Source organism: Hemibagrus wyckioides, linkage group LG19 (genome assembly GCF_019097595.1).
Source record: "Hemibagrus wyckioides isolate EC202008001 linkage group LG19, SWU_Hwy_1.0, whole genome shotgun sequence".
NCBI lineage: Eukaryota > Metazoa > Chordata > Actinopteri > Siluriformes > Bagridae > Hemibagrus > Hemibagrus wyckioides.
In genome coordinates, this window is record NC_080728.1 from 13164961 (window position 1) to 13289628 (window position 124668).

The window sequence follows — 124668 nt, forward strand, 5'->3', positions numbered from 1 at the left end:
GAAGTATAATTTAACATAGATTGAGGTGAGAAATCTAAATATGAAGCTGTCTAGCTAGCTGACTGTGCTATTTAATATAATGTTACCTTATTATTAAGCCCACAAGATAAAGGACTGGTAGTGAAGTGACCCCAGCCAGAAATATTACTCTGTGATAAATGAGATTGTCCAGGCAAGTGTCTGCACCATTTTTAGCTCCACCTGTGTGTCCCGACTCGGTTTGGCTCAGATCACATTCAGCCCAAATTCAGCACGAGTGCTTTAGGTGTAGTGTGTGGCTCTGGAAATGGTGAGATTTGCCAAGCCAAGCTGCACCCTCCAGGTTGAAAAGCACTGTCACTGTTACATCTCTCATGTCCTGGTGATATTAATCTATAATCTGATTGAATGCCAGACATTTTTAAACACGGCATTGCACAATTATTAGTTGTTTACACAGCGCAGGAAAGGAAAGCAACGGGAATGATGCAGTGGGCTGGTGAACAATGGATCTTCCCCATGTTAGCTGAAACACCAAAGGTCTCATTTGCATAGCGCTCTGATTTACCTTTTAAGTGTAAAAGCTGAGTGAAATACAATTGAGGCTATTGAATTTGAACTTTTTCCTACACCAGCAGCCTCCAGATATGTGTAAATGTTGTTATTCATTTTATAAATGTCACTGTAATTCAAGCTTACGAACTGTACGAATAGGTCATTTTAGTCATACGACTTTAGCGCATTCTTTGCTGGTAATTAAACTGTTTTCACTCAAATAGAGAACAGTGTTGACATCAGGCTTCACAAAGGCTCACCAAACACCCACATTAAAATAATAAATGCTACCAGTGAATAATACTTAATAATAATAATAATGGTAATAATTAACTACCAGTGAAAAGTGTTTAAGGATAATCAGTTAGTGGACCAACTGCAAATCACTGAGGAAACCTGTGACACTACGCAGGAATGTAGAAAACACTATAACTCACTGTTAAGTCAGAGCTAATAGCAGTGGTGCTGATCAATTTTTCTCCTCCAATTTGATTGCAAAAACCTTGACTAGATCTGGCTGGACTTCTGCACTTGCGTCAGTTTGATGGATTTCATTTCCATTTTAATGGACACGCACATTAATGCTAACATGGCTAGTTCGTGTTTGTTTACCTTCTTTCCGATTGGTGTTTTCAACACAGATTAAGTGATTATCTGCATGTAAAATGTGTGATCGTGTAAATCCTGGCCAGATATTGAGTGACCACCGCTTGTGCTTGTGGTTAGTGATATCTCTTGGCTTTCCAGAAGACCTAGAGTTATGTTATCACCATGAAATCTTAAAGTGATTGATCCTTTTGGCACTCCATATCAGACCTTTTATCCAGTTTCTTTTCGAATCTGAAAAGATGGTAGGAAGTAAAAATCCTAAGTGAATAGTTTTACTTTGGCATTTCACTACTATATCCATTTTTGTCCAGCCTAAATTAATAATGACTTATGACTATAGTGACCATTTTTTTTACAACAAAAATATAACCAAAAGTTATGTACAGCAAGTTTATATATAACAAAATATAACCAAAATTTTGCTAGGTTATTTTTTTTAAACATCCAGAAATCAATAGTTCTAGCACATCCTTGTTAGTCCTTGGTGATTTTTTTCATACAGCCTGTATTCTATCTGTTCCAGATCAACCATGTCCGAACTAGAGACTTTGACTGCTGCTTGGTGGTTCCTCTGATCGCTGAATCAGGGAACAAGCTGGACCTGGTGATCAGCCGAAACCCAGCCTCAGCCTCAACCTCTCCCTCAGAACTGAACCAGCTTCCCGGCGAGGAGCCTGTGGGCTGGACTGACCCAGCCGAGCCCCTCCCACAGGAGGTGGCCCAACAGAACTCCAGGCTGGTGGGGTCAGAGGGCAGAGACCCCAACAAGACCTTATAGCAGAACCCCATCCCATCCTCCCCAGCACAGGCTCAAGTGCTCCTCATGGTGCTAAGTGAACTCCTCTCAACACACACCACCCCCCTGCTGGAGTGAGCTGGAGCTCTTCTGGCATATAGCACACACAGTCTCTTCCCTGAGCCACAGCATGAGCCACACACTGAGAGGGGTCATCCCTACACCTGCTGCCTGTGTGTTTACTCCTGTGAAAATGACACTGGTGATTACGGAGGGAGACCATACTGACCTCGAAATCGAAAACTGATCCAGTGCCATCCCTCGTTTTTATTGCCAATAAACATTTTAATGGGGAAAAAAAACTAAGCAAAAGAAGCAAATGGAATCTTTAAGACGTTTACACATGATTATGGACTGGCCGCTGCGTGAGTGTGTGTATGTGTGAGTGTGTGTATATGTGTTTGAGTAAACAGGATTTCCTCCTGTGAGTCCCGGGCCAGAGCAATCTCCACATTCTGTATTCTGTTTGTTCTAACTTCAGCTGTTCTCCTTGTCTCCTCCACCCCTCCTCCTGCTCCTTTCTTTTCTGTGTGTGTGTGTATGTGTAATGTGGATCTCCCCGTAATTCCTCACAAAGTGATGCCACGTGATGTCTCACTCAGCAGGAAAACCACTCAGCACGAGCTCAGCAACATGAACCTGAATTTCCCAAAATGGTAAAACGCTAGTCAGCCCCGGTGGGTTGGGTGGCACAATGCATGAGACCTTTTGTGAACTATTTTATAATGGTAGAAGTGTGATTGTACAGAACACAAAAAAAGAAAAAGAACTAAACTTTCAATAACAAGATCATTATTTGATTCCTGAGTTCAAATCCATCCAAATGAATCTCTCATAAAATTCAGATCATTTCTCCATGATGTTAAATAGGCGCTGCTTGCCTTTTATGCACCTTAGTGTAGAACTGGACAGAAGTCTATTTTTATTAGTTGGTTTATAGTGTAAATGAGCAAGTTTGTGAAGCCCGAGTGATGCATTAAGCAATCAGCTAGCCTTACTATACGAAAAGGATGTGTTTTGGGTTTAGAGTCTTTAAGTGTGTGGTGCAGGCAGAAAGTTAACCCCCAGGCTTTTTTTTTTTTGGAAATGTCTATTGCTAGCACAAAGCAGAGAGACCAAATATCCTGTCCAGAGTGTCCCCAATCGCCTCCTCTCATGCTTGTTCTGGACAGTGGAGAGTGGGATCAGTGTCTGTGGGCCTTGAAGTGTTGCAGAGAGCACTCCCACATCAGCCAGACACATTACAAAGGCAACACAATGTGTCAGCATAAATACCGAAATCTTCATTCCGAGCGTGGGTTTTCAGCTGTTTGGAGAATCTTTTTATCCACCACTATAATATTAAAAAAAAACAAAAAAAAAAGCATGAAGTTGAGCGACGCGAGCAGCCCGAAAACAACTTCTAGTCTATAGTCCTCCCTTGTTTAAGTGAATATGAACTTATACTACTCTACTGTATGTGGTACTGGTATGGTTTTCTATGTTAAATGTGTTTTTCTTTTCCAGAGGGCATTAGCCCAAAGGGTGTACAAACTATTTGTAAAGAGTAACAAAAAAAAAACAAAAACAAAAGACAGTGGCACTTGAGTGTTAAATCATGTGAGGATGAGGTTCTGTGTGGCAGAACATCATTCAACAAAACATTTCATATATATATATATATTAGAAAACAAGCTGTAGCTCTGTTCAGAAAAAAATAAAAAACATTAGAAAACTACTGCTTATGGCAGCACATACTTGTGTGTGTGTGTGTGTGTGTGTGTGCGTGTGTGTGCGCACCTGTGTGAAACGTGGCTTGTCTGTGCTCACACACTCTTGACTACTCACTATTTAAAATGGCACATGAGCGGTCCAATCAAACTCCTGATCATACCCTCATCAGGGTGACGCTCACCTGGCATTTCTTTACAGACTTTTTGATTCTGGAGCGTTCTGTTCCTTCAGGTACGGGTTCATTCCCTGATCTCATGCACTGGATTTGAGATCTTCTGTTGTCCTTTTTTGACACGTCACATATGAAATCTTTCACCTGTCATGGTCAAGTCTTTTTTTCCCCCATGTCAGCATCGTGAAGTCCGGTACTCGGCTTTCCCATGACGGTTTTCCCTTTGTGTTACTGCAAAAAATAAATAAATAAATAAATAAAATCTGTAGTGACATGCACACAGATTTTTGTTGATGCCTAATTTAGTTTTTGTTTTTTTGTTTTTTGTATTGTTTTCAAGTTTATTTTTCATGTGTAATCATTTTATGTGGATTTAAGCACTGCCAATTAAAATAGTGGGTATCCATTTTCACTGTATGATGAATTAATGACTCAATTTCACTGTTAGGTCCCTGAAATATTGTATTTTTATTTCTAATGGACAGGCATTATGAGCTGTAAAGTATTTTTGTACAAATTTAATACTTTGTTAGCATGATATTTATCGTCTATGTATAACTTTGGGGATTCCTACAGCTGTAAACCTTTATATGGCCAACGAAAAGAGAAACAATAAAAAGATATACAGAGTGGACTAATCCTGCTGTCCTGTTTATTGCGGGACGCTCTTCATTCGTCATTATTCATCTTAAAGCACACTCGGAGCAGATTTTCTCTCATTTTACTCTTACAGAAATGTCCTGCTGAAATTTAAGGCCTCGTGAAAGGATTGTGCAGGTGTTACAAAATCTCAATCCGGACGTATCTGCAGGATTTTTGTCCTGCAAGAATTACCTTCAAAAGTTTTAACTGGGAAGCTCAGTGGGATGGTTTTATAATATAGTAATAAAAGTGAAAATACTTTCGATTAATTCTAGGTTTTGACACTACTGACTTCTTAATTGGCCTTTAATTATCCAAACCTGTAGCTCACACTATTTCATTTAGATTTCTGGAATTTGGCAGACGCTGTTATCCAGAGGGATTTCCATTTGATCTCATTTTATACAACTGAGCAGTTGAGGGTTAAGGGCCTTGCTCAGGGACCCAGCAGTGGCAGCTTGGTGGACCTGGGATTTAACCTCACAACCTTTCGATCAGTAGCTTAACCACTAGGGTGGTGGTAGCTCAAGTGGTTAAGGCTCTGGTTTGTTGATCGGAAGATCAGCGGTCAAGTCCCAGCACCACCAAACTGCCACCATTGGGCTCTTAAACAAGGCCCTGAACATCCCCCCCCCCCCCCCCTGCTCCAGGGGTGCTACATCATGGCTGACCCTGCGCTTTGACCCCAGTCCTCCAAGGATGGGGTTTGCAAACAAAGAATTTCACTGTGCACTGTATATGTGACAAATAATGGCTACTTAACTTGATCTGCCACATCCCCACATATTTCCGTCTAAACTCTTGACTGAATAATATCTTAAGCATGTTTTTTCAGTGTTTTTCAGTCTTCAAAAAGCACATTCTGTCAGTGTTGTGAAGTTTTCTATTGGAAACCAGTACATTCAGATTCAGCCAGTCACACTGCCACCTTCAAGATCCGAAAGGTTGTGGCCATTTGAGACTAATCGCAATTTAATGCCTTAATCTTACAAGGGTTCATTACTATAAATTATGCTGAAGGATCACATAAGTGTTGAGCAGTTATGAAACTGGACCAGCTGCATATTTTTTGTGAAATTGTGATTGGGAGATATTGGTATGCAGACACAGTGAGTAGTTCTGCCACCACACAGCTGCAGGGTCCAGGTTCAATCCTGAGCTCAGGTTACTGTGTTTCTCTGATCTCTGTGATTTCCTCATACCATTGGCTACACTAAATTTTGCCTAGATGTAAGGGTGTGTGTGTGTGTGTGTGTGTGTGTGGACTATAGCCCCTTACATAGTGTGTGTCCCCACCTCGCACCAGGTATTCCTGGGTTAGGCCACAAATTTGCTGTGACCTTTTTAACTGGATAGACCTAGGATAAACTGATTACTGAAGATGATAATGATGTGTAATCAAATCTGCAAAAATGAAAAACAATTTGTGTCGCTTGACCACCTGCTGTCCTTAGTAATTTGTGCCCCCTGGTGGATGTTCACAGCCTATAAAAGATGTATAAATGGGGCACAACATGAAAGGTCAGAGTCTTAGAAATGGAACTGTGATAAGAACAGCTTGGCCAGACCTGGATTAAAGGCTGAAGCCCTGCGGCCTGAGCTTTTAGGGGGTCCTGGATGACTCTTGCCTAGTAAGAAGTAGCCTAGTTACAGCACAAGAGAGTGGAATTACAAAGAAAGATCCACACAGCATCTACAGTGATCTGCTTTCTATGCATAATGAGATATTTAAAAAAAATAATTTTAGGCAATCTGCAATATATTTTATTCTTCACTTGTTATTAATGCATCAGGAAAGCACTCCTCTTATTTTTTAATTCTGGCAGTGTGTTAGTGGACAAGTGGGACTGAACCACCTGATATGCATGTCCCTCGAATGTGTAATGCTTAGAGACAGAAAAAACGAAATATTTTGCTTCTCATAATGCCAGGGAGAAGAGTAATCTTAAATACACAAGTAATTAAACCAACCGTAAGTGACTTCTGAATCTCGAGATGAATTTAGGCTCATCTTATTGGATATAACACGACTTTCCAGACAGCTACAAAACCACTGGAAAACCACAGAATACCACTGAAATTCTACATGAACACAAACAAATATAAAATTGAAATTGGATTAAGCTTGGCTTTAATTTGGCTTTTGTTATGTCACAAACTTTTAGCACTGTTTATGACCAAATTGACCTCACTAGATCGGACTTGCTGACCGAGAGAATCAGATTCTCCTTGTTGGTAATTTGTCGCAAAGTAAAACAAGTGAGACAAACTGTTTACACTGTGGTTAGTCTTGCTCCCTGATAGCTCCAGTGTTTGATCCTGTGCTCAGGTTAGTGTATGATGTGTTAGAAATTCTGGCTTCCTCCCACCTCCCAAGAAATAGCTAGACTGACTAAATCACCATTAGGTGTAAGTGAACATGTTCAGGAGGTTTAGAACCCAACACAAAATTAACCAGGATAAAGTGCTTACTGCTGAATAGAGAAATTAATGAATGAATATATTAGAAGCAAAACATAAGTGCAAATGTTGCCAGTTGTAATATAACCCCCTTCTAATGCCCAAAATGTAATTTTTTATACATTTTAATAAATCAATTTGCATTCAAATGTTTGACTCCTGCTACACTGCTGGGAACCCTGGGTTCACATAACCCATTAAAATCCAGTAGATGAACCTGATAAAGAGATAGATCCACACAAAACTCGCTCATCCATGTCTTTATGACCCTTGCTTTGTGCAATGGTGCACAGTCATGTTGGAACAGGAAGGGGTCATCAACAAACTGTTCCCACAAAGTTGGGACCATGAAATTGTCCAAAATGTCTTGGTATGCTGAAGCATTAATAGTCCCATTCAAGTGGAACTAAGGGGCCAAGCCCAACCCCTGAAAAACAACCCCACACCATAATCCCCCCTCCACCAAACTTTACACTTGGCACAATGCAGTCAGGCAAATCCTGGCAACCGCCAAACCCAGACTTGTCCATCAGATTGCTGGACAGAGAAGTGTGATTGGTCGCTCCAGAGAACATGTCTCTACTGCTCTAGAGTCCAGTTGCGGCATGCGTTACACCACTGCATCCGACGCTTTGCATTGCACTTGGTGATGTATGGCTTGGATAAAGCTGCTTGGTCATGAAAACCCATTCCATGAGGCTTTCTACACACTGTTCTTGAGCTAATCTGAAGGCCACATGAAGTTTGGAGCTCTGTAGCTATCGACTCTGCAGAACGTTGGCCACACTGTGCACCTCAGCATGCTCTGACCCCGCTCTGTGATTTTACATGGAGTTGTTGCTGTTCCCAATTGCCTCCACTTTGTTATAACACTACTACCAGTTGACCATTCAATTTTTAGTAGTGAGGAAATTTCATGAATGGATTTATTGCACTGGTGCCAATGTATCACGGTACGACGCTTGAATTCACTGAGCTCCTGAGGGCGACCCATTCTTTCACAAATGTTTGTAGAAGCAGTCTGCATGCCTAGGTGCTTGATTTTATTCACTTGTGACCATGGAAGTGATTGGAACCCCTGAATTCATTGATTTGGAGGGGTGTCCCAAGGCAATTTAGTGTATTTACTATTGCAATTCTAATGTCTACTGTTAGGTGGCAGCATAAAAACTTTATTCCGCTCAGAAACAAAAGAAAAAGAAAACAGACTGGAGAGAAACAGGAAGTGAAGTCTAACTTCACACATCGCTCTGCAAACATGAACCAAGAAAAATATCCTCGGTCCTCAATTGAGGATGATTTTAATTATGGCACTAATGTCGCGACGGCAAGCGTACAGATCCGCATGGGTAAGGCGGAAATAATGTTGCGTACATGCTAGCTAGAGGAGCTAATGGTTGTTATCTTGCTAATTCTAGCTAGCTCGGGTGGCTTCCTAAATATCAACATGTCTGCGATAATTTAAGAAATTAGGCATGAATGAAAGAGACAGGATAAATTGTGGTGTAATACTGGATTAGTGTTAGGTTTTAAAAGGCAGCCGTTGATTAAAGTACGTCATGTGATTAGCACTGATAGCATTAATGCTAGCAAGCTCATGAACGCTAAATGTTGTTTTTCTGTCCAGATTTCCTACGTAAGGTCTACACAATCCTGTCAGTGCAGATCATCCTGACTACAGCTTTGTCTGCCCTGTTTATGTTCTGTGAGCCCATCAAAAACTTTGTACATTCAAGGTAAAAACGTTAGGAGTACACAAACATGAAACTGAAACCTTTAATACAGACACACATATGCAGTGTTATGGAGTTGTGTGTGTGTTTTGTTTCCACAGTCCCTCACTGGTCTTGCTGTCTGCAATCGGATCTCTGTTCCTGATCATTGCCCTGGCTGTTTATCGCCACCAGCATCCCATCAACCTCTATTTACTTCTGGCATTCGTGAGTAGAGCCTGTGCTTTACATTCAATTTGTATTCATGACTGTAATCCAGCTCTCACAGCTGACAACGCAGTGATTGAGTGTGTTATGGTGGAGAAGCTGTAAGGATTCACAGACCGACACTGTAAAAACACAGCCTCGGTCCAGACCCAACCATGAATCTCAGTAGACGGAACCAAAGAGGAGAACCAGGAGATGTGCACATTTCTGCTTCTGGATTATGGCCTCTGGCATGCTTCCTCTAATCATATCCATACAACATTATGACCACCTGCCTAATATTTCATCTCACAAGAGCTTGTCAAACACGCTCAAATCCTTACGCTTGCCCATTTTTCCTGCTTCTCACACATCAACTTTGAGGACAAAATGTTCACTTGTTGCCTAATATATCCCACCCACTAACAGGTGCCATGATGAGATAATCAGTGTTATTCTCTTCACCTGTCACTGCTCATAATGTTATGCCTGATCGGTGTATGTGTCACTTCTTGCAGGGTTAAATGCTTTCGTATACAATTTTTACTTGTGTCTCATCAGATTAGTGAAGCGAGGGCATGGCATGTTTAAAAAATGTTAACAGAATGTTTAGACATTTAGAAAGACATTTTTTCTCTCCCTGCTTCATGATAAAACTTTCTTCAGTGTCCATGGCATTAGCTGAAGTAACACATTAGGTACGTTTACATGCTCTGGTTTTCATCAGTCCAAATAAATTTGATCCAATTGCAGATTCTGTTTGTGTTTCTGGATCTGTTTAGAATCTGTTTCCAATCTTGTTTGCATTACATACACCAATCAAGCATAACATTATGAGCAGTGACAGGTGAAGTGAATAACACTGATTATCTCCTCATCATGGCACCTGTTAGTGGGTGGGATATATTAGGCAGCAAGTGAACATTTTGTCCTCAAAGTTGATGTGTTAGAAACAGAAAAAATGGACAAGCCTAAGGATTTGAGCGAGTTTGACGAAGGACCAAATTGTGATGGCTAGACGACCGGATCAGAGCATCTCCAAAACTGCAGCTCTTGTGGGGTGTTCCCGGTCTGCAGTGGTCAGTATCTGGCCCGTGTGATCCGATCCAACAGACGAGCTACTGTTGCTCAAATTGCTGAAGTTGTTAATGCTGGTTCTGATAGAAAGGTGTCAGAATACACGGGTCAGGGCTGTTTTGGCAGCAAAAGGTGGACCAGCACAATATTAGGCAGGTGGCCATAATGTTATGCCATTTTTGGTTAAGGTCTCATGAATGCACTCAAGTTTAAAAACACATCTGCTCAAAAAATATTGATAAATCATGTGCTGGAAAGTATAATCTTTTTAATCCAGAAAGAACCACCCCAGCGTTGCGTTATCTCTACAAGGCCTGCAGTGCTGATGGGGATCTCATGCATGCAGATGAAACTAAAACAGAAAGCAGAAAGTCTCACTGTGTCACAGTTATGCAACATGGCTATAGTAAAAAAAAAACAAAAAAACTGTAGATATTATTTTACTTATTCTAGCAAGAAACCCAAATACAGCAAAACGAAATAGCGTACATCAAAAGTGGTCCAAGGAAGGAACAGTGGTGAACCGGCGACAGGGTCATGGGCAGGCCAAGGCTCATTGATGCACAAGTGCTGAAGAAGTTAATGCTGGTTCTGATAGAAAGGTGTCAGAATACACAGTGCATGCCCAACATAATATTAGGCAGGTGGTCATAATGTTATGCCTGATTAGTGTACATAGTGTACATTTATTTATCTTAAATAAAACCTTATAGATAATATATAAGTAAATATATACACCGCTATACATATGCCCAGAGTGTATTAAAATCCGACCAAGAAAATTGTCAGATTAAAGCATTTGCATGAACTATTAATCTGATAACTAACAGATTATCTTTTTGCATGTGAATATTCCTTAAGAAACAACATCTTAAGGATCTGTCTTCTTTATGGCCGTACACTTAATAATTAATGGTTAAGCGCTGTAATATACTCTTGGCACCATTCAGTCATATTAGTTAATTATCCAAACTTTAAGAAGCAAGGAATTGTATATCACTGGACTTTTATAAATGACCTTTGCACTAGAGGCTAACACTGATTGCTGTTTGTTGTTGTTGTTACAGACTGTGCTGGAGGCCATATCTGTTGGTACAACCGGTAAGTTTCTCAGCTTTACTCTTCCCATGCTGAGTTCAGTCTCGATCCTAAAAAGCAGACAATAAAGAGATTTCTTTGCCTCCTTTGGTGCAACAATATCTTCAACCAGAGACCTAAATTTCTCCTGTCAAGTCAAAATACACTGATACACTGACCTGAGTCGATAAAGAGCACCTGCAGTTTTTATACTTCTGGATCAGGCACAGGAGTAGTGTGTTCATTTTAGCTGTCATAATAAACAATAATGGGTAGAAAGAAGAAGAAGACTTTATCACAACACGTGCATTATAGAACAGTGGAATTCTTTTCTTTGTATATCCCAGTTGAGGAGGTTGTGAGTGTGCACCAAGCTGCCACTGCTGGGCTCCTGAGCAAGACATTTAACCCTTAATTGCTCAGTCGTATTCAAAAAACATTAGATAACTCGATTTGCCAAATGTTAGAAATGTGAAGGATGTAAATGGTAGAGAGAGGGTTAAGGGCTGTGCTCAATGGCCCAACAGTGGCAGCTTGGCGGTGCTTGGGTTTGAACCCTAGACTTTCTGAGCCTTATAAAATATTATTAAAATATCTATCGGTGTGCATATTTATTTTTGATCAGAGAATACAGCAGATCATAAAAGGTGGTGAAATATCAGACTGCAACTCATTTTTGCAAACATAGATAAGCTTGTATGGCTTATTTGCACACACACCTGATTACACAGCAGGTTTGTTGGTGGTTTTGTTCGTCGTTATCGGTCCCTAAAATCATGGATGTATTCAGACATGGTCATTAAAAAAAGATAATATAGACAGGATAAACAGAACATCCACTGCTAAATAACAAATGTTTAAATAATGGATTAAATCAGCCAAGGTGATTTAATTCTGCTGTCAGGTGTGTTTTAATAAGCTGTCATATCTGCAGATTAGTGACGCATCCTTTCTGTAAAAACATTCGGCAGTGTTAGCCTCCAGTGCCACTTCACCGTAGGCGACAGGTTCATTGATTTCCTGCAATCTTATTATTCCTGTTTAATAATCGTGTCTCGGCTGTGCAGCAAATTACTTTCGGACTATCGTACTTACCATTTCATCTGCTTTTCAGTGACATTTTATGAATACTCAGTGGTACTCCAGGCCTTCGTGCTTACTTCAGCTGTCTTTGTCGGCCTGACCGCTTACACCCTTCAGTCCAAGAGAGACTTCAGCAAGCTCGGAGCTGGGTATTTCTGTCCTTACAGCTCACATTTTTTTCCCTTTATGTATAAGTTTATGCTAATCTCTAAAAGTGCTGTTTTATTTGCTAGGCTGTTTGCTGGTCTGTGGATTCTGGTCATTGCCGGCTTTATGAGGGTGAGTGCTCATTCGCTGATTTCTCGCTCTCTATGAAACTACTTGCTGTCATACTGAATATCAGCACACATTTTCATGACCCTCTCCCCACTGACTTTAACTGCATTCTCCTGATGTACGATAGATTTTCTTCCAAAACGACACGGTGGAGCTGGTGTTCGCCGGCGCCGGAGCTCTGCTCTTCTGCGGCTTCATCATCTACGACACGCACATTCTGATGCGCAAGCTGTCACCCGAGGAACACATTCTGGCCTCCATCAACCTCTACCTAGACATAGTCAACCTCTTCCTGCACATCCTACGTATCCTCGACTCCATGAAGAAAAACTGAGAGGAGAGTCTGTATGCTCTTTCCTTCTGTAAGATGACGCAGGTGATGTCTGTGTTGCTATGGCATTAGAAAAAAAATGATTCCAATTACATTCATGACATTTTGTGTAGTGTTTCTTTAGGCTATTCTTCACTCAGAAAGACTGTTGTCAGTTTATTAGGCACACCTCCTTTACTCCTCTGCCATTTAACTTTAGTTAGCTATATATAGTAGATTACACATGGAGCTGAAATTGGCACTTTTTTCGTCTGAAAGGAAAAAATTATAATAGAAAAAGTTAAAAAGATCTGCAATTATATATCCGATATAATATTTTACAACTTGACCCTTTTCACTCTGTCCTCCCTGTATACTATATATGGTGCAATATAAGAGGACCACCACAGGACATGTATTATTTGGATCTTATCAATAATTATACTATTATCAGAATGACCAAAATTTTAAGTAGCCTTTATTTATCTTGTATACTTTACTATGTCATTACAATGACATTTTTTCTTCCCAATCTTTCAAACAACCCAGACCCTTGAACCACTTGAGCTGCCCCCACCACCCCCCAAAATGGTGCATGATTGTAGGTGTACCTAATAAACTGGCACCTAGTGTACATGCATGTCATCTTTCAGCTTCCTTATATTTTTTTTTTTAGTTGATGATTTTGTTTAAAAGGGGGTGGATAATTTGGATTTATAAATCGATTAATGGAGCCAAACAAACATATTTTTTATGTTGCCATGTAAATAGGCTAACAAGGTGAATCTGAAACATCTCTACATCATCATCATCATTTGCAAATAAGTAGTATACCCCAGGTTCTGAACATGCTTGGTCAGATGATCAGAGGCTGAACAATAGGAGTATAGCAGACTGAATGATCAGATATCTAATAACACAAGAACGTCCGTCATGGGATCAATAAAATATATCTTTCTAATTGCCTTAAGAATGTAAATTGTATTGTGTGAAAGTCTGAGATTACCCCCCCTTACTGTTTACACAGAGTAAATTACATGTATATATTGTTTCGAAGACAAACAATATCTCTGGCACGCATAATTCAGAGAGGCTTTATTGCTGTGACTGTTTTTTGCCAACGTAAATGCATCGTCTTTCCTATGTTCCAGTTTATGCTTATAAACAAAATCACTACAGATCATGATTGGATTGATCTTCAGAAAATCAATGATTGGAAATGAATTTCCGGTATGTCATGTGCTTTGTTTTTGATGTGGTGGTGGTGGTGGTATTGGCTCAGGAACAGAAGCATCACTGGATGATTTATTGGAGGCTGTGTGATTCCATGTGCTTTCTTTTTCAATGTGCTTATGATAAGCAAGCTGGGTTTTTAATCACGTGGGTCATAATGGAGTGCTGATCAGTATCCGAATTACTGTGAGAAGCTAGCCATGATAATGAAACAGAGCTGAGAGAATTCTTCTGGATAATCGCTAAGCATCGATGTGTAATGTTGGTTAGGATGAAAATTGAAATGATTACAGATGGAGCACTTTAAAAGGTCCTGGTAGTGTCTAAGAAGAAAAGTCATGTTGAGGATGTGTTCTTACAGCACCAAGTAACTCAAGATAAATCTGATGCTCCATCCTCTCCCTCATGGTGGTACTGTTTTATGGCCACCGCATGTTTTGAAGAAGAAATATTGAAAGGAAGCATGCGTGGTGACTAATTGGAAAACTCTAAACTCTTCAGGGATCAAGAATATACAAAACATGTGTTTTTAGACCAGGACAGATCATGGAGTTCATTTCAAACTTCTTTTGAACTTGCTTCTTTGTGCAGTAACCCATTATATATATGCTGTATTTGAAGTATTCTCCTGTGAATATATAATGAAGCCTATGTTTTCTTGTATTTCGTTGTAATTTATTGACATACCTATATGTGCAATATTATTGGGGAAATTGTAGCTCTGTGATAAGGCATGATATTGATTAAAATGACTTAATCTATGATTAGCAACTGAAATATCAAAGGGGATTAAAATTCTGTATGTATAAAATGATATAAGTAATATATTAAACGCTTTACACCGCATGTTGCTCACGTTTATTTCGCTACGCAGTACATGTGACATGAAACAATAGAAATAATGTACGCTATTTCGTTTTGCTGTATTTGCGTTTCTTGCTAGAATAAGTAAAATAATATCTACAGTTTTTTTTTATTTTTTATTTTTTTTTTTTTTTATAACTATAGCCATGTTGCATAACTGTGACACAGTGAGACTTTCTGCTTTCTGTTTTAGTTTCATCTGCATGCATGAGATCCCCATCAGCACTGCAGGCCTTGTAGAGATAATGCAACGCTGGGGTGGTTCTTTCTGGATTAAAAAGAAGATTATACTTTCCAGCACATGATTTATCAATATTTTTTGAGCAGATGTGTTTTTAAACTTGAGTGCATTCATGAGACCTTAACCAAAAATGGCATAACATTATGGCCTAATATTGTGCTGGTCCACCTTTTGCTGCCAAAACAGCCCTGACCCGTGTATTCTGACACCTTTCTATCAGAACCAGCATTAACAACTTCAGCAATTTGAGCAACAGTAGCTCGTCTGTTGGATCGGATCACACGGGCCAGATACTGACCACTGCAGACCGGGAACACCCCACAAGAGATGGAGTTTTGGAGATGCTCTGATCCAGTCGTCTAGCCATCACAATTTGGCCTTTGTCAAACTCGCTCAAATCTTTACCCTTGTCCATTTTTCCTGCTTCTAACACAACAACTTTGAGGACAAAATGTTCACTTGCATATCCCACCCACTAACAGGTGCCATGATGAGGAGATCATCAGGGTTGTTCACGGCACCTCTCAGTGGTCATAATGTTATGCCTGATCAGTGTACATACACCAAGTACACTGTATTTGTCATCTTTTTTATTGCAGGAAGTGGATGGAGTAGGTAAGTTTATAATAATGGACAGCTAAATAATTAATATTTTTGACACTGAGCATCATGTCCATATGTACTTGTTGAACATCTCAATCCAAAGCCATGGAAGTTAATATGGACTTGTTCACCTCTTGACTGTTATAATAATCTCCATTCTTCTGTGAAAGCTTTTACAAGATTTTGGAGCGTAGCTTTGGGGATTTGTGCTCATCCAACTACATGAGGTCGTGGGCTGAGGTCAGGTGAAAAAGCCTGTCAGTGTTTCAGGTAATCCCAGAGGTGCTCAGAGGTCAGAGCTCTGTGCAGGACACTTGAGTCTTCAACAACATCTTATGCAAACTTCATAAGCCTCCCTTTGTGCACAGGGAGCAAGTTTGGGCGTGAAAGGAAATTTTAATGTTGCTGCATACTTTTTAATTGTGTACTTTAACCTTTTTGGCAACAGTTTGGGGAAGGACCACATACGGGTGTGAGTGTAGGAGCCACAAACCGGTAAACAGTGTATATGAGAGTACCTTCATTAGTTCCGCCTTCCAGACTTGAAAGTGAATCATGTAGTATGTGTCTGAATTTGAAAGTCAATTTCAAAAGCAAATACCAGCCACATTCATGCAAATTTTCTTGATTTAGGCAGAGCTTATTTGGCAAGCAATCTCTTTCCACATCCAGTGGTTCATTTGATGGCTCCGTACAGTTCTGTCTGCAATCAGGATTAATGTTTCCAAAATTACTGAACCATAAATGTAGTTTAAAACTTAACTTTGAACTGAATGTTCCTGAATCTGAGAAGTGAAATGTGTGTGTTTATTTCTGATGGTTATGCACAATCACAATTATCCTCTAACTGATCTGATCTAACCAAGCAGAGTAATTACTTTAGGTGCCAATCCATCCAGTGCCCCAAAATCAGTTCAGACTCAAGTCAATTATCTCAAATAATTTTATTTTTTTTTTATGCATATTTCTTCATTAAAGTGAGTTTCTTGTCCATTGTAAATGGATTTTTACTCTAGACCTGTGCAGTCAGTTTCACTCATTCCCCCTGCTATCATGTCTCTATATATTATCCCCTGATGTGACAACCCTGATTAAAACATAATTTACGTTATAAACAGTTCTTTAACGACGACAGAATTCTTTCTTAACTCTAGCTGGAAAAAGCAAAATGCTTGATCCAGATGTGTGATGCTCATTTTGTCTGCAAGGGGGCGTAACCACCCCAAATATGATAAATAAATAAATAAATAAAAACGGTTTCAAGGCACTGAATATAGGTGTGAATGTATTTCCTGAACAAATTAGTGTCTTTTCAGGAAGGTGTGTCCACATTCCTGACCTAAAGGACAGTCTTGTGTAGGAGGACTCGCCTTCTTACAGTGGAGATACAAGACAAACAAGATGTCTGTATAAAAAGGTGTGTGTGTGAGAGAGAGACAGACTCTAAGTCTGAGTGTGGTACTTGTTTGTTTAAAGGGTCACAATGAGCCATCCACTCTCCACAAGCTCTTTCTCTGTAGGCTCATGAAAGATGGTAAAATCCACTTAAAATTCCAGGCTGGCTGGTGTTCTTGAGGAACATGGGGGCACTTAGAAATTCTTGTGGGATGAGAGGAAAGCTTTGATCTTAGCGTTTTTGTCTTTCAAGTGGCAGCGAGAGTCTGGAAGGAAGAAAGAGCATCCTGGGTACATCCATGTTCACTTTTACTAAGACCCTACTGTTGACTCCCACAACATAAACACCTTGTGATCCATAAACACCACCCCACACCACATTTAGACAGTACAGACCACACTGTTGTCCATACATATCCTTACAAAGTCCATACTCATGTAGAGTCTATCTCTCTCTCTCTCTCTCTCAGACTATCTCACTCTTTTATATGTATATGTATATATATATATATATACACACAGGGGTTGGACACTGTGTCCACTTAGGCCAATAACTTAGGCCAAAACACTGGCCAATTTAGTGTTGGAGGTTTCCTGGCTAAATTTGACCAGCCTGGTGGCCAATCTTCATTGATTGCACATTCCACCAGTAAGAGCAGAGTGTGAAGGTTTAATTAGCAGAGTAACAGCACAGTTTTGATTAAAATATTGCAATGCACACAACATTATGGGAGACATATCAGAGTTCAAAAGAGGACAAATTGTTGGTGCACGTCTCGCTGGCGCATCTGTGACTAAGACAGCAAGTCTTTGTGATGTATCAAGAGCCACGGTATCCAGGGTAATGTCAGCATACCACCAAGAAGGACGAACCACATCCAACAGGAGTAACTGTGGACGCAAGAGGAAGCTGTCTGAAAGGGATGTCCGGGTGCTAACCCGGATTGTATCCAAAAAACATAAAACCACAGCTGCCCAACTCACTGCAGAATTAAATGTGCACCTCAACTCTCCTGTTTCCACCAAAACTGTCCGTCGGGAGCTCCAAATGGTCAATGTACATGGCCAGGCTGCTATAGGCAAACCTTTGGTCACTCGTGCCAATGCCAAACGTCAGTTTCAATGGTGCCAGCAGCGAAAATCTTGGGCTGTGGACAATGTGAAACATGTATTGTTCTCTAATGAGTCCACCTTCACTGTCTTTCCCACATCCGGGAGAGTTACAGTGTGGAGAAGCCCCAAAGAAGCGTACCACCCAGACTGTTGCATGCCCAGAGTGAAGCATGGGGGTGGATCAGTGATGGTTTGGGCTGCAATATCATGGCATTCCCTAGGCCCAATACTTGTGCTAGATGGGCGCGTCACTGCCAAGGACTACCGAACCATTCTGGAGGACCATGTGCACCCAATGGTTCAAACGTTGTATCCTGAAGGCGGTGCTGTGTATCAGGATGATGATGCACCAATACACACAGCAAGACTGGTGACAGAGTGGTTTGATGAACATGAAAGTGAAGTTGAACATCTCCCATAGCCTGCACAGTCACCAGATCTAAATATTATTGAGCCACTTTGGGGTGTTTTGGAGGAGCGAGTCAGGAAACGTTTTCCTCCACCAGCATCACGTAGTGACCTGGCCACTATTCTGCAAGAAGAATGGCTCAAAATCCCTCTGGCCACTGTGCAGGACTTGTATCTGTCATTCCCAAGACGAACTGATGCTGTATTGGCCGCAAAAGGAGGCCCTACACCATACTAATAAATTATTGTGGTCTAAAACCAGGCGTTTCAGTTTCATTGTCCAACCCCTGTATATATATATATATATATATATATATATATATATATATATATATATATATATATATATAAGCAAAGCTCTGTCTTATGTATTTCGATTGTCTGTCCAGAACCCTTAAAGCTTCTGTATGGAACTGAAAAATGGAGCATTGAACCATCAGACAGTAACAGTAACAGCTGTAACAAGTAACAGTACCTAAAGAAGCTAAAACTCCTTTTCAGAGTGTCTAAAAATATTCTATTTGGACAGAATATTTTTTTTATGTACTCTTCTAAACACATCTTGAAAAATCAACAATCAGTAATGCTGTAACCTAGTTCTATTACTCCTGCTATTCTGTTCTTCTGTATTATTGCTTTTCTTATGCACCTTTTTAATCACTGAGAACCCCAATGCACATTATCACCTGCCACCTTTAAGCTTCATGAGTGTACAGTCTGGCCTAGAAAGAAATCAGCCTCAACCTCACTTCTTCTTTACTATTCTTTGTATTTTTCTTATCACTGGTCATGCAATTTTAATCCACTTTAAATGATTTGCTATCAGCAAATAAGACCACAGTGAATGCCAAAACCTGGGCTTTCGTTTTTTTTAAAGGCTTAACCCTACAAGCCTGTTTATACCAAATGGCCCTATGGACTCATTTTTAAGATGATTTCCAGATAATCTCTATGTATTGACATCATCTCCTGACGCTCCTCAGCTTCCCACTGACCCAAGCATCACATAAAAAATGCTGCAATCCACTTAATGCTGCATTTTTGTTATTATTAAGCCCAAAATCCTAATTCACATTCAAATCCTAGTCCCATATCCCAAATGTTTAGACAGGTACTGTTTTTTGGAGTCTGTAAGATTCCACAAGACCAAACCCGATCTCTGAGACCAGTCTGTATCTGCTGGGTCCAGGACATCTCTGGATGAAATGTTGCATTTGATTTGTTTCCTCTCACTCTTGTTGCCTTTTAATACCTCCTTTTTAATTCACCCAAATTTAATCTGAGGCATATTTTCCATTGTGCGCGAGAGTTGTGTTGTGCAATGGCGGCACAGCAGGTTTCCCTCTGATCTTACTTGGCAGCTTCAGAGCAAAACAGTGGGGGCTTTAGCCTTCCCACCAAGAGGTTGTGGAGAGCTGCATTTAACCTTTTTTCTGTGCCCTGTTTGGTGGAATCCAAACATTAAACTCATTCACGTCTCCTCTGCAACTGTTCTGCTTTTCAGCTTGCTTTATAGTGTCCCTTCCTTCCTGGTGTCTGTTTCTCCAGAGCCTGACGGACGATGTTTTGCCACCGGTATGATCTGTCATTCACACTTTATTAATAACTGATGCTGGAAGCACATTTCTTCCTTATTAAAGGCACAGTAATTTCCTGAAGGGGATTATCGCTACATCCTGACCTTATATTGTAATGTTTCGTTATTAGCCTGCATTTGTGTGAGCTGTATACCACTCCACCCATTTGTGTAAATAGCAGTCGTCCACCCGGTCCATCATCCTACCTGTTTTCTGTACTTTGCAGAGGCTGATTGTAAATAGCGACATTGCTGATCTCTCGGATTAGGCCATCTATTCTCCAACTTAGCCTTTGATGTCTTGTCTCTATGTGTCTCTCTCATGGCGACACCAATGGGAGTCTTGCGGCATAGTGGCTCAATGAGTCTGCTTTTGTTGCTTCTGCCTTTCTCCTCCATGCCAAGAGGATGATTTAAATCACTGGCATGCATACATACACACACACACACACACACACACTGCCCCAAGAGGCTTAAAGAAGACCTCTTTGCTTCAGCTAGAACCCTCAGATCAGCACATTTTACAGTATATTTGTGTTTACATGCTGTCCTGCTTGCTTTTTCCAGACTGAATAGGACAGGAGGTGCTATAAAATTAATCACTGTACTGAAATACATGTTTTTGCACCCATTCATTTTTTTTTACATACATACATATAGATAACAATTGATGAGGTAATAATAAAATCTAATATCTATCAGTACCTGATGAATGACTCACGAAGGACAAGGGTGGGGACTTGGGCGTGAACACAGCTTTTGAATTAATTTCTCACACCAGATGCTTTTTCTTTTTTTATCAGTTTAGTTATTAAAGCTAATTTCAGGGTTTGTTTTCAATGCCATATTGCTGCATTTATTTATTTTATAAGTGTGCATACACTCAACTCCAAAGTAAATAGCACTATTCATTAACACCTACAAGAAGTGATCATTTGAGCTTAAATTATACCTATAAAATATATTATTATAAAATTATATATATATATATATATAAAAGGTATAAAATCTGCTTGTATTTCAACACAATATCGCTTCAAGTCTAATAGCTTTTTATCCGCCGCCAAATTTCTATGAAATGCCCATTTCAGATTATCTGCACCCGTACATGGTGAAGCCTTATCTTGAAAGAATAACAGCACCGAGTCTCTACATGTAATGTCTACCAAAGTTAGAGAGACCTTGAGCTTTGTCCACTCCTCCACGCTGAATATTTTTGCCTTCAGACTACAATACCCTGGTCTGTGCCATGCTGGAATTCTATATCTTGATCTAGCCACAAAACAGCAATGTTCATTTAAACAATACGTTTTGCCCATTTCTTAAAGAGAACCAGTCATTTTGGAGATGAATGCGTATTGTTGTAAGAACATAAGTGCCCTTTTATTTGGCTTGTTTGGTTTGTCTGTCATGAGGGTAGTGGTGATGAGATCTGTTTTTCTTTTGTGCTCTTCCTCCCTTCTTAGTTAGATCATTCGTTTCTTTGCATTATTTCTGTCTTTGTTTAATAAATTCATCTCATGTTTTGCTTGAAATTTGCTCTGCAAGGACAGGAAGTGTGGTTTTCTGTGTTATTTTCTCTTATTTATTTTATTTTATTTGTTTTAACCGAAACCCTTGATTGAACCTGGGACAGGAAGTGTGGTTTTGTATGTTCTATGTTATTTTCTCTTTTTAATTTTCTTTTTCTTTTTTTTTTTAACAAAACCCTTGATTGAAATAGAGAATGGAAGAAAAATATTTACATGATCATTTTAATTAGTATTTACTAGGAAACTAGCAAATCTTCAGAGTTTCCTTTCCTGTTAGAACCCTACCAGAATTGGAGAACCATCAAACCTCCAAATAACCCGAGAGCAACCGGTGTTCCTGTAGTCTAGAGTCATAACTGGACAACACGTGACAAGCCCAGGCTGCACCTGTCTCATGCAGGATGCCCAGATGTTGAGAGGAAACTTATATCAACCAGAGCATGTGGAATCCGTGTCCAGTGTTACTGCTGTCCCATTTGGTGGGTGCATTGTTGAGATTCCACAGCCTGTTTTTGTTATTGTTATTAAGGGAAAGTCGACCCGCTGCTGCTCGGCTCGGCGCAAGAGGTCGAGCGTGGTGGGCCGAGCCACTATGTACCGCAGAGCAGCACAAATAATCACCCCGCTGACTGTTTATTTTCCCCTGTCGCCTCCGACCACATTTTGGTCTTCCTCTGGCTTGAGGAAAGTATGGATGAGTGACCACAGGCCCCCCTGGGCTGAACTGGGGTTAATTGGTGTAATGTGTGAAGTGTCCCAGTGTGTATGTGCGCATCTGGTGGAGGAATAAGGCTTAGGTGGAAATAATGTAATGGTCCAACACCCCCCACCCTTTTTTTTTTACCAGTTAGCTTACACAACACAGATATCTGCTTGAAGCTACAAGGAAGTATGTTTCTGGTCTAGACTTGAGACTGTACAGTGTGTGTAGTGTGTATCGGATAGGTATGTGCATAACATGAGGCTGGAGGGTGGGTGGCAGAGTGAATCAGAGCTCTGGACTGGTGCACAAATGTGTGTGTGTGTGTGTGGACCAGCACTAAGGAATTCATACTCATTACCAATAGCAGGTGGTTGGAGTTAGCCACTTTATTGGGCTGGTATTTGTACGTGGAAATTCTTTTCAGATGACACAGGCTTACACAAAGCAGCAGGCTTGTGCTTCACATAATAATCCTGACAAAGACCGATGAGTAAATTTTGCCACTTTGATAGGTAATCTCTCAGTTCTGAAAAAGTAGGGGAAGAAAATCTACATACATTTGACTTAATACAATTTCATGACTTTTGTTTTTAAATAAACGTCTAGCTTTAAGTGAGTATGCTGTAAAATCTACATGCAGGTGAGCGGCTCCCTGTTTGGCTGTATCCTTGGATCCAATTAGTTTATATAGAGCAAAGAAGAAAATGTTAATTCACTGTGGATGTCACCCCAACAAGCAGGCAACATAAGAGTAATAGGTTTGAAATAGAAATCTCATTATGTGATATCTGGTAGAGTTAAAATGGTGCTGGAGAATGCACGATCCACTCGTGAGCATCCAAAAGCTGTTCAGAGGCAGATATTGAAGGCGGCTCTAAAGGAAAGGGGTGGGGTAAATTATTTGAGATAGTAGAAAATATTTAGATGTCATGGAAGATTATACCTTAATATATTAACATGAACCATTTATCATCTCATTGTTTGTACCTACTTAGAATAATATGTGAACATCTATAGAACATCTGTAAAACCTTACAAATGTTGCTATACATCAGTTGCTATAAATTATGCTTTTTTTTTTTTCCAATTCATGTGTAGAGACCTTTGCACTGTTCTGAGACTTTATCTCATAGCTAGATTTTCGTTTCTATCAGCTTTATGTATTCAAAATTAAAAAATCTGGTTGTATATCCTCTATGGAACGTTTTCATATTTATGCTTTATAAAAATCCAGTGTTTCCACCGTCATATTCTCTTTCTCACCACTAAAAAGTCTATGGGATTTGCAGTAGCTTAACAATGACAGTTATTTAATATGCTTGGGTTGTGTAAGTTTGACGTAGCAAGCCCTTAACTGAGTTAGACAGCAGAGCCAGAGCATAACTCTCCTTGATCTGCTGGGCTTCACCCACCCTCGTCACTTCACACACACTCAGTATGTGGAAGAAATGACTAACACTGCATGAAAATGCTGCTTAAAAGACCGTCTGAAAATGTCTCCATGAAGGAGCTGAGTGCTAGAGGAATTTCTGTTGCACTGTATAAGTACTCTGTGTATGTGTGTGTAACCTTATGCAGAAATTAAGAACCAAATGTATGGTTTTAAATATCATACATGACAAAAATTCATCAGAAATGGATGTTAAAGAGGAACTATCATAATTCTATCTTTGTGAATGTTAACTGTCTTTTATTTCGCTTTGTGTCTGTCAATGGATAATGGATAATCATTTCTCCATCTTTGTAAAAAGGTTCATATTTTCTAAGTCCTGAACCTTTTTTCTGCGCCGATTGAATGCAATATACTGCTTTGGAGTTTGAGACAATTTGATGTTTCATGCTTTAAATAAGTCTTTTACAAAGTTACTGTGCATTAAAGACCTAAATAAGACACATTCAGCTAAGTTTTTGAGAGCTTGCGAATAAAGAACTGCTGACAGACTGAACTGATGTAGCATTTATAGTGCGATTATGTATTTAATGAGAATACGCCACTTATTGTATATGGAATGCTCTAAAAATAGTTATCAAGAGTGATTAATGCACCATATCATCTGAGCTACATGGAGCATATTTTTTCAGGGGTTCCTCTTCTGCTCACAGTAATATTAAATTCTTGGTCAATGGGTGTTGGTGGGGCAGCTTAGTGGTTAGCAGTGTTGCCTCACAGCAAGAAGGTCCTGGGTTTGAACAGGCAGGGGCCTTTCTGTATGGAGTTTGCATGTTCTCCCCATGCTTGCGTGGGGTTTACTCCGGGTACTCTGGGTTCCTCCCACAGTCCAAAAACATATACATTAGGCTGATTGGTATCTCTAAATTGTCCATAGGAGTGAGTGTGAGAGTTTGTGTCTATATGTGGCCCTGTGATGGACTGGCTACCTGTCAAGAGTGTACCCTTTCGCCCAATGTGTGCTGGGATAGGCTCCAGCAGATTCCCCTGACCCTAATTAGGAATAAAGTGGGTATAGAAAATGGATGGATGGGTGTTGGCAGCACTACTAGATGTAATTAATATACCATATTAATGAACTGGCTATAATTGATTATTTTAAACAGCTATTCAAAGTCTTGATATGGCATTTTATAAGGAGATATTTGTTTCAAATTTATGGAAGGAGTCTCCATTATTAGTGCTTTGTAACAGTGAGTTTTCTGCCATGTGAGACGCTTCAACAAAGAGGACATCCAGATTCTCTGTAACCTGACAAGCTCAAGTCTCTAGTTGTTAGTCCATGAATTAAACAAGACTCTGAATGGAAGCATGGACAGGGTTCCTTTCTGTTTGCTGCCACACACTTGAACAGTAACGCACATTTCAGAACATAAATGAATAAAAAAAACATTTATTTGAGTGGTATATTACCCACTTGATGATAACAGTCCATTACTAATTGCTTTTGTATGCCTATACACGGCGTACCTGCTTGTTATATAATACTAAGTACTCAATGATTACACTACATTGACATAACAGCTAAATATATTTCCATTTCATACGTCATATACACTACAGAATACACAGAAAAGGGGGACAGAACAGATGGTGTTCGAAAGTCTGCTCAGTGTCCCTGTATGGAAGAGAGAGTGATAAAGAGAAACAGACAGACAAGCCAACCCATGCACTTGAACTGCGCACAGTAATTACCATCCTCAGTCAAGTCATGCCCACACAAAAAAAACTTCTGGCCTATAATGTACTCCCTGTGATTCATGTCCACGTTTCCAGCAGAGGCACTCCCTCGCATTGTCTGCAGCACAGAAGAGTCTGTCAGGGCTGAGAGATACTCTATCAAAGGAGTTCTGAAAGGAAATACTGAGTACAAACAAAACAAGGTCTGGTTTTGGTGGAAGCCGCAGTCTAAATGGGAGTCTCTCGTGGAGAATGATGAGGATAAGTCCCTGAAGAGGTTGGGTCAGGGGCAGAGGGGATGATGAAGGACAGCAAGAACCTTAAACTACATAGTTGCTCTCTGATGGGCGGTTAGTGTCAGCGGACTCCTTCGTTTCTTTCCCCGACGTGGTCTGGGACTTTGGCCTGGGGTTTGTTTGGCGGTTGAGGAATGTCAATCCCCCACGATATCCTGCAAAAATAAAAAAAGAAAATAAGCTTACTGCTTAATAATGAAGGATTTTTCAGCTCGGAGTCTGTGCTTATCTTTGTTAATTACTCATTAACTACAAAAACATTTAAATGGGCCATTTGTCATTTTTACAGTCTTCTGTTGCCTATCAAATGAATTGAAATTTCCACTCTGATGAGTCTTTATAATTTGCTGAGCAACTTGTAAGTTGGTTTGTGAGAAAAAGAGGCAGAAATGAGCAGCTCGGTGCTGACTGCCCGAATGATCTTACCCTTGAAAACACTTTTTACTTGCAGTGTAGACTTCATTTTAACAGTATTTTACTCCTTTTATTTATCATTTTTTACTGACAAAAGTAACATGGTATAAAATGGAGATGTGTTAGATTTGATATGCAAATTTATCACAGCAATTTAATATATACTTATATATATATATATATGTACATGCCTGAAAATAATAAGATATAAGACCTTTAATGTCTGGAACCACATGTGGAGTAAAGGGAACAGAGGCAAATGGTGAATAGCAATTACATGTAAGCTTGTAATATGAACCCTTTCCTTCACTGTTGAAGGTTTGCGTAAAACAAAGCTGCAGCGAGGAGCCGGTCCTACCCAACATACCACTCTCACTTTCACTTGAGCCTCCGGAAGCACTGGAGCAGGCTCTAGAGTTACTATGGATTAAATGTGCTCATGTGTTTACAGCATGTAGTTAGTAGCTGAGGCTTGGGAAAATGGCTTTAGGGCTGAGGGATTTAGAGTGAACACTGTGTGCTGTGATCAGGTTCCTCACTCACTCTTATTACAGTGACGTCCGTGCCAACCCTCTTGGCACTGACACCTGTTGGGCTCCACGCAGGTCCCGTGTGCTCCACAGCTGGGCTCACAGACAGCTGCATACACACACACACACACACATCATAAATAGAGACACAATGTTTAGCTTTAGGATTTAGAGGGGAAGTTTAGCTGTTCATAATCTCCTCTACTAGCCCACAGACCACCAGCTGCTCATTAAACAACAATTTTTCTACGTGTGTGTGTGTGTGTGTGTGTGTGTGTGAAATGAAATGCCAATATAATATAATATAATATAATATAATATAATATAATATAATATAATATAATATAATATAATATAAAAATAGAGAAAATAAAAATAATTCTAGGAATAAAAAAATAAATAAAATGATAATTACATAAAAAAGAAAAAAAAAGAAAACAGTAATAAGGATGTAGGTAAAGCAAAGAATAGTAGCAAAGAACAAGAAAAAAGTTTATGTTTAATACAAAAAAAATAAATTAAATTATTCAATACAGCAAAAATAAAACTAGAGTTAAAGAAAAGCTAAAATTGTTACCTGGCGATGTGGGAAGGATATACTTCGTATATGCTTTTTTTTTTATTTTAGGTAAGCCAATGGATAAAAGATTGAGTCAACTTGCGGTAAGGCATGACTCGGGCAATATCTGTATGAAAACCCTCATGAAAATAAAAAGGTTCTCAATTCAATTAAATTTTATTTGTACAGCACTTTTAACAATAGAAATACAGGTTTAAATTTATATTTATCCCTAATGAGCAAAGCAGAGGCAAGGGTGGTAAAGGAAAAACTCCCTGAGATGATAGGAAGAAGAAACCTCGAGAGGAACCAGACTTAAAAGGGATTTTATCCTCATCTGGGTGAGTGCGATTAAATAAATTCCTTCCCAGAAATGTATATCACATAGGTCAAAGATAAAAAGGAATAGAGATATAGAAATATTTCTCCTCACCTTTTGAGCACAGATCTCCATGGTAGCCCTTGCTGCACTTGCATTTGTTCTTTCCTATACATTTTCCCCCATTTCTGCACTGCTGGCGGCATTTACCTACAGTAAAAACGATAGTTACGTGCTGACTCTAGGTAAACGAAGGTAAACTATAGTACAATGGTTAAATTGTTCAGATGGAGACCTTCTCTATTATACTAGTCTGTGTGAGAGCTATCACTTCACACATGATACAGATACTGACATAACTTTTTGGTTCATATGAAATCTAAGGGTAAAATCTGAGCAGATACTAACAGGTTAAGACATGATACTGATTGTTGAATGTCTATTGGATATACAAATAGTATTCATTGACGTAGAAAACGGCAAAGAAGCCTCAGTTGTGATTCTGTTCCTTTCTGTATTTCTTGCAGTGTATCTCCTACTGTTCTAGATGTTAACTCGTGAAAAAGAAAAAAAAAAACCAGGCCTGGATGTAGTAATTTCCATCTGAAACCATTAAGCAGTGGAAACTGTGCATCGTGCATCTTATAAAGAAATTAATTACACCAATTTTGTTTTACAGCTGTTAGGTAATTAACAGCCTAGTGTGTGTGATATAAAAGTAGAAAGTAATTGAAATGAGGTAAGGGGAACTTTGATTCTTTTGTTTAAAAAAAAAAAAAATGTGTACAGATGGACATCCGTTCATATGCTTAACTGTATGCTTAAAGCCTCTACAGAGCTACAGAATTACACAGTGCTATTTTACGCCTCAAATTATAACGGTCAGTTAAATCTTTATCCGTGGAAAAACAATATGTGATATCGTTATTATAATATTTTCACACAGACTGGATATTTTCATATAAAGCATGTCCCCAATCCTAGAGGCGGCCTAGTGGCATGTTTCTATTCCAGTACAATAGCTATTCCAGTTACAGACAGTTAAATCTGGGAAATACTCCTAAACTAAGCCTAATCTATGTCATAGATATATTATATACTTTAATGTCTTAATGGTATTTCCCTTTAGGTATCAGGTAACAGGAGTACATGAACTACAGAGCTGAAATGGAAATGATTAATCGTGCAAAAACATCCTGTCTCTGTCTCTGAGCTCGGGGGATGGGGGGGGGGGGGTTGGAGTTAAGGCAGCATGACAGGAAAGGAAAGGATGAAATGGAAAAGGGTGAAGCAAAGTGTAAAGATAAGAACCAGACTCTCTCTCTCTCTCTCTCTCTCTCTCTCTCTCTCATTTTACTATGTATAAAATTAAAACCACGGACAGGTAAAAAGCATTGATTTTCTTGTTTTCTTGTTTCAAGTAAACAGTCAATTCTCGATGTTGATGTGTTGGAAGCAGGAAAAATGGGCAAGCATAAGGATCTGAGTGACTTTGACAAGGGTCAGATGGAGGGTCTGAGCATCAGCAGCTCTTGTGGAGTGTACCCGGTATGCAGTGGTTAGTATCTACCAAAAGTGGTCCAAGGAACCAATAAACAAGCTCATGGGAGCCCAAGGCTCATTGATGCACGTGGGGAGCAAAGGCTAGCCCATCTGATCCAATCTAACACAAAAGCTACTGTAGCAGAAATTGCTAAAAAAGGTAATGCTATGGAAAGATGTCAAAACACACAGAGCATCACAGCTTTCTGTATAAGGGGCTGCATAGCTGCAGACCGGACAGAGTGCCCATGCTGACTCCTGTCCACTGCAAAAAGCATCTACATGGCATGTGAGCATAAAGGATCTGCTGTTAGCATCCTGGTGCCTGATACCACAGCACACCTTCAGATGTCCTGTGAGACCATCTGGATGGATCTAAGATGTTTTGGGAGCACATGGGGAACCTACACAATATTGATCTGTGGGATCCAAAAGTCTGGGACCACACTGAATATAGGGATTTTTTTCTTCTTCATAAAAGAAATACAAATATATAAAACAGCATAAAAACGAAGGTTTTAAAACATATTACAAAGAAAGTAAGTCCTTGTTTAGATATAAGCAAATGTGTGATATTGGCCCTAATAACTGCCTTGACCAAAAGGTAAGATTTTCCAACAACACTGATGGATTTGATGCAAAATGGATCATAAGGTTTGATACATGACTTCTGGAGTCATGCATTATAAATAGAAACAATGTTCCAGAAATCAAAGAAACCCCATATTGTTATAGAAACTCTTACTCAGTTTTATTTATCTGTATTTTATTTATCCTATCAGTTGTGTTAGAATTAGCCTTAAAGTCGTAACCTGTTAACTACCACTAACAGCACCACACTTTGAGCTCATGGGCTGGAATTTAGCGCTGATTGTAGCATTGTTAAAATTATGGCACGTTTGCCCATGTAGGTGCTTGGCCCATTTGGCATTAGTGTGAGAAGACACTTTAGTTAGCAAGTTTATTTGGGGGGGGGCATCTCTGGAGACAATGTGTGGTAATGTGACCATTACAAGTGAGTGACAAATGCAAGGGCTTTCCCCTTTTCCTTACGTTCAGAGACTGGAACATTAAGTCATTAAAATTTATTACTTGCACCTCATTTTAACTGTAATTTATAATTACATTTATATAAGTGTGTTTTAATCATTAATATTAATATAATCCAGGTTCCTCTGTGTTCTCTCCAGAGTTTTGGAAGAAAAAACATCCTCCACCAGATGAACTGCATATGATCCTTTAAATTAAACCTAGGCCTGATCCAGCAACCATATTTCGTGCAGGCTTCCTACCCAACATAAATATTCTCTTTTATCAAAAGTATATTTATTTCTCCATCCAAGAGTTTTCCATTTTATACAGCTGTACTACTGAATCTGGCTGGATTGTTTGCATTTGTGTATCACCAGCACAGCATTGAAAGCCAAAAGTCTAAAGGTGTGAATATAAAGTAAGAATAATATGGGACCTAAAACAGAACCATGTGGAACACCCTAGTGCACTTCTCTCTGCTCTGAAGAATCTCCATTAATCCTAATAAAGTGGTAGTAGTCCTTCACGTAAGATCAAAAGCAGGCAAGAAGAACTCATGGATAATAGTTTCAAATACTACACTCATGTACAGCACCAAACATTAAACATATCTACATTATAATATAAGACAATATTATAAGCAGTAACCAGTGAACAGTACTGATTCTTTTCGTTCTTTTAAACTTTTCTTCAGTCTCAGTTTTAAGTGTTTTGGAGGACGAATGATGATTATGGAGATCACAGCAGTCAAGATTTTCTAGCCTAAGGAAATGCTTGAGTGGCTAAGTGACAAATTTATTGTGTCAGAAATCTTATTAAGAGATGATTTACAAGAGCTCTGATTGTACTCACTCATTTCACAGCGTACACCTTCGAATCCAGCAGTGCAAATACATTTTCCAGGATGGAAACATGTTCCACCATTCAAACACGTAGTGCTGCAATTTGCTGTAAAGCAAACAGGAGAATTGAATTTATGGGTTTATTCTTTCAGTCTATTCAATGTACAATACACTTAGATGTTTATGGGAGTGTAATGTACTTTTAAAAGGTGATTTAAGGTTCATACATGGACCGTAAGGATCATTCTTTTACCACAAATTAGCATTTAGAGTAATCCTTAAATGTACACAGTAACAGTAAAGAAGGTGTACCCTTGAGGGCAAGAACGAGGAAACGTATATTTTGTTAGTCTTGGATCTGGGAGTGTATGCTGCAGTGGAAACATAATTATAAAGCAAGCACTTAAATGTCTATATAGAAATTAGGGAGATATTTCGCAATACCTTTCTCACAGCTGGCGCCATAGTAGCCTGGAGGACAGATACACACTCCTGGACTCATGCACAAACCTCCATTCAGGCATCTTGGTGAACACAGGGCTAAGAGACAGACACAACTGGATATTACTGTGATGTGTATTACATTCACCTGAAATGCATAGCACTTTATGGCATGAAAAGGGAAGAATGATGATTCTAGATTTTGGAAGAGGTTTCAAGTAGCACCACTGCGAAGGTTCTGCATAGAAAACCAAATTTCTCCAGGAAAAACAAAACAGGATGCAGTAAAGACCAGGGGATCTCAAACTTATAAAATAAATTCCATGGACCCCATCAGTCCATGTCTATTTCATGGAAAGTACCTAAACGTGTACAATAATATTTTGCCTAATTTTATTCCAGAGCTTATCATTTTTTGTATGTTACTTTTAGGCCTAATTGTTTTTGATGTTTGGATTAAACCAGTCAAATTCTAGTGATCAATCTATACAATCTTAATAATAAATATATTATCTTTAATAATTGTGGATTTTTAATGATATACACTGTTGTGGAAGTGGTAGCTCAGAGGTTAAGATGTTGGACTACTATTTAGAGATGGGAGGACTGCTGATGTTCAAATCCCGACAGTGCCAAAACTGAGACTGCTGGGCCCTTGAGCAAGGCCCTTAACCTTTAGCTGCTCAGTTGTACAAATGCGATAAACATAAGTCACTGTGAATAAGGGCATCTGCATAAATGCCATATACAGTATGTCTGTGGAACTAAACTGAATGCACAGACCATTTGACCATGCTTCATGAATGCCAGGGGTTCACAAGAACCCCTTATATAGGCAGTGCCTGTATAGATTTCAAAGGAATATAGTCACCGCTGAAATTAAGCAGCAGCTTTAAGGCAAGTGAAAATATTTTTTAAGCCTTTTATTAAGCACAGTTCTTCTAGTAATAAATCCAACCCAGGTCACTGGTCTGAAAATGTAAAGAGAATGTGAGTTTCAGGTGTTTCAAAGGGGCAAAGAGGCACTTTTTCCTCAGAAGCTACAAACTAATGAAAAACACATTATGTTTCAACCCAACCTGCTGTGTAGTTATTATATGAGAAACATCTGAACATTTTTTGCATGTGCATTTCTGCATGTGTAGGTTTATATATTATTTATTTCATTTATTTAATGTAGGCTCACAGGCTGTTACCTTTTTCACAATGTGTGCCATAGAAACCATCCTGACATTCGCAGACGTGCCTCTCGCTGCAGTAGCCTCCGTTCCTACAGCCTCCGGGACACTTTGCTTCAGAGGGAGAGAGGAGAATAAAGAGATGGTGAGGGCTCTCCAAGTCTCTTCTTTTTTTTTTTCATTACTTTAAGGGTCCTACACACAACTGAATTCACTCACACACGTGTTCAAAGGGAGCAAAGATCAGTGCTTGAAAAGGCTTTGAGGTGAAACCACGATGTCAGCAAGTCTGTCAAATATGCCATTTTAAATCTAGCCTTTAAAATCTGCACCGCTGTGGTCTAGCACAGATCGTGTCCTAACTCTACATGCTGTTTCTGAAAGCCATGTGTTCTAGTCACATTAAAGGCTCATTCCATGGAAACGAGTGTAGCTTCCAGACGTGTTTTAAAAACAATTTCCTCTCTTTCTACAAGCAGTAGCGGTGTCTGGAATATTTGCTACAGCTGACCGGCTGCCCTAAGGGGAACCTGGCACCACTTTCGTTCCTCTGCTACGGAAATAAAACACATATGGAATATTTGTCTCATCTTTTCGAGAAACAAATCTTGTCTGAGCCCAGTTATGGCCTAGCCCCCAGCCACAGTCTTGACAGAATCCCTGCTCACAACGACGGTGGTGTATTTTCCTGTGTTTTGATCATTAGGCCACCTTCAGCTGTCACTGGTGAACGTGCTGCTTCCTCCCCACAGAGAGACCTCAGCCAGATGGACCATTTGATCTGTGGAGTGTGTGTGGAGGAGGGTGTGTAAGGAATGCAACACTAGGTGTGTGTGCTGGGGGGGTCACGGGCTGCAGCTGGCAGATTTCACATGACATCATGGGCCAGTCATGGCCTTTGTGTGTGAAACGCAGTGGGACCCGTATCACATCTCTCCTTCTCTTTTTCATCAATTCTTAAAGTGATCTCAAACACAGTGCGCATCTGACACATGTTTCAGTGCGTGTACTACAAGATCATTCTTCAAATACATGCACTTTCTTTTTTTATTAAAATGCAAACCACAATTATGTTGGACTGAGATTAGCTGCATCTTCACATGAGAAGATCCATTGGCTGTTTATACTGAGTTTTGACCACAAACCACAACAGTTAGTTGTCTATCATCAGACAGAGACCAGAGGCTGTGCCTTGGCGCCTAAAGCCACTGAACTTACTGAGCTTTGCATTTTCTCCAAATACACAAGTTCTCACAAAGAAAAACATGCAGAGCTAAATATAAAGTCATATGGTGCACCAAAGTTCTTTGAACATACACCAAACTCTTATTCCTCTTATACCACAGCAATTTGCCGATCAATTTCAATTTCTTATTTATTAATCAAAAACATGCCATACAGTTAGAGTTATAATTTAAAGCATCCATGATTTCTGTTCTGTTATGCCTTAGGTTATAAGCAGCTATACATCATTGCCTCACCAGCCTCTCTTTTGCTTTCTCTTGATGGTCAGTAACACAAAAAAAACCACAGCTTGTCATGTTACAAAACAAAAAGTCCTCTGTCCTGAAAACTTTCCTAGTGCATAACACACCTTTACCTCTGATTGATACGAAATAATGCTGACATTGGAGACTCCTTCCATACATGTTCAATAAAAATCTCCTTACAGAACACTCACCATGTCAACAATTATGCATTTAAACATCAACATTTCGACCTGAATTATGTGGAGCGTGTGTCTATGACTCTTTCCTTTTTTACAAATACAAAATGGTAAAGTGTGTTATAAAGGAGCTAACCTTTTTGGCAGGTCTTAAAGAAGATGGCATTGTGTGGAGTCCTGAGCACGATGTTTCCACCTCTGTCCATTACCAGAATGGTGACCTCAAATGCTGCAACTCCATCTTGATCGCCTCGGCACGGGAAGCCTACCTGAACCACTGAGAAAAACAAACCCGTCCGCTATATTTTATTGTGGACTATTATTAGTATGGGAATATATTTCCCATACTGGCTGTTCTTCTACTTTTTTTTAATCAAGATACAAAAAATATCTGAATGTGGTACAAGTTAAAGACACGCCGACAGTCGTATATATTGAGCAAAGGCTTTTTCACCTGAAGTTTTATGAGGTACAGAGCCTAAAAGCGGGACATTGATGATGGGGTCATCCATGATATCCTTGTCAAAGGAACGCAGACTCTGGAACTCGTAGAAGTAATCCTCCTGCAGTGGAATAAGATATGGTCTTTGCCTCTTCCCCTTTTCAAGTAACAAAAGTTTTGAAAGCTGCGGCTGAAGCGTGGGCCTCTGTGTCCTCCTGGTGAAGGAGAGCACTTGGGGCCAGTGAAAGCACGATGAAAAGAGAGGTTACGGATTTGTAAATTTGATTATGCTGTGTAAGTCATCACAACAGAGGAGCACATATATCTACAAGGACTGAATGCACCCTCCTGGTTTCTGTGTGCGGATGTGAATTGGTTTATTTGCTCCAAAGGGAATGAGGCTTTACTCCCTAAATAATGTTCTCAAAGCTTTGAAAATTACACACTTGTCAGAGTGGCTGTGATGGCATGGCAAAACACACACACACACACATACGCACATAATGTCCCTAAAGAAGATGAAAGTAAAAAATGACCAGTTTTTTCAGTCTGTCTTTTTCTTCTCCTTCTTCTTCTTCCTATCTATTTCAGATTTTTGGAGCATTGTGGTGTTTGATGAAGGGAAAATACACAGGGCTGTGTGGAGATCTTCGCTAATCCTTCTGCTGAATGGTAATAACCAACACAGATAACTCTCGCCGCTAGCCTTTTATGCCTGAGGTCTTTGTTCTTAAGCCTCAGCGGTGGGCTTTGAAGTGTGGAGTAACAGAGCCAAGGAAAGGGAGAACCCTCTCTCTTTTACTCTCGTTCTGTACACTTTTCTCTCCCTCTTTAACCCCACTTCTCTCTTTTTCATTGAGTTAACATGCCATTTGTGGATTATGATCTCAATGTCCATGGGCATGTCATTTGTTTAAGACGGCAGGATCTAACAAATCAGCTAGAAAAATAAAGAACCCTGATTCAACATTTGTTTTTCCTATCCTGGGCACAATTGGAAATGCACCCTAGATGTGATGCCAGTCTTTCATAAGGCACCGTACACATACACGTTTGCTCACTTATTTACTTCTAGGGGAAAGATGCTGGGTTTGTGAAACGAAAAGAAAAACCATGAGAAAACCCACATGCCACAAGGAGAACATGTGAAACTCCACACAGACATAAACCCAAACTCAGGTTCGAACTGTTAGGAGGTTTCACTGGTTACTTCTTCAAATATTGCAAATCCAGTGTGCACCTTCCCTCTACCTCAACTTAATTATTAAAAAACCCAGCACATTTTACCATAGGCCACATCTGTGACAAAAGGTTCTTCTCTTGTGGATGTCTCAGATGTATGAATTAGCATGTGATCATACACTTAATTGGCACACTACAGAAACTTCGGCTTCGACTCAGCATGGAATTATCATTCTGTGGTTTGTAATTGGTTCCACCAGGACAAGGATCCTAACTGTGGTCCTGTATGTCTGGAATCTATCACAGTTTTTCAGGATTTTAAAGTTAAGCTCAGATCAATGCTTGTATAAATTGTGACCTGATCATACATTACACCACCCACTTTTAATTCGAGCAATTCGAGCAACCAACAGCAATGAGGATCAACAATGCAAAATCAGATTGTGAATAGATATCTGAGGCGTAAAAGTAGTAGTGACTCAGCTGCTAGGATTCTGGACTGCTGATGGGAAAGGTGGTGATTTTGAGCCTCTGTATTACCAAGCTGCAAGATGTCCAGAATCTAGGCGTTAAACCTTATGTGATTTTTTTTGGATTAAAAGCGTCTGCCAAACGAATAAATGTAAAATGTAAATGTAAAAGGAAACAGGCGTCCAGGCACGAGTGTGCTGATGGTCCGGATGTTTGGGCCACGTGCCTGCAGGGGCGGATAAAGCAGGCGCGCGCTTTGATCCGTGATCCAGCAACTTTAATGCACCTCGACAGATGCAAATATAACAGTACAATAATATGTTATAACCTTTAATAATATATGATGCGAGTTTAAGACACGTTGTAAGAGAAGACTACAAGTGTAGTGTATATAGTAGGTTGCTTCTAACTTCATTATAATCAATAATTCATCAGTTAACCTGAGAAAAATTTCCAAAGGTTTTTTCTCAACTTCTTAATTAGTTAAGTGTTTGTCATCGCTTAATATAATAGTAAGACATCACTTTAATAACTTTTCATTTTTACTGTAACCAATATTTGGGTGTTTTTAGTAGACAAGCGAAAATAGTGATAAACTGTTTAGATAAAAAGCGTGAAAAACGTGCATAATATCCAGGCTGGATTGTTTACCTGATCATCAGTCACTTGCCAGGTGAAGTTCACGTGGTGGATGTGCACGGGGATGGCGGGCATCCGCTGCTGCGCTTTTCTGAAGTCGTGGGTAAACGGGGCCATTTTACCCTCGGACACAATTAAAATATCCTCCTCGAAACCTGGCAAAAGGAAACAATCAAGCATGCAAACTATATTTAAACTGATATAATGACTTATAGGAAGGAAGACATGCGAGCAACTGATTACCAACTGATCACCCAAATAAAAGGGCAGATAAAGATGCTCTAGAGAATTACTATCACACACTTCTTGGCATCATAAAAATGCCTCTTTTTTTCTTTTTACCTAATAATATCCTTGCTTGCCTGGCATCAATCCACATGTACAGACTTCCCTCCTCGGGGGCAGCTCCGACTAACAAACTCCTGAGAATTAGAATAAAGTAAGTTTTAAAACACAGCTGGAACATGAGAGTCATTAAAGCCATTGCGCCCTGTGAACTGCTCTATTTAATATGAATCTTCTTTATCTTTAAATCCTGCGCATTAAATGGATCGTCACTGCGTGCGCCGTTTAGGGAATGAAATGTCCGGGCGCTTCGCAGTCTACTGCTTTAAATACATCACCAGCTGCAATGACCAATCCTGACCACTAGGTGGCGCGAAACCGCACTGAAACGGACAATATCGTCAAATAAAAGCAGACCAATCTGTTGTATTTTACCAATTTGTTTTCATACCAAAAAAATGCAGAAAGTTTAATTTCTTAATTACTGCCTTGACAGATCTTGCAGGATTTGTCTTTTATTTAAAAAAAAAACATTTATAAATCTTTACATAGTATATATATATATATATATATATATATATATATATATATATATATATATTTGTGGTATATTTGTGCAACCTTTCTCACTCTCACTTTATTCATCCCAATGGGAATATATATATATATATATATATATATATATATATATATATATATATATATATATATATATATATATATATATATTTGTTGTGGTATATTTGTGCAACCTTTCTCACTCTCACTTTATTCATCCCAATGGGAATATATATATATATACTCCCATTGGGATGAATAAAGTGAGAAAGGTTGCTGTGTTCACATTTTACCACAAACTTGCATTTATTTTTAATGTTTATTTTTTAAACATTCATTAAATCGTTTATTAATTAAAATCTAAGTAAATATTTACTTATACACCTACTATTTACTTATTCAAATGATATAAATTGTGTACACATACATATATATATATATATATATATAATATAATAGTGGTCTTTGCATGGAATTATAAATGCATTTATTTGTTCATAGCTAGTGCATTAAAACCCCACAAAATTAATGTGCTTGTGTACCTAATACGATCAAACTAAATACAGAAATAAAAACTAATGACAGTATGATATAAGTCAGAAACTGGTTTTAAACTGGTTTTAATGGTCCAGGTCAGACCCAGCGTTAGGGAGTCTGGAGTCTCTCCGGCTAGCTCATCGGCTAACTTTTAATTCGCCCAACTTTACTGTCTGGGTCCGCTACTTGTACGTCACTTCCTGTAACGCTTTCTGTGCGAGTTTTGTGCAAAGATGGCGTCCGTGCAGCTAACGGACGAGGAGCTTTTCTCTGAGTTAAAACGCCTCGGTTTCACTCCGGGTCCCTTAACAGAAAACACGCGACCCGTGTACTTAAAAAAGCTCAAAAAGCTCCGCGAGGAGCAACAACAGCGGTCCAGGGGCGGGAAAGGGAGAAACGGCAGCAGCGTCAACAACAGCAGCAGTAGCAGTAGCACGAGCGGCGGCGGTGGCGGTAATAACGGCCACACAGCGACGGGAGCCTCGGCGTTTCGTTCTCGGCCGGCGGCCAGTGACGTGACGCGGATGAACTCGACTCGGAGCCCAGGCACTCGGCCGCTTTTGAACGAAAAGCGAGCAGATAGGAGTGGAAAATTCGTCTTGGGTTTTAGCTCAGACGAGTCAGACGTGGAGGCGCCGCAGAAAAAGGGAGGCCTGAACCACAGCGTCAGCAGGAGAGACCGAGGCTCGGTGCTGCACTCCATAAGGCCTACACAAGAGACACCCACCGCCGGCGCACGCAGAAGTACCGGTCTCGGGTTAAACAGTAGCACCAAATCTCATCTCGGGCTTTCAGAGAGCAGAAGAAGCACCCTGGGGTCCTCATGGCTGACAGACCTGGGGAAATCAAGTTTCGGGGACTCGCACCGCGATGTGGCGGACGATAAGGATGACGGCGAACCGGAGGACATGAACAACCTCGAAAAGGAGACCGAGAGGACCGGGAGGACTCTGAACGGTAGTAAGGGGTCTTATAGCAACAAACTTTCCGGGGATTATTCTGATTCAGACGAAGAGGAAGATGAGGAGGAGGAACGGGAACGCAGACGGGAGCGCCGTCTACCTACCAGACAGTTTGTGTCGAAGTTCACGTCCACTCCGTACAAAAGCGTCTGGGAGTCGGAGGGCGTGCGGGAAAAGGTGACACACGACACCAAGTCCGGCGGTCTAGGCACAGCGATTGAGTGTGGGGAGGACGACGGAGAAACAAGCGAGTTGACCGGGAGCTATCTGAAAAATTCCCGCTTCTCCGGTGTAAACGGAGAGGAGAGCAGCAGCAAGAACGGCGCGGAGGCCGCGGCAAGCAGCGGGGTCCTCAACTTTGAACTCAGACCCCGGTTTTCCACCTACAACAACCTGGCCTCCACTTACGCCTCCAACCACTCGAACCACACCGTCTCCAATCATAACAGCCACAAAAGGAAGGCCACGGGGCAAGAAGATGAGCTGCTTGAGCAGTTTAAACGGGACGAGGTGTCCGCCACCGGCGGCGTCAGCGCACACTACCTGTCCATGTTCCTCCTGACCGCCGCCTGCCTCTTCTTCGTGGTGCTCGGCTTCGTGTACCTGCGCATGCGGGGCTCCGGGGCCACAGACGCAGTTACTGGTAAGTATAATTGTACCACTGAGGTCCCCTAAATACCCTAAAGGCTTGTATTGGGCTTATGATCAAGGTTGTATTCTGATGTAAGGGATGCCTGTGTACTTGAGTACCTGTGTCCCAGTCATCTGCTTTAACACCTTTAACCACGACTTTAACTGAAGACCTTGAGGTTTGTTTAGACTGCCTTCATAAGCATTAGATTCTGTCTTCAAGCTCTGTCTGATGCGTGGTGTCTGCATTCCAATGTCTTCTAGAAAGCACACAAAAATAGGGTTTCACTGGAAGTAGTATATTGTTGTATTACACAAAAGTATCATGTCAATACTTATATATACATGATGAACGTCACATTATTTGATTTTGCTAAACTTTTGGTAAAAGTGGTGACACAAACAGTGAAGCCATGTGATTCTGTATGCCTTTCATACAATGTTATATATTCGATTTTCGAACAGTAAAATATTTAGCACAAAATATCAAATATTTGTTCAAACATTTGTCCGATCAGGTGTTTCTTAGTGACTAAAATGGAGTTACAAATACCTGACTATATGAACTAAATTTAAGAAGTGTTTAATTGACCTTCACCATGTGTAGAAGAACGTTTGCCCTGAAAAGTTAAGTGTCCGGTAATCAGCTGTCATCCTAAAACAGGAAGTGCAGTACATGGCGTTTGGTCAGCAGGAGAGACACTCTAAAGCCTCTGTCATTCAGAGGTGTTTCATATGTGTGTACTTTACATACTGACCTAATATTACTGGTCCCCAATGTTCACTTACTGGTGTGGTATTTTACCCCCAGTTTGCTAATTTTCACCTGCTAGCTACTGGTCCCTGTTTATTAGGACTTGAAAAATATAAATATTTTTTAACATTATGAATGATTGTTGATTGGTTTAGATTTTTTATTCTTCATAGTGCATTTGAAAAATGGCTAATTTTATTTATAAAGTTTTTTTTGTTGATTAGAATAGGTTTGGGGAAATGGTTCCAGCACCATCTATAGCATGTAGTGCAGTGATTATTTTAAATTAAGGATGTTTTTATAAAGCATATTTACAAGAAAAAATTACTGGTAGAAATGGCAGGGTGACTATTTTTGCACAACTTGGTAAACCCTTATTTCTCTACTGAGTAAATGGCTTTTGTGAGATGAAATGCCACCGTAACTTAGAAGTCAACTTGGTTTTCATCTCAAATCTCAGTTTCTTCCCTCTTTACAGAGTGATGGCAAATCAGTGATTGCATACAGCGTACAAAATGAACATACTTCTACTTCTTATCTTTAGAATAATCAACATGCTCAGTCTAAAAACGCTGATGATACTGCTTGCTATTTGGGAAAGTAAATATACATTTATCCCAGTTGGCTGCTTAGTTTTTTTTTTACCCAAAATACAAACATGGATTGCATCCATTTTCCTCGCTTCATCCGTCAAACAGGCTGAGGGTCAAAAACAATAATCCATGTCAGAGAATGACCGCTTAGGATGTAATGCAGCATAAACGTGTTCATTGAACTTTTCAAAGCTGTACCAATTCCATATCTCCGAAGTGATAGTTGAACCTTTCTTGGCTCAGTTCTTTGGCAAAGTGCTGCATGTTTATCTTGCCCACTTTTATTTGTTTTGTCAGTGTGTCCATACTGACCTGGTCCTAATTCTGAAAAGGAAGAAAAGACTAATTAACCTGCTTTGTTAATTCTACCAGACCTGTCCTCGGTCGATGTGTGTAGTTCAGCAGGTGTTGGAAACATGAGCTATAGTTACAGTACTGTTTGTGAGGAATATTCTGTTTAATTCTGCATACTAAATGAAAACATTTGTTTTTGGCTAAATCAGAAAACCGTAGGGTTTATTTTTGTTCACTGGTTAAATAAACCTTGATCTCCGGGCTACTATGAATTAAAATGAAATGTTTTTGCCCCCCTGGGTTACTGATTTTCTCCTCCTCATGTGTATTCAGTATTTTACTAGATAATCTTTTTTTCTCCTATTTACAGCACACTGTTTTTTTTAGTCCTAAGTAGCAAACATTGTCACGGTTTTCTCTGCTTTCACACACCTAACTCATCAGCTAATTAACAAGACCTTTAATTCCGGCAAACACCGCAGTGCTCTTATTGTCTTTAATTAGCACCACAGCTATGTCTATGGAAGCTAAGCGCCTGTATGGAGAGCTTGAGTGTGTGGTGTGCCCAGGGAGAGTCTGGACTAAAGAGCGAGTGGCAGACAGACATCTAGGTCACAGACAAGCTAAGGCAGACTAATTGCTTTTCTCTCCAGAGACTTTGGAAGTCTGTGGCCACATACACAGTGCTTGACTCTGTTTGCTGGCTGTCTGATTGTTTCCAGCACCATCTGCATCACCCCCCCCTCCTGTTTTCTTTCTCTGTATGGTTTTGGGTGTAGATGTGAATAAATTTGGCAGACATGTAGCAACATATTGCATTATAATTTTTCCTGTTATTCTGAAAACATAATGTTGTTAAAGAAAATGTGTTTTGGGAATTTTTCCAAGTGAAAGAGGCTTTTTAGCTAGACGATAGCCAAGCGGCCGTAACGACAAAAGTTTTGGAGGAACTGCCTTGTATTTCTTTTATTTTCCTACATAACATTAAACCAACTGGTGATGGACACCACGTGTGAAAGGGTTAAGCTATATACCAGGCAATTGGTGTTTTTCAGCATGGTTAAGTCTATTTATGTATATTTAACAGATGCTAATTTTTGTACCTAGTTAGAGGTATGAATGTGGAACATAATTAATTAGTAGTATTGCTGTCAAAATGAGTTATGAATGATCGACAACTTTCCCCAACGACAGCCGAGATTTACCTTTGCTCACATGCCGATCGTGTGTGTGTGTCTACCCTCAGAAGTCATGAAAGATAAATGCAGTGTGATGTAATTCTCTCTTCTTCTCTGCCATCAAAGTTCATATTGCTCATGATGTTTTTTTTACTTTTGCAGGCAGAAGCCATCCATTTGGTGCAGACTTCGATAAAACATATGTAAGTAACTTTTATTCAATTGTGGAAGTATAAATATTTGGAAAAAGACTCTTATGTGAGAACGATAGCACATGATTGGTTACTCTTAAACTTCTTAATCTTCCTGTAATATCTAGAGAGGTTGAAGAGGATTATAGAGAGCCATACAGAACATTTCAACCGCCTTACTGTTTTTGGTTTGTGCTCGTGGACGTCCACCTTCAATTCAGATCACAGAATTTCAGTAGGGTTCAAACCGTGTGAACGAGATGGTCACTGGTTTTGTGATACTAATGATTTCTGTACTTGTATGTTTGGGTCGTAACCTTCTGGCAGAGGCAAATATGCTTTGGGATTAAAAAGAAAAAAAATCCTAGACCCTCATTTATCAAATTGTGCAGAAATTATATTGATATATTGTACAAATTTTAACACAGTGTGTAGATTCTATCATAACAAATGCTGAAAAAGCTTGTATGAACATATTTACACAGTTCTTTGTAAAGCCCAGTGACAGAAAGCAAGGATGTTTTGCATCAAGCAATATGGAGAGAGAGAGAGAGAGAGTGCACACATTTTCAGTGACCAGAATTAAAAGATCAGCAGTGAGTGATTCTTGAAATCAGTGCCATCAGCTGGACCCTAGGTTGAAGAACACAAATGTGATGCCTGTTTTAGTTTCCTCTGTCCAAAACGTCAGGGAGAAATTCTGGATATATCAGCCGATTCCTAGCCAACGTTGAGTATGATGATTATAGCCACAGGATTGGGTGATATAATTTGCTTTATATACCAATATGCAACAGGCACTTGTAAGCTCTTTTTACAGGAAACGACGAATAGTCTGCTGCAATGCGATACAGAACTGCATTAATGAAAAATCTATTTTAGTGCACAAAATTAAAATCTCTATCTTTACATTATAATATTTTTTTTTAGTTTTATGCATCTTTGTCACACTAGTGAAATGTCAGTCTTTTTTTTTTGGGTATCCTTGAAAGAATACATGCATGCCAGATACTCAACAGCAACAGAATCTAATTGCAGATGGGTTTTTATCTGCTTATTGTAAGTGAAGTAATGATAGAATAAGAAATACCTGGGCGTGGAACATCCAATTGTCTGATTACTTTAGGTCCCTTAAAACAGGCTGGACCACATATTAAAGGTTTTTGTAGTTCCTACATCATTTACCTGCTTTGTATGTAAATATTCTTAAAGTGAATCTGAAAGTCATGTTGATTTATTTATTTTCAATCCTAACACCGACAGCCAATATACTTTGTCAGTGTCTGAATATTTATGGACCTGACTGTGTTTAGAGATAGGAAGCAGCAAACAGTAGATCTTAGTACTTTTAAAATGTGCCTTGTTTTCCTTCCTTGTGTAACCGGATGATATTTTCGTGTTTAATAGGCTCGCCACATCAGGTGGTAAAACAGGTTGAGCTGCAATGAATGTTACTATTTAAAACAATGCTCTCGTTACTTTTTCCTCCTAGACCTGCACAGAGAAAGACACCATTCTCAGTCTTCTGCTCCATCTGCACGAACATCTGGCCTATACTGCAGGTGAATTTCAACATACAGAAAAACTCTGGTGCTATCTCGTTCTTTTTGACTGAGCGATCCTTGTTATCGGTGCAGGTGAAGCTTACTCAGGTGTACCATCCAATTTACATCAAAACTGGTATCAAAACTCCAGAGGGTGGAGCTGGACCTGATCTAACTCCGTTTATAAACCTAACTCACAAGACACCGTATGACACAGAGACGACTGAGCACTACTTATTTGTTGTCACCACCCCCTGGAATTTTGGGGTGGCCATGTAGTAAGGAGTTGGATTAGGTCTGACTCCATGCCATGGACACTTGATGATGTGCATGTAGTTTTTCTCACTGTTAATGCATTTCTAATGACTTTTAATTCACAAGCCTTATTTAAAAAACATGAATACAATAGTATTTGATGATTTAATGGGGAAAAGTAAAATGGATTCTATACTAAACTCAATGTGAATGCCTAATGAGAATTATTATCGTCAGTAACAGTCAAATTGGTTATTTGGTGATCTAACACTCCCAGGGAAGTATATTTTGATGTATTTAAGATTGTATTGAATCATCACAGTATTGAATCACCCAGCCTGGGTGTACTTCACTTTATGAAGATATCCTGTGAGTAAATATGAACCGTGTTTCTTTCAGGTGAATATGACTGCAAAGATCTCAACGAGCCATTAAACAGAAGTGTCTCCTTCTCTGAGGCCACCAAGTATCTGATGGTAGGTTATGTTCGGCAATGATTAGAATTCATTTTGACATCTTGGGAGTGGTTATTTAATAGTCTGAGTTATACCTTATTGCCGTTGAGATCTTGATTGTGATTGGTCGGAACATGTGCTTACTATAACACCCCTGACAGACGTGTCGGTTTTATATGAATGTGCTTGTTCTGAGAACATTTCTGAAGTAAGATATGGAGTGTTTTGGAAGATTAACATTTATTTAGAGACTCCAGTGTCAGGGCTTCTCAGAGGTAAATCTGTTTCTACCATCTTTAGGGCAGAGGATTGAGTATTATAGTTTTTCCAGTAAGATAACAATCTCTATTTAATGTCTTTTTATTTTCTTTATCTTTAAATATGTGAGGGAAAAAATACCGGTGAGTGAACAAGCTCTAGTTTACTGCTGCTATAATATCAGTCGTGACAGGAACGAGCTTTTTCACAGTTGTTCCACAACCTTGGGCAGTAGCTCAATAAAAAGGAAGGTTTGTTAATAAATAAATAAATAAAATTGATGATCCTTGGCAAGTTGCTGTAGCATAAGAATATTAAAAAATGTAATTCAATCTGTTCCTTTTTTGGAGTTAGTGATTGTTAATGTCTATTCATTCATCTCTGTTTCTGCTTCATCTAGATGCAAAATAAAAGCTATGAGGCTTGGATAGACGTAGCCATGGAGTGGCTCATTAGAGCTGGAGATATTTCTGGTATAAGGTAAAGTGGCCCAATAGTTTGCTATAGTAAACTTTATTTACTTATTTGTGTTTCCTACTACTTAGACTTTTTTGACATTATTGTCATATGATTAAAGGTGTGTAATCACAGTTAAATGTGCAAATGTTGTCTTTTATTTCCTGCGCAGGTTGATTACAGATGACCCTATGCAACTAGTGGAGTACGTTTCTGACATCACTCGTCTGGAATCCACTCACCCTCGCATGTCCTTCTTTTGCCGTTTTCGACGAGCCTTCTTCACTGTGATCTACAGAGTGCTCCTCCTCATTGCTGGTACATCTCTCAGCACTACAGTTTTAACATGTACACCGATTCGAGGCTATATTATTTCAGCCTGGTTCAGATAAATGCAAAAGCAGACAGCCCTTAACTTGTAGACTTCTGCAATGTAAATCCAACCTCACCCTTTCTTCAGCTTTGCCTTATTCTCTTTGAAGTTTGACATCAGTACTGCTTCCTGCTTCCTCACAGGATTCAGCATTGTTTATGGCGTACTGCGTTACATGAAATACCGATGGAGGAGGGAGGAGGAGGAGACCAGGCAGATGTTTGAGATGGTGGAGAGAATCATAGGTATCGATGCCTAGCTTCTCTGCTTCTCTTTGTTCTGCATAAATGACCTTTTGCATGATTTTGCGGCAGAGCGAGTGTTGAAATGAGATGAGTGTGACAAAGCTTCATTGCTGTGTGTGCAGATGTCTTTAAGAGCCATAACGAGGCATGTCAGGAGAATAAGGACCTGCAGCCGTATCTGCCCATTCTTCATTTGCGGGACTCTCTCGTTCAGCCTCAGGACAGGTGGGACATTTTATTTTTTGGCAGGACACTTCAGGCATGCACAATCAATTCAGCTGACAAACCCAAGAACTTGCACTGCCTTTGGTCAGTTGTTTAGAAACAGCTGGATGTCATAGCTGGAGGAATGCTATCTGTTATTTTTCAGGCTTGTGCTGTGTTGGATTTATGTTGGACTGTATGGACTTACTTTAAGTTTATCACTGACAAGTTAAATCTCAAGTTAAATAAGTAAACTCTGCCATGCCATTCGGGTAATGTGTACTTGGGCTCCCTAAACAAACGTCATTCTTTGAATAGTCTATTGTGTATACGTTTACGATTATGTTAAGACAAATCTTAACATGTTTGGGAAATTTTTCAAGCTTTGAACTGTGGGCAAGAGTGATTTGGGTAATACGCATCTTTTTATTTTTTTCCCATGTGTCTTTATTTATTTATTTTAGAAACAACTAGAAATGATATATATATATACATGATATTAATGTAAGGAAATTGTGTAACTTATTAGTGTGTGGTGCAAAATATATTATGTTAGTGTAGCAGAAAACTCATGGCATGTGGAACCATGAAACTTGTGGTATTTTTTTCCCCCCTCAAAACATTATTAGCTAAAGTATAAACAATTTGACCAGCAAATTTCATATTCATGCACACCTGATACTTGTGTATTTTCTTTACTGATAGCCTTAAAACTCTGTCCTCTTTAAAAGTGGCGATAATATCTACCGGTCTAATTATACAGCAAGCTTAAAGAGTAAACATGCATGCATTTTTGTTTTTTCCACTAACTTCCTTTTCGTCTTTGTTCTACGATTAATTTGTGTGTGTGTTAATTTAAAATGTCAGGAAGAAGATGAAGAAAGTGTGGGATAGAGCTGTGGCTTTCCTCTCTGCAAGCGAGTCTCGCATTCGGACAGAAACGCAGAGGATTGAGGGAGCTGATTTGCAAGTGTGGCGGTGGTTACAGCCTTCTGTGTCATGTGACAATGTGTGCAATTTGTCTTCCAAACAATGGCAGGGAAAAGGTACGTCTGCTTGTTTACTTCCTATGGTGTCAAAAACATTAACCATCAATTTGTGTATATATAAAAAGTATCTATGTTTTCATAACATTGCGCTTTTTCTGCTTTACAGCATTTCCATTGGATCGAAGGAATTCACCACCAAACAGTTTAACGCCATGCCTGAAAATTCGCAACATGTTTGACCCAGTAATGTAAGTTCTGTTTGTATCAGTGCTGTGTAAGGTTTGTTAACAGAGTCAAGAAATAAGGGCAGTGCCATCTAAAGAGTACAGCAAATTTATTCTTTGGCAACTTTAGTGGATTTAAAATGCTTGCGAAATCAAGCACGTTTGACATGGCAGATGCCGCAAGACTTGATGATGTTTTGTGAACACCCAATTTTCTGCTGTTTGCTAGGGAGGTGGGGGAGAACTGGCATCTGGCCATTCAAGAAGCCATTTTGGAGAAATGCAGCGATAATGATGGGATCGTCCACATTGCTGTTGATAAGAATTCACGAGAGGTGGGTTTTCTTCACACTGCTGAACGGTGTGCCTTGTTCTCCATATAGGCATGCTCTGGCCAAAAAAAATCCCTCAAGGTGTGAGAGCACCTTAAAACTATACATTTACACTGGAATCAACATATTTGTGGTGTGAAAGTTCTGATTCTGAGCTCTTCTGTCCCCACAGGGCTGCGTTTATGTGAAGTGCCTTTCAGCTGAGCACTCTGGGAAAGCTTTCAAGGCACTGCATGGCTCTTGGTTTGATGGTAAATGGATTTGATAATTGTGATAGAAGCGAGCGGGTGTAGGCCCAGGCATCACGGTTTACATTGATCGTATGCTTATTTACAAATGACTGTTGTGCTTTATCGAGCTCCTGACCTCTTGTGCCTTCCGTTCCAGGAAAACTGGTGACTGTTAAGTACCTACGTCTTGACCGCTACCACCAGCGTTTCCCGCAGGCCTTGGGCTGTAACACACCCCTGAAACCATCCAGTTCCACCATGAACACCATGGCCCGGCTACACCAGCGCTCCAACACATACAGCTTTCTCAGCTTCTCCTGAGCCCCAACCATGTCCTCTTATGCTTGCTCTCCCTTTTTTTCTTCTCCTTCTCCCTAATGAGAGTCCTTCCCTCTCCTGGGTCCTTCCCTGCAGTTGGAGCCATGCTCAGGAGCTTTTTCCTCATTGAAGGCATGGTGGTCTTTTGTAAGCAGGTCTAAAATGACTGTTTGCTTCAGCCCTGTCAGCTTATTTGTCTAGGAGATGGAGCTGAAGAGGAGAGCAGTGCACAGTGAACATGTTGGGAGTTGTCAGAGCTTTGCTTAGGACAGCTAGTCACGCATATCCCTCCTCTCAAACTTTGGTGCAATGGACACAGTTATCTATATTATGCTTTTTTGTTTCTTTTTTTTTCCTTTTCTTTTTTCTTTTTTTTTTTTTTTTTAACAGACTGGCTTTATGGATTAAACAAGGAAATGGCTTCCAATTTATTCTAATATTCAGATTTGAGGATATATGAGCGAGAACTGAAGCTGCTGTCTGTGGTTCTACTTTTGTCTTTCCGTTTATTTTCTCCAGTTTACTCCTCTCCTTGGTCAAAAGGAGTTCTGTTGGGCTATACATAGCTGCATGTGCTGGTTCCAATATCCCTGTATTTATGCTTTAAATTGTATCATATAACGTGGATGTTTATTTCCCTGAAGACTTTTTAACTTTATGTATTTCCTTTCTTTGTAGTTTTTAGACCAAAACAATGGCATGCACACACTCTAAAAGGGGTGCTGTAAATATTTGTTGAATGGTGGTGGTTAAAATTGTCTGTGTAAAACTGCAGATCGTCATAAGCTCTAATTCATTTCTTGCCAACCAATGGTTGCAAAGACATGTCAGAGGGGATGCTGTGATCACACGGTCACGCTATACAAGGCTGCTTGGTTTTGAAATGTATGTAGAGTAATTGGCTCCTTCTGTAATTTAATGCGTGATACCCCCACTTCATGCATTTCTCACCTCTGTCTTGCCATTTTGATTGTATTCCATTGTACTCTAATGTATTATTATTATTATTACTATTATTATTTTCTTTATATTTTGGAAGTTTTGCATTTTCATTATGATTGGTGCAGTTTGATGGTTTTCACCTCCCCCCCCATCCACAGACATCCTCTGGCCACCAAAGTGATTTAGTGAGCAGCTAAAGCTTAAGTATTCCACATGATCAGGATCAGCAAATCTGGTCAGGTGTTGAAGTTTGTCTCCATATCCACCCTTCTTTGCTCAATTTGTATTGTAGTCCTGTGAAAGAGGGACGGATATAAGCCATGCTGATCTTCACAAGGCATGTCATGTTTTGTTTAAATATGGTGGGGGTTCATTTGAGAATAATAAAGTGTAAGTTTGTAAGAAGTATTGTCCCCAATTAATTATCAAAGGTCAGAATACAACTCCTGCAGCACATACAAAGGCTTGGCTATATCAGATTTGCAGAGAGTGGTTTATTTGACTAAGCAGTTACATGATGGGTTCTCTCCCTTAGTGCTCCATTTTTTTTGTTGTTTCTATAAGAAAAGCAGTGCAGATGGAGTGGAGTATTTGCAGCAAGATGTACAAGCAATGCACAAAAACAAAGTGCACTGTTCTCTGCAGCAAATAACCAAATTGTGCCTTAATTTTGTGCTGTTTTAGGGACTGGCGCTGCATTTATTGAGAATGTCTCTACATTTTTTTTGGTAAGATTTTCCAAATTTGACTGTAATTATTTGAAGAGCAGAGAGCGAGTTCTTTATGAAAACTCCGAAATATTTTGTATGTGTTTGGAAAAGTGACTATGGCATGAGATGTCTAGTCAAATGTGCCATCATGGATGCAGTTAATATAAACTGCTCATGAATGAGGTCAAAGTTTCATTCTATAGTGTCCCTCCTGTGAGAATGCACATTTTTGTTTACTTTTTCTTTCTTCTTTTGAGTGCAGGATTTGATCTATTTTTTAACCTCCTATTCATCTTCCCAGAGCTGATGTGTGAGAAATAAAAATGCGGACACAAGTTGTTACTGTACTTGCACTCGGTGTAATTTGCTTTGCGTCCATAGCCCAGTGTTGCCTGTTCACCTGTCACCCTCTTCTAGTCTTTTTTTTTTTTTTTCCTTTTTATAAATTATGTGAATGTAGACTTGGTTTGGTGTGGCACAGATTGAAACAGTGCCTGAACTGCATCTTCATTATTGATGTATTTTTCTTTCTTTCTTTCCCTTTTTCCCTACTCTATGATGTCCCTTCTGTACACTGTACATTTTTATCTGTACAAAGTAATATTATGCAGCAGCAGCAGTCTCAGCACATTGTATGGTTTTGACCAAGATCCCTGACCTGCAAGCCAGAGGGGAACGTGAACAATAATCCAGGCTTTTTAAAGCTTCAGGTTGTTTTAATGTAATTTGTCACTTGTTAAACCTGCTCTAATTAAAGGTTTATTAGGGGTTTTTAATTTGAAGTGTTGCCTCATACCTTGGAATCTTGCTAAATGATGGTTTGAGATTGAGAGTATTTAATGGCAGACTCTATCTGTCTATCTGCCTATCTGTCTATCTATCTATCTACCTACCTACATCAACCTGTCTGTCTGCCAGCCTATCTAGCTGTCTGGTTCTGTATATCTATCTAGATATATATTTATATTATATATTTATTTATTTATATATATATATTTATTTATTTATATATATATATAAAAGCATATTGCGAAGCTGCAAAATTAGATGATTTTGTATGTGTGTGTACAGCAAAACATATACTAACAGCAGACTGGATAGTTTAGTGTAAGATATACACATGTGAATATAAAACCCAATATGTAAATAATTGATCTACTATCATGAAGCACATGCTCGGTGGTTAAGGTGTTGGACCTAATGCTCAGAAGGTTGTGGGTTCGAATCCCGGGTTCACCAAGCTGCCAGTGGGCTCTTGAGCAAGGCCCTTAACCTTCACTTGTATAAAAATCAGTTGTATAAAAATGAGATAAAATGCAAGTCACTCTTCGAGTTGAAATCTGACTTATCCCCCGTTTTGTAGGACACTAAACTGGTAGTTAAAGCGTCCCCACCAGTTTTAGTCAAACTACACTAACAGGTCTGTTCCATCTGGGAAGAGAAACCCGTAATTACGAGTCCTGGCTAGAAATCAGATTTTAGATATTCTTATTAAATTAGGTGTCGATTTTAATTTTTTATTAAAATCCTAGTTATTCCCACACTGACAGTTCTCCACCTGAGTGTTAGTGAGATGTTTGTGCGCGCGCGCGAATAAATAAATGGCCGTTATTGCTCATATTTGGAAATGACAGGAGCGTCTGAGGAATTTCCCACAATGCACTTGTCATTACCTAACAAGTCCAGCGCTGGCTCTGCTGTGAGACAGATGCAGCTCCGTTTGGTGTTCCTCAAACCTACACGTTCATTTCTAACGCTGTACCTGGCGCTGACTGGTTTGCTTTATACTGGTAAGTTCCGTGTTTGTTTACTGTTTATTACTAAATACTCATGCGTGTGTTTGTGTTAGCTAGCTTAGCTATCTTTGTAGCGCTGCGAATTTATGAGTTTTTTTTTTTTTTTTGACCAAAAATGTCTACACGGTTGTTTTTTTTAATATAGACATCATTATTATAATAAGAATGTATTATTTATTCTTAGCCAGCACTTATTAACTATTCCTGGCTAACTGTCAAGGCAAGACTGTGTCGCTTGCTAGTTAGCTAACTCAGCTAACTGCGCGTGCAGTGTCTGAACTGTTGTTGCTATAGTAACTAGCTAACTAGTAATAAGATATGTGTCAGAAATGCTCCTGAGAAAATGACCGCTGTTCAGACTAGTTGTGTCCGGGTTGAACAGGTTAGTGCTTACGTTATAACATGTGCTTTAGGGATATACGTGTGAATATAAACGATTATAATGAATTATACAGGTTGTCTGTATGTATAATGCAAAAACATTCATGTGTCAAGATCTTGCTGAAAAAGTCCAGTTTAGTCCTGACCATCTACTAAAGCACAGGCCGAGCTGGGAGACCATCTTTGTTAGCTGGTAAGTTAGTTCCATTTTCTTGATTATTTGAATAAATATATGCCTGATTGTTGGTATTTACTTAAAAGTTTACTTTTTGCACTATAGTAGCGCACTATATCCTTTTTACTTATCATGTTGGTTAAAGATGGTCTAACAGCTTGACCGCTGGTAGCCGGACAGACCGAGCTGGATTTTTCTACCATGATTAGCCAAAACTACCAGACAGAATACTGACACATGATACCAGGTTGCATTCCTAATACAGAAAGGCAAATCCACTTGAATGAAAACGAAACGTTTACTTGCAGTGTTTACATAAACATCGGTCTGTCTTTCCTACAGCCATCCCAACCATATAAGGTCATATAAAGCCACTGGAGCAGTGAACTCTTACCAGGATTTCTGACCCTCCCTTTTAATGATTATTTCTTGCATTCTCATGTCTGGATCTTAATGACAACCAGTCTCACAGTCTACCATTACAGAGGAAATAAAGACCATCTTGTATTGGATATGGCATTGCTTTGACTCTTGACTGTCTTTCTTATTAGAATTTGTCAACGTCTTTCTTTTTGAGCCCCGGTGATTCAGCATCTGTGTAGAAAATAATGTATGCATACAAGAATGAGGAACAATTACACACACGAGGTTAAGCGTAGAACTGAGCATACCCAGCTAATTATAACACATGCTAGGAGCTCATGGCTGTGTATTTTTAAATGTGGCCTCGGTTAACACAAATAAATCATTTATATGGATGTGTCATGATGGCTCAGCTGGCTGTCTTTTTTTATATAGCAAAGCAACAAATAGTGCCAATTCCTTCTTAACCAGTTAAATTACTTGTATAATTATTACTAGAGTTGTATAAATATTTGTGTAATACTGAAGAAATGCCCGAATAAAAGTAAATGTGTCCCGCTTATAACATATTAACAATAGGTTGATGGGTCTATTTGATTCTATGTTAATGTTACACATGCACAGTCATTAGATGAATTATTTAACAGTCATTAGCCCAACAGATGAAAACGTCTCAGGTCTGTCTCACAGTGACACCCATATGGCCACTAGGTGGACCTCCTTTCACATAAATTCTATCCTTACATATTTTCTGCCTAGTTTCATTTCCTCAGGAATAAGCTTTCAATACATTTTGCACTGGTGTAATGAGCCCTGTTCATTTGCATTACAAAAGCACATTGTAGCATTATAACACTGCAATTGTTTGATTCTGTAGTTTCACCCATCTGTGCTGAACGACCCTGGTCCACTCTTCTTTCTTCCTTGTTTATCCTCTTGAATTCACTACGCTATAGGCGCTATGGCGCGCCATCTGCTCCGCATGCTGGCCCCGGTGGCCACTCTCCAATACTCGAGGTCCACTGTGAACATTGGCCGGCTCCTAAATGTCACCTCACCCATTACGCTAGGTACTGTAACTTATGATGTCTGTTTCTGTGACCAGTTGTTGGTGATACCTAATGCGAGGATCCACGTCCTCAGAGTAGTAGTTGCTAAAACACAGGTCACACTTTCTTTTTAATTTTTTTGCTTTGTGTTGATGTAAGACCAACCTAATGAGCCATCACATACAATACAGCGTGTAATTTGCCTTTACACTCTCTGCATTTAGGTCACAATTGGCTAATTCATGATTTTTTTTCCCCACAGAGCAAATAAAATGGGTAGAATCTTAACCTCTATCTAACAATGTCCGTGTTATTAGACAGGGTCTCGAAGTTTAGGCTAGTTCACTTCCTGTCATCCAACGTTCACTGAGGGTTTATCATGTGCTACAGCCAGAGGAGCCACTGATTTGACAATAGCCAGGAATTTTGCACAGCTACTCAGACATCTTCCCAAACATGCTCTTTTCCTGAAGACTTTGTTCTGGACATAACATTGATTGTTATTTGGAGTACTCAGACTGGTCATTGTTAAGTTTTTATTGTTCATTCTCAAACACATTTGCGCTGGCTGGAAAAATGGTTATGATGTGAATTGAAATTGTGTTTACCCCTTCTTGCTCTTCATGTACTATAGGTTTTTTATTTACTTATTTTTACGAAGATGTCTTAACTCTTTCACCTTTTTTAATGAACTCCTGGCTTTTTCTTTAACCGTCTTCTAGTATTTCTGTTTTCTGTCTAAATCATTATTGCATTGCATACCATATTTTCCAGACTGCAAGACATGATTTCTTTACCCATCTACTGGCTGCTGTGAATTATAAAAGATTCATAGCTTGGATCATTCACCATGAAATGAAAATGCACTTCTGTTTCGAAACCTCTGCATCGAGGGTTCAAGCAGAAGCTAAGTGTTTATCGAAATATGCATTCAACTGTTCATTTTATTAGGAACACCGCTACACCACATTTATGCAGTTACATGAAAGTGTTCAAGGTGTTGACATGGCCTCCAGATTCCCCAGATCTTGATACACTCAAGCATCTGTTGGAAGTGATGGACAAACAAGTCAAACCTTGCAGATACCACAGCACACCTTCAGAGGTCTTGCAGAATCCATGCCTCAATGGTCAGATCTATTTTGGCAGTCCAAGGGAGACCCACACATTTTAGGCAGGTGGTTTTAATGTGTAGGGTGTTAAATGTTATATTTTATATTATTTTTATTCTAAGCAGGTGTGTCTTATACTCTGGATCCTCTTATAGTCCAGAAAATCCAATATATCTTCTCCTCCATTTAGGCTTCATGTTTTGCTCACACTTACTTGCTTTTTCTCATCATTTTCCCTCATCAAATGTCTTTCCCCTGCTTGAAAAGATTTTGGTCATTATAGGATTAGTCTCACCAGCCAGAGCTCTCGCTTCATCAAGTCTGGATGGGGCAATTTGACTGACAGGACAGATCACCAACCACAGACATTCATTTATAGCCTGTCAATAAACATGCAAGATTATCTCATTTACTAGCCACTGACTGTTTAAAAGAATTATTAAATATACTTTTAAAGACTGGATCCTTCACCAGTCATCATAACTTGCTTAAAATCTTTCATTGTATTGCTCAAGGTTTTCTTTCCCACTGGAAATGGGCACACAGATGTCCAGAGACAAAGTTGTTTATCTATAGTCCATCGTATGAGAAGCGTCTGAGGTTGAGACTATCCTATGGTTGACCTCTCTGCTGTATGTGTCCGACTCTGTGACTGACACTGCTGACTTGTGTTTTATTCTTCTGTCCTTCCCGTACCCTGCTTTGTTTTGTTTTCTAGCCTGAGCCTGCTGTCCGTCCTTCAGCAGCATCCACCGTGGTAGCAGCATCCATGTCTGGGTTCAATCTTCTGCATTTGGTGACCAAAAACCAACCTGTTAAACTCAAGGCCTGCGGGCTTCCCTCAGGTCCACAGGAAGCTGTGTGTGTTTGCAGTGTGTGCAATGTGTGTAGTGTGCTCTGCCTCTGCAAGGTCTAACACTCGCTTTCCTCTCTGTGCGCACTCAAGTATTTGCGAGAACAAGGGGTACGTGATGACGTCATTTACAGGAAAAGCCACCAGGATTTAATGCCAATCAAGCCACAAGTTTCTGGTATTCAGCGATTATTTTTTTTGGTTCATCAGTTAGTAGCTCTAATGTCTGACTTGAGTAATGTACACCTGCAAATTGGAAACACACCAGATAAAAAAAACAAAAAAGAAATAAAGAAAATAAGGGGGGGGTGCTTTTTCTGTATTTGACAACCCCTTGCTGCCAGATTTCATCATTCTCTTCCCTAGATTAGATTCTTCAGTTGTTCATTGATTAACATCTAACATTTTTCTTAACTTCCTTTAAGCTTGCATGCACAGCTGAGCTTCCAATGGTTTCGTTGTTTTTCATGAATTATGCTGTACCAAACTAGGTTGTGTACTAGGACCTGTGTGTATCAATAGATCCTGGATTTCATGCTAGAATGGAACAATTAAGGCAGAAAATGCCTTTGCCCCTTAAGGATGATTCAAAGTTTGTTTGTTTGTTTGTTTGTTTGTTTGTTTGTTTGTTTGTTTGTTTCTTTCTCTCTCTCTCTCTCTCTCTCTCTCTCTCTCTCTCTCTCACTCTGTCACTTTCCCTTTCTGCGTGAGTATATCTGTTTAATAGGATCCAGAAGTCCTCTGGGGGAGTCCTGTTAGGAAGGGACTCCTCTTCTCTTCTCTTCTCTTCTCTTCTCGCAGAATTTGTGTCAGAAGTAACTTTGTACTCACTGGACAGAGAGCGACCGATCAATGGAGCCCATTCACCAATGGGACCCATTTAAAGACCCCATTATTTCCTCCTTTCACATGGTTTCAATCTTGTGGGGAGGAATTCTCCACATAGCATAAGTGACAGGAGCTCCAGTCTCCCAACACACAGCCTTCACCAAAGCATTAGAACAGAAAATAACACAGCAGCGTTGAACCACCATGGGCTTTACAGTCTTATTCAGTAAGGGGGCGCTAAATAATTAGCTACAGATTAATCGGGGGTATTGTATTTCACTGCAATTGGGAGTATTTTGTATTTCATTGCATTCCACAGTTGTCTTTAATATATAAAGACACCATCTACATAAGGTTTCATATGTAAAGTCCATTATTTATTTATGCATAGACAAGTATTTAGTTCGTCTTCTAGTTGCCCTCTAGATGTCACCATTGTTGCAATGCTAGATTTCGCCATAGTAGTATGCATTTACCCTTGCTCAGAAATGTTGACATAGATGTTTAACTGAGGTAAAAAAATTTGTCTGTAAATAATGAACAGTGTAATACTTTGGCTGTAGCACATAATTTTGCACTGACCCACTGTCACACACTGTACAATCTTCCAGGCAAGAGTCAACATACCTTGATTCAGTTACAACATCATATTAATTATATCATATACTTTTGTATATTGCTAATTCAAATTGCTCAGCAAAAACCTGGATTTCCTAAATGGAGCATGTGTGCCTGATTTAATGCACTTTACAAACTTTCAAGCATGTCTGAGTGCATGCTTCTGTGTACAAATGTATGAGTGTGTGCATAAATGTGACCCACACATTAGTACAGTAAAGACTGACTCATGCTTGGAATTATGCAGAAACAGATTGACTTAAAACCGCTGTATGATGGCTTCATATGGTTTGCATATTCTTTTGCGGTGCAAATTTCAGTAGTGTGTTTTAAGTTTTGTAACATGGTATACCCAAGGACACTGACTTGCATCGTACCCAACCTATTCTAGGGACATGCCGCACCAAGACGACCTGGCCCAAAAGCTTCCCTCAGGAAGAGCTGAGGAAGCGCTTGACACCTATGCAGTACCATGTTACTCAGGAAAAGGGCACAGAGAGGTGAGACAATCAATATGATAAAACAGTTTTGTTACTGATACTCTTTCCTAAGACTTTTATATTGAACCTGGTAAGGTATGCAGTGACTAGTGAAGTATTATTATTTTTTATGGTTTGTACTGGGATTGCAATATTTTAGGGGGAAAAGTTTTGAAAAAGCTTGCCAGACTTTATAAAGACAACGATAACGAAAAGAGATTTTCATACATTTTAGGCAAGATACATACATATATGCAAGATGGCTGCTGCTCCTATTCTGTACTCACTCAGAGTAACGACTGAGCGCAGCAAAACTATCAAAGCAACCTTCAGTGCAATACAAGCATAAATAGTGTGGCTGTCATGTCAAATCACATACGTGTTCTATTCAAGACAGGTTATTATTAACACTAATATCAATTCGGTTATTGAATAAAAACAACTGTCATGTAGCTTGCAAACCTAAAAGGTTGGTTCTGACTACAAATCTACATGCTAAAATGTTTTTACAGGTAAGGTCATATGCTGTTTGATATGCAGCTCATGGTGACCATCATCAACAGCAAAAAGTTGTGAAGAGAAACATGGAAACACTTGTCTCTGATGTGCCATCTAGTGGATAATGATTTTAATCTTCCTGATGTACGAAAGTTCCAATCATGAAAGCAGTGTATTTGCGTAGCTGCTGAGTATGCGCACAGTCTGTACATGCCTGTAGATGGCTTCCTATTTACTGCACTAACATACCCTAATGCAAATAAAAATGAACAAAAACTAAACATAGTGGGTAAAAAAAAAAATCGAAGTAGAAAGATCTTGAAATAGTTTAGAATTTTTTAAAAGGAGTTAGTTTTGTTGTTAGAAGACTCACTGATCAAATGCAGCTTCAGATGTGAAATTTTATACTGAGCAGCCTAAAAGAGTAGAAATATTAAAAGCCCCCTTTTCCCTGATGGTTTTGGTATGTGTTGTACTCTTTATTCGAACCTTTTGGATGTTTTTTTTCCACTTCTTGGTTTTAGAGAGCTACACAAATATTCAAAACATCCGCCCTAGTGATTTATGGCTATAAAATGCATCAGAGATTTGTCACATGAGCTTTCTGTAGTGCTGGATGGATAGTTGCCTCCTGACTGTTCTGAGCTTGTTGCTGTCTCTGTTTGGCCTGTCTGGGTTAAGGAGACGAGTGCACTGCCAAATGCATTGACGATGCCAGCCTGCAAACCATGTCATGTTTGCAGAGAAAAAGGCGGAACTTTTTTTCCCTTCTCTGGTTGGGTTCGGCCACAGCAAAGCACACGTGGGGAAAGTATTTATCGGCCCATTGGCAGGAGGAATGTGAAAAATGCCCCGGGCCCTGAGTCTGCGTGTGGGTGAGGGTGTTGAGTTTTCTGAGGCCTGCGGCTTGCAGACGATCAGAGGTTACAAAACCAAGCTGCTCCCCTTTTAGATATTCCCTCTCTCTGCATGTCGCCCTCACTGCAGCCTGATCTAAACCAGCCATGTTCAAGCAGATCAACCTTTTAAGCATAGTGGTGAAGATTAAACTGTTTAGAAATCATGTTGAATCTCATGACACTTTTAACTAGATACGTTGAGCAAGAACAACAAAATGCAGTTTGTTAACAACCCACAAAAATGTTTAGTTGACTTGTATCTTAAAGGCTTTTAGGTCAGTGAAAATAGATTTAGCAAGTCTGCATGAGAGCATGTAAATAATTCAGTTTGCCTTTGTACATTTTAGTGCATTCAGGGGAGAATACACAGACCACAAAGAGGAGGGGACGTACAGGTGTGTTGTCTGCGGCGCCCCTCTGTTCATGTAAGTTTTTCAGTGTATACTATTTTTAAGAATCCTTTTCAATGATTATCATTCTCATTATTCACCTCCTGTCCAGGTTACACCATCTCACTTCTCTAATATTATTACTTTAAAGCTAGATTAAAGCTTGCTAAATTCTCCACAGTGTGCTAACAATATTTTAGAAGTAGAGTGCTGTTAGATGTTTAGTGTTTTTGTGCTTGGAACACTGTCTATCTGCGGTCCTGTGTGATTGTTGGGTTCGGGCTTCCACACGTGGCTCAGCTGCAGCACAAGGTTAACTCTACCTGACAGGGTGTCCGAAGGCAGCCCAGGAGCCATTACCAGGCCGCCTTTTTCCCACAGCTTGGTGGAGAGCTTCAAAGGATGCTGAATTTATGGCTTGCATTAACCCATATCTTAGGAACAATGTTCTCAAAGGAGACAGACAAACCCTTCGTACCTCCCTCCCATCCTCCAAACTATGCGCTCAGAGAGCACAAATTGCCTACTTATTGCTCGCTAGATATTTCCCAAGTTCAGGATTTTTTTTTTTTGTGGAGGGGGAAAAAGGAATTAGAGAAAATGAAACACTCGGGAAAGAGTTGGCTTTGTAATGGAAGATTGAGCTCAGCGTTGGACCGTGACTTGACACTGGAGAAAAATAGTCCCCCATCAGGTGTAATCCTTTCTTTCTCTGAACCTGTTGTTAGACAGTTCAGCTCTGAACAGCTTCAACTTTTCAAGCCCTTATATATATGTGTGTGTGTATATGTATGTATGTGTATATATATATGTATGTGTGTGTGTATATATATATATATATATATATATATATATATATATATATATGTGTGTGTGTATGTATGTATATTTTTTTTATATATATATATATATATATATATATATATATATATATATATATATATATATATATATATATATATAATGTGTGTGTGTATGTATGTATGTATAAAAAATAATATTTTTACTTTTTTTTTTGTTGCAGGTCAGATAAGAAATTTGATTCTGGCTCAGGTGTGTTTCTACCAATCTCTCTAACCAGAACAATGAACTGTATTTTAATATCTAATGTATAGATCGCTTAGCATCTAGTTTATATAGGAATGTACACTTTGAGTATTGTTTTATCTCATACTTCTGAACTTTCTTTTGTTTTTTTAGTGTTGCACTTTAAGAATGAAATATGTGTTCATATCTGTGTAAAAGTATAAACTTGCTGCCTTTGACCCCTCTACCTCTTTCTCTCTGTGTTGCTCATACTCCTCTGAAGGGAGAGGTTGACCTTTTTGCCCTCTTTATGGTTGATTGCAAGGCCGAATGTCTATTCAGTCTGCTGTTTAATAAGGCACTAAGTGCGGGCAGCAAAGGTTCACATTCTTATTAATCTACTTGCATGAAGTAGGCTAACGTACTGACTTTAATAAGCTCACAAAATACCCAGCCAGTTATTTTAATGAACGCTATCTCTGTCTCTGAGATTAATGTATTGCCAGTAAATTTGAAGGTTGCTGTCATTTGTAATCCTTTGGAAATTCCCAGCTCTTAGTTTGTTCACATCAAACAATGCTATTCCATTTCAATTGCAATTAGTGCATAACTCTGAGCTAGTTTTTTTTTTTTTTATCACGCTGGATAAAAATGAATGTCTCGTTTACAGGAACTATGCTTTAGAGCTTTACACCAGTTTTTTTTGTTGCAATGAATTAGTTTTAAGCTTAGTTAGGCCTCTGCAGTGTGTTAAAGGTCACAGGCGTGGGCCCAGTAAAATGTATTATTTCAAATTCGTTTTGATTTTTTTGTGGCAGAGCATGACACAATACGAATACTATTCTGGGAACAGTTTGTTAATGTCTCACAGCTCTGCAATCCAAAACATTTTCTCTTGTGGTGTTATGTACGCTATTTTTATTCCGTCTCTGTTCAACCTACAACCATGCATGAATTCCCCACAGAAAACAACCTGTAATAGGAACCATGTGGGCCCACAGTGAAAAATAGGATTTTTCCTTGCACCGAGTGATTTCTGTCTTTGCTGCAGAGACCAGAGCCAAACCTCCTGCGTTGTATGCAGCCCATGTTGCAGGCCAGCCTCATATAGACTCAATTTCCTGTTTTGTTAGAGCACTGCTACACTGCTCCATTCACTGCTGTGCTTAGTCTTCCGATAAAGCTCCATTAGATCAGTGCAGAAACGATCTACTGGGATTCTCCTGCTCTGACTCATAGGATTTCTATATTCCCCCGAGAGCTTCCTGTGTCTGAGTGGAATTTTGTGGCTTTGTAGTTGTGGCCAAGCACTGCCTCCCTAACTAAGGAGGAGGAAAGGGGGAGAGGGTGGCTGAAGCGTGCTGGGTCTGGGATTGGGGAGCAGCAGAGCAGGGAGGGGGTGAGGAACTGCCTGGTGCTTTTAAACACAGATATCATCGCAACAATGAGTCGTCTCCTCTGAGCCTCGACTCTGTCATGATCACATCAATAATACTACGTCTGCTAATGATGCGACTGTGCAACCTGGAGCAGCCTTGTATCAATGAGAGCTCACGCTCCATAGGATCCCTGGGATAAGCCCCTGTTGATGTTCAGCATATGGTCTCAACAGTCAGGGCCCCATGTCTAGCTGGCTGAAAGGAAAAAGCCTCTAGAATTACCAGTGCATGGTACCGCTTAGCAATTAAGAAGGAACATGCTGTTGGTTATTGAACTTGGGGTGAACAACAGGATAAAGCTGGGGAGGTGGAAACTTGAGGGAGGTTTCTTTTTAACGCAGACCTCTTCTCCTGCTTCCCTATACCATTTTTTGTTTTATAAATAAGTTTTAATCTGTTTTGAATCAAGTCAAACTTAAGGATAGTATGACTAGAGAGGGAAGGCTTGCCGTGTCAAATAGTTTTCGTTTTTACATGCACTTTGCCTGCCAACTTTTACTTCGTAAACTCTGAATCAACGGCTGTTGTGAGTGACTAATTCAGACTCAAATTGTTTCAAACTGTTCTGCGTGACTTGAGAACTTGCAAGAGTCATACTTCATTGCGCCACATGGATATGAAGCAAAGTTACCTCGGTCTATGGAGCAAGGTCATTAAATGCTCTTACTGTTCATATTAATGTAGAAGGTTTGCTGGTGAAAACTACATGTTCAAATGTGTTTGCTGAAGCAATATGAGAGCGAGAGCTCCACAGCTTCCTCTCTCCTAGACTCTCCAGCTACCCAGGAAGCCATGAGGAGGACCACCCATGAGCCGGCGTGGCTGTTCTTTCCATTTGCTCCTCTTTTAGAGAGCTGAAATCTTCCACATAAAAGCCGTGCGGTACAGAGATAGTCTGCCACACCAAGAATTAGGCAGATATTTTCTGTGACTTTAATTCGACTTCCTTAGCTTTTGGTTAGACTGTAACCACCTGTAAAAGCGTGTGATATGTAAAAGTTTTCACCGTATTCAGTTGCCATTTTTCTTAGATGTTAACATTACATTTGTGTTTGTGTCATGTGCATGTGTCGTCTCAAGTCTACATGTAAAAAGCTACAGGACAATCTGTGCTGCTTATCGTCTATAATATGCAAATTTTGACACCCTGAGTATGCTGATGCGTGCTTTCTGTTTAATAAAGACCACTGCTTCATTCTGTCCTTTAATTACAAGGCAAGCAAGGATCTCACTAAGTAATGAAAAGAAAAATGGAGAGGGGGCATGCCAAACATCTAGTCTGGAATGAGTTACAAAAATAAACGCTTAGCGGCGGTTTGGCAGGGTCAGATAAAAAGACACTCCAAGTGTTAAGACAGAGAGGGAAAAGCCAAGATGTAGTAGGGGGATTCCATTCTATCAGTGCTTCCAGGTTAGAATGAAAACAAGGATAAATATACACACGCACTACCACACGCACCACAGAGTTTCACATTTACAGTGCATACTAAAATGCACAATGTATTTTAGTGCATACTAAAATACACAATAGAATGTCCTTCCATTTTTTTTTTAAATTTATTGATTAATTTTTTTTTAACAGGATGGCCGTCCTTTTTTGATCTGATCAAAGAGGATTCAATAACAGTGACTGATGACTTCTCTTATGGCATGCACAGAGTGGAGGCTAGCTGCAGTCAGGTACATTACTTATGATCCAGCAAGCAAAAACACTTGATTTACAACAGGAATGTAATGGATAGATCAGTTGAATTTAATGCTAACATGATCAAAGTCTGTACAAGTCGACTTAATTTTGTGCATCTTTTCAGTGTGGCGCTCACCTTGGACACCTCTTTGACGACGGCCCTCGGCCCACTGGGAAACGCTACTGCATAAACTCCGCCTCGCTTAACTTTCAGCCAAAAAACGCTGCTCCTGAAGGGGCAGAACCAAGTGGCGCCACAGGCCAATCATCATCTTCTAGTAAGAGTGAGCTTTGAGGGGACTTTCCCTAGACCAGTGAAGTATTAGAACATTTATATTTGTCCTTTAGAGTTCACTCCTTGGTGACCAGATTCAGATCAAGCCTGATGCATTACAGGTGAGCCTAGCAATAAGACAGGTATGTCCTCCACCAACCAGAAGCCTATTCAGTAGCAGTCCGTAAACAGCATAATTTCAATGGCCTTGACTGAAATGCTCCACTAGTCAGTCGCCCATAACAATTCCCCTGTTACAGAGATGCATGTTATCTGAAACGTCTCTCCTGGAAGTCTGCTGTATGCTACTGCTTTTACCATCTACCAGTGGATTTGATAGAGCAAGACTATGGACTGTGAGATTTTTGTTCTCCAAAATATAGTGGAACATTGTTGTTTGGAAATGAACTATATATGTGTACTTTCACAGAGCGATGTGTTGTTTTTGAAGTGATATTTGATATCGGGAGGTCGTGGGTTTAAGGAAAATGCTATGCAAAGTGCTCCTGTGAGCGGTAAAATAAACACCAAGTAGAGAACAAAGCATTCTTTCAAATAAAATGGAACATATGACAAATGTTTAGTCTGAACACAAATGTAGCCTGACTTTTAAGGGTGGTTTTTTTGTCTTCCTGCTTGTGGTGCCTCTTTTACTCCATGCCTTTACTATTTTTTTGGGGGGGGGGTTTGATTTACAGACGGTGTTGACAGTTGTGATTAAACAATTATTGAGTCCTATTTGGCTTACTTCGTGTTTCATCTGAACGTGTAAAGGCACGTAGCTGTAAAATGTCAGGTATTAATGTGCATGTGCATAGGAATGACATTATTGTTTTATAATGTTATTTTGAACCAAAAAATTGTGGAAAGCTTTAACTGAGGAGGGAAAACAGAACAAGCATGCGAATAATTGGGGTATTAACATGTATAATCTTTTAGCTTGATCATAATAATGAAAGGAAATCATAATCTTTTGTCTAGCTAGCCTAGAATAGTTTTGAGCCATTTACAATTTTCCACATCAGTAGAAATTTTCGAACAGCAATCTAACGCCAATTTAAAATGACGGCTTTTATTAGTCAGACTTTTCCCACACTGATCATGTTTAACCAATAATATATGTTACCTGAGTTCAGAATTTCACATTGAGCAGAATATGGCTCAACTCCAAGCCTATCAGAGGCTTGAACTATATCAATATTTATCTGTTGTTCCACTTCCCTTTGAAGCTGTTCGGCAGAGAGCTTTTAGTTTCTTGAATGAAAGGTCAATGTTTGTTCGGGTGCTGTTTAAATGTGTCACAGACGTGCTGAAGAGACCAACATGACGTTACTCATGGAACTGATAGCACACTGGAAAACCAGTCAAAATGGACAGAACCTGCAAGGGGCCTCTTTCTTCTTTTAAGATCTTTTATCTTTCAAGATAGGTTAAAAAAACAAAAACAACCAAAAAAACCCTGTCTTTCACGGTCAGCATCAATGATCCTGTTCACTCCTTTTAATTTTTTGGCGATATTGCAATTCAATACTTTGTGGTTGCACAAATTGAGACCCATTAATAATGATGTCAGATTTGGATAAATGCATATACCATGTGGATTTACACATATTTGCAAACAATGGTAATATTACAATCTGATCTCATTAGTTGCATAGAGGCTCACAGGTCAAAACATAAAGTAAAACAAAAAATAAAATCTGCTAAGGAGATAAGGTAAATTGAATTGAAAACATTACCTCCTTAGCAGATGTTATTTTGGTCCACTATTAGAGACTGTCAGGAGAATGTCACCTCAACATCGTATTGCAGAGAAGTCCCAGGTACCCTGAGTGTTTTTTTTTTTTTTTTTTTTAAGGACAGGTGGGTGGTGGTAGTCTTGGTGGGTGGCTGGAAGTGCTCCAGAGCTCTGCAAGGTGACGTAAGCCTTGCTCACCAGCCTCTCTGCTCTACTGCTGTTTAGAGAACAGAGTGGCCACCCTTACTCCATGAGTGTGGGAAAAGTCGTCCGACGGGTCCGGCGCTGAGAGTGTTTACGTTACGAATGCAATAAAGAATATTTACAAGTCAGGTGTGTTTAGACTGGGGGACGATGGTGTAGAGGAAGGCCTTTGGCTGAGGGTATAGGTTTTAGGGGGTGGGCAGCTGGAGTCTCTCAAGCCAATTTTCAACATCATGTCGTCCTTCCCCAGAAAGCAAACAGTTGTGTCATTTACAGAGCGGCAGTGATCATGAAAGACATTTTATGGATGTCACAAAATATGGGGTGTCTTTTGAACCAGTGCTGCTAGTCTGCCTATTATCGCCATTAAACTTTGAAAGTGTTACAACCTGGAGTTAGAGGAATATTGTACGGACAGCACAGGTATCTCTCAGATGGTTGTTCTACTTTGATTAATTTTTTACTGTGCCACTACAGTTGATGTGCCTTTGTTAAGCTGGCAGGACCATTAGGAAGCACCATGGAAGGGTTACCCCAAACACAAGGATACATACCAGCATCACAAAACAGTCTGGGAACTCTTAAGATCTCCAGGCTGTTCTGAAGCCACTGCGGGTCATGCAGACCTAACACTGTAGTGCTCACCGTAGCTTTGCTGCACAAGGTTTTGGATTTTACAAAAGATTTATAACAGCATTGTTGGCCCTTATTCAAGCACAGTGTTTTATATTTGAAGCAAGATTAAATGGAATCATCATGGGTTTTGCTTCATTCCACCATTAGACACTATGGACAAAAGTTTGTGGACACATGACCATCACACCCATATGCGAGCCTTCCCCAAACTACAAAAACTGGGGTGGTTGTTGGTGGTGATTTTATAGTTGAGGGCTCAACAATAGTTAAATAAATTAAACAATTAGAGTTGACCAATATATTATATCTTCAGGTGTCATTTATAATAAACAAACATCGAAATAAATAAATCACCATCATCTGTAAGTTGCTCTAGAAAAAGCAAAAATGTATACTGTGAATAATATTACACACATCCAGTCAAGCCTGTAATGTTTAGCAAACGCAGTCTGCCTTATTGTGTAATTTGTATTTTGTTTAAACGTTGTGTGCATTTATCAACTTTTAGTTTTTCCTTCAAATGATTTTTAAAGGAAATGATTACATAATGAGTAGTTTCCACTTCATTTATGTTTATTATACCTGTGACTTGAGTCCATAACACAACTACTGATGATGTATTGCTGGAACAGGCCAATGTTTAGAGCCCAAATTAAGCTTAAATGGAGGGGTGTGTGTGTGTGTGTGTGTGTGACTGTATTATCACCTGGCATGACTGTCACTTACTGGCTGCATGAATCTACAGAGCTGGGCTTTTTTGGCTTAGTACTTCATGTGTTTTTCTTCTGACTGCATGTGGTGCTATTGCACTTGGTTTAAAAACAATCCAAAATGATTCTCATTCAAACATTTAACTACATAAGACAATGTGGATGTTAAAAACGAAAACTTTTACTGAAATTTGTAGAACCTGGCAAAGATGGGGCTTAGGCTTGCTAACCCATTAATAGCACAAGCCGCCCCTGCAAGATTGTATAGAATGTTTTTGTATGCTGTAACAATTTCCATTCACTGGAGCGAAGAATTCCAAATTCCATGAAGACATGGTTTGCCAGTTTTGGAGTGGAAGAACTTGAGTGGCTTGCACAGACATCTTACCTCAACCCCAGCAAACACCTTTAAGATGAACAGGAATGCTGACTGCACCCCAGGCATGGCTGAATGGGCAAAACCTCACAGCCCAAAGCCTTGTTCCAAGATATAGTGGAAAGACTACCAAGAAGATTGAAGGTTATCATGACAGCAAAGGGGGACTACATTTGGAATTGGATGGTCAGGTGTCCACAAACATTTGGCCATATAGTGTAGCTATACTCTATATCATCTAACTTCTTTAACTGTATGAAGAATAACATTTGTTTGTTTGTATTGTAGTTGCCTTTTTAACCACTTGTGATGCTGTGGAATACGAATGAAGATTGAAATGAATCCGCCTTCATTCCATAAAAACAAAAGGAACATCTCTGAGTGTGCATTGGTGCTTCTTATTATACACTCTCCAAGACCATTAAGGAGGCAGTTTCCATGGTCTTTTTGATCAGCCAAACATATCTTCTCTAGCTCATTAGCACCCTGAAACCTCTGTACCATCCAAGACATTTAAAAACAACTGCCTCTCCCACAAATAAGACATTCTGTACACATGGAAATGGCTAATTGCTGAGGAAAAGAGAGGGAGGATGAGCTACTACATCGAGAGTGGGGTTGAAAAAAAAAAAAATCAGTTTTTTGAAATTGTGAGCTCGGAGAGCATTATCAAGCAGCAGGCTGATGGATGCGATGCAACTCCTCTCCTCCAGAAAAGTCAATGATCTCATTTTGGCTCTGTTAACTCCTGCCAAATATTTCCCTTTTTCTTTCCGGCGAGCAGTGTGGGGGCAGCAGGACAGAGTCTGCCTGTGGCCTTGCTCCAAATGATGCAATTTGACAGAAACCACATGAAGAGCCTAGTGCTGGGCCACAGAGTGGCCAGAGGCCTGGAGCGTGGAGGCAGCACTCAGCGGAGCTGCACACACTCAGTCTCTCACATATCTAGTGTGCCGTTCAGCTGATTAGTTCCAAATGTGCATTGTCTGAGTAAGTCTGCATTACTGGAGCACAGTACTAATCAGAAAATAATCATTAGACCAAAGAGAAAGAAGCAGAATGAAAGAAACTTTCTAACTTTCAGCTGCTCCCATGCTGATTTTTTTTTCTCTAATACGCTTGTGAGGTTTGCTTTAGAATTTCTTATGCACTTTTTATGCAGATTCGTGACATCCATATATAAACACTGAAAATACACTCCTCTTTCTGTACACATATTGAATTGCTCCTTTTAGCCAGTGACGCCAACAGTTGCATAATTAACAGTTTTCCCCCATTTTTTTTTATTAACATTAGAACATCTCAAAGATATTTATCATCTCATTTGATGTATTTCTGTTTCTCCTTCAGGTTTTCTTCTATTAAACTTGGTCAGCAGCAGAAGGAACAATCATGTGAATAATGTATATCAGGCATATGATCTAGGAGATTAATAGAGTTCGGACATAACAACTGCATATAGAAAAATGCGATCTGGATTTTGAAAATTGAGACGTCGAGTGCTCTAGAACTAGAGTCTTTAAGAATGATACATGAGTTTCTTGCTTTAACTCTGTGGACACATTTTCATTTCTAAAGTAAAAGATTTATCAAGTGGTTGCATATTCAAATTTTTCATAATCATTCACACATACCTAACAGAGACAAAATGCCTGAATGGAAAAATGTGCTAATGAACACTAAACTGTAAAAGTCTTGAGATAGAATAGCTGAATATAATCATATACAGGGTATGCATATGAGAAATGTTGTTTCCTGCTCCACCGATTGTTTATAAATTGTGGTTTGTTAAATGATCAATGAGGCTTGATGGTAATAAATCACAGCTTTGGAATGCCACCAGGCAAATCACCACACCACCCCTCTGGCATGCCAAACACAAATAAACCAGGGGATTCAGCTGGTGTGTTGTTTCGAGTCTTACTATCAGGAAGTGTCGGGGAGTGATCTATGCTCCTCACATAGTTCATTCGCAGCCTCAATAAGACATTCCTTTCCCAGGGCTGGAAATTAAAAGCCCGCCTAATGTTTTGAAGTTGGTTAAGGGGATGAGGCATGTCTCAGTCTTCTGTTTGGGTTAGGAGAATGTGTGTTTTTGTGGATGTGTGTACTTCTGTGTGGTTACATGAGGGTAATGGATGGGGTGTGAGCTGACGTGCACCTTTCTCTCTCCTCCATCTTCATTTTTTGGCCCTGGTGTTTTGAATATGGCATATTGTTTTGACCGTCTGTATTAGCATCCAGTGAACCCTGAAGAGCAAAGCAGCAACAGTGCCCTGCACATAACCCCATATTTCTGACAGCCTGATGGAAGAAAGCTTTTCTATCATTCATACATACATATATATATATATATACATATATATATATATATATATATATATATATATATATATATATATATATATATATATATTTGTGTATATATATATTTGTGTATTATAGTGCAGTATAGTTCTTCAAACATTCCAGTTATGTATTGTGAAAGAACTGGCCACGGCTGGGTAATGATTAGGCCTAGAGCATTTCACTCATTACAGTGCTTCGGCCCATGCTGAGCAGCCCGAGAGCAGCACTAGAGGATGAAGATGAGAGGAAGTGCATGGCAGGGGGAGGAACTGAGTGGAAACAGATTGGCACAGGAGTGAAAGGCAATCTATTCTTTCAGCAGTGAATGTTACTAAACCAAATTCCCGCTGATTATTTAAGAGGCTATGAGGTGTGTGTGTGTGTGTGTGTGTGTGTGTGTGTGTGTGATTGTTAAACATTAGAACAGGGCAAAATCACACTAACTCCGACATCTCTTCTCCAGGTTGCCCCTGGCTGTACACATGATGTTAAAGAAAATGTGATTCATCAGACCAGGCCACCTTCTTCCATTGCTTTATGCTCACATATCCCTTGTAGCCACTTTTCACAGTGGACAGGAGTCAGTGTCTGCATTCTGACCAGTCTGCAGCTACGCAGCCCCTTATGCAGCAAGTTGTGTTGCATTGTGTGCACTGACACCTTTCTATCATATCCAGCTTTAACTTTTTCTGCAATTTGTGCTCCTCAAATCCATCATTGAGCCGTAGGGCAACCATGACCCTGCCACCGGTTATCCTATCTTGGACCACTTTTGATAACCACTGCATACTGGGAACACCCCATAAGACCTGCTGTTTTAGATATGTTCTGACCTATTCTGACCATCTAGAAAACACAATATGGCCCTTGTCAACGTCGCTCAGATCTTTACACTGCCCATTTTTCCTGCTTCCCAACACCAAGTCTGATGTTTTGGTTTCTTGAAAACAGTTCTAAGTGCAGGCTCAGACAGAAGAGTTTCTGGCTTTGCAGTCTCAGAGCCCCACATCTGGAGGAAAAGACTAGATCAAGGTTATGGGCTGGCCTCTTTTCTCTCACAGTTCCTGGAAAGAAAGGCTATATCTCTGAGCCCAAAGTTAAATATAGAATGGTTACCAAGCACTCACAATTTGCATACCTGGGAATAAAATGGTCCTGTTCTGGAATGGCTTACTGAGTATGCAGAGAAATTTCCCCTGCTTCCCTGCCAGAATGGGGAAAGCCTGAGAAAAATGGAACTGTACAAAACTTTTACTCTTTGGCTTTAAGCCTTTCATTAAAAATGCTAAAGCTTTAACCTGCTTTTTAATTTCCATATGCAAGAAGCTTGAAAGATTAAGCATATGTTATTCCATATTTCTTTCTATTATTCATCTTTATAGCTTGAATGGTAGTCTGCCAAACTAGCAGTGACGCTGAGAAACCGAGACACTGCCTCAGCCAGTACACTTTCCACCAGCACCACCTACACTGGCATCTCAGGATCATTGTTATACTGAGAATAGTCCACTACCCAAATAATGTATATACATTTCCTGGACAATTTAATAGGAACACCTGTTCACCTGCTCATTTATGTATAAAATAATGAAGATACAAAGTCAAGAGCTTCCGTTAATCCTCAACAACAGGAGTCCACATCTGTCAACCAAGAGCAGGAATCTAAAGCTATAGTGGGCTGCAGGCTAATCGAAACTGAACAGATTTGTAAGGAATCACTGTATTAATTTTTGACAGGAGCATTAAAGGAAGCTCTTGATCTGTATCTGTGTGTTGTGCTGTTGCCATATACTTGTCAGATACTTGTATAAATAACTATGCAAGGGGTGCATGTGTTCTTATAAAAGTGGCCAGTGAGTGTATATGTGTATTGTAAATAAGTAATAAATATATAATAAATACACAATAAATATTTTAGAGCATATTATAGGAATAATAATCAATAACGTACACGTACACTTAGACGTACACTTACCACACAAAAGTTGATTATTCTCTAATATAATAACAACACGCCCAAAAGGATTTTCTTCCTCTTATACTACATCAAATTTTCAATGCTAACACTGTTTATTTTTTAAAGAATGATTGATTCTACTATTTCATCCAGGTTTGTTCCTGTTATTATTATTATTATTATTATTTATATTTTAGCAGGTACTAGCTTCATTTTTTTTCCTCTTGCAGTTAATAAGACATAGAAAATGCAGCTTTTCCTATTAGTGAGAAGTTCTCTGTCTTAAGGACTTTGATAAAAAAAAAACAAAGTTACAGCTTCACCTCTAACGGTTAAAAAATGTTGACATAGGAGACTGCTTCAAAAATGAACCTTTTCTAAATCATGTGTTCTACATACATGTCCCTGTGAAACAGTCGTTACTATAGAAACCAAAACATGTGCATTCATGTAAACTTTCCATTATAGCCTGCACTATTGTAAAAGAAGTCTGGCAGATTTTATGTTTATTTATCGTACGGTAATGACATGTTAATTAATTTTTAATGCCACAATTATTTTTCCTTACAGAAAGCTGCAATGTTTTGTTTAAAGGGACTGCTGTTGAGTAATCATGACCATACCTCAGGGTTACGGTGCATTATACTGATGAAAATTGGAAAGTACACTTAGTAATGAAAACATACAGGAGTTGCTGTACGGCGGCGTGTGCACCTAGCAGTTCTTGACTGCAGCATAGAAAAATGAAAAGAAACTATGCAAAGAACCTGATTGCAGCAAGACAACTGCCTTTTGAATACCTGTCCTCCACATATATATATATATATGTATATATATATATATATATATATATAAGAGAGGATGTCACCGCTGCTTAGTTGCTTCCACTTAGTCTCCCAGACTTTCTTCTGGCTTCTTTTCAAAACAAATCTTGGAGCAGTCCCACAGAAAGAGCATTCTTTCAGTCTCCCTGTGTATAGCAATCTGGCCAATATACTGCTGCCAAAGGTCACCCAGGCAGGCACACTAAGACACCATTCATTTACACAATATGCATTAGAACCTTTAAATATACATCAAACTCTCAGTATTAGGTTGCTGTCTGGTAAATCTGCCTGTTATATTTGGTGTGGCTTTTGTTTTCTGCCATAGTACCAGAAACAGAACAATATATTTCACAAAAGAAATGTCTGCTGAGATAAAATCATGTTTGCAGTAATATAGTATATATTGCAGTAATACTTATATAATACAGTAAACCTAAATATATTAAAAGTTTGATCTTAGTTGTATTTATATTTTCCATTTTTTATAAATTCCCAAACCCAAAGAGTATGGTCATGTTTCTCATATTTACTGTCAAATGTCTTCCATTTATACTGTTTTAACCAAAATTAAATTTGAACCAAAACTAAACTAAGATTAAATCTTTGGTTGAGCTTCTCTCTCTCTCTCTCTCTCTCTCTCGCACACACTCATTGCCTTTGGCAGGTGTTTCATGGTGACCCATTCTTGTTTTACATCGACTATTGGCTTAGGCCCATTGTGAATGTGCTGCTGGCAAATTCTTGAGATTGCTTGTTTGAAAAGTGAGATTAGGTGGCTGATAGCACTTGATCTTACAGACAAAGGAGCTAATCATTTTTTCCTCTCCTGGATATGCAAACATTAGTGGATGGGCCAAAATGTTTTTATTACAGGCAAAATGGCACTGCTTGCTCTGAACATACCAAAGAAAATGGTATTTGACATAACAGATAGTACTCCGCTGTTCAATTCTAAAATTGCTATTCATTATAGACTAGCTTAGTGAAATGTCATGTTAGCATGATCATATGACAGGAGAGCGATTTGGAAAAATTCAATTTAAAAATGTCATTTTTAGAGTGAGGCACATCCCAAAGTGTATTATTCCTCTTATACCTCAGAACAACGATACTAGTCAATTTTTAAGTCATTTCTTTATTTGATGATGTGGAATGTTTGTGAGACAAGTTAGTTTCTGTTATCTCTTATTGTTACACCAGCCATAAATAATTGCTCCCTTACGTCCTGTATTAAGTTAATAAACACACACACACACACACACACAGAGTTGTTTGATGTTACAAAAAAAGTGGCTTTCCTGTGGCAGGAAACTTACTGACCACTGACACTGGAAAATAAACTGGAAAAGTTAAATAACCTCCTACAGTTTCACCATATCGATGATTAATCATGCATTTAGGCAAACTATCTATCTATCTATCTATCTATCTATCTATCTATCTATCTATCTATCTATCTATCTATCTATCTATCTATCTATCTATCTATCTATCCTGTATACACTTGGAAAAAGGGCTTAATTCATAATTTATTTCAAAGCTAAATGAATTGTAGTCAATAAATGAATTTTAAAAAATTTTAAAAGTTGTTGCTTCTTAACATTCTTTGTCATTTCAGTACTTTCCCCCTCGTCCTTCACTCGTTCATCAAGGTTCTGAAGGAAACGCTTTACCTTAAATATGTCCAGCAGTTATTGATTGTTGATATGTAGGCTTCAAATGAGTTATGGTGCCATGCAGGTAGTGACCCCACTGTACCCAGCCATGCCTTCTTTCAGTTCCTTCACACCCTGTCACATTCCAGACATTCCCTCTGGCTTTGCCAGTGTTAACCTCAATGGGTCTCATGTCTCAACTCTCCCATGTCCTTCCTCCAGCCAAACAAAGGCACACAGAGTTACAGGGTTGAACAAATGAACCTACCTTTTCTAGATCACACAGATAGAGATGACAGACACGTTACAGATCTGAAAAGGAACATGTTTATGTACATAAGTGAGTACAATTGTCTAAATATTCACATGCTTAGGACAAATCCGACTCTAATCCCATTATTCAGCAATAACTCAAGCTAATTATCTGCATGTCTTCCTGGACACAATGGTACTTTGGTATTAACAGGTAACAGGTTTGTTGCACCTACAGCTTAGCTTGTTGACTCTATTAAGACTGCAGCCTGGGTAAACACAGAGCTCAAAGGTTAATGATTTTTGAGATTACACAGGAAGACAAACACTTTGGTTTGAAGACTGTGACAAAAAGGAGAAAGAAACAAGTGAAAGAGCATTTTTTATAAAAAAACAGGGTTAATTCATATTTGATCTATACTCAATATAATCACCAAAGTATTAGTTACAGGCTATAAAGACTCTATGATGATAGGAATAGTGCCTATATATTTTGCATAAATTAATTCATTAATTTATCTATAATTAATCTATCTATCTATCTATCTATCTATCTATCTATCTATCTATCTATCTATCTATCTAGCAAATAAAAGCAAAATGTTAGTGCAGCGTATCTATGACAGAACCATTTCTATTGTAAGTCACATTCCAAAAACTGGAGGAAGAAAAGGGGGATTATGGAGTGGATGATGTACATTATAAAAGAGTGTGCACCATGATGATCTTGTTTATGGAGCACAGTTGAACAACGGTACATTAAAAACTGCTGAAAACAAGCTGCTAGTCTGTTCACTGGATCACTGCATGCTGTCGACTCTCACCTGCCTAATACAGGGATTACAGCGTTACTCTATAAATTTAGTAGATAGTAGTTTATAGCATAAGTGTGATATCTTCTTGACTGGTCTTTTTATGAGGCTATTTTGTTATTAATGTTGTCTTGTCCCACATAACTCTCTCTCTCTCTCTCTCTCTCTCTCTCTCTCTGTCTCACTCACTCTATAGAAGAGAATCTGCTCCATGCATTGGCTGTTCAGCCTCACAGTGGCGGACTCACTTGAGATCTTTTTTGGGGTGGTCAGGAATGTTTAGTAGGCCATTCACTTTCTTTTGAACACTTCCTGTCTCTCAGGCCAAGGTTCCATAAATTTGTCAGTGTGAGCGAGTTAATCGAAGAACAGAACAGACTTTTCTAGCACCAGACTAAAGTGTTTCTTGTGTGTCTGTGCGGTATGTGACTGTGCATGTTAAAGAGATGGGATAGAGTGTGTATGTGTGTGTGTATGTGTGTGCATGTCACATATGTTTATGTTTGCGTGTGTGTGTATGTGTGTGTGTGTGTGTCACAGAGATGGGCTGCCTCTGAAAAGGTTTCCTGTTCTGGAAAACCATTTGCCTTTTAGGAAAAACTCACAGAGCTGTGGTTTTCTGCACACATTTATGTTCAGCACAGCGATCAGAAGAACAGCCATTTTGTTCTGACCATAACTTGCTCCATTCATAAATTTTACAAGCATGTACATTTAGCAGGTTGCGTTTGCTGTTGCCATGTGATGGAACTATGTACGGAGAAAGAATTTCTTTGCAGTGACTCTATGCACTGGTGAAAAAAAAACGAAGCAGTACTGCACAGGTACATTTTGTCCTCCATGGTACAAAGAGTGTGAATGTATCAGAATCGGCTCTTAAATAATTACTGTCAAATTACTAATCTCTAAATACATGTTCTGGGAGTTTTTATACACTTACACATGTGAAACTCATATATTTTGGAGTACACTTTAGATATTGTTAAGATAAGGAATACATCACTGCACAATAAAATGATTACAATCCGTCTAGAATTCTAAAGGTCCTACCATACTTTAAATATATTTCTCTAAAATTAACTAAAAATACACTTAAAGAACCTTTCAGGAAACTACATCAGTGACCAAATGACCACCATTAAAATGTACTACTTTTTTTGTTTGGGAATGTGGATGTAATTAGGGATCATAGATCTGAAAAGGATTTTCTGACTTACAGTTAGAACCCACTAAACTTTTTTGGGGGGGAAAAAGCCATTTGTTTGAATAGTTATGGGTTCTTTGCTTCGCAATAAGAGTTTTTCATGGGAACTATATCTGAAAGGAAAACCCTCTGTTTTTCTGTTTATTTATTTATTTACTTACAATAAGAGTGTATATTAATTTTCTATCTTGCAAAAGTGTAACAGTCCAAATTATTTATAATGCTGGTAAGAATAATATCTATTTTATTGCATTTATTTTTTTACTCTCCCGAGAGCAAGCACCATCACATAAACACAGGGATGACAATAATTGGTTATATGATAATCAGTGCCTGTTGTCCTTATAATCAAATCATAAATATAATCAGCTTGAGTTAGGTCAAAGTCAGTGATTTATTTTTTTAGGGATAAAATAAAATAAGGATAAAATAGTTTAATCATTTAATTTAATAATTTCTATTTATTTATTTATTTTTTTTCCCCCTCTCCTTTCTTTGTTTATCTTCTTTTGTAAAGAATAAAGATAAGGATAAAGATGTCCACTGTAAAAGGCCCTATACAAATAAAATGAATTGAATTCAATCAAGATTTGGTGAACAAAAAAAAGCTTTTGGAATTTCTTTTCCAAAACAAAGGATTCTTTGGTTTGTTTCAATAAGGGTCTATATAGTAGTCCTTGCAATGTCTTAAGTGTATACACTCAAATGTGAATCCACCATGAGACCATAGAGACACATATTTTGTGTGCTTTGAAATCAGAATAATGGGGAGAGTGACCCTGCTGCTGTCTTCCCATTTTCTCACTTACAACGTAAGCAAACTCAATGTGCCAGAACCTCTTATCCATGAATGTAAAGACTCACGGAAAAAGAAGCCTAAGAAAGAGGTCACTCCTTAAAAGAAATGGTTCTTCAGAGACATTTCCCTCACAGCATTGAGGAGGTATTTTAAACTGTTTGTTTGTATGGTGAGATTTCTAAACCTCCATTATATATGCATTTAAAATACTGCAACAATTCAAGGCTGAAATTATGAGACAGCTTAATAAAGTTAGCATTTGTCCTCTTTTCTCCTTTCTCTGTCACCATGAATGTCCAACGTCCATCGTTCTCAGGTTAGAGGCCACATTCCTAACCCTGCTAGCTAGGAGCTGTACATAGACCAGTTCAAATATAATCCAAACACAAGAACTGCATTGTCTTGGCTTGGGAAACCATCAGCTTCTGCAATTGTGCTGTCAGTCAAGGAGTCTAGAGGTAGCAAGACCAGCATTATCAAATGACCCGACATTGTTTAGCATCAGAAGATCTGATAAGTAAGCATCATCCTCTCTGTTATGCCAGCAGATGGAGCCTTTGGCCTGCCAGCTTCCCACTAGAGTGCAAACACATGGACTTGGCACTGAGAGGCCCAGAAAGACCCGCCAGGTAGTTCCCCGAACAGTCTTATAAATACACTGTAGGAAATATTGTCCATCATCTCAGTGAAAAATGTTGGATTACTTGGCTAAGCTACTATGCAGGCACTCCAAAGCAGAGTATCATAACATATAATTGATAATCATACATCATTAAAAGCCTGTTTCTTTGGATCTTTTTATTAAAAAAAATAAATACTGCAAACTTCTGCATATATGCTAAGGATTCTGGTAAAGTGGATTGATCAAGAGCGAACATGTTTATAGTATGAACAGCTGTGACTGATAGTTTAAGCAAAATGCTTTAGATTTTAATGCAAAAACTAATGATTTTTAAAGAACACAACAGATCATGTTCATCCAAATTGTTGAAACTCTATCCATAAATAAGGAAATCTTCAACCCTTCTTCCTGTTGTGTTAATATTTTGATTTGAGAAAGCTGATTTTTGTCTTCGCCGAGCTACGCAGCAGTAGTTCTCGACCTTGACTGTGGAGGTAAATCCTTTATATTACAAATACTTTGACTCCAATAGGGTGTGGAGACAAAATTCTTACCTTTAGGTCTCTGGAAACACAAAGTCAACGGTCACTAGGGTTTTCTGCCAGTGATTTCCTGAATCCCGCCATCTCAGGAAATAAACAGAGTGAGATATGTCAGTACTAGCAGTTACTGAACTGAAACAGAGCAGGAGAGCCAGACTCAGCGTAATGATATACCTCTGAGCTGTTAAAAAAAATCCAAATAAAATGCACATTTTTGGATGAATAGATTTTTAAGAACAAGTCCTGTAGATATATTTATTTAAAAACTACAAAATGTGGAATTTTTTTGTAGAAGTGCCTGGGTTGAGTACATAACCAGCTTTTGACTAAAGTCTATATTCTGTCATCTAGCATACCTGAAAATTACAAATCATTAGCTTTCAAAGAACATATCATTATCTGCTATAATTTATAATCACAAATCTGCAGTGGATCAGATGGTTTAAACATGATACACAGGCCACATACTCAGAGAAAATGTCTCAGATGTTTTATCCTCTCTCATGCCAATGTGACATACGCTTCTCCTTATGACTCCCCCACTGAAGAATGTCCCACATATAACCCTATCTTTTAAATGCTCAGCCTTACATCTGACCTTCTCCTGGGGTCAAGTGCCACCATTCAATTAACCTGGTTAACTTCTGGCATGTCACACAACGCCTGCTTTATAAAGCTAAATTAAAATGATATGGAGCTCAATGAAAGCATATGCATGCAGCATATGTGTGCAAAGTTATTTGGAAAATTCACTGAACATGAGTAAGTGTTTGTGTTTCTAGCGCATGTCTTGATTTGGGGAACAAAATCATATATACATATAAACATTATATCTATTTTCTATAATAGGGCTGATTACAATTACATTATTCAGATTGAACAGTAATGCATCCTGAATAAATAAGTAGATTATTTTTTATTTGTAACAGCTTGAAAAGCTTAAAGGCAATTGGATCTCACCTGACAAAACAGAAGAAAAGTGGTAAAAGATTTGTGCTTTAATGTGGAGCTCAGTGAACAAATCACTGAAGCTCATGGGTTTTCAGCAAAACTGACGCGCAATTAAAAACAACTTTTAAGTTATTGATTCTGAAATCCGTCTTTAAAATAGTTATGTAATTGTTAGAATTTCCCTGAAGAGTTTATACATTTTACATATTAGGCATTTGCCATTTGCAGTGTTCAACCCTGCCTTCTGCTTCTCCACTCCAAAACACACCAATCAATCACATAACTTCATGGAATGAACCCGAGGCCGTGGGCTTTCCCGCCCCGTCGGCATGAGCATATCAACAGCACAAACACAGTGAATGTGAGATAGTGTAACAAAACTGATAACACCCTAGGTTTACCTGTGGCCTGGCCCCCCTCACCTGCCCAGGAGACCCCACAAACAGCCTGTTGTAAGCCATTATATGTTGTGTTTGTGTACAAACACAGGTGTCTGTGAAGTGTACATTAGCTTAGATGAGATTCTCAGGATCTGAAAATGTAAGGAGTTTATGATTTCACCCGTGTAACTTGAGCCTGTAAGTCTGATCTTTTAAATGAATGCTTCTGGACTCCCAAGTAGTGAGTGGGGAAAAGTCTGGATTCTGGATTCAGAGGTATGGAGAGGTATGGAGATTTATTTTATACTTGAAAATTCATCTGTCTTTTAGATAGTCATAGCAATTTTCAACAAAGTAATGAGCTTGCAGATTTATAGGAATTTACACAACTTGATATGTATGGAAAATATTAAAGGACTGGTTTAATGGTTATATCTTTCTTTATGGTTTCATTTGTATGAATTCAGACAAAAGACTGCTCATTTATTTGAGCTACAAAATTTACGATAACATTTACGATACCTAAGTCAAGTCTAGAAAATGAGAAGAGTCCACTGACTGTGTGTGTGTGTGTGTATGTGTGTGTGTGTGTGTGTGTGTGTGTGTGTGTGTGTGTGTGTGTGTGTGTGTGCGCGCGTGTGTTCTCAAAGAACACCTTTTTCCTGGCCTGAGCACAGCACACTACACCAGCTTCCTCTGGGAAACACTTCCTAAAATACAGGATTAGTTCACAGAGGTTAATTTGCACTTCGACCAGTTCCCTTCACCTTGCCCTTCTTAGCTCCACTAGGCACATGAGAACCTGCAGACTACACAGCGCAGCAATCCCTACAGCTCATCAGGCTGCTCATTTCCAGCCTTTGGGAGTGAGTCTGAATTCAAACACATTGTCCCATGTCCCTTAAAGGTGGCCTGGGAGACAACCAGATGTCCATGTGACCATAGAAGGGAGTCAACAGGAAAAGCAGCCCAGGATAATAATTTGTTTCTGTGGTCTGGGGGAACCACTAACACCACGCTTCCCTCCCCTTCCTCAGCATTGCAATTGGCCCTAGATAACCCATTCCTGTGCTTGTTACTACACAGACAGTACCACTGTGTGGTCAGTGGTGCTCCAATGCCACTTCCCCCACCCAAGGCAATGGGGTGGCCAACCATCTGGATGCATTTTCTTCCCCCTTCCACTTCTATATTTAATTTGCTAATTTCCTATGCAAAGACAAGGAGCTTTGAAAAGCCAATGCTCAGTATCTTCAAAAACCGAAACCCTAAATAAAATGTTTAAATACTTGTAGAACAAGTTCTTGGATGAGAATACAATATTGCAATTCAATGACAGGTTATTTCAATAAATAACTTCACTCATGTGCAGGGATGTTCATTCATTTCTGTTCGTTCTTCTTACTAGCTCTACTTCTGGCAGCTGAAAGGCTTTTAACCATTTGTCTCTGGTGCGGCTGTAGCCCCACGTCCCTCATGTGGCTGTGTGTAAACACAATGAAATGGTTCAAATTGACATTGGGTAGTGAGGGTCTGTTACTGGTCTCTTTTTATAGTGACCAATCTCCCTTCACAATTTGTTCTCCACTGCAAAAGGAAAAAGGGAGTGAAAAGTATCTTCAGTCCAAAGGGGTGCAGAGGTTCCTTCTAGTATTATTTTTTTACACCTTCATAGTGCATTTTAACATTTTTAATTGGGTTGATGAAGGGGGGAAATACATAAATGAAACAAGTGCAATAATCAACCCCCACTGTACACAAACTATTCCCTGCAGTCTCTACTCTCTTATCCATGATGATTAATGGAACCAAAGTGCCATTTTTTTTAACCTAGAGAGAAAAATACCTTTTTGCACAATGTGTGTATTTGACTCAAGCACTTCCGCCTTCACGAAAGTTTCGAGTGGCCCGTAATCGATCTCGCCAGGACTTTCAGCAGTGGTTTGCGGCAGTGCCTATTGATTGGCCTCGTTTCACGCGCCTGCGCTCGCGACGCCGGTCTGTCTGCGGGGGCGTGGCCTTAGGAAGAGCGCGGCGAAATTCCTTTCTGGTCCGCCTTCTCCGGGGGACGGGGGGCCCGGGGCTGTTTTTTATGAATGAACTGAATACCAGCGACAAATGAACCCACTCTCTTTCACAGGAAACTCCGGACTTCTTATGCGAAGTCAACCACACCGTTTCCACTCCCCCTAATAAAACAGGTCTTCAGATGTGGAAAGACACTTTGGACCGGAAAGTAACAATAACACACTTTAGGTACACTGATTTTGTTTCCCTTGATTTGAGGTGTTTTGGTTATTAAATTATTTCTCCTCCCTTTTGCTGTCTCAGCTCAAGTCTACAAGCCCGAGTTGGTGTGGAGAGGGTTAGGGGAGGACTTTGCCGTCCCCCCTGTTGTCAGGCAGGCTCGGTCAGATCGTGGGAAAGGGCCTCCACGTAAGGCACTTCATTCTCAGGCCCTGTTGTTCTTGTGTAATTGATCTCGCCGCGCGCCGATGGGCGGGCCGCTTCAAAGCCCACCGACTGCTGGAGGTCCGTGTGCAAGTTTCACTCCACGCACACATGCAGCTGCACACTCGAGCACTTCTGCTTATTATTATTATTATTATTATTATTAGTAGTAGTAGTAGTAGTAGTAGTATCGTTTTAGAAATTTTATGCCAATAATATTTCATTTTTAATCAGCAATTTATCTACATAAACATTTACAGGTAATTGATTTGTTGCATATTAAATAAATACCAGTAAAAAGCACACCGAAAGGACGCCTGATCAAGTTACGCTATTGTATCATTAACTGCATGGAGCTAAGCAGCTATTATTAAATGCCTTCAGTAATGACCAATATTAAAACATGCATTTTCTCTTCGTCTCTTTAAACCCGTTGGACCGCGTCCAGTAACATGAATGGTGCTGGACACATGAGTTTGTCTCGATGTGGTCTCTCCTCGCAGAATTTCTCATGTTTTCTGTGGCAGCCGTCCAATTCTGCCCCCCCCCTCCCTCTCTTTTTGCGCCTCTTGTGCCCCCTCCCTCCCCATATTATCCACCCACGGGAAAAGTGATTTTCGTCTTTTTTAAATAATATATATACCACAGCCCCGTCCACTTAGTGGACTTGTTTCCGTGTGGGCAACAGAGATGCATTTAAAAGGCGAATGTTTTTTCCTAAGCTGACCCGTGTAGAAAAGTTTTTCCTCGAAGTTTTTTGGGAACTCCACTGAGCCCAGCGAGCACAACGCGCACATCTGACAGCGCGCCGCTTTCCCGCTGCAAATGTCTCGAGCTCGTCCGCATGGACAAGACCAACATTCTTATTGATCGCTCTCTTATTTTATGACTATAGCCACCCCCACTCCGTTCTAAAGAGGAGACGGTTTTTTTTTCCTTGCGTGTGCCAAATACTCAAGCGGGCAGCACGTGCAAATCGCGACACCTCCAGGATCACGAGGCCCACTTTTTAGATTCTATTTTGCATCCCTAACGCCTTACCTGCCTTGGTTTATTCATTACCGTTATTCTCAGACCTTGCTCAGACTACAGTGGATCCCCCATCACCCATCGTCTCGTAATTCTGCAGCAGGACGTCCGGTGCGCGACACGGAGCGCGCGCGCTGCAGGAGCACAGATCTACAGGAACTTCCCCGTTTGGCTGTGAGTCATTGCAATGAGCGCGCGCGGTGAGGAAGCCGCCGAAGCCTCGGGATCCCGCGAGCAGCCCGCTCCGGCCGCCGAGCCTCCGAAGAGAGGACCGGGCAGACCCAGGAAGCCGCAGCAAGTCAGTGCCGTGGGCTTGTCTTCTTCTTCTTCTTCTTCTTTTTTTTTTTTTTTTTTTTTTTTACACTTCTGTAACTAAGTCCTAAACCGCATAATAAATAATAGCCTAGAACACATCCGACACACCAATGCAGTGAAAGAATATTTTGCAGTTTCGGACGTAGCCTGTATATCACGAGCATGCAACTGTCTCTTGACGTCTCGGGTTGTGGTATCTTGACTGTTTGAAGTAATGAAATATGAATGCACAACAATGGTAAATAATGTCATCGAGTGAGTTCATGATTATACCTCGTTGGGGCGCAACTTTTTTTTTTTTTTTCTTTTTTTTTTAATGCAACTCCTTTTTTTGTGCGGGGAAGATGTTCACGCAAATTCCATCTTATATAGTAGGGTCCTGCAAAAAAAAACAAAAAAAAAACAAACAAAAAAAAACATACTTAAAAATGGCAAATCGAACCAATGATCCCAAACTGTTTCTTAGAGTCTAACAATGATCAACTCATGGACTATGGAAAAATGTTCAGCTATGCAAATATATTGCTTTTTGCGTTTTAAACTGCAGACAAACTTCAGAATAGTTTTTAGTAAATGGTACATACTGCCTGCCGGTGGTTTTCGGGAGTTTGTGTTCTCTAGTGGTTCGCTGAAATCACACATTAGTTCAGGGTTGCCGGCGGACGAAGTTATTCAGTGTGTACAAACTTTACGGTTGGAAGTTGCGTCTTTAACGACTGTTTTTACGCCGCCCATGACCGAGGCGCGACCTCCGCCGTTCTGCAGCATAGACAACATAGACAAACTCGTTTGCATATACCTGTTGCATTCCTCCTTTAAAGTGTCTTTGTGCCTGCTGCTCACGTTCTCCAGTGTAACGACACGGTAGATAGTTTAGTCATGAACACGTAGCACGAGGATGAATTTATGCGCGTGTTTACGCACCGTAAAGCCGTGATTCACTGTCATAAGCTACTCTGTGAGTCAGTCTTCCGCTTGTAATTAGATGTCGCCCGCACATGTGGGAGACACGAGGAGTCACGTCCAAAACCGCACACTACCGTATTAAACAGTAAGTTAAATAGCCTTCCTATGGTGCGTACTATTTTGAAACACTATTTAGTACGACAGCAAGCGGCTTTGGACTTGGCTTTTGCGGTTCCATTGTAGAACTGGGGCGCGTAAAACCCATGACTCCAGCTGATATGCTCAACATTTTCCAAACTTTATAAACCAACGACTTTTCTAGATTTCTGCTGGGTCACTTGAGTCATACCTCAGTATTTCCGATGATACATATTTGACTCCAAAATAGTTGATACACTCTGAACATTTTTAACCTTTAAGGATTTTTCACTTTTGTAACCCGAAAAGTTTTCCATTCTCATAAAAGTTTCGCACCCTTGATTATCCAACAAATCATTAAAGAACAATTTCCCCCCCCAACAGTGTACATAATTTCAGAACAACATATATTTTTCTGTAAATAATTTGTTGGTTAATACATGAATAAATTTGTAAACAGAAATTACAGCATAGTACATTCTAGGAAAAAAAACCCAACATACGTGCAAGTAAAATGTTTTTGGTATTATATATATATATATATATATATATATATATATATATATATATATATAGTGTTCTATGTAATTGTATTTTCCCAATTATTACTAATTAAATAAATTTTAAATTACACTTATGAAGTCACACACTAAACACATAAAACCTTTGTCCTTCTATTGGGTTTAGGATGCATACCTGCTGAACACAAGTAAATAACAGCATCGTTGGAAGGGATCTTGTCATCTTCAAGTGCGAGCAGTGTCAAGTTAAATTGGTTTTGGGGGGTAGATTGAGCAACAGCTTTGTTTCCTGTCCTCATCTACTGTGTTTACCTCTTCTCCTCTGCAGGAACCCACTGGTGAGCCTGTCCCCAAACGTCCAAGAGGACGTCCCAAGGGAAGCAAGAACAAGGGTCCTTCCAAAGCAGCACAGAAGGTAGGATGCTAAGACAGACAGACATACAGACGGAATTTCTTTTATAGTTGTTTTATTTGCATGCTCTCATACACCCCACATCCAGGGGGTATCAGTAAGTAAAGAAAGTCTTTGTCTTTAGTACACATGAGTCAGTTTAAAGATTTGTGTGCGTCTGTATTTATGTAGTGTGGAACTGTTCTAATTATTGCTGCAATCGTAACGCCTCAGTGTTGTACACCAGGCCAGTACACAGTGTACACACCGCTGCACGTTTTATTTCAATGCCCCCACCCCCACCCCCCACCACACACACACACACACACACACACACACATGCATATTCATGTATTCAGAGAAAGACACACCCAGTTTTCTGTAGCGCCTTCCTGCCTTTCTAACTACAGAAATCAATATAGTATGCTCACATGCAATTGTAGAATCATATTCAAGCATAGAAAGTTTTCCAAAAACATGGCAACTGCTGATGAAATCATTAACATGTCCCTCTTTTTTGTGTGTGGTCTGGTCTAGCCTGTTGTATATGAGAAGTTCCTTCAACATCAGTTGCAGCCTTGGTTTAGATGTATTAGTGTGTGATTCTCATCCCTGAGCCGTGGGGGAGTTTGGATGTCTTCATTTATCTGCTGGTGGTAGGGGGATCAGGCTGTGGTAATGACTCACTGACAGCCCGACTTGCGCTCTTCCGCATTAAGGTACCACTGTAAACAGTCTCAGGCCCACTTTGAAAAAAAAAAAAAACCCAAGCTCTTTTCTGTCGGCCTAATTCTGTTTCATCTCATTTGGCATTGTTATGATAAACAGTGAGCAGATAAATCTGCTAAGATGAAAGGAGTGGAAATCGCCAAGGCGCCTGACTCAAAACACTTTTCACAAAGTTTGCTCTCCCACCCAGAATTAATCATCTTCACCAGGTTCTACTGCTTTAATGATTGAAACAAAGTGTTCATCACTGGTTTAAATTGCCACTCCTCGCTCTGAAACCCAGACTGTAGCGCCACTAGTTAAACTAAACAGAGTGGAGACTTCGCTTGAGGGTCTATTTAACATGGTCAAGGGCCTGATCTAGGTAAAGGACTGTAACTTGAATAGTCTGCATATAGACAGGAGACGTGTTTCTTGAAAACTCATTCTGAACAGTTATAGACTGGATGGATGGAGCATAGGGAGAAAAAAAAAAGTTTAGACATTAAAATTATTCCATAGTTAGGTATGAAATTTTGCATGTTGTTCTAAAAGAACACTGCTGTTAATGCTAAAGAGGCAGTTTATAATGTTGCCCTTTGCAGCTTTCAATAATCATTACAGTTTAAGTGCTGCTCAAAAATGATGAACTCCTGAATTAGGAACTCCTGAACCTGTATCGTATGACCAGGCTAAATCTGGAAAGATACCCACGCTGGCTGTTAACACCGTATTATCCTTATTCAAAAGTCAGCTCTGAACCACACACTCTGATCATCTGCTCAATGCATTGGTCCTAATGAAGAGATGGAATATTTTCCATAGAGCAGTCATTGTTAAACTTGATACACTGGACTCAGGGGGCTAATTTTAAACCGTCCCTTTACAAAGTAAGGTCTGACAGGGCAAGTCTAGCTCACCCAGTCTCTACCTACCCCCTTAATCTGCAATGGCCTTGCCTAACATACACATGTCATGTCAGGGAAGGCCAAGTAAAGGCTCAACAGTGACTGCAAAGCGTACATAGTGGACACAAGTCTAGGCTGCATAGCCGGACAAGACATGCAAAACCATGATTAATTGATAAGGGTGTTAGTTTACAGACCATTAAATATCCCAATTAAATATGTAGCAACCTGAACTGAGAACTGGGTACGGATACACAGATTGGTTAAAGAGACACCGGCAGATAGAGACACACAGACAAATAGTGATAGCGAGAAGAAAAAAAAAAATAGGGAGTTCAAAGAACTGTGGATGACCTATGGGCTGATTTGTTTGTATTAGTGTGAGGTAGAACTGAAGTACATAGTTGAAGTGCATCAGTCTAGTGATTAGTAGAACTGTTTAATCAAATCACAAAATGGAGTAACCCATCCTCTCATTTAAGAATTTGATATGCCCTGTCTGACACATGAAAGTTACATGAGCTGGCTAAGCGGACAGTTGAGTGGTGGTTGTGGTCAGACTTGGGTTGAGCACTAAGAGGCTGTGTCCTTCTAAGGATTTATTCCAGTGACATAATTTTTTTTTCTGCATATGTTTATTAAAGTATACTTATTTAATACAAGCAAATGTTGGCTAAGCAGTAATGTGGGGCAGTGATGTCATTACTCACTACTCACTCTGGGCAAGCAGAACAAACCAAACAGAACTGGTGTGTGTAATTGTTGTGTAAGTCACGATTCCTATTGTAGAAGATATACGTGAGCGATTTTAATATTTGAATATGTGTTTCACCTGACTGAGGTGCAGTGCAGCAGCAAGAAAATTATTTATGAATGACAATGATCACACTGAAAACTCTTTCAGCCAGTGAAGATGACCATAACCTTCTGATGCCTTTTGGGAAACAGCCAACATAGTATTTTTGACACCTGTCCTTCCCCCTTCCTAGAATTCATAGATTTTTCATCATTTGGATAGTGTTTCCTTCAGAGTGCAGCTTAACAAAAGCCTGCAGCCAGGCAGAGCACTTTATATTCTATCAATTATTGAGCTGCATCTTGTCTTGTTAACTGTCCTTGGCTGTCGTGATGGTGGGACCTTCTTGAGGCTTGCACGATAAATGTAAAGGTGCTTTAGTTTCTTTATTTTCTTAAATGTTCATCACAAAGTCAAGATAGCCCACAATTATAGTCCAGCTTTAATGACTTTTAATTCAGCAGGTAAGTTAGTATCTATAATGGGTTTGTAAATCAAAAGCATTAGAAATGTATTAAAGGTTGCTTTTCACATGGTCAGATAAACAGTCAAAGCAACAACGTGTGTATAAAAATCTAGTAATTTAATAATCGTTTCCTTGATACAAGTGGTACAAAATGAGTTAAGGCAAATAAGCAGATTAAAATGGTGCTTGCCTGAACTTTTAAATGGATAAAGGATATCTGAGAAATTGGAAGTATTCCAAATCATTGCCTGGCTGTTACCAAAAGGTCCCTAATGTGATCTAAAACCCATAACAGACTGTTATGGTCCTTATCTCAGCAGTGAGTCTGCTGATAATGGCCCTCTCATTTACATTTGTATAGCATAAAATTCCTCCAGTGAAATATTATGCTGTTCAGGTTGGGAACAACCTCTGTGCAAGATACACAGACAGCTCCTTGTCAGACGCCTAGATTTACCTTACACAGACTCTCTGGTGCTCCTTTGCTAAAATACAAAAAGCTCCTTATTCAACAATATATATATATATAAAGTCCCTTTTAAATGTAACAGGTTTTCTGACATGTTATGCAGAACTGAATGAGTATTAACATATAGTTCTTGATATTTACAGAAAGCTGAGACCACAGGGGAGAAGAGACCCAGAGGAAGACCAAGGAAATGGGTATGTTCCACACTCTCTTTTGTTTTACTTATATTATAGGCACACAGACATTTCTTTCGTATGAAGAAAACTGATCTCAGCTCAGTACATATGAGCTCAGTTAATAAAAAAAGATGATTAACGTATAAACATAATGATGAAACCTGTCATGTCTACTAATGATTAGAAACATTTAACCCCAGAAATGGTCTGTGAAACTAGCCGGGACGGGGGGGGGGGGGGCAGTTCCATATGGATTAAAAAATATTAATCTTATGGTTCTTCAAGTGTGGTCCAAGATGCATAAACAGAACTGCATGTTATTTCAGTGGTGGAAATCACAACTTGCCATTATCAAAGTTATTACCTTAATTATAGTCATTAGCCTGTTTGACTGCTCACCAGAATTGAATGGGCTTAATCCAAACTCAAACCAGGTACGCCAAGAAATATTGTTAAATACTTGAATCTCAATGATAGTTTAAATAAAAAATGTGTTATATGAGTGGAGCGTTCAGGAAGGAAAAGCTCCAATAAATAGCTGAAATATTATTGTACACATTTAAATAACCAGCCTAATATTTGAACAGCTGGATTATGTGTATAAAATATAGATGACTGAGCGTGTCTGTGGAATTTAGCTTATAGTTAATGAGCTCCCCAGCAGCAAAATGATTACATTATTTTTTAGACTATTTAAAATAGATGTTTATACATGTATTTGTTCTGCTAATTTGTTTTACGGACATTAAAAAGGCAACCTGATCGCTTCCATTAGATTTGACTGTACATTATTCGTTGAATTAATTTGATTAGACCTAATTATGAACTAAAAGGATTGTCTTTAATGTGGAATTGCTATCAATCTCTACAATTTAATCCATGTCTATGCTTAAGGCTGTGCCTGGGAAACTGCCACAGGCCTTCCACTCAGCCTTGCCACTGCTTGCTTGCTCGTCAGCAAGCGCTTAATGAGATTGTACAAATGTTTGTATTATCCGTTAAAGAAAATATTTAGATGTCAGTTAGACTTCACACTGACCACAGCTACACATCAGCAATTCTGTAGACAGCTTAAAAAACATGTTTATCAGCTTGTAAGTGACACCTTGATAGATTGATAGCCTGCAGAGAGAGAGGGGGGGGACCTCTGAATGGACACGAGCAAACTTTTGTATCTCTCTCTCTCTCTCTCTCTCTCTCTTTCTTTCTCTCTCTCTCTCTCTCTCTCTCTCTCTTTCTTTCTCTCTCTCTCTCTCTCTCTCTCTCTCTCTCTCTCCATGCTTGGTTGATAGTTTTGTGTTTTTCTATGATGGCAACAATAGCATGGGTTCAGTATCAGATCTGTTAGGCATTGCATGAATTCTTGTTCAAGTGATTTATTAATAAGCCAGTGCAAGTGATTAGAAACTGCTTTTTGAGATGGACAAGCTTGCTAACCTTTGAAATTTAAATTCATTACTATGTATTGTGTCATAGCCAATGTTGTCGGAGAGATTTCTGTTGAGATTTTTATTTTTATATTTACACGCCAGCAAATTTTCTACCCAAATTTACTTAAACGCAAAAACTGAAAACTCACTTCGCTCACAAAAAAAAAAAAAAAACGTCCTTAGTCATTGATCCCCGTCAAAAGATTAAAACATTATGTAACAACAAAACAAAACATAGAAATTCAACTGTTTCCTTCTAACAATAAAGTGAAGCAAACAGAAAATGTTTCACCAAAGGTGTTTCTATTTACTTTAAATTTTTTATTTTTTTTTTTGCAGCCGTAGAGTAAAAAGCAGCCAGTTATCTACATGTTAAGAGTTTGTGTAGGGCTGCATGTTTTTAAAGGCTGAGTACATGTAGGAGTAAATGTTTTGGAGACTCGCTGATAGCAATGCTCAGCTGCATGTCTGTATGAGCTACTGGCGAGAAGAAAGAGCAACAACACACTTTTGGCAGATCCAGCGTTCAATTATCAGTTATGAGCCGGTGGAAGTACATTTCCGATTATTATTTCTTTTGTTGTTTTGATAGAGATAATAACCTCAATTTTTAACATTTAATATAATATGCCTACTTTTGTGGCCACCATAATCCCCTGGTGACAAACATCCCCACTCTCATCCATGCCCCCTCATAGGCACTCTGAGCAAATTCTCACATTTACTAATTACTGAAATTAAAAGGTAAAAGGTACTGTGTTTTCTTCTGATCCTGTGTGCAGCTATGTTCATTTAACATTACTCTGTAAGATGGATAGGAAGTCTTTGGTTGAAAAAACACTCCAAGTTGACGAGGAGCATTTTCTTTGGCCTTTTCTGGTTGGAGATTGGGAATGAAAATTGAACACAGACACTATATCTTCCAGCTATAGGTTGCACAATCATGGCATCCTAGCAAATGACTAAATAATACGTAGGATATTAATTAATTAAATAAATAAATAAATAAATAAATAAATAGTATTTTATGCACCGTAATTTGGCCTTTAGTATCAATCAAAGTCAACACAGAACATTTTATTTAGCTTTGTTTACACTTCCCCATGTTTAAATACTATACATAGAGTGTGCATTGTTTGTGTTCATGCACTTAAGCTACTAGTTCTTTATAACATTAAGTACATTAACCTAGTCAAATTATTTACCCATTTTTCTTTCCTTAGCCAAGGTTGTTGAGTTAAATGTTTAAGATATTTTATCAGGTTGCTTGTATTTTTCAAGGTGCTGTCTTGTTCTCTTGATATTGCCACAGAAGACAGTTTGCAGGCTGCTATGCTTTGATTAGCTTCATTAATCATGAAGCACATACAGATCACTGTCATTTCCTTTCATCTGTTCATTAGTGCAGCAATGTATACAAGCCTTACTTTACATAGTATCACCTGGTATCAGATGCTGGGACCAGGGCATCTTTTTACAAGTAGCCTATATCTAATCCCAGTAAATAAATCTAGACCCAATCTGTATTGCTATCCAAACTGAGGCCTGTAATGCACATTTAGAGATTAATTAACAAATACAGTTCTATAAAATTCTATAGCATTTCACATAGATATGTGTTATACACACTGCCATAATAACTGCCTTTAGAAATCAGAAATTGTCTGTAAATGATTGTTTGTGGAAATGGACAGTGCACTACAATTGCTGTAGATTTAAAGCGTTGAAGTATTTTGTTGAAGAGGAGTTTAAAAGGTAATTTCATGTGATATATTGAATGACAGTTAATCAATTAAATAAGTATCATTTCTATTCCTGCAGCAGCTATGCGGTCACTTGAGTAGTCTATAATCCCTGCATGCATTCATAACTATTATAGAAACTTGGACCTGTAAGTTAGAATGATTCATCTGTAAAAGGCTAAGAAATAATTGCGTTTGTACTGGAGGAAAACATGGCCCGGCTTACTAAATCATCCAAGAATGCAAGCAGCAATCTTCCAACAGAGTAGGATAATAATGGAGATTTCAGTGTGAGAGCATTTTTTGAGGGTTTAGCTGTTGCTGCTGCCACCCACTGCTGGAAACTTTGGACTGGCCTGATAAAGAGGGTCACGTTTATTGCACTGCTTTTCTGGACCAATGCCCAGAGGCACGATCGGCTGCTCTTTCATGGTAGCTGCATGTATACCACAGGTACACACACCAACGCAATCTACTGGCTTCACACATGCATACACACACGCTTGCATGCACACACACACACACACACACACACACAAACAATAATGTCAATTTCTCTTAGAAAACAAAGCATGAAATGTGTTAGAAATATAATTTCTTGCACATACAGGAAAATGAGCATGTATCAGAATTTTAAGCTAGAAAGCACATGCATTTTCTAATATCTCTTAAAAGCAAGGAACAGGGTTTCTACATTAAATTAAATTAGAAGGGATGACTTCATTGATTGTAGGGTAGTTTGCACATAAACTGCAACATTAGGAAACAAAGATTGAGAGGAGAAAATTTTGTAATTCACAAAAATACAAACCAAGAGAGAAAATTAAATAGAATATAGAATACACAAATAAATTAAAACAAAACAAAACAAAACCCCACCACAATTTAAAAAATTTACCCATTTGGGTATAGACTTAGTCTTCTTTTTTTAATTATATAAAATTAAATACCCTATGAAATGTTGCCATTTTCTAAATATAATTTATATGAAAACATAAATCTTTGTGTGTACAAATACCAAAAAAAAAGAAAAAAAAAAAGAAAGAAAGAAAGATAGATAGAATACCTAAAATAATTCCTGTGTGATTATAAACAAAGCGTTAACATTTGGACCAATTGAGCTGATTTTTGAGATAAAAAAACCACACACACAAAAACAATTTTGTGTTTACTTAATTCGTGATTTTTTTTTGAATTCTGCGACATTGACAACTTCATATAGACTGAAGAATGAAAAATAAAATCAGCATAACGATTTGCAATAATCACATCTTATTATTTCCTTAAATTGACCATGTGCATGATATGCATTAAAGGGTTAATTAGTTGGGAAAATAAATAAATGTATTATTATTATTATTATTATTATTATTATTATTATTATTATTACATCACTGAGTTGCTTTCCTCTAATATAGTGCATGGCCAGCTGGTGTGTCCTTTAAACCCCAGTAACTGAGTGAGCTGTTTAGTGGGCGTCTTCTACAATGAAGTGAGTTTATGAATGAGAATGAGTCAAGGAGGCAGCTTGCTATCAGAGCATGAGAGTGTCCTCTCCAAGGCCCGCTTTTGTAGATGGGTCTCATTTATCCAAGGGCTGTGACGCACACCAGAAATTGCCCATTAACTCAACTAGTGCAGTCAGGGACAGAGCACTAACTTGTTTTCTTTCCCCTCTCGTTTTTTTTTTTTTTTTTAATGAATGGACTGAAGGAATGTATGTTCACAGACCTGTCCTCATGTATGGGTGGCTGTGTTGCTTTGAAAGCCTGGGTTATGATCTGTTTGGCAGCTTTATTTTGTCACAGATGAATTGGCATGGCCCAGGCATCCACCATTGCCACATGGCTGCCTCCACATATACAGGGTGGACTTGTCAAGAGCCTTGCCATTCTTTTCCTGGATAAACAAGCCAGCTTTCTTCATTCAGCTACCACTCGCCCTCCTGGAACTAATTATAGCATATCCTTTTTAGCTACAAGGGGCCACTGGAATGTTTTCCTTTGCCTCCCCCCACCACCACCAGTCATCCCCAACCCTCCTAAATGGTTAATGGAAGAAGGTGGCTTTGGCCACCAGAAGGGAAAGAAAGTAGTGTTTAACCATATCTACCCCAGAAGGAACCAAGAATGTGTACGTCTAGTCTGAGAGTTAAAAAAACAATCTGAAATTGAAATGGTAAGGAGACCCCCACCAGACTTAGCACACTAGTCACTGTCCTCCCTTTGTGACATATTCAAACAGAGTAAGTCTCTGAAGCTGTTATATGTTCAAATCAGAAAGTTTGAGAAGAAAAATTTTATAAAAGTTTAAGGAAATGCATTAATATGCATTAATATGCTGCAAAATTCCCAGATTTAAGGCAGCACACAAGTGCTCATGTGTGACGATCATGAGTATTACTGCATGACATTTCTAGGCTAATTCTGTGTACACTGATAATAATAATAATAATAATAATAATAATATTTTTCACTTAATTTGATTTGTGTGACAAAACATGCATATTTAGGGAAATAGGGAAATGTACTTCCTTAGAAATTTAGAATTCTTTATTTTATTCCTCTGTGAGAACACTTACATCTATGTAGAAATCTACAGCTGAGATTGGTTTATTTTGTTTGCTTGTTTCTGAAGTTACATGCTGTGTAGCGGCTGGTAAGGGCACAGATACTATGATAATTTTCAACCTGCTAAATCAATAATGTACAGATGTCATTCATCACTGCAAAAAGATTGAAGGCTAATGTTGATGGACATGAGTCACACAAGTGTTGTTGTCTGGTTCTTGCATAACTGATGCCATTTTCCCCCCAGGTGGTGTAGATATCTAGAACTTCTCTAAGCAGCACTAGGAATTGCCCTCCCCAGGGTGATAAGAAAATAGAGCTGTGTCTAGCCAAGACCTTGAGAAGCTGATTTAGAATAGAATGTCAATATGAAGAGATTCTGTCCTGTTAAACAACATCACCCTGTACAACGTCATACCGTCAAACAGCATATTCCCAGATAGCTGTGCCAACACTTACCATTGATGACTACAGAAAGATTCAGAAGGTGACCTTTCCCTTTGTATGTATCATTTTTTTTTGCATGACTTTTACAATTTTACAAGCATTTAGCAAGTCCTCCAATCCAGCATCTGTGCTGCTAGGTCGATCTGTTTAAGCATGCCAAAGCCCTGATTTACAGTCTCCCCCTTCCTTTTCCGAGTGTGCATCCTGCACAGGTGCTGAGATGGACAGGGTCCTCTGTGCCAAGCGGACAGGCTCCACAGTTGGCAGGGTGAGGAAGAATCTTTGTCCTCAAACAGCTAGCATTAATCAGTTGTGCACAGCAGTTCCCCCTTTCATGCTGCCAGCTGGCTGGTGTCCACTGAGTTTTATGCATTTGGTTCCTCACCAAGCAAGCAGAACTACAGTGGAGAGGGAAGCTCTTTCTCTTCTTCCTGGGCAGTTTGACCCTTCTCTTGCTAGTAATGTCACAGTTGCATTTTTAGCACTTGGCTGGTTGGCAGAAAACCTGTCCATTTGTTTCCATGGAAATAAATGGATAGGGGGGGAAAACAATAGATTTATGCCTTGTTGTGCTTTCTCATAGAAGTCCAATCTGCCAGGGACAGAGCTGCAATCATGCAGCTAGGACAAATGACCCAGGCAATGAGTGAAATGCAAGCCATCAGCAGCCTTTAGTGCCAAGAATTCCTTTGATATGAGGTATAAGACAAGATCTTGATTTATGGTGCCCTTTCACTTGCCAGGTGCTTTGTTCCATTCCCCTCTGTAGGTTTTGTCAACTACGTCCATCTCTGCCCTTGAGTCCGCCAGTCACCCAAACACAGCTGACTCTGTGTACGAGTGAGAGCACAGACACCAAACATGGTGACCTTACCTGTAGCCCTGAAGCCCTTTCACCTCTCGCTTACCTTCCTGTATATTACTTTAAAGGAAGCCATTGCCAGTTCACTGTATGTGGGGGGACATTAGTCATTGCAGACCTAACACCAGTGAGACTCCGCACCCTACGCCTTTGGAAAAGGCAGGAGAATGAGTAAATGAATGAGTAGGGGGGCGTGGGGTGTGGGCGGATGGGGGGGCGTAGAGGAAGTACTCTCATCTAACACAAGGCTGTGCTGCTTTTGGCTATGGGACAAACAATGTTGGCAGGTGGTGAGGAGCGGAATTAGAGCTCAGGGAAATGGGAGGGAGAGTCCGGCAGTTGGAGGAGGCAGATCGGTGGAGTGGATGAGCGCTGGGATTGGGATTCTTCCAACAGACTCGAAGTGTGGTGGAGAGGCTCGGAAAACCCTCACCCTTTGCCAAAGTGTGAAAAGGGTTTTTTTTTCCTCTACTTTTTTCTTGTGCATATATAAGCTTGGAGGAGGACAGTGTGATGGGGATTCAGTGTCAAACATCAAAAACTTTTTATAGCTTCAACAAGTCTCTCAGGCAAAATATTGAACTTGGCCCCATGGGTTTTCTAGTCAGTGATTCCTGTGGTTATCCCAGGAGCTTGGCAGTTCAATGAATCAGTGCGTGATACAATGGTTAAGCAGATACTCTATGTGCGGTCCTGCTCTCTCGCTCACTATCTTTCATGTTATCACCTGTATACTATAAATGGGGAAATTTTATAGCTAAACAGGTTAAACAGCCTTTTTAACCCCATTCACCCATTTTTCTCTTATCATACAATAGATACTAACTAGGGAAGCTGAGGGCTAGCATTATGAAGCCATCCACAAACGCTGCTCATGATACATAACAGGGCATATTAACACTCTTAGAGGAAAGTGCAACTTCCTCTCTTCTGCATACAGAAGCTTGCAGATGTGCACGATTGTTTGGTGTCACTGAGACCACTCCCAAACCTCACCCAGACAATATGGGTGTCCTATTTTTCTCTTAAGAAATCCTAGTCATGGTGGGGCATTAATCTTCAGATGAGCTGTCAGCCTTATTTCAAAAGCATAATCGAGCATAAATGTGCAAAAGATGAGAACTGCATGAGAAGTCACGCATGCTTAATTTATTGCAATGTCTTGTCCATGTACTATGGTCTCCTTCTACCCAAGATGAACACTTGCTCCCTGTTTTTGCTGCATAAGTGGGAATGTTGGACTCAACTAGATCAATCTTGTTTGGCACAATCATACTAATTATCAGCACTTAGGATAATTTTGTAATAAGCAGCACACATCATATTAGCTATTAGTTTTGGCAAGATGGATTTGGACTACTTATGCCCCATAGCATGTTCCTGCAAAATGTTAATACACTCTGTGGCTTCGATATGCTCCTGTCCACTTCTTGGATGGCTGGATCACTAAAATTTAGGCATACATTGATCCATTCTGTCTGCTGACCTCCCTATATTTATTTACTTGCACCCCAATTCCTGCAGTAGCTCCAGCTGCCAAATTTCTTCCCATAAGGGACTATATCACACCCAGCTTCCTGTCCACACCGGATATTTGCACAACTCAACGTAGCAGATCTACACTGGCCATATCTTTTCTTCTCATCATACTTCCAAACCTGTAGTAGTAGTGACGTAATGACTAGATGGCTGGTCATGATATTGAAAGGTCTGATGCTTGTATTGATATTATCATTATTTATTATCATACTATTAAGGATATATCAGACTTAATTATATAACACAGGGCCTCGTCTTAGGCATTAAACTATGATTAATTTATTATGGTAAGTATTTTAAGTCTGTAATCAAGCTCTGTCTCCCACATAGTAAGCATGTTGAAAAAGCTAGCATTATCTAGCTTTTTTTGTTTAAGGAAGAAAATGTACAGTTCTGTCTGGCAAAGCAAACCACTTTATTCTTGATTTTTTTTTATACCCGCTATTGTATTTTTTTGTTTTATCACACAATAGTTTAAAAGCAGCATATTATTGTAATCACCTGGCATGATTGACACTGTTAGGCTGCATTAATCTGTAATCTGGGTGAGAAGGAAATGAACCCAATCCTCTTTTATATGTGTACTTTTTCTTGCAGAAAAAAAAAATCACTGCCAAGCTATTATCAGACGAAGTCATTTTATTAACGTGAAAGCAAATCCAATCAAGCTTATATAGCTAGTTTTCACAGAAGTGTTGATGTGAGAAAGGAGAAGAGAGGAAGGGAAAGGGATAACAGGGGGTGGCAACTGTGTTTGTAAGAGCAGGGAAAGGTATGTGGCCTGTGTTATTGATGGTATGGCCTCTACAGAATGCATTGCCTCTATCAGTCTCAGGCCCCACATGTGCTGCCTCTGTTTCCTGTTGGGGGAATGCAGGGCTGACACAGGGCTGCAGTTGTGAATTCTTTCACTGATGTCTTTCATCCAGAGGCTTGTACACATCCAGAAGATTTCCTTGAAACGTTTATTGAACTAGCTTGTATTTACTGGTCCAATTGCATAATAGATTATAGAAACTAAGATGTACAAGATATCAGGAAAAAGGTGGAAAAGTCAGCATGAAGCTATAGAAATACATTTCAAATTTGTGTTCAATTTCGTACTCTTGCGGGGGATGTTTTATGCAGATAAACACCATCCAGCTCCTACTCCAAAGTAAAACTACAGTCATGCACACATTAGTGTTGTCAGTTAGCTTTTAATGTGTGCAACGAGTGTGATTAATGCAGAAGTTTAAAAAGACAAAAGTCAAAGGGAAAGGCAAACAAAATGAGCATCCACTAAAGGAGACAAATGCCAATAAGTATGTAGATTTACATGCTCAAGTAGAAAAGTAAAATAAACACTCAGGAGTAGAAAATCAGCCAATGAGCTAGTGGGCTCATTCAGCATGTACTGCTGTAAGGCGGACATTGTGTACGTAAATACACCACCCTTTGCTAAATAGTTGGTCTTTTTCCATGTTTTCTCACCACACTTCTGCTGTTCTTCAAATTCTATGAAAACATAGTGGGGATTCATGTTATTAGCGTATTTTTTGCCACTGCCAATAGGACACAGGACATGAGTTGTTCCAGGCAACACAGGTTAATCCACAACATATGCATCATTCAGCTTACTATGGGCGGAGCTGACTGCTCTTTATGGATTCTTTCCCACTCAACTCTTATTCCTGAACAAAACCCACAACTGCATCCTATAGTTCCAAGAACACATGGTCTCTTATATGCTATATAAGTGGCTATGAATAACATGCACAGCTATCAATAACTACACAGGATTTGTGTTGTAAAGAGAGACAGATTGCAAAAACCAAAAGACATGGAACTACAAATGAGTATGAGATACTCTGTAAGAGCCCATAAGACTTGGTAAAGAGCCTCAAGACAACAAAATCTCAAACTAGAAAATTGTAAGGAACTGAACTAAAACCTGAATTATAGTGTTGCCCATGACCCCTCTCCCCCTTTGAAAAACTCTGGGAACTGATTTCACTTCAAACAGCAGAGGCTCCTAAATGGAGCAGATCCAATTTGCGCCTTTCTTTCCCTCCAGAACACCCCCTCCCGAAAAAAAGAAAAAAAAAATCTTAACAAAAGGCTGCTTGTCCTGCCAGGAATTTTCCACATTCCTCACTCTGGCAGACATTTTTCTCCTCTACAATGGGCCCTTCGGCAATTCCCCCTAATCGTGGGGTTTTAGCTCTACTCTGATAGGTGCCATTCATAGCACTATTTGGTAGGGGAGTGTGGTTGATTGGGAAATGGAGAAGAGAGGAATGGAGGGGTGGATGGAGGTTTGTTGGCTGTGGAGGGCTTGGATTTCCTGGCTGTAGAACCTTTTCAGGATCAGCCGAAATAGTGGAGGCATTCCAGGAGAAATCACAAAGCTGACGTTGTGCCACCCCTGCACCCGGGAGATGCCTGGCTCCTTTCCCCCACTTCCACCTTTAGTTTAATATAACATGTGGCCTTTATTCGTAGAAGTGGTGGCAGTGGGGAGGGATGCAGTTACTGGGTGGCTCGTCCGTGGGGTCTGCCTCGACTGAGGGAGTCCTTGGATAGGTTTGCCTCATCAAATCAGGCAGAGTGTTTTTTATTTTTCCTGTCTTTGTGGAATTCTTGTCAGCGGCCCTAAGGAGAGGCTATGTTAAAAAAAAAAAAGGCTTTTGCGCAAACACAAACCATGTGTTCTCAGTTTAAGTTTAAAGTGAACGTGAACTGCACTCTTGCTTCCTAGACTTCATCCTCTATTTTATTAGCAAAGTAAAAATAAAAATGTGTGGTCTCTTTGCAATTTCAAAATGCTTCAAATATTGTACAGTATTACTGATTTTCTATGTAGAATTCACATTTTAAGCATTTAAATACGAAAAATAAAGACATCAAAACCATTCATCATCCCTAAGACAGAGTTGAATACAGTGGCCTGGATCAAAAAAATCCAATCAAAAGTATTAGGAGTTTAATCACAATTTGCAAATTTGGTGATATATTTTTTTCTAAAGCCGTGTGTAGTGAAGTTGTCATGATTTTCTCTAGAAAACTCACATCATTCTGTTGACGTCTGTTAGAGTTTAGACACTAAACAAATGTACAAGGAAGGTCAGGTAATGTCCACATTATCCTGGCTATAGATACTACCAATGATTACCAACAAAAGGGATGGACATAACAAATAGTTAAAATGCTACAGGGGGCTTCTGAGTGTTGTAAAAGAAAAGTGTTCACCCTATCATAGGAAGATTGCGAGACTGAATTGCCCCACTGCCATAAGTAGGAGAAAAATTGCCCCATGGCTAAGAGTGTTGGAAATGAATTACTCTCTTTCTCTCTCTCTCTCTCTCTCTCTCTCTACTGTTGATTAGAATGACAGTTTATTTTGAGGTCTTGTATACCTAGGAGGGTAATTAGTGTTGTAATAACCCACACATCGGAGGAAGAGTTTTTGTTTAGACTTCACCCTCATCAGTTGATAGCTGTTGAGCAATATTTCTGAAATGTCTTTTGTGTGGAAATGTACTAATCGCCCAAATTGGCAGAAATGGATGCAAAGGTTTTTTTTTATTATTATTATTTGATAGTTTTACATTTAGAAAGATGATTTAACTTTTGTTTGGAAGGTCTGTAATTCATGACACCAGATGAACACCCACATGTTATCAAAGACCAGAAAGAAAAGTTATTCCAACAGTTTTGAGCTGAAAGGAACAAGGGGGTTCCCCGTAGTTAGCCAGTGTTTAATAAATTGCATGGCATGCAAAAGGGGGCCTTTAGACATGCCATGATTTGAGGGTGAGAATCTTTCCTTTTTCTCTGTTCAGCGTGAAGCTTCACACTGTTCCAGCACGCTCATCTCTGGAGCTGCTAAGACTTGCACTCGCAAGTTCAAGGACTGTCGTCTCACTATTACATAAGTCAGAAACTTCTAATCATTGCTTGTGCCTCTTTACCCTTGCATAATCTCTTCGGATCACCTTTGCTCTATATACATGCACATGCCTATCTTCATACTTATTGAAAAAGAAAAACGGGGCAAATATGGGTGCTGAACAATGCACAGTGTGGGGGTCTGGAAGTTTGTCACCAATTCACTGAGTTGTCACATATCCAAAAAGCATGTGCTCAGAACACACAGAGGACAAGGCAAGATTACACAAGAATTGACTCGTAAATTCTTTGAAATCCAAGAGGCATGAATCATTGCCAAGGTATTCTGAAGTGAAGATCTACCACTTCACAGGGAGGGGTATAGCTATTGACAGCAGAAGAACAGTAGGAGGTCTGCTTTTTCCTTGCTTTTCCTTCATGCACTGGAATAGTGAAGGAGATAGACAGGTTTTTATTGCCAGCAAAGTTACACCCACACAAATTGTGGCTGGTAAAAGTTCATGCCTGTCTCATCAGTTGGAGAGGGGGTGACAAACTGATTATCCTGTTTTGTCAGAACTTGAAAAGGGGGCCGACAGTCCAGATGAGAGTTAACTGGCTGTTGAAGAGCTCACTTATCTTGTTATGCTTTATTCCTTTGGCAAACCTAAGTGCTCTGCTGAGAACTGTGGAGGATTTTTTGACCACACTGAAGGGAGAGTGTCATTGCTGTCTGCTGCTTGTGCTTTTTTTGTTAAAGCAAATCTGCTGTACAGCAACCTTTAGCTTGGACTAAGCAGTGATGCCATGTTTTCCTTTGCTTTGCTTTTCTCCCCATCCCTCTCTGGTGAGCATTCTTTGATGTTATCATTCCTGAGCATGGTGCGTGTGTTTCAGTCGTCCACCATGCAGTTGTTACAAGGCATGCAAAACGCTATAAGCTAGGAAACCAGGTTATGGCAAGTCAGAAGGCAGCGACAAAAAAGGAAACTTACACTGACTGCTGCAAAACTTGATCTCTGCGCTAAGAAAAGACCTACTAATCCTACTGTGAAATTTTCCTTACTATGACAGAACAATGACCAAAGGATTTACTAACCACAGTGCAGACTACCCAATTCTATATTATCCTTGAGTGTTGATAAAAAAGATCATTAATTTGTCCATTTTTGACAACGCAAATGACAAATGGCCGTACACATCCGAGCTGGTAATACACACAGTTCAAAAATAATGCATTGGTGTGCAGTAGTAATAATTAGTAATAAATGTTCCTCTCTTCCTGGTAGTGGGTGGTTGGCAGAAATCTATATGATGCCATAGTTTAAGATGATCGTGATATATATATCATGTTAATATAATATGATGTCCATTCACTTTCATAAAATAAATAAATAAATATTTTTTTGCTCAGCTAAAGGAAGGCAATGTTATTCTATTAAACAGTAAATATTCCACAATTCATAAAACCCAGAGAAAGGAAGAATGGAATGCCATTTTGTTTTGTTTGCTCAATAAGGCCTCTCTTTTTTTCTGGGTTTTAACCAGTAATGAATGATTATATGAGTTTACGTCTCAGGTTACACTGATCTGCAGGTAGATGTAGGTGTTAAATGGCAGGAGTAAGTTTCCTCACAAGTTAATTAGCTTTTGTCTGCCACATTATTCCTCCTTTGATCAGTCAGTGAGGAATGTAGGGATGTGTAGGGATGTGAGAGGGAAAATGTGTAACCGTAACACCACTGGACATTTATTGACCAGTGTTTCCCTGTTTGTCATTACTGAAATGTCTCCCATTAAAATGTGTAATTAAGACATTTCAAACCAACACTGGAAGGTTAAACGTATCTCTGAAATGATTAACCCCTGAAACCACAAACCGGGACAGAAATAGAAGTGAGGACTTTTTTTGGGGTGCCATCAGGCAGGATCAAAATATCCCAACTCGTTTTACCAAGAGTGTCACTTAGCAACACTAATATAATGGGATATGTAGCACAGCTTGGTAGAGATCCAATGCCCTGTGCCATGTGGAGTTCATCACAGGATTGCCTGCATTCAATACGAGTGCCAGAATGGCAATTGATTTGTACTGCATTATCTCGAAAGGAAGTCGATCTGGGAAGGGCTGTCCAAAGATAGCTGGGTAGCAAAGGAGGGAGAGAGGGGGAATAGGCTGCATTCTTTCTCGGGGGTTGAGTTTCAACACTGATGGGGCAGTTGCCTCTGGGGCTCCTTCTGCTGATCTCTTCCATCTCTGGGAACATATCTCTGGTCCCTTTAGCACTGGGCCGCACACAGTGTGTGTGTGTATGTGTGTGTGTGTAGGATGTTGGGGGGCCTCAGGGTCACCAGGCCCCACTCAGCTTTGGCCCACATCTTAAACCAGCACCCAGAGTGTCAGCTCCAAGCAACTTCAAAGTAGAGCTTCAGCCTTGTGAAAGACAATGCCAAGATTTCCCCTTTTGTGCAGATGGGGCAGAAGGGAAGGAGGTGGAGGGAACGTTCTGAGCCATAGAAAATGGGGGGCCTCTCTACCTATAGAGCTCTGGTTTCAAATACTGTTTGTCCTGAGCTACATTCCACAGTCAGTGATGGGGAAGAGATCTGTGGGAACTCACTCTTCACATGGAGATTTGCCACTGCAAGTTTATAGAGGTGTTAGGATGTAAAACATATAAAATGTTTTGGAGACAAGACTCTCTTGACCCTCTATCAAAAATTTGCATGGAAATTACACTGATGTATTTATTATTATTATTATTTTTATTATTATTATTTTTATTATTATTATTATTATCATCAGTACAGTCATACAGTGTGTAACTGTATGCTTTGGTGCTTCAATTTTATTTTGCAACAAGAAAAATTGACCATTTATCCAATTTCCAATTTGATGTATAAAATTGGAAAATAAAGGACCTTTCAGTTCTTAAACAGTAAAACAATTCAGCTCGAGTTCCATTAAATTCCTATTACATGCTCATTACCAAGCTAGCTCCAAAAGTATGTCTATAGACCATTATTATAACATTTTTATATCCTATTGTAAAGTAGGTAAATGCACGTAGTCTCTTCTAGACACTAGGTAGATACTTCTGTACAGGGTGCAAATGTATTACCAGTGAGAGGACAGTATCGCTATTAGTTCACTTATGAGCCTTCAAGGGCAGATAGTTTTGAATATTAGCTTGCACAAGGCCCATGATGCTACTTTGGATAAATGAACCAAACTGTAAACTATGGCAATGAATGTGACTGATGAGAGGATTTGCCATTAAAATGTAGGACGCATTCACAATCTGTTGGAGAAATTAGTCAACAAAGACACAGTTACCAAGCATCTGCATTATTGGTTGACGTTTCCCAGTGTATACTCGCTTACTCCTCTGCCTGCTCAATTTCCCTTTATCGACACACACACTCTACTCTCAGGTCCATCCGGTGCTGACATTTACTATGTTACAGCCTGCTCACATTCTGGCAGGAACTGGCACAAAATGCACCAGCTGTTCCCAACAATCCAGTGTAGTATGTGTGTGTGTGTGTTCTTTTTGCAGTGGCTAGCTTTAGTTGCAAACACAAGGGACTCTCAGGGCTTTTTTTGTTTCTGGAAGAGCAGAAGACTGCTCAGCTGTCTGCTTGAGGTCTTAGAGCCTCTTCCGGTGGGGTGGCAGTGCTTGTTGGGTGTGATGTAACACTAAGAGGGCACAATCCGGGCTTTGTTAACTCACCCATTTTGCCCACTATGAAGGCTCTGCTGTGTTTCTGCCTAATTTGCCTTTAATTTAAGGTTAGGTTCTGGCACATTATAGAAGGCAATTTAGAGTTTTATGGATTGAGTAATGTCTGCACTGATATGTGCTGTTATATTTAGAGTACTAAATGGCTTTTCTTGACATTTACATGTCAAGAAAATTGCAATTCAAAGGAACGGTGGCATGCTAGGCAGGACCATGATAAATGATTAAAATCCTAACTCTTTTTTTCTTGCTGTCTCTCTTGCAGCCACAGCAAGTGGTCCAAGAAAAGCCTGCTCAGGTATGTAAACCAAATTTGTTTTTTTATTCTAGGTGTATTCTGCACACACACACACACACACACACACACACACTAGACTACAGCTATCACACTAGTTAATTTTTATGTAACCAAAACCAAAATCAATCCTTACTGTATCCCGCACACACATGCTACCTCATGATTCTCACACGCTAGAGCTTACTTCAGTGTACCATAACCCATGTCAAATCATGAGAATACAGACCTATATGGGCTCAGCTCATTGGCCAAATGTCTGTCAGAGAAGGATACCGCAGCTCAACCTATGTGCTTATATTTACATCAGTATGTAGAAGAGTCATGGCCAGTTTGAGTTTTCAAGGTTTCACAAATCTCTGACTCAACAGCATAACTGTTTCTCTAGCCAGGGACCTGCAGGGTAAATCTCTAGTGCCAATGTAAATCTTATACTGCTGTGCATAAAATCAAAGCTTTCTGCAATAGATAATCTTATGCGCTCCCACTGATGGATATGGAATCTGACCTAAAGTATAAGAACCAGAAGATCAAAAGATCAGAAGAGGGGTCCTTTTCGCTCTGATGTATTAAAAATAGAAAAACAGACAAGAATTGAAGCGAATGCGAATCAGCTGATGGCAGGGATATGCTGGTATAGTTATATTTGCATTTAAATGTTTTAAACTGGTGGACATTTGGTTAAAAAGAAAAGTCTTCAAATGCAAGTACATTCAGTTGCAGTTAAAGGATATATTCCAGCAGTGACTATGTTGATTAGTGTGGGAAGTTACCTATGGAAAGTAATGAATAGGTAAGAAATTCTCTTCCTCCCCTTTTATGTTCGCTGGTGCGAACCATTTTGTGGTGGGAATGCATAACTGCAGCCTGATTTGTTGCTGTGTGGGAATGCCTGGGCCATGATGAGCACTGTGAGCAAGAGCTCTAGCCTTAATGTACACACACACAAAGACACACACACACAGATTTATATTTATGCCTGTATAACACTTGGTGTGTGTGTGTGTGTGTGTGTGTGTGTGTAAACCCATAGTGGCATGTCCTACACATTTAAAAGCAATTAATTAATTAATTAAATCTGAAATCAACCATTACAACCCTGGAAAGAACCAAATGTAGAAATGCCAAGATCAACAGCATGGTCTGTAAATTCTCCTCACTTGGTCATTTGACTCCAGACTCATCATTTGAGTTCATCTATAATAAGTCTCAAACAGAGACGTGTGCTAGACTGGTTTAGATTTTTTACTTGCCTGCAATAACTTCTAACAAATCTCATTGATTTACATACAGCTCTTACATTTGCCTACCTCTCTGTGTGCTTCTTGACAAAAAGGTTTAACTATAATAGCAGTAAAAGTCCTGTGTTGAGAGAAAAGAGAGAGCTATTCACTAGGCTTAACTATAGAACCGTCTTTCACCCAGCAGTGTAAATGCTGGGCCATCCATGTGTGCTACTTGTGGCTGAACTTTCCTTTGCCTTCTCTTGCCTTCTTTGTAAATTAAAGCTACATGCTCAATGTGAGGAATGGTGTTCCTGACTCACCTGTCAATCAGAGTAACACTAGTCAATCGCAGGCATCTGTTATGTATATAGGCGAGTAGTTTGCACTCTCATCAGCTGACCTGTCATGTTGCATGAGCAGCAGTTTGAAATGCTGTGGATAGTTCATGTGTCTCGCAGGAAGCAGGTGTTAGCATTCGCCCACCCAAGTTCGGAAAATGGCCAAGACAGTCCTCTCTCTCTCTCTCTCTCTCTGTCTCTCTCTCTCTCTCTCTCTCTCCCCTTACTGCTTTCATTGGTGGTCATCTCAGCAGCAGCTAGAGTAGACATTTAATACAGGGCAGTGGTAGCTCAGTGGTTAAGGTATTGGACGTTTTGAATTCCAGGACCACCAAGCTACCACTGCAAGGCCCTTAACCCTCAACTGCTCAGTTATACATTTATAAATTAGATAAATGTAAGTCGCTCTGTATAAGGGCATCTGCCAAATGCTGTAAAATTAAATCAAGGACTAGAGATCAGACTCAATCAGATTTAAGGGAACAGACCTAAACTAAATCTTTACAGAACTGGCAACTGCACATGTTTTACAAGCTTTAGATATTAATAATAATAAAAAAAACCCTCAAAATATAATTTCCCTTTCGTTGTTATAGTCATTATTCAAAATGTGAGTATTTGAGCCCTCACATGTGCCGTCATTTAGAGTGTGTGAGGAAATGTCAGTGATTGAAAAGTAAGGGTGAATTTTGTGCTTTTTAGGAAGAGGAGGAGGCCGAGGGCTCGCCCGAGGAGGACTAATCAACCACATCATTTTACCTCTACCTCATCCAGCTGTCAGCTCTCTTCAAGGGAAAAGACTGCCTTGACCACTTATCGTTGAGTTTCCACTTTTGTTTATCAAGTTTGTTAATCGTTCTCATTTGTTGCTTTTCTTAGGTTAATTTTTTTGTTTGTTCTTGTTTGTTTATTTTTGTTTTGGTTTTGTTTTTGTGATCAGCACACAAAACCTCATAGCATGAACGCGGGGCAAAAAACACAACAACAACAACAACAATAACAAAACACAACCAATATGCAGATGAGAATTCTGCTCACCTCCGCATTCCAAACTGCTGTAGCACAGAGGTGCAGGGGTTAGCCGCATGGGATGTGTCTTGCCCAATGCGCACACACACACACACACACACACAGATATTTCAGGCATTTAGCAAAAGAGAAAGAAAACCTATCTGGTTTTGTCATTTGAAACGTTTGTGGTAGAGCCTCCAACAGACACAGCTACTCCATCACAGTGCACACACATGCAGAAAACCCCTTACTTCTGTGTCACACCACCAAAGACAGAGGCGAAATGAACCATTCTGGGTTTTTACATGTATAAAAAGTTAGAAATGGACTAGATCTACGTTACATCATTTTATGCATGTGATAAAAAAAAGCATTTAGTTGTATAAAAAGATACGGCCTGCAGATGAACTGAAAAAAAATTAGCCTATTGGGAATAAATTAACATCTAATACAAATAAACATGGATTACTTGAGTTATATAGTTTTATACTACAGAAAGACGAAATAAAAGAGTCAGCAATAATGTCCCGGATGTACTTAAACCCCATTCCATAGCCTAAAATAATTTCTCAATGATTTTGTAAAAAAACCAAAAGAATTATATATATATTAAATAAATATATATTATTATATTACCAATTATATAATGTAGTCTAAAGTTTGCATTATGTATGCATATGCAGCTCCTTTAAAATCACTGTGTTTTTCCTTAGAACAAATTTAACATGAATATTTAACACGCATATGCGACTTGGAATGCCTTAAGACTTTTAATTAATATTTTCTTTTTATTAATAAGCTTTTCAGGATAGCAAATTTGGTAACGAAAAGCCTTTAAGGTATGAAAATAATATGAGGTGAATTCTAACCTTTAAATGGTGCAGAAATATGGTTTTTATCCATATATATGTCGATTGTCAACTGAAAATCTTCACCAAAAACATAACTAAGCTTTACTATATTTGCCTATATGTAACTATATAAGCCTAGAGTTTGATTGCCGATATAATGACATGAAAGTGGCATTACCGCAGGCTTCTTTTCTATCAGGGGATAAAAAGACAGAGTCGGTTTGATGGGGTTTTTTTTTTTTTTCCCCCGGAGCCTGTCTTTGGTGGTGAGCTTAAAAACTAGACAAAAAACAAAAAAACGTACTCCTGCAAATTGTAAATGAGACGCAAGTCTCCATCAGTACTACAGAACAATCAATGCAGCAATCTACTGTACATACACAATCCTGGCATCTTCGTTTTACCATTTTACATGTGTAGATTCGTTATTGTGTTCCTTTCTGTATTTTTATTTTTTTTTTCTCTTTTGTAAAACATTTAAAGAAGACGTAATAGCTTTAAAGAAGACGTAATACTCGATACTTTCACATAAAGGGAAGTATGTCATCACATTCTGACTGAACCTCAAGAAACATAATCCACAGGAAAGAAACCACACTATACCTCAAGACACACAAGATACATGAAGCACAGTGACCTTGGAGGGGTTCAGGGCTTCGATCCCGTCGGCACTGTTGCCCATGAAATATCTCCTCACCATTTCAAAGCTACCTCCGATTTCTTCACCCAGCGAATCAGCTTGTGAGACACACGCTGCTATAAACTACTCATTACTCAGCAGGGGATGGCAGTGAGTGCCAATGTCAGAGAAAAAAAAAAGAACCCTTCTCTTGAATGCCTGTAATAATAATAATAATAATGTTTGATGGCACAGAGAAGCTCTGCAAATGATTTGTGAGAGTCAGGCAGGTGATGACTGAAATCCGAGGTGTGATTGGATTCCAAGATGAACTCCTCAAGCAGCTAAGGGAATACGTACTGTTTTTTTTTTTTTTTTTTTTTTTTTATTGTTTCCTTATTTTTAACACTTTCATTTACCTGTTATATGTAATAAGGTTCTTTTCTTTCTCGGCAACTGGGGCATCTGTTTTACATCAGTTAACTTGAATATGTTTTGTACTGATTTACTCAATTGTTTCTATGGATCAAATGCTTGTATGACTCTAAATGATATTATTGCAAATGGATTTTCTCTGCTCCTCTTATTTTCTTCCTTTCTTTTCTTTTTTTACTTTTCTTTCGGTTTTTAGTGTAGACTTCTTCTGACATACATACTCTTCAGATATGTACCTCAAAAAAGAGAGAGAGAGAGAGAGAGAGAGAGAGAAAAAAGAGAGACTAATAATCAGTTGACAAATACCTACCTCCGGTCTTGATAAAAGAAAAGGTTTTTGCCTGGTCTATTTCAGCACAATTTCAAAACAATGTATGCTGAAAAACAAACGGACTGCACAAAATCCATGCTTTACGAAACATTAAATTTCAATTGATTTTTTTTAATTTGCCTGGGGGAGAAGACAGAGTAAAAAAAAAAAGAAAAACTTGATAATTTTTCAGGTTAAAAAGTATATATATATGTTTTGGTTTTGTATATTGCATACATGACTATGTTTTTTTTTTTTTTGAAAGATTAGTAGATATTGAGATATACTTGATTAGCAAGTTTTGTGTCTTTTACACAAATGTGATTTTCTGTTCTTGTTATGTGGTTCATGCAGGTTTATATGTAATACTTCATATGTAGTGAAATGTTACACCTTTTTTTCAGCCTATCATCATGAAAACCTTTGAACCGTTAACTGGTATTCTCAACTGGGTCTGAGGTAGAGCCTCACGGAAAGCTAGTGGAGCAGCGGACATGCCTCTTGAATTGACACATTTATAGTTGCATGGGGTGGCTACCTTTAGCACGGCAGCTGCAAACCAATGTTAGATCTTGCTCAAACACTGTAACGCTACCTAACTTTTCTACATATTCAGCAGTGCAAAAAATAAATAAAGAAATAAATAGAAATATATCGGAGAGAGTAGCTTACCTGTGTGAGTGTAGGCATTGAAATATGGTCTTTTGGCAGCTTGAAACTAAGGCTACATTCACGTTTGACACATTAGGAAGCAACTAAATGGCAGAGACATAAATGACCTTTTTTTTTTCTGCATCAAGCATCCAAAATGAAATGCAGCCCTTCAGGGAGCTGGACATTCATCAGAAAGTTCAGCTCGCTGTAAAGACCTTCACTTTACTGTCGATGCAACGGTTTTATGTGATTCGTGAGAACGCAGTTTATTCACCGAGTGCTGTCTATCACGTCAAAAAAAATGGACTGTTTTGGGAGAAATGAATGAACAATTAGTTAAATTGAGATTGGGTGGAACAGATTCCTGCTTGGTGAGTAAATTCGTCTCCTGTTTACAGTGAGATCCAACTGCGCTTGTCAGATCGATGCGCTTAGCTCAAACGAGCGAAATCATGTACTATTGCGAGGCACGTTGCTGATAGTGAGTGATTAAATGAAAACCAAATTGTATATTAGCCTGAAACAACATGTCTGTTCACTAGAAAATCTATCTCTTTTGTGGTTATGTAGAAATTCTGCAAATGGAGTTCCTGTCGAAACTTCATCCTCACGTTTGTCATGTTAAAAACATACTAAAAACATGATAATAATGCAAGGGTTTTGACTGAAACATCTCACTACTGTAACATGTTTGAGGGGGTGGATAACTCCGGAGAGCCGAGGCGTGGACGTGAAACAAAGCGTTTTACAAAGTTAAAACTATGCACCTATGATAAACCCAAAGAGAAATGAAACAGATGAACTGAATGTGTGATTTCGAAGGATTTCAATAAGAAGAAGTAGAGATTTTGCCAACACCGTTCACATACTGGAAGTAAACTCCGTACCTGCAGAGAGCCATCATTTTGAAACTGCACTGAAATAGTAGATTCTGTTTTATCTGCATCGGCAGAAATACTGAAGACCCTTAAAACATCTCATCATCAGGAGACACCATATACTGTATATTCTGTTCCTTTGTTTAGGTCTTTTTTGTTCACCCGTAACAAACATCTGTTTGCAAGAGTTTTCACTCCTTTAGGTAAAAATGAAAAGGACTGTTCTCTGTGATGCACATGTCTGACAGTGTGTATTACTGACTAAAATGTCACAATGTTCTTGAGTCCTTTCTTGACTTGATCTGTTGGTTTGAATGTGTATCCACGGGAGCCACTGTTGATGTGCTTTTCGCTGTGGGTGTCTTAATGAAGTCGACTTTGATAACATGTTCTAGTACAATCGAATACACACTACTACCTCCAAGAGGGCCTCTTTATTTTTTTTTTTTTTTACCTCATTATTCAATCTGCTTACAATACAGTTAAATTCAGGTGGCTGAGTCCAGGGAGAACATATTCATATATCTATTTTTATGGGTGATACATTATATAAGTCTGTTCATCTCTGCCTTTCAGTCACAGTTGGACTGGACAGTTACCTTGTTCAAAAGCATTTTTCTTTCATTATGCAATGTTATGTAGTTTCATTAGCTGTGGGGAGAGACGGTCGCCTGTTCTTGACCTCCTCCACCTAATATATAACTTCCAATCGCTTTCTAACATTTATGGCTTTCTCTGTTTCACCTAGTATTGCTGTCTATAATTCCACTTCAAATTACTTGCCTGTTAAAAAAAAAAAAATTGAATAATAGTAATAAAAAAAAAAAAAGTTCTCTTTATAGATATTCACTGCCTTATTCAGCACAATAAAATGGGTGCTTGTGACTGCTGTCGTCTCTGAAGTCTTTTGTAAAGTGCTGCATTTTGTTTGCTATTGGAAAGGGCAATAATGTAGATCTGTAACAATTAAAATAGCCATTGTGCTTAATTTGGTTCCTTACACTACTGAAAAATAAAAAATTCTGTAAAAAGCCGGTCGTTATATTCTATGCAGAGTACAAAAACATTTATACCTTTAACCAGGATTTTTAAGGATTTCATTTAACCACTTATCCCATCTTTTTGTTGAGGAATAAGTGTGCAACCTTGCCAGCTTGCTAGTAATCTCTGCAGAGTACTAGAAATATTGTAGATATTCACTACATAGAATATTCAAAATTGCTGTGGTCAAGCCTTGTTCCAACCCCGGTGCAAATAAAAAGAGGGGTGATAAATTAAAGAAAATGTTTATTAGTAAAGTGTTGAGATCCCTCAGTGTGCCTTCAACATGTGTTTTAAATGTGTTGGGATCTGGTGAGTGTGAAATTGTTTATAATATTTTGACCCTAATCAAACCATTAATTAAGTGGATGTGGGCGGGATCATCCAAGAAGTGTGACCACACCACTCCCATCAGGGCAGAAATGTGAAATTTGTAGTGATTTGCAGGTAGTCTTGCCCCAAACCCTGCAAATTGCCTCACTTAAACAGAGCTAAAGGAGCCATCACTCCATTTGTTTCTTATGTCGTTTATGTAAAGCTGCTTTGAGACAATGCTCTTTGTTAAAAGCGCTATACAAATAAAATTGAATTGAATTGAATTGAATTGAATCTATAAAGCTGTGCCTATGGTTTTTGCCTTAGTAATGTGTGATGTATGCATACCTACTAAAATATCCCTTTGCAGGGATACAATCTGATCAAATGACTTTTGTTTTTCCTTAAATACATCACTAATGCACAATCATCAAGGTCATTGAATGGGTGCCTTCAATCACAATTTCCCCCAAAATCCCAAAGCATGTTATTCCAGTTACTGCTTCGATTGAAACAGTGGAGCAAGTCTTTGTGACTGAAGCTCCTGTCATCCAGCCCCAAACATGAACCATTAGATCATTTTTCTCTTGCTGCCTTGATCCAAAATTAAGTTAAACTCCACAGAGCTTAACTGAGGCATACGGTACACCTGACAGGAAGCATTTGTTACCCATCTGAGATATGAGGACAGATGTATAATCCTAACATTTGTTAGGCATATTTTAAGATTTGGTCTTCCTTTAGGAAAAAATAGCATAGCAGTCACATCATGATGGAATCTATGATGGATATAAAAAAAGTCTACTCACCCATGTTAAAATGCCAGGCTTTTGTGATATATAAAAAAATGAAACCAAGCTGAATGAGTAAATGATTCTGATTAAGCCCAAATGAAGATCAGATGCTTCTTGTAGGATCTTCCTGGTTTCATCTGACTGCTGAAGCCATGGTCCACCAAGAGCTTACAAAGCATGCATGGTATCTCACATGTTGAAACGTGGCAATCAGGAATCCTGAAGCAGCCTGTGCACAGGAGATGCCCTTACAATTTGATGGAACTAGAATGTTTTTCCTAGTACGAGTGAGAAAATATTGCCAGGTGATACACAAAATGACTAAGTGATGGAATAAAATCAAAAGGTGCTTCAACAAAGTATTAGTTTAGCGGTGTGCAACAAACATTTTAATCTTAATGTGGCCAATCTTTTACCTGCTTTATGATAAATGTCTGGTAAGTGATTGTTCATCCATGAGGACCTTCTTGGACCTTCTTTATCACTGGACACGCCCACATCAATGTGCCATGACACCAGAAGTCACCAGCTCTCATTGAAAATGAATGACAATTAGTTCTGGATAAACATTGTTTAAAGCTTCAAAGGTAAATATATTTAACCCATAGCATGCACAGTAGTAGTATTGTATTATATTGTACATGCAATTGGCAGCAGAACAGGGTACATCATTTTAGCATTCAAAACAGCCTAATTATAAACATCTAACTATTACAAAACTGATGATTCGTGGATTCTTCCATCAAAAACAATTGAGTTTCACAGTTTTCTCTGTAATGAATTGCTTAAATTTGAAAGGTTTTTGCTGCACTGCCTCTTCTATCCCTCTCCCTCTCTCTGGCACCCTCACTGGGGAGATATGGCCCACCCATAAGCCCCTGACCTTTGTCCACTGTGGCCCCTCAGAATGGAAAGGAGGCCCACACTTCAAAGCCACACCATTCCTTGTGCAATGACAAGTTCCTTTACATATTCAAAGCCCCCTCTTCCCCAAAATACATTCTGCTCAGCCTTTAAGAGTCCATCGTCTGTGGACAGCACACATCATACAGCTGCTTACCAATTCTTCCAGACTGACCTATGAGGAGGAAGGGAAATGAGGGGCAAAGTGGGAGGCGACAGCTGAAGAAGAAGAAGAAGAAGAAGGAGGAGGTGGGAACAAGCTTGCCGTCTGGGTGGAGAGGGAGTTAACTGCCACCACAACCACATTTTGAGGTGGTCTTTCCACCTCTTCCTCTTTTCCATGAAATGGGGTTCCCATTCTGTATAACCACAGAGAGGTTGAATCCACTGCCTGCTTCAGCTCCAGACACACAGGACCATGCCAAGCAGAGAGCCCCATAAACCCAGAGTTATAGCATGCAGCCTACAAATATTAGATGAAAAACAGTTCAACAGTGTTTAAACAAATATTCCACTTCATCTGAAAACTTTACTTGCATAATTTCATAAACTTTTCCATGTTGGTTAACAGGTTCTATATATGATCATAATACCTTAAAAATCTCAGGGGTCGATTCTGCAGTCTTCGTTATGGTAGTACCACAATTCATAATAAATACAATGCGCTTTTTTATATACATAAAATATATTTTAAAGATTCAATAATCCACTCTCGCTTACTGCAGGAAGGATTTTTTTTTCATACATTACATGAACATGAAAAATTGCAGAGGCAGAAACAAAGAGCACAAATACCATGACACTTACACCATCCATGCCATGCAAGCTGGTCATGATTATGATAACATTTACAAATTATTTCCGTCGGAAAGCCATTTATATCTAGCAGATGCTTAAAGTCCTTAAATCCTCCACCCTGTCACACAGTAAATATGTCTATTTTGTAAAATTTACGAAGAGTAATTAATCTAAACCATGACTTGATGACAGCACAAGTTATAGTACATAATGTTGAGTTTAAAATGGTCATCATTACGACATTTAGTTACATTTTCAGCATTTAAGAGATGCCTTTATCCAAAGCAACTTTACAGAAGCGATTTGTATTTTCTATCAAAACACATCGAGCAAATAAAACTATTATCTAGAGTGAAAACGAATCAACATATCAATAAAAAACGTTCAAACTAACAAGTCATTTGAATTTCATTACAAACTAAATCTCAGTTGTCAGTCGTAGACACCATATCACCAGAAGTATTTGGACACCTGATCGTCACTGGTCTTTCCTGAGACTGTTGCTACATAGTTGGAAGCACACGATTGTCTCAGGCGTCTCTGAATGCTGTAGCTTTACAATTTCCATTTAATGGAACCAAGAGGCCCAAACCTGTTCCAGCATGACAGTGCCCCTGTGCACAATGTGTGCTCTATGAAGCAACACTGGAGTGAAACAACTCGAGCGTCCTGCACAGAACCCTGCCTCGGACTCACCTCTGGGATAAACTGGAACACTGCACTCCAGACCTCCTTACCCAACACCAGTGCCTAATCTAATGAATGCTAATGTGACTGAATGATCACAGCCACACTCCAAAATCCTTTCTAGAAGAGTGGAGCTTATTATAACAGCTAAGAGGAAAATAAATGGGATGAATATTAATAATCCAACGTTTTTGCATGGGGATGTTAAATACTCAGGAGTCCACATACTTTTGACCATATAGTGTATGACTAACCCATGGAAAAAAATAAAATAAAATAAAATAAAATAACAAAAGGGGCCTGTTTTCAGGATTTTTAGCTGGATAAATAAAAACATAAAAAGAGTGTAAGTGTATAACCTGTTTGTTCTTTTCCTTTCATTACTGTTATTATTATATAAAAACAACACTATCAAAAATATTTTTCAAAAGAAAAGTGCAAGAGCATACTACCCACAGATACAGTTCAAATTCAGTTATAAGTCACTGCCTCTATAAAAATAAATAAAGTTGTTTGGAATTTTGTCCATCTCACAAATTGGAACAAGAAGACCAAAATCAAACAGACTGCATTCTTTCGTTGAACAAAATGTGCTGCATCCAAGTGAAAGCCCCCAAACCCACTGTGAAACATGGTGGTGGTGGTTCAGTGCAGCTCTGGGGCTGTTTTGTGGCATAAATACCAAAACCTTTTTTCTAAACCTTGCGGCTAATGCCATTAAGTTAAAACATGACTAAAGACAGAACTAGTAACCTCATACCCATATCTCTATAATACCCATAGCTTTATTACACATCGCAATCCAGAATATCGCATATTGCACGTGTTGTTTATTTTGTACATTTATTGTTGCTCATTGTTATGAAAAGCTCTTTTTTTAAAACTCTATTACATATGTTCAAAGCCTTCCAAATGCTAAATGCATTGTTGTTTTAGCATTCGAAAGAGAAAAGAAATATAAGAACCAAAGGTAAACGCTTTGTCCCTCTCTTTTCTTTGCTCACTCTTTTCCTCTGAGGTGAGCTGTTGCACATGTACTTAATTGGCTGTTTCCTGTATCTTCCACTCTAAAGGATGTCCGTCCTCTCCGCTGAGCAAATAAAACACACTTCCTGCTCTGTGTGTCTGCATGCAGCTGCTGCCGAGCGCTGGCCCAGGCTCAGCTTTCACACACCCTCCTGATGCAATTCATGTGCTGCCACGGGCTCCATGAGCCCCAGGAGTGAAACAATGGAGCACTTCTTCAGTCCTGCCCAACATTTTCATTCAATTTACTCACTCTGCAGGTATAGTGTATAACTAGAGAAGGAAATTAAACAGCTAAGCCTCGCTTGTCAGCATGATGCACTCTCAGGAAGAAAGGTACAAAACTGTACCTTTTAAGGTACTAGTGGCCATCGCTGGGGTGGTACCCTGAAGGGTACAATTTAGTACCTCTAGTCATACCTTTCTAACTCATTTTGGGAACATAATTGTACCCTAAGGACCTATTGTGTACCTTTAAAGGTACCATTATATTTTTTGTTCCCCTAGAAACAAAATTGTACCTCAGCAGTACCCTTATTTCTGACAGTGTGCAGGTTAGGGTTAAAGTCTGATGGGGGTAGGAATAATTCATTCATCTTGTTGTTTTTCTTATAACAGTGGCACGCACTGAGAGGCATTTTAACCCTCTCTGCTCCAGGGGTGCTGTATCATGGCTGACCCTTGAACTCTGACCCCAACTTCCTAAGCTGAAATATGTGAAGAAAACAATTTCACAGTGTTGTAATGTATATGTGACGAAATAAAGGCTTCTTCTTCTACTTCTTCTTCATCATCACTTTCCTCTTAGACCTTAGACCAAGGCTAGACAATTGTGTGTTCGTCCTATTTCAAGTAGAGTAACGTAACATATATTTGTTTTACTGAGCTTAAATACGTATATAATGGAGCTGTAGACTAATTTACAAAAAGGGTAGCAGATGAAAATGCAAATGAATAATTATTTTTAATAATGAACTGTTCTGCGGAAAATATGCAAAATATGCAACTTCATCTTTATCAATCTTTCCCAGTTTGAAAGATTATTATTATTATTATTATTATTATTATTATTATTATTTGTGCCTCATCAGTTCAGTTTTTCATGCATATTTTCATATATACTATATTGCCAAAAGTATTCGCTCACCCATCCAAATAATCAGAATCAGGTGTTCCAATCACTTCCATGGCCACAGGTGTATAAAATCAAGCACCTAGGCATGCAGACTGTTTTTACAAACATTTGTGAAAGAATGGGTCGCTCTCAGGAGCTCAGTGAATTCCAGCGTGGAACTGTGATAGGATGCCACCTGTGCAACAAATCCAGTCGTGAAATTTCCTCGCTCCTAAATATTCCACAGTCAACTGTCAGCTGTATTATAAGAACGTGGAAGTGTTTGGGAACGACAGCAACTCAGCCACGAAGTGGTAGGCCACGTAAACTGGTGGAGCGGGGTCAGCGGATGCTGAGGCGCATAGTGCGAAGAGGTCGCCAACTTTCTGCAGAGTCAATCGCTACAGACCTCCAAACTTCATGTGGCCTTCAGATTAGCTCAAGAACAGTGCGCAGAGAGCTTCATGGAATGGGTTTCCCTGGCCGAGCAGCTGCATCCAAGCCATACATCACCAAGTGCAATGCAAAGAGTCGGATGCAGTGGTGTAAAGCACGCCACCACTGGACTCTAGAGCAGTGGAGACGCGTTCTCTGGAGTGACGAATCGCGCTTCTCCATCTGGCAATCTGATGGACGAGTCTGGGTTTGGCGGTTGCCAGGAGAACGGTACTTGTCTGACTGTATTGTGCCAAGTGTAAAGTTTGGTGGAGGGGGGATTATGGTGTGGGGTTGTTTTTCAGGAGCTGGGCTTGGCCCCTTAGTTCCAGTGAAAGGAACTCTGAATGCTTCAGCATACCAAGACATTTTGGACAATTCCATGCTCCCAACTTTGTGGGAACAGTTTGGAGCTGGCCCCTTCCTCTTCCAACATGACTGTGCACCAGTGACCAAAGCAAGGTCCATAAAGACATGGATGACAGAGTCTGGTGTGGATGAACTTGACTGGCCTGCACAGAGTCCTGACCTCAACCTGATAGAACACCTTTGGGATGAGTTAGAGTGGAGACTGAGAGCCAGACCTTCTCGTCCAACATCAGTGTGTGACCTCACAAATGCACTTCTGGAAGAATGGTCAAAAATTCCCATAAACACACTCCTAAACCTTGTGGACAGCCTTCCCAGAAGAGTTGAAGCTGTTATAGCTGCAAAGGGTGGACCGACGTCATATTGAACCCTATGGATTAGGAATGGGATGTCACTTAAGTTCATATGCGAGTCAAGGCAGGTGAGCAAATACTTTTGGCAATATAGTGTATATATTTTTTTTAGCTGAATTTTAAAAAAATCTATGCTTTTTAGTGGGAGCCTGTTAAGTCATAAGCAAGGAATATTGTCTGTAACAATGAACAGAGGTTTTCACTGCATGATAAAGGCAGAGGTTTGGCGGTGTAAAAATAGGATATAACCTCCTCCACTTGCACACACATGCGCACACACCCTGTACAGCCACTTCCCAGCCTCTTGAGTAAATATTTAACCTCAGTATTCCTCTCGGGACTTTCAGGAAGTCTGACTTCTGTATCTCCTTGAGGGAGGACAAAAAAAAAGAAAAAAAGACAATGAGTAGCACCACATGACACACACTTCACCCAGTTCCCCATTTTTTTTTTCCACATATGTATGACCTTGTCCAGTCATTTCCAGACTTTTCTTTGGATATAGATTCTTTTTCTAAAAAATTGAATTTACTCAGTTTACTCTCTAATTCGATCTTTTGCAAAGTTTAGTGCACTACACCCATTAAAGCAGAACTAATATTTTGGTAAAGAAGCTCCGGTAATGATGTTTCAGGCTTGGATGCATAGATGAAGTGCAGAGATTTCATTTCTGAAATCAGAGGAGGCATCTGAGAAAGAAAGAAAAAAAATCATGTGCTTAGGATAAAATCCCTCCATTTTTTTTTATTGATTCCAGCTATTCCTGGCAGACAAACGTGGCTTCAGAAATTCATGTGGACCCAAACTGTGCATTTCCCATGTCTTAAGTCTGATTAAGAACACAGCTTTTTAGTGGCTGCATGATGGGCCATTGATCTTTCCTTGTCTGCCTCTGCTGAGTGTCTGGGATATGAGGGGGATCCACAGGGGCAAGCGGGGAAGTCCCCTCTGAGGCTACTCTGCGTCTGGGTGCTTCCTGCAGACAAGTGTTTGGAAATGACCCTTGTGGGTGTCTGCCTGTGAGGAAGACCAGAGCTCGCTCCTGTCTCGTCCTGCACCAGGAGAGGGATTAAGGCTAGCCATTCTGGCCCCTAGCAGGGTCACAGCAGCATAATAAAAATAGTTAAATGAAGACTACTTTGGGAGCATGAAACAAGCGGATACACGCTTCTCAATATCTTAATTGACCTGCTCATCTTATGTCATAATTTACTATTCACAACACAGTCCATCTTATCATCTTGTGCATCAAAGCACAGGACTGGGCAGATGTCTCTAAAGATGGCGCAATGATTCTTTGTTAATGTATTGAAACAGATGAATGGCTTTGGGATCTGAGAGAGGATGTCACCCTTTCTTCATCTATTTCCTCCCCCCCATCCATCAGAATGAAACTGCTAAAGTTCTTCCTTCCTCCTCCCCTCTCTCTCTCTCTCTCTCTCTCTCTCTCTTCTGTCTCACACAGGAAAAAGGATGTCTGATTACCAGTTACCTGGTGATGGAGCACATCCATGCAATGGACCCTGAATGGAAAAGCAACATAGAAGAGAATAAAAAGCAGTGAAAAAAGACACTTGGATCCATTGTCCTTCACACAGGTGCCCTGAGCACATCAGTGCTGCCTTTCATTCTTTCACAACACAATAGACTAAAGTCATTGTAACTGTATGTGAATCATCTTAGTACAAATAGATCAATAGACAGTTGATAAAAGAAATCTTTCATTGCATCTCCATGTCCATATCTTGTAACACAGCAGAGGGTGGAATAAAGTTTTCTATATACCTGACACTGTAGAAACCAACGGAATTAACAAATAGACACTAAGTTCATTGTTCTAAGTCTATAATAAAGCAAACGATTAAACACTGTGGCCTTAACATAATGTTTGATTTGCTAGAAGTGTTTCTACTTTGTTTGCTCCCTCAGAAATCACCAGAATTCTTTTAAAGTCAAGTCACTCTCTAAAGCTCTTTGGAAAAGTCTTCCATTTAATGCAACGCACCATGACAAAAATTATACATGAACTAACTTAACATTATTTTTTGTTGTGATCTTTGTTAAGAGTGGATTTCAAATGTTTTGATAGCCCCTGATAATGGAGACTAAAGCTTAAATTAAAGATTTGTTGGTTTAGTTTGGTAAAGCATTTGCAGATGAGAGTGGATTTGTCTTTAGGATGCACTTCAGCCATTCAAATAAGGATATATACCGATTTTTTTCATTTTATCTTTAGTGAGCGCTTTATCCTGCACATGGTGGATCCAGAGCCCATCTGAGGAACACTGTGAAATTTCCCTTGAATGGGACATCAATCCATTGCAGGGCTTTGTACACACACATACCCACTCACACACCAGGAGGCTGCTTAGAATCACTGATTCACCCATGGCTATGTTTTTGGGAGGTGAGAGGAAACCAGAGAACCCAAAGGAAACCCATACAGACATTGGGAAAACATGCAAAATTCCATACAGACAGTAACCCGAGCTCAGGATCAGCTATGTTACCCGCAGTGTCACTATTACATATACAAATTATAAGCCTCTACTTATTTACATGCCACATACCATGTTTACACGTAGGTGCAAATATAATGTGCTGGTTTAATGCTGTGGTATTTCTAATTTAGTTGTGAGAAAGGAATGGAAATTTTTGTTATTTTTATAGTCAGACTCTAACATGCGTGTACTGATTTGAAAGGTGCGGCACGGCAAGCACATGGCATGCAAAATCTGTGCTACGAGTTTTTGTAATATTTGTCTATAATAATTGTCTATATAGAACTTGCATTAACACCTGCTGAAATTGCAGAAACAATTCCAAAGCAGTTATTAATCCACACTATTAATTCACCTGATCTAAATAGCGTACTACTTCCTCATTTAACTTTTGATGGCTTGATGCGCTTGTTTTTTCCTACCCCTTTCTCCCTCCTTTTTCCCTAATTTGTTATACAGGTTACCCCCACCCCCCTCCCCTCCACCACCCTGGACTAATTAATGTCTACATTGTTTGTATTGTTACATACAGTTTTTCTGGGTGATATATGCATGTAGCTGATATATTATTATTATTATTATTATTATTATTATTATTATTATTATTTCTTTTCTGATTTTATTATTATTTTTTTTGTTTTTTGCTGTTGTGAAAATTCAATGAATAAATCATACAAAAAAATAAAACTGTAATGAATTCATAAACTACATTGATGCTCATACTTATAAGTTGCTCACAACGATGCTCCTGGTTCCTGGTTGTACAGTTATATAGCCACACTCTCCTGTGTCACTCATATGAGGACTGGTTCCCTTCTGAGTCTGGTTCCTCTCAAGGTTTCTTCCACATCTCATCTCAGGGAGTTTTTCCTTGCCAATATTGCCTTTGGCTTATTCAGATTAGAGATGAATTTTATTATAAATGATATACATATAATCAAATATTTATTTCATTAAATTTATATCATTTTTATTCTGATTTTTTTTTATTCCCGTAAAAGCTGCTCTGCAACAAAGTCCAGTGTTAAAATCACTACACGAATAAAATTAAATTAACTTGACTACTTCATAAAACTACTGATATAAAATAAGTGGGTTTATTGTATCTCTGACAAACACAAATTCAGTTGAAATCATTATTAATCATTAATTGATTGATTTCATTATTATGAATTGAAGATGAAATAAGTTTAAAGTGAATAAAAGACACAAACTGAAACCAGTTGAATATGAGACTTGAAAAATGTATTGCTGAGAAAATGGCTATTATGAGCACTATTTCCCTAAGTGCAAGCACATGTGAGAAAACACATTTATTCTATCAAAAATAGTATCAAAGTCTGTTAAGTGCAATCTAATGGTATGTCGTGAAAATGTCCCCGTGCTGCACTGCACACTTTCTGTTTTAAAAAGCAATGACAGAAAGAGTCCTCAAATCCTTCGTAATGTAATTAATTATCTAAATAAATATAGTTGTATATAATAAAGTTGAAGTACAGCTTTAAATACTATAAACAGTAGTGTAAGGCACGAAAAAAAAACTTTTTCACAAAAGAAAATCGATCCTTTTAGATACTTGCCTTTTACCAGAGAATGTGAGGACATATTACTTAACACTATCTAGCACTTTTACCTGAGGAAACATTAACAAACTGAGGTAAATAACAACAGCTAGTCAAGCTAAATGATAACTAGCATGATAACTGACTACGCAAACTGTCTGAATAGCTAATAGCTATCACAGTGCAAATTGTTCTAATTAATACAAAAGCATGCATAGCTACAGATGATGGGTATTAGGTCTCATTTTCATTTTCAAACT

At 39.2% G+C, this 124668-nt stretch overlaps 6 protein-coding genes and 1 long non-coding RNA gene across 25 annotated transcripts in view; 5 read left to right on the forward strand and 2 right to left on the reverse strand.

Annotated features, from left to right (window-relative positions):
• The window catches only part of grip1 (glutamate receptor interacting protein 1), a 294167-nt gene extending 289709 nt beyond the window's left edge, over positions 1-4458 (forward strand). For all 10 annotated transcript variants that reach the window (XM_058417361.1, XM_058417365.1, XM_058417356.1 and 7 more), the window contains one exon: positions 1667-4458. In XM_058417361.1, the coding sequence (XP_058273344.1) occupies positions 1667-1921 (255 nt within the window). In that variant the 3' untranslated portion in view covers positions 1922-4458. The remainder of the gene's footprint in view (positions 1-1666) is intronic.
• Positions 4459-8109: 3651 nt separating this feature from the next.
• Positions 8110-15060, forward strand: tmbim4 (transmembrane BAX inhibitor motif containing 4). Its single transcript, XM_058417444.1, has 7 exons — positions 8110-8275; positions 8554-8662; positions 8761-8866; positions 10990-11023; positions 12114-12231; positions 12316-12361; positions 12486-15060. Exons 1-7 carry the CDS (start codon positions 8185-8187, stop codon positions 12690-12692), a joined length of 711 nt encoding a protein of 236 aa, XP_058273427.1. The 5' UTR covers positions 8110-8184; the 3' UTR covers positions 12693-15060.
• Positions 15061-25163: 10103 nt separating this feature from the next.
• On the reverse strand, positions 25164-37623 carry wif1 (wnt inhibitory factor 1). 2 transcript variants are annotated; one of them, XM_058417578.1, is made up of 10 exons: positions 37362-37622; positions 37032-37174; positions 34740-34848; positions 34422-34562; positions 32638-32733; positions 31445-31540; positions 31011-31106; positions 27699-27794; positions 26720-26815; positions 25164-25917 (listed from the first exon to the last, which is right to left on the reverse strand). In XM_058417578.1, the coding sequence occupies exons 1-10, from the start codon at positions 37501-37503 to the stop codon at positions 25787-25789; spliced, it is 1146 nt and encodes a 381-aa protein (XP_058273561.1). In that variant the 5' UTR covers positions 37504-37622; the 3' UTR covers positions 25164-25786. The 2 variants fall into 2 exon arrangements, with proteins under 2 accessions (XP_058273561.1, XP_058273562.1); XM_058417579.1 differs by lacking the exon at positions 27699-27794 and having other exon boundaries at positions 37362-37623.
• A 1009-nt stretch (positions 37624-38632) lies between these two features.
• Positions 38633-49260, forward strand: lemd3 (LEM domain containing 3). Its single transcript, XM_058416931.1, has 13 exons — positions 38633-40004; positions 42973-43013; positions 44494-44563; positions 45200-45276; positions 45914-45993; positions 46142-46287; positions 46486-46587; positions 46710-46812; positions 47659-47837; positions 47947-48028; positions 48234-48339; positions 48509-48587; positions 48724-49260. The coding sequence occupies exons 1-13, from the start codon at positions 38633-38635 to the stop codon at positions 48885-48887; spliced, it is 2601 nt and encodes an 866-aa protein (XP_058272914.1). The 3' UTR covers positions 48888-49260.
• Positions 39999-85663, reverse strand: LOC131369989 (uncharacterized). Its single transcript, XR_009207362.1, has 3 exons — positions 84796-85663; positions 79098-84590; positions 39999-40251 (listed from the first exon to the last, which is right to left on the reverse strand). It is a non-coding gene; the product is annotated as an uncharacterized LOC131369989 (long non-coding RNA).
• msrb3 (methionine sulfoxide reductase B3) lies at positions 52149-65084 on the forward strand. Of its 9 annotated transcripts, none has more exons than XM_058416936.1 (8): positions 52195-52326; positions 52828-52906; positions 53231-54321; positions 58103-58211; positions 59935-60012; positions 61001-61029; positions 64024-64121; positions 64253-65084. In XM_058416936.1, the coding sequence occupies exons 3-8, from the start codon at positions 54213-54215 to the stop codon at positions 64421-64423; spliced, it is 594 nt and encodes a 197-aa protein (XP_058272919.1). In that variant the 5' UTR covers positions 52195-52326; positions 52828-52906; positions 53231-54212; the 3' UTR covers positions 64424-65084. The 9 variants fall into 9 exon arrangements, with proteins under 9 accessions (XP_058272915.1, XP_058272916.1, XP_058272924.1 ...); XM_058416934.1 differs by having other exon boundaries at positions 54129-54321; XM_058416937.1 differs by having other exon boundaries at positions 54208-54321.
• On the forward strand, positions 84055-113022 carry hmga2 (high mobility group AT-hook 2). Its single transcript, XM_058416942.1, has 5 exons — positions 84055-84194; positions 86105-86191; positions 89658-89708; positions 106159-106191; positions 108455-113022. Exons 1-5 carry the CDS (start codon positions 84084-84086, stop codon positions 108491-108493), a joined length of 321 nt encoding a protein of 106 aa, XP_058272925.1. The 5' UTR covers positions 84055-84083; the 3' UTR covers positions 108494-113022.
• Positions 113023-124668: the final 11646 nt, after the last annotated feature.

Bases quoted from the DNA above. Each gene is read 5' to 3' on its own strand.
- tmbim4 (XM_058417444.1), top strand. From the start codon at position 8,185: ATGAACCAAGAAAAATATCCTCGGTCCTCAATTGAGGATGATTTTAAT. The intron at 8,276-8,553 runs GTAAGGCGGAAA...TTTTCTGTCCAG, and splicing joins AAGCGTACAGATCCGCATGG to ATTTCCTACGTAAGGTCTAC. The intron at 8,663-8,760 runs GTAAAAACGTTA...TTGTTTCCACAG, and splicing joins AAAAACTTTGTACATTCAAG to TCCCTCACTGGTCTTGCTGT.
- wif1 (XM_058417578.1), bottom strand. From the start codon at position 37,503: ATGGCTTTAATGACTCTCATGTTCCAGCTGTGTTTTAAAACTTACTTT. The intron at 34,563-34,739 runs GTGAAAAAGCCT...TGTTTTTCTCAG, and splicing joins TGTACCTCATAAAACTTCAG to TGGTTCAGGTAGGCTTCCCG. The intron at 31,541-32,637 runs GTAACAGCCTGT...TCTGTCTCTTAG, and splicing joins TGGCACACATTGTGAAAAAG to CCCTGTGTTCACCAAGATGC.
- lemd3 (XM_058416931.1), top strand. From the start codon at position 38,633: ATGGCGTCCGTGCAGCTAACGGACGAGGAGCTTTTCTCTGAGTTAAAA. The intron at 44,564-45,199 runs GTGAATTTCAAC...TGTTTCTTTCAG, and splicing joins ACATCTGGCCTATACTGCAG to GTGAATATGACTGCAAAGAT. The intron at 45,994-46,141 runs GTAAAGTGGCCC...TTTCCTGCGCAG, and splicing joins GGAGATATTTCTGGTATAAG to GTTGATTACAGATGACCCTA.
- msrb3 (XM_058416932.1), top strand. From the start codon at position 52,164: ATGACAGGAGCGTCTGAGGAATTTCCCACAATGCACTTGTCATTACCT. The intron at 52,327-54,207 runs GTAAGTTCCGTG...ACTACGCTATAG, and splicing joins GACTGGTTTGCTTTATACTG to GCGCTATGGCGCGCCATCTG. The intron at 61,030-64,023 runs GTGTGTTTCTAC...TTTTTTTAACAG, and splicing joins GAAATTTGATTCTGGCTCAG to GATGGCCGTCCTTTTTTGAT.
- hmga2 (XM_058416942.1), top strand. From the start codon at position 84,084: ATGAGCGCGCGCGGTGAGGAAGCCGCCGAAGCCTCGGGATCCCGCGAG. The intron at 84,195-86,104 runs GTCAGTGCCGTG...TCTCCTCTGCAG, and splicing joins GACCCAGGAAGCCGCAGCAA to GAACCCACTGGTGAGCCTGT. The intron at 89,709-106,158 runs GTATGTTCCACA...TCTCTCTTGCAG, and splicing joins GAGGAAGACCAAGGAAATGG to CCACAGCAAGTGGTCCAAGA.